This window comes from Pan troglodytes, chromosome 11, assembly GCF_028858775.2.
Source record: "Pan troglodytes isolate AG18354 chromosome 11, NHGRI_mPanTro3-v2.0_pri, whole genome shotgun sequence".
NCBI lineage: Eukaryota > Metazoa > Chordata > Mammalia > Primates > Hominidae > Pan > Pan troglodytes.
The window spans coordinates 80,220,981-80,355,059 of record NC_072409.2 but is presented as its reverse complement, the minus strand read 5'-3'; the positions used below and the strand labels follow the sequence as shown (position 1 = coordinate 80,355,059).

Genomic DNA, 134,079 nt, shown 5'->3' with positions numbered 1-134,079 from the left:
AGAATTGCTCTTATTTGGTACAGAGAATTGCTCAATTATGCATGTGTGGGAGCAAGCTCAACAGTCTCTGAAAGGTGTTGTCTTTGCTTCTGCTGCTGGAGCTTGGATTCTGCAGGCCAGGCAGCCAGGAAGGGAAGATGGGCAAAAGTGGGACAGAGCAAGGATAAGCCAGAACCCGTGAACATAGACTGGAACCCAAGTCTGTCTCTCCCCGCCTCCACCTTTGATGACGCAAATGTCCTGCCACAGAAGGTGTGCTTTTACCCACCATGCTCTGCTGCTACATGGGTATGCAAGCCCTGCTAGTGCACAGTCCCAGCGTATGGTAGCACTCAGTAAGGAGAGCTAGATGTTCAGTTCCATTGATTATGTCAGCCCACTTTCTCCAATGACTTGAATTGTCATGTTTTTGTATACACAATCATCTCGTTTGGGATTCTCTGTTTTATTCCACTGACTAATTTTTCCCCTTTGCTTTATTCATTTGATTAAGTGGCCTTATAATATGTTATCATATTTGGTAAAGTGAATTTCTTTTCTTTTTTTTTTTTTTGGAGATGGGAGTCTTGCCCTGTCGCCGCCCAGGCTGGAGTGCAGCGGCGCGTCTCAGCTCACTGCAACCTCCACCTCCCGGGTTCAAGCTATTCTCCTGCCTCAGCCTCCTGAGTAGCTGGAATTACAGGCATGTGCCATCACGCCCGGCTAATTTTTGTATTTTTGTAGAGAAGGGGTTTCGCCATGTTGGCCAGCCTGGTCTTGAACTCTTGACCTCAAGTGATCCCCCCGCCTCAGCCTCCCAAAGTGCTGGCATTACAGGTGAGAGCCACCGCGTCCGGCTGCTAAAGTGAATTTCTCTATTTTTTCTCACTATTTTCCCTATCAAAATCTTTGTATTTTTAAAAAATAGTTTTTTCTTTGCTTGTTCTTTGTTTTACTAATTGGAATTATACACTTTAATTTTTGGAGAACTGACACTTTTTATGATATTTTCTCTTCCCAAAAGGATATGGTTAATTTTCTGTTTGTTCCCATCTTGTTTTATAGTGTTTAATAATATTTTACTGTATAACTTTATTCATATGAATACTTATGTGTTTCTTGATTAAATATGAGTAAATGTATGTACCATATCATAGTGGTTACAAGGGAAGTATCTGCCAAACTGCCAGGGTTCAAATCCCAGCTCTGAGATTTTACCAGCTATTAATAGTAATCTGGGGCTAAATCACTTAATCTGTGTGTTCCTCAGTGTTCTCTTCTGTAAAATAAGAACAATAATAGTGGCTGGACGCAGTGGCTCACACCTGTAATCCCAGCACTTTGAGAGGCCGAGGCAGGTGTATCGCTTAAGCCCAGGAGTTCGAGATAAACCTGCGCAACATGGCAAAACACCCGTCTCTACAAAAAATACAAAATAATAATAATAATAATAATAGTAATCTGTTTCAAGAGGATGTTGTGAGGCTTGATTGAGTTGATACAAAGTGCTAAGAATCGTTCATGGCATTATGGTGGCTATCATTATTATCCTAAGAATTTTTTTTTCTGAGTAGCTTCATTATCTATATATTATCCTAAGAATTTTATAACTTTGTAACTCTAAATTGAAACTGCTTCCATTTTCAATTCAATATGCTTATTGCTAGAGGAAAAACAATTTATTTTCATTATATTTATCTTGTATCCAGTCAGCCCTCCAAATTATATTGCTTTTTACTATGGTTTTTTATTTTTACTAGTCTTTTGGTTTTTCTGGTACAATCATGTCAGCAGCAAAAAAGATAATATTATAATTTCTTTTCAGATGAGCATAACAATTCATTGTCTTGTTTCACTGAATTTGGTAAAACTTCCAAGATATGTCAAATAATAAGGATAATAGCAGGCATTTCTGTCTAAATTTTTATTTTAATGGAAGTGGTTTCAGTGTTTCACCATTGAGAACCATATTTGCTTTTAGGTTTTAGTAACTAGTCTTTATTATATTTAAGCAGTTTTCCTCTTTTTCTTTTTTACTTAGAGTTTTTATTGGGAATAGTATCAAGCTGTACTAGCTTTACAATTAAATCTTGGAGCCTTTCTTCGTTTTCTATGCTCTTGACCAGTTTAAATGGCATAGAACGGCTGGGCACGGTGGCTCACGCCTGTAATCCCAACACTTTGGGAGGCCGAGGCGGGCGGATCACGACGTCAGTAGATCGAGATCCATCCTGGCTAACACGGTGAAACCCTGTCTCTACTAAAAATACAAAAAAAAAATTATCCGGGCGTGGTGGCGGGCGCCTGTAGTCCCAGCTACTCGGGAGGCTGAGGCAGGAGAATGGCGTGAACCCGGGAGACGGAGCTTGCAGTGAGCCGAGATCGCCGAGCCACTGCACTCCAGCCTGGGCTACAGAGCCAGACTCCACTCAAAAAAAAAAATAAATAAATAAAAACAAATAAATGGCATAGAAATTATTATTTAAGGTTAGAAAAAACTCATATCTGGTGCCATGTGAATGCAGTATTTCCCAAAAGGAGTCTCTCATCACCTTCCTATTGCAGTCTTTTCTAAAATAAGTTGGGCTCTTCAAGCTTTCCTCTTTCTCCTGGGTCAATTTTGGTAATTTATGTATTTCTTGAAAGATATCCATTTCCTCTAAATTTTCAAATTGGTTGATTTTCAGTTGTACTGTTATATAATTCTTCAATTTTCTCCTCTGTTTTTTTTTTTTTTTTTTTTTTTTTTTTGAGATGGAGTCTTGCTCTGTCACCCAGGCTGGAGTGCAGTGGCGCGATCTTGGCTCACTGCAAGCTCCGTCTTCCGGGTTCATGCCATTCTCCTGCCTCAGCCTCCCGAGTAGCTGGGATTACAGGCGCGCACCACCACGCCTAATTTTTTGTATTTTTAGTAGAGACGGGGTTTCACCTTGTTAGCCAGGATGGTCTTGATCTCCTGACCTCGTGATGCGCCCGCCTCGGCCTCCCAAAGTGCTGGGATTACAGGCGTCAGCCACTGTGCCCGGCCTTCTCCTCTATTTGTAAGAATGTTTTCTTTCTCATAACTAATCTTGTCTATTTAATCTTTCTCTCTTTTTCCCCCTTTAATTTGGCTTGCAAGAGGTTTATTTTATTAGCTTTTTTTTTTTTTTTTCCGAGACGGAGCCTTACTCTGTCGCCCAGGCTGGAGTGCTGTGGCACCATCTCGGCTCACTGCAACCTCTACCTCCTGGGTTCAAACGATTCTCCTTCCTCAGCCTCCCAAGTAGCTGGGGTTACAGGTGTCTGCCACTGCATCCTGCTAATTTTTGTATTTTTTAGGAGAAACAGGTTTTCACCGTGTTGGCCAGGCTGGTCTCAAACTCCTGACCTCAGGTGATCTGCCTGCCTCAGCCTACCAAAGTGCTGGGATTTCAGGCCACTGTGCCCAGCCTTATTAGCTCTTTTAAAAGACAATTTTTTTGGATTTATTTATCCTTTTTAGTTTTTTTTTTTTTTTTCTTTTTGAGACAGGGTGTGGCTCTGTTGCCCGGGCTGGAGTGCAGTGGTGCAATCTCAGCTCATTGCAACCTCCACCTCCTGGGCTCAATCTACCCTCCCATCTCAGCCTCCCAAGCAGCTGGGACTACAGGCGTACACCACCATGCCTGGCTAATTTTTGTACTTTTTTTTTTTTTTTCAGAGATGGGGGTTTCACCATGTTGCCCAGGCTGGTTTCGAACTCCTAAGCTCAAGTGATTCTCCTGCCTTGGCTTCCCAAAGCGCTGGGATTACAGGCATGAGCCACTGTGCCTGGGCCATTTTAGTATTTTTGTTTTTTGTTTTTTTTTCATTTCATTAGTGTTAGCTTTAGTTATTATTTTCTGATTTGATTTCTTTTCTTATTCTTTTCATAATTTCTTGAAATAAGTGCTTCCTTTATTTTTCCTGTGCGTGTGTTGTTTAAAGCTTGCTATCTTTTTGACAGTATAATATATGATACAGGGTAATTGAGAGAGTTTCTCATGTTACGCTGTTTTCTCATTTCACATTTTTATTTTGTGAACATAGTATTTTCATTCTTTTCTTAAAAACCAGTTTTATTGCATTGTAATTTATATACAACAAATTGATCCATTTTAAGTGTACAATCCTATGAGTTTTGACAAGTGTATTCAGTTGTGTAATTACCACCACAATTAAGATACAAAACCTTCCTATCTCTCCCAAAATCCTCCTATCCCTTTGCAGGCAGTCTTCTCCCACCTCCCCCAGCCCGTAACTTAAATTTCTCTTGTTTGATATCAGTACAGATATTCCTTGACTTAGGATGGGACTACGTTCCGAAAAACCCATCATAAGTAGAAAGTAATGTTAATCGAAAATGCATTTAATACCGTGATAAACCCATCGTAAAGTCAAAGAATCCTAAGTTAAACCATTGTAAGTCGGGGATTGTCTGTATATAGCCTCTGGTTTTTAAAATAATATTTAATATTTGCCTGGTATCTCTTTCCATGTCTTTATTTTAAAACTTTATCACTTTAAGTGTGTTTCTCTTAAGTAATGTGTACCTAAATTTGATTTATAACAAAATCTGATAGTCTTTTAATGGTAGATTTCAGTCCGCTTGTATTTACTGTAATGAGTGATGTATTTGATTTTCTTATTTCCATCTTACTTGTTTTAAAGTTTTTTTATATTGTTGTTAACTCTTTTTTTTAATCTTTGCTAGATTAAATAAATTACTACTCATTCAATTTTTCTCCTCATTAATTTGGAGTTTGTCATTCTATTAATAGTTACCATCCCTGTCCCTGCTCTCAGATAGATACACATGACTTTTCTAGTGTATGAAAACAACAGCTACTATTTCCAGAATACTTTAATTATCTTCTATTTCCTCCCCATCCCAGTAAAATGTAATCTTTTTTATTTTTGAGACAGAGTCTCACTCTTGTTCCCCAGGCTGGAGTACAGTGGCACGATCTTGGCTCACTGCAACTTCCACCTCCTGGGTTCAAGCGATTCTCCTGCCTCAGCCTCCCAAGTAGCTGGGATTACAGGAGCCCGCCACCAGGCCCAGCTAGTTTTTGTATTTTTAGTAGAGACAGGGTTTCGCCATGTTGGCCAGGCTGGTTTTGAACTCCTGACCTCAGGTGATCCGCCCACCTCGGCCTCCGAAAGTGCTGGGATTACAGGCGTGAGCCACCGCGGCTGGCCAAAATGTGACCTTTAGATTACTTTCACTTCCCTTCCTTTCTCCCCTTTTTCCTCCCCACCTCTCCCTGCCTTAGACTTCTGGAACACTTTTACCTTCCCCTTATCCCCACCGCCTGACTCCACAGTTTTAATGAGATAATTTAGTCCTTATTAGAATTTCCCTTATAGTGTGTTCCATCTGTTTCAAGAGTCCTTATTTAGCATATATGTTACACCTCATAAACAGACATGGTTCGTTGCTCCCCACTGGTTTCTTGCTTCTTCTCTTCCCCTGTCTTGAAGTCTCTGTTAGGATTCATTTGTTGTTTATTAGAGTCTCTACTCAAAAGTATTTCTCAGATGAGGTACTCAGTGATTTTTGCAAATCTTTTTTTCTTCCTTGGCTGGGTATAGGTTGCAGGCCTTTTCTTTCATTAGCCCACATTCCATTTGGGGGTCTTTTAACTTTCAGGGTTGCAGATGAGAAAAAATAACTTGCTTTCTGCCTTAAAGTATGTAAGATTTCCTATATTCTTAGAGTTTTGGAATTTTTGCCTATATGTAGCTGAGTGTGTGTCTTTTCATTTCAATTGGAGCTGGAATCATTCTTTCTTCAGCTTAGAGAAATTTCATCTATTATTTAATTATGATCTCTCCTCTCTTGTTCCTTTCTCTCCTGGAACCCACAGCATTTGCAGGTTAAGTCTACTGTATCTGTTCCAGGCTTCTACCTTCTACCACATATTTGCAATTCTATATTTTTGTGCTAGATTTTGAGACTTTTTTTCTATTTAATTTTCTAGACCTATTTTGGGGTTTCAGCAATGACTGTCCTCTCCTTTGATTTATCAACGGAAATTTTTAGTTCTGAGATCACATTTTCTAGTTCAAGGAAATCTTTTGTGTTTGAGCTTCACACATATCTCTTCCAGGCTCTCATTTTTTTCTGTCAGGGATTCAGCTGTCTCTGCCAGCAGGTTCCTCTGCCCTCTGGTTTTTCTGCATTCTCCCAGCCTCAAGGGCTGAGAAATTAAATCCACCATTAGTTTTGCTGGGAGTTAAGACCCAGAAGAGTCATGATTGTCCTTGGGAAGCAGGCTGTCTCTGAGACTTGCTTTCTTCCTGAAAGTCCTTGCTTTTGGCTCCGAGGCTGTTTTCCAGAACTTGTCTATAAGGAATTCTCTCTGCTTGGAGCCCGAGGGAGCCCACTTAAAGTTTGTCACCAATAGCTGGAGTTGTCAGAGGGGGTGTGGAATGGAGAACCTCACTAGAGTTTCCTAGAATTCCCTTGCTCTAAGAGGTCTAAGTATCACTATTAACAAATACCAAGTCACCAAAACACTTAAAGCCAGGAAGTGTTGAAAGTAGTTACCTCTGGGAACTATGACTGGGAGTAGGAATTGGAATTGGGGGAGAGAGGTTTTTACTTTTATTTTTTCCCCTACGCTAGGATTTCTCACCCTCAGCACTATAAATTTTGGGTGAGAAATTCCTTATTGTGAGTAGCTGACCTGAGTTTTGTAGGTTAACAGGATCCTTGACCTCTTTCCACTACCACCCCCTCCCCAGTTGTGAAAACCAAAAATGTTTCCAGACATGCCCTAAATGTTTCCTGCAGGGGGTGGGGGCAAAGTCACCCCTGGTTGAGAACCACTGTTGTGTAGCCTTTGGTTCTATTTCATTTTTTTTTTAACCACGTGCACGTTATTTCTATAATTAAACATTTAACTGAGGTCACAAGACAGAAGAGGAAACATGAAGCTGTTATAAGGAACCAGAACAACTAAGTAGAGAATATACAGTAAAGGATAGGGAAGCAAGTTAGCAAAGTGGGAAGAAATGGAATATAAATAAAAGAAGTAGAAATGAAGAAATGAGAATCACTTAAATCTGTTCCCTCCTTGTAACAAAACCAAGCTGGAAGTTTAAACTCATCTTTGAGAGACTGCAGAGCAGGGCCAAAGATGGAGAGACCCTGGCCACATGGCTTCCAAAGACCCTCTTCACCTATAAGTAATTTCTTAAGAACTTTCTGGCCGGGCGTGGTGCCTCACGGCTGTAATCCCAGTACTTTGGGAGGCCTAGGTGGGTGGATCACGAGGTCAGAAATGAAAAGAGTATCTGAGTCTTGGAACTAGAGGAGCAGGATCCTGAAGTCCCACATACTCCTGTCACTGAGGTCCCTGTCAGGCCTCTGAGCCCAAGAAAAGCCATTATATCCCCTGTGACCTGCACGGATACATCCAGATGGCCTGAAGCAACTGAAGATCCACAAAAGAAGTTAAAATAGCCAGTTCCTGCCTTAACTGATAACATTCCACCATTGTGATTTGTTCCCGCCCCACCCTAAATGATCAATTGACTTTGTGACAATACACCCTCCCCACCCTTGCGATAAGTACTTTGTGATATTCCCCCACCCTTGTGAATGTACTTTGTACGATACACCCTCCCCACCCTTAAGAAGGTACTTTGTAATATTCTCCCCATGCTTGAGAACGTACTTTGTAAGAAGATCTACCCCCTGCCCGCAAAAAATTGCTCCTAACTCTATCGCCTATCCCAAACCTATAAAAACTAATGATAATCCCATCACCCTTTGCTGACTCTCTATTCGGACTCAGCCCGCCTGCACCCAGGTGAAATAAACAGCCTTATTGCTCACACAAAGCCTGTTTGGTGGTCTCTTCACACAGACGTGCATGGCATTTGGTGCTGAAGACCCGGGACAGGAGGACTCCTTCGGGAGGCGGGTCCCCTCTCCTCGCCCTAACTCTGTGAGGAGATCCACCTACAACCTCGGGTCCTCAGACCAACCAGCCCAAGGAACATCTCACCAATTTCAAATCGGGTAAGTGGTCTTTTCACTCTCTTCTCCAGCCTCTCTCGCTACCCTTCAATCTCCCTCTCTTGCTACCCTTCAATCTCCCTGTCCTTCCAATTCCAGTTCTTTTTCCTCTCTAGTAGAGACAAAGGAGACACATTTTATCTGTGGACCCAAAACTCCGGCGCTGGTCATGGACTCAGGAAGACAGCCTTCCCTTGGTGTCTAATCACTGTGGAGATGCCTGCCTGATTATTCACCCACATTTCATTGGTGTCTGATCACCACGGGGATGCCTGCCTTGCTCATTCACCCACATTCCCTTGGTGGCAAGTCAATTGTGGGGACGCCTGCTTTGGCTGCTCACCCACATTGCAGCCCAGGGCTGCCCATCACCCCCTGCTCCGTGTCTCTACCTTTCTCTTTAAACTTACCTCCTTCACTATGGGCAACCTTCCACCCTCCATTCCCCCGTCTTTTCCCTTAGCCTGTGTTCTTGAAAACCTAAAACCCCTTCAACTCACACCTGACCTAAAACCTAAATGCCTTATTTTCTTCTGCAATACCACTTGGCCCCAGTACAAACTCGAAAATAGTTCCAAGTGGCCAGAAAACGGCACTGTCAATTTGTCTATCCTACAAGACCTAGATAATTTTTGTCGAAAAATGGGCAAATGGTCGGAGGTGCCGTACATCCGGGCATCTTTCACACTTCGTTCTCTCCCTAGTCTCTGTTCCCAATGAGACTTGTCCCAAATCCTCCTTCTTTCCCTCCCACCTGTCCCTTCAGTCCCAACCCCAAGCGTCGCTGGGTCTTTTGAATCTTCCTTTTCTACTGACCCATCTGACCTCTCCCCTCCTCCCCAGACTGCTCCTCCTCAGGTCTCTCCCCGTCAGGCTGAATCAGGCTCCAGCTCCTCTTCAGCCTCCGCTCCCCCACCCTATAACCCTTCTATCACCTCCCCTCCTCACACCCAGTCTGGCTTACAGTTTTGTTCTGCGACTAGCTCTCCCCCACCTGCCCAACAATTTCCTCTTAGAGAAGTGGCTGGAGCTGAAGGCACAGTCTGGGTACATGTGCCTTTTTCTCTGTCAGACTTTTCCCAAATCAGCCAGTGTTTGGGCTCTTTCTCATCAGACCCCACTAAATATATACAGGAATTCCGATATCTAACTCCATCCTGCAAGTTAACCTGCAGTGACTTAAATGTCATCCTAACTTCCACCCTCTCCCCAGATGAACGGGAAAGAGTTTTTTCTCTAGCCCAGTCTCACGCTGACAACCGCCGGCTTCATGAGCCAGGCCTCCAGGAAGGCATCAGAGCAGTTCCCCGAGAGGACCCCCAAAGGAACTATCAGGCAGATTCCCCAGGTATAGCTAGGCGAGATTACATGATTTCCTGCCTAGTTGAAGGGCTTAAAAAGGCAGCACACAAAGCTGTTAATTATGACAAGCTAAAGGAAACTACCCAAGGTAAAGAAGAAAACCCAGCCCAGTTCATGACCCATTTAGCAGCAACCCTTAGACGCTTTACCACCCTAGACCCAGAGGGACCAGAAGGCCGCCTTATTCTTTTTTTTTTTTTTAGATGTATTTTACTTTTTTTTTTAATCTTTGGGCACAAAGATTTGACACATTATTTCAAAAGAATACAACTACTCATCCAGTGGGAATAAATTCAACAAACATTAATTGATGAGCAAAGTACTGGCTTTAAAAAAATAAACTAAGTAAATTTTTTCCCCCTTGGGTAATAAAATAAGAATAAAAGAAGAGACATTGGGTTAAGCACCCTTAGGGCAAAATAAAAATGCAATTGGTTTCTCAAAAACTTGCTTTTGACATCTCAAAAAAAGTCATGCTAGGGAAATGAGCTAAGAAAGCACATTGTTATTTGTACGTGGTAGTGTGACATCCTTGCCGTGTTGAAGGTAAGATCATCTAAAGGTCAAGACAGTACACAGAGACTATAAAAACAAAATTGAAATAAAAAGAAGGATAATAAAATGAAAGGAAAAGTAGAAACTGCCAGAAAGAAGCAGAAGCAGCACAACTGTCAAGGAGACAGTGTAAATTCAGATGCCATCAAGCTTTACCACAAAGAGATAAAGGAAAAGGCCAATTTTGATGACAAATGACAAAGTGTAACATCCAAAGAGAAATGGAGAAGAAAGAGGTCATCTGTCCTCTTGTGAACATTTGAATAGTTCTCAGATACACTTAGTTTGAGCAGAATTATGTGATTACTGAGTTCTTCCCTCTCTGCTTGGCAAAAATGATGGAAGTCTTGTCTCCAATTTTAACCCTATTTGCCTTTTTGCAACAATATGGCAGGTTGTTTACATGCTGGCTGGGGAAGGGGAAACTAAGAGTAAAAACCAACCAGTTGTTACTTTGCAAAATGGAAATGTAACTCTGAGGATTAAGCAATCTTGACTGCTAACAAAATTAATTCCTGAACACCATGAAAAAGGAAAAAATACATAGAAATTGATATTTTAAACGTTAAATATTCAGCAGTTTCTCTTATTTGGCAAAATCTTTTTGAAGCAAAGCTGATCTCATTTTGGTTTAGATCACATCAAAGAATTTCCACCAAAAATGACTGAATTATTGCTGTTTACTAAAATGGTTTTCATTCTGTGACATTTTTCTGTTTCAACCAAAATTGGTGTACTAAAAGTCATTTCTGGCACTGACCATCTACAGTTAGTGCAGACTCCATAAGTTAAGGGCTTAATCCTTCACAAATCTTCTCTTCAGATTCCAGCTGTACTTTGGGGGTCCCCAGGTCACCCACACTTCTGAACAACCATGGGAATTTGGTGATTCCCATGACCCTCTTAGTGTTACTGTGGGTCCTTGCTCACAGAGCTCCCAAGATGGTGGCGGGTCGCTTCCAAGATGGCGGCAAGCCTCGTGTTCTCTGACTTGGGGTTCTTGGCCTCACGGATTCCAAGGAATGGAATCTTGGGTCATGCGATGAGTGTTATAGCTCTATTAGAAGCCATGGGTCATGGAAGAGAACTGTGGAACCCAGTGACTAGTGTTCAGCCTGATTAGGACCAACCCAGGCACTTAGCCGTGCAAGAACAATGGGAAGCCTTTAGCACGATCGGGAGTGGCAATGGGAGTCTCACTGGATCAGGAGCACAGCAGACACCCTGCCGGATCTGGAGGGATGGGAGTCAGCAGCAGGATGGGAGTCAGTGGCAGGTCTGCGACAGTGGCAAACAGCAGTGGTGGACGGCGAGCGAAACTCAGCTCGAGCCGTAACAAACGTGGACCAGAAGAGTGCAGTTGCAAGATTTAATAGAGTGAAAACAGAGCTCCCATACAAAGGGAGGGGACCCAAAGGGGGTTGCCATTGCCGGCTTGAATGCCTGGGTTTATATCCCGATCCTTGTCCCTCCTGCTGTGCTCTCAGGCAAAAGATGATTGGCTATTTCTTTACCTCCTGTTTTTGCCTAATTAGCATTTTAGTGAGCTCTCTGATTGGTTGGGTGTGAGCTAAGTTGCAAGCCCCATGTTTAAAGGTGGATGCAGTCACCTTCCCAACTAGGCTTAGGGATTCTTAGTCGGCCTAGGAAATCCAGCTAGTCCTGTCTCTCAGTGCCCCCTCTCAACAGGAAAACCCAAGTGCTGTTGGGGAGGTTGGCTGATGACCGCTCTAACTGCTTCCTGCTGAACTGGGGCATAGTAGGGGTTGCGCAGTTGAGATTTCCTCAGGAGGGGTGCCTTCGATGTCATTAACATCGGAGCATGGGCTAGCAGGCCGGTCCAGGGGTCCGTGGTGGATCTTAGTCATGGACTGCATCTGGAGCTCCATTTGAAGAACCATTTGTAGTTTTACAGTTTCAATTCTGGAAGAGACAAACTTAACAAGGAGGTTAAAGATACAGGGATTGAAATGTATGGCCTGCAGTGCAGGGGATTACTTCTTTGGCACACTTTACAGGCCCTGACTATCTGCTTGATAGTTTTGAAAGACCTGGTCCAGTAAATAATAATTTGGCCATCTGATGGGTGCTATCAATGCCTAAGTGAAAGATTTGGTGAAGGGTTTAAAGTAATTTCCATTGGTTAGCTGCAGGCATAAGTATTTTTCCTTCTTCAGTGGCTAGCCATCTTGAGGGGAGGAAACTATGTCTTCTTGAGGTTCCTCATTCTATTTCTTCTTCTGAGTACTGGGGCTTGGTTTCCTGGAGGGGATGACCTCATACTAGGGGTCCTTCTATAAGCATTTCTAATGGAGGGTCCTGCCTTGCAGCTCTTTTGGCTTCAATATCTGCTTGGCGGTTCCCTTCTATTTCCCTTTCCTTTCTTTGTGGTGACCCCAGCAGTGTAAGACTGTCACCTCTTTAGGTTTCTGTACAGCCAATAGTAATCTCCTAATGGCTTCCAGATGTTTGATAGGTGTTTCCTTGGAAGTTAGGAATTCCCTTTCTCTCCATACTGCTGCATGGGCATGGAGGACTAGGTGAGCATACTTAAGAGTCTGTATATATATTTACCCTTTTCCCTTCTCCTAATTCTAGTTCCCGAGTGAGGGCTATTAGTTCTGCCAGCTGAGCACTAGTTCCTGGAGTGAGGGGATTACTTTCAAGTATTCCATTATCACTGACCACTGCATACCCTGCTTTTCAAAGCCCTTTTTCTACAAAGGAACTTCCATCAGTATACAAGTTGAGGTCGGGATCAGTCACGGGAACCTCTAAAAGGTCCCCTCTAGCAGCATTGGTTTGAGCAATTACTTGTTGACAGTTATGTTCTATCTTTTCTTCATTGTCTGGAAGAAATGTGGCTGGGTTAAGAGTTGCACAAGTGCACAGTCGCAGCACTGGCCCTTCAAGTAATAGAGCCTGATATTTAAGTAAACGGTTGTCTGACAGCCACAAGTCTCCTTTAGCAGTGAGTATGCTGTTTACATCACGAGATGGCCACACAGTAAGATCACCTGTATTATTTTAACTGCTTCAGATACTAAGACTGCTACTGCTGCCACTATCTGTAAACAATGGGGCCAACCCTTTACCACTCCATCAATTTCCTTACTCAGGTATGCCACGTGTTGCAAGCTCATCCCTCGGACCTGTGTAAGGACTCCTAGAGCTATTCCTGTTTCTTCTGTGACATATAAAGAAAAGTCTTGCCCCATTGGCAAGCTTAACACTGGGGCTTGGGTTAGGGCCTTCTTTAGGGCCTGGAAAGCCGCTTCTGCTTCAGGTGTCCATCTTACTAAATGGGTATTGGCTTTCTGAGTTTCCTTAATTAGTGTATATAATGGCCTGGCTATTTCGCTGTACCTGGGAATCCATATTCGGCAGAAGCCTGTTATGCCAAGGAACCCTCTTAGTTGCTTTTGGGTTGCCGCCTTATTCTTAATATGCATTTTATCACCCAATCTGCTCCTGACATTAGGAAAAAACTCCAAAAATTGGATTCCGGCCCTCAAACCCCACAACAGGACTTAATTAACCTCGCCTTCAAGGTGTACAATAATAGAGAAGAGGCAGCCAAGTGACAACACATCTCTGAGTTACAGCTACTTGCCTCCGCTGTCTTACAAGACAGCCCACAACCACGTCTCCAGCATACGAAAACTTCAGAACATCCAAGCCACAGCTCCCAGGGGCTCCTTCAAAACCTCCTCGTGGACCTTGCTTCAAATGCCAAAAGCCTGGCCACTGGGCCTGAGAATGCCCACAGCTCGGGATTCCTCCTAGGCCATGCCCTGTCTGTGTGGGCCCCCACTGGAGGTTGGACTGTCCGACTCACATCGCCACCATTCCTAAAGCTCCTGGAGCTCAAACCCAACGTTCCTTGGCTGACTCCTTCCCACATCTGCTCGGCTTAGCAGCTGAAGACCGACACTGCCCAATCGCCTTGGAAGCCCCCTGGACCATCACAGACGCGCGTGACAGTCCCCAGCACTGCAGAGATCTGAGATCCAATAACAGTCTGCAGACGTCTACTCACACCATAGCCACTGCTCTGGGATTCCCATTCCATTTAGGCCTCCTGATTGCCCCATGTGTCCTTACAATAAACACCACTTCACTTAAAGACTTGATTCCTTACAAACAAAGGCCTGGTAGACTAAGCGCGCCGAGTCAAAGAGATGGCCCCCAACTATGTGTTCCCAGTACTAGATTCACTTCTTAGTGCCACACGTTAAGGATCAAGCCGAAAGGGAGTGATGAGTAAGCTGCAAATAAAGTCTGTAAAAGAACTATAGAAGGGGCCGGGCTGGGTAACTCACGCCTGTAATCCCAACACTTTTGGAGGCGGAGGCAAGCAGATCACCTGAGGTCAGGCATTCAAGACCAGCCCGGCCAACATAGTGAAACCTCGTCTCTACTAAAAATACAAAAATTAGCCAGGCGTATTGGCACGCCCCAATAATCCCAGCTACTCCAGAGGTTGGGAGGCTGGGGCAGGAGAATTGCTTAAATCTGGAGGTGGAGGTTGCAGTGGGGCCAAGATCGCACCATTGTACTCCAGCCTGGGTGACAGAGAAAAACTCCGTCTCAGACTGACCAAACAAACAAACAAACAAACTGTAGAAGGCACTTTAGAAAGCTTCTCCTGAAAAGGAAAAAAAAAAAGAAAGAAAGGCCAGGCATGGTGGCTCATGCCTGTAATCCCAACACTTTGGGAGGCCAAGGTGGGTGGATCATGAGGTCAGGAGTTTGAGACTATCCTGGCCAACATGGTGAAACCCCATCTCTACTAAAAATACAAAAAATTAGCCAGGCATGGTGGCGAGTGCCTGTAGTCCCAACTACTCTGGAGGCTGAGGCAGGAGAATCGCTTGAAACCAGGGTTGGGGTGGAGGTTGAAGTGAGCCAAGATCACACCGCTGTACTCCATCCAGCCTGGGCAACAAGAGTGAAACTCTGTCTCAAAAAAAAAAAAAAAAAAAAAAAAGACCTAGGTTATTTGTAAGGACTGGCTCCCAATTCCTCCAGGGCTGTCAGACCAGTATCGACAGAACCAGTGAGACAAGTAACAAGGAAGCCGACTTTGGTTCCAAATTTTAAAAGTTCTATCAGTCAGAAAGATTGGAAGAGAGTCCTTGGAAAGGTAGTGAGGTCCTTACCAAGGAGAGGTTCAGCTTCTGGAAGTGTTCAAGAAGAAATCATAGGGCAGTTCCTGCAGTGGGTATAACTTTGGGCCAGATCTGTCAGCCTCCTTTTGGCTATATGATTCTAGAAATTTATAAGCTAGACAAGGGATCTGATTAACTCACACGTTAAGTAGAAATATCTTAGGGCCAAATGGCATGACAGTACATTTAAGTCAGAGGAGGGTGGCTCAAGGAGGAATTGGGCAATAAGTGAAGACATCAGAGGTTCAGCATCTTCAGCTGGCTCCTGTCTGTTGGTCTTTCCCCCACAGAATTAGTCAGAACTCGTGACTGCAAGAGATAGAAAACATAACTTTGACTGAAGCCAAAAAAAAAAAAAAAAAAAAAAAGGCCGGGCGCGGTGGCTCACGCCTGTAATTCCAGCACTTTGGGAGGCCAAGGTGGACAGATCACCTGAGGTCGGGAGTTCCAGACCAGTCTGACCAACGTGGAGAAACCTCGTTTACTAAAAACACAAAATAAGCCGGGGGAGGTGGAGCATGCCTGTATTCCCAGCTACTCGGGAGGTTGAGGCAGAAGAATCGCTTGAACCCGGGAGGCGGAGGTTGCAGTGAGCCGAGATCTCGCCACTGCACTTCAGCCTGGGCAACAAGAGCGAAACTCCGTCTCAAAAAAAAAAAAAAAAAAGGAATTCATTAGCTTACATAGCCAAAAAGTTCAGAAGGCAAATATAGCTCTGGGCATGTCTAGATTCAAGGTTTCAAATGAAGTCATTAAGACTCGGTCTGGGCCAGGCGCTGTGGCTCACACCTGTAATCCCAGCGGGTGGATCACTTGAGGTCAGGAGTTGGAGACCAGCCTGGCCAACACGGTGAAACCCCGTCTCTATTAAAAATACAAAAATTAGCAGGGCATGGTGGTGCACACCTGTAATCCCAGCTACTAGGGAGGCTGAGGCAGGAGAATCGCTTGAACCCAAGAGGTGGAGGTTGCAGTGAGCCAAGGTTGCACCACTGCACTCCAGCTTGGGCAACAGAAGAAGACTCCGTCTCAAAAAAAAAAAAAAAAAAAAAAAATTGGTCTGTATTATGCATTGTATGCGTATATCAAAATATCTCGTACTCTATAAATACATACACCTACTATGTACCCATAAAAATTAAGAATTAAAAAACACTTGGTTTCTCTCCACAACCCAGCTCTGTTTCCCTCCTTGTAAGAAAACCAAGCTGGAAGTTTAAACCCATCTTTGAGAGACTACAGAGCAGGGCCAAAGATGGAGGTGCCCTGGCCGGATGGCTTCCAAAGACCCTCCCCACCTATAAGTAATTTCTTAAGAACCTGGCCAGGCTCGGTGGCTCACGCCTGTAATCCCAGCACTTTGGGAAGCCTAGGTGGGCGGATCACCTGAAGTCAGGAGTTCACCAGCCTGCCCAACATGGCGAAACCCCCTCTCTACTAAAAATACAAAAATAATTAGCCGGGAGTGTTGGCGGGCGCCTGTATTCCCAGCTACTCAGGAGGCTGAGGCAGGAGAATCTCTTGAACCTGGGAGGCGGAGGTTGCAGTCAGCCGAGATCGTGCCATTGCACTCCAGCCTGGGCGACAGGAGCAAGACTTCGCCTTAAAAAAAAAGAAAAAAAAAAAGAACTTCCTGCTGTTGAACCTTTGACTGTCCCGGAGACCCTCCCTCTTCCGTTTTCAGTGTGTCCCTATCCTCCTAGCTAGGCTTTAAGAAAGAGGAGGGACAGCTGGGGCCCTAGGAGCTCCCCCTGAGGGTCTGTCCCTGGGAACGGGGCGCTGGGACGGGCACTCCTTCTGGCTGGAATGCTACGCCGGTGAGGGAAAAAGGAGTCCACTAGGGAAGTACCTGGAGGTGGAGACGGGGAGAGAAATCACAGGTATTTGTGAGTCGATCAGCTAGAGGGTGTGGCGAGGGGGGCCCTCGGAAGATGTCTTAAGTTCCAGGTTCAGGAATCAATAGGGAAACTGCCCAGTCCTAGTGTTCAGGGCTGAGGGCCTCGGTGACGGAGACGAGGTAAGAAGGTAAGAAAACGGAACGGCTGTACAGGAGAAGACAGAGAATCCGGGCTGGGGGACGGAAAACAAAGTTCAAATCATACCCCGCTACAGTCACACATGAAAAATAAAATTGTTTTACAGAAACTCAGTTTACAAACGACTGCTTGGGATCAGTCGTGTCACCCAGTCCAGAGGGAGCCGGTCATTTGCGTTCCGCGAACTTGGGAGGCGACTGCTGGGGGAGCGGCGGGGCCCTCACTGCGCGTCGTCAGGGACCAGACCCTGGGGCGGCCCCGAAGCGTCCAGACTACAACTCCCGGGATGCCGCGGGCCAGGCTGCATCCCGCCTGCGCAGACGTAGTGGCAACTCCGCCCCTCGCCCGGCGGCGGCGCTGCGGATTCAGTCCTAAGCGGGCGAAGGCGGCGAGCGCCGTGGGTCTGGGCGGGCCGGGAGAACCGGGTGCTTCGAGGAGATCTGCGGGCTGGGTTAGGGGCGTTTGAACCCTTGGCTTGTCCCAGTGGGTAGGCGGGACTCCAACCCCCGCCTCTTCCAGGGTAAAGCTCTCACGTCCACCTGGCGCGACGCTGAGCCATCTTCAGAAGCACCGCAGCCCTCAGAACCCCACATCCCGCTGCCGGTGGTTCCCCGCATCCGGTGTCCGCCCCCGAAGCCTCCCTCCCTCCCTCCTCCGCATCCCCAGCTACCTGCCCTTAACCGCGACCTGGGCCTCTCCCGGGGAGGCCCAGGGTGGGGTCCTCAGAGGTCCAGGGACCCAGGGGCATTTGTGGGGTGTTTAGGGGGGTGGGCTTAAGGGAAGGGTGGTCCCTTTCAAATTGGGACCACCAGGCAGGAATCAGGCGCACGGGTTCCTCCTCTGTGGCTTCCTGTGGCACTCCAAGTGGGAAAAAGAGAAGCTTGGAAGTGAAAGCCTCAGCTTCTCCTTTCTGCAGCCCCTCAAGCCTCAGAAAGATCTGTCAAGCACGGCCCGCCTCTACAGAGGCCCTGGGGAGATGGTCTAGACCTTGAAATATCCTAGAAGAGGTTTGACAGGTTGGAGCTTTTGCTAGAGAGATGGATCACAGATGGGCTTAAGGGGTGGAGGGTGTGTGCGTGTGTGTGTGTGTGTGTGTGTGAGAGAGAGAGAGAGAGAGAGAGAGATTGCCAGGTGAGGAAGGTGATGAGCTGAAACCAACTTGGAGCTATGCTGTATTATGATGATGAGGATTTGGGTTGGGGGATGTTACAGGCTCTAACCAGAAATCTGGAAGATGTGATAGGTGGGGCCTTTAAAAAAAAAAAAAAACCCTAAACATCTCTTTGTAATCCATCCCTCCTCTGCATCCCCACCGCTACTGCCGCCATCCCCTCTCACTCAAATCTTGCAACAGCCTTTGAAAGGCGCCGCCTGACTCCAGACTGCTGACCACTAGATCAGCACAGCAGCCAGTGGAGTTAGAGCCTTTAGCTCACTGTGTTCATCCCTCGCTTAAAACCTTCAGTGACTCCCTTTCACCTCCCCTGCAGGATAAAGCCCAAGCTCCTTGGCATGACTTATGGGCGCAGTGTGATCTGGCTCTGTCTGCCCCTCCAGCCTCATCTTACCGTTGCCCCCATCTCACTCTACCCTCCGCTGTGCCTAATGCACTTCTGCCAGGTCCTCTGAATAAGCCTCTCCTTTGCCTGTGGTTCCCTTTGCCTTGGAGCATTTTCTGTCCTTCGCTTCTCCTGGGAGATTCCTACTATGTGTCATGTCTCTACCTAGAAGTCACTTCACCTATGAGCTCCCATAGAGGATCCTGTATTTCTCTTATTTTAATAATGCCTAGCATTATTGAGCATTTATTGTCTAAGTGCTTTACAAATGGTAACTCATTCAGCCTCACAACCACCTTTTTTTGAAGTAAACACCATTAATATCCTCTCAATCTTACAGATTCAGAAACCGAGGCACAGTTGCCCAAGAACACACAGCTGGTAAGTGGTAGACATGGAATTTGAATGCAGGCAGTCCGGCTCCTGAGCCCAGAGTCCTAATCTCTGTGCCAACTGGCTGATGTAGCATGCTATATGGGGTAGGAGGCTGGGGTTAAGAATCAGCAGGTGATGGGTGGACAGGCAGGACAAATTAGATGGGAATTAAAATGAAAGTGGTGACAAGCAAAACTGTTGCCAAGACTGCAGGTGACAACTGAGAGAGTGAAGGCCAGGCACGGTGGCTCACGCCTGTAATCCCAGCACTTTGGGAGGCCAGGGTGGGAGAGAGTGAGTGGAGATGGACCGCTGCCATAGTGTTGGGGTAAGGAGAAGGCCTCTAGGGGTATACGATGACTAAGTGCAGATAAGGCTACTGATGTCAAAACAGGGGTATAGGTGGGACTCATAGCGGACAGAGGGAGGTCAGATTGGGGGACTTGATGAAGGAACCAGGCTGGCAGGTTGTGGAGGTGATGGCAGTTATAGAGGTCAAGGGGAGAGTAGCTCAGGACTGTGAGCTTGCAGCCCCAGGGGGAATGCAGTGGCTCTGAGTGCAGATCCTGGGGGTGTTCTAGCAGCAGCAAGAGCAGCTGAGGAGCTGGGCTCTGGCCCTCCACCCCGGTGCCCACCTCTGCACTGTTGATGCCGCAGCCCCTCTTGGCCCCTCATCCCCAGCTAGGCACCCCCAGAAAGAGCTCCGTGCAGACAGCAAAGCTCACACCCCCATCTGCAGGGCCCTTTGCAAGTCTTCAGCCTTCTAGGTAAAAATGTAAACACTTTTTGGAAAGTTTTATTTGAAAACTTGGGGACAGGACAGAGACAGCAGGATGGAGACTGTATTCTCCTGCTAGGGTTCTTAGGTCAAAAGCCAGGCTCGGGTCCTTCCCGTCTCTAAGTTCCACCTCCACTCCAGTCTGTGGACTCCTGAGGAATATACCCACCCACCCACTGTCAGGCCCTTACCCCTCCCCCACCGCCCACTTCCTGTGCCTGAGGAGACACTGAGGCGTGGGGGTAGGCTATGAGGGAGCGGGGGTGGGGAGGATCTGGTTAAACTCCAGAAGAAGGAAGTGAGAACCTGGGAGTTTGGGGGCTAAGAGGAACAGATAGAAAAAGGAAATAAGGAGGGGGCTACTGTCTTTGCCTCCTCCATCACGAAAGCTTTGCCCTGAGATGTCTCCCTTGAAGCTCAGATAGGAAGTCCGGGGTAGATCACATCCTGTGACTTGGCAATGGCGCCCGTCTTTGGGTGCTGGTTGGGAAACAGTCATGCCCCTGCTACGGGGGGCTGGGGCAGTGCATGCCCCGCTGTGCCAGGCCCTCCATCTCAGCTGGCTGCAGGCTGGCTGTTGGCATAGGCCTGATCCGGGAAGGAGGCCCGGGCCCTGCGGGTCTGGGCACATACTGAGGCATAGAGCTCCGGCTCGGGGCCCGAGGCCTGGGACTTTGGCTCAGAGTCCAGCACCACCTCCGAGTACTTGACGGGGGTTCCAGGGCCGGGGATCCGACCCTGAGGAGGCCGCAGCTGCAGGCTGGTATAGCACATCACCTCCTCTGCAGCCTGGAGATGCAAGGCTGTTAGAAGTTCACTGGACCCTCGGAAAAGCCCGAAAAGCCCCCCACTTCCTTCCCTCCCCCTTTTCTCCAGCCACAGCTGACTCACCCTGGCAGGGCCTCCAAGAGTTGGATCCTGCTGGTCTGGCTCTGGGTCTTGAGACAGCCGTCCTGGGACAGGGAACAGGAACCTGGTCAGCAACTTGTCCCTCCTCCTGCACGCCCCCATCCCAGCCACCCAGGACCTGGCCTCTGTGCCCCTCCTCTCTGCCAGCTCCCTACCTGTCTGTAGATAATGCAGGTTCCCATACAGCGGGACCTCTTCCACAGACTCTCCAGAGCTGCAATGCAGAGTTGAGGGGATGAGTGGGGACTTCTCGGTAAGAGAGAACTCTCAGTCAACCCATCCCTGTTGTCCCTCACCCACCGTCCCTGCCCCGGATGGCTCCTGCTCCGGCCCCTGGTCCACTGGGACAAATGTGCAGCCAGCGAGATGAGAAATAGCAGCGTCACAGCCCCTAAGAGGACCCACAGTCCCCAGGCCTGGGTTATGGAGGGGATTCCTGTGGATGTGAAAGGAAGGGGGGTGTAACTGCCCCGCCCAACCCCCAGGGCCCAGCAGGTGGGACCTGGGGCCACATGACCCCTCCCCCACCAGCCCCTGCCCCGCCCAGCTCACCCAGTGCGAGTAGATCCGTGCAGTTGTCACCTCTGCTCATGGCTGCTGATGTGAGAGTCCACAAGCACACTGCTCTGAGCCGAGGGTCAGCCTGGTTCATGGCCTGACAGTTTCCACAGCCCTTCTTACTCCCACCCCTCCTCAGGCCTGTACCCCACAGCTCAGCATCCCCAATACTGGTGGTGGCAAAGTCTCTGGTTTCCGGGGAGGAAGGGGGAGGGGAGGGATGAAAAAAAGAACAAAGACCCCGCCCTGTGCCTGCACCTGCGCCACTCCTGCAGCTCCTGAGCTTCCCCCACCCTCGCTGCCCAGGCCCTTTGCCCCCCTTGAGAAGAGAAGCAGGCCTGTGGGTAATGTGCCACGGGCAGTTGAGTCCCTGAGGACTCTGAGGGCGGGGGGGTGGGGGCAGAAGTGGTGTGAAGCAGGACTAACAAGGACAGGAACACCCCTTCTGCTCCAGGATGCCCACCTTCCTCCCCGACTCTGGTCCCGGAAGAAAGATGTATTCCTCAATGAGTATGGTATAAAGTGGAAGGGTCAGGGGAGCCTCCTGGTACCTCTGATCCCATCATACCCTAAGGCTGATCTGAGAGGATATGTGTTTAGATGATGCTTGTTATTGTTTCATTGGGGGCATTATAATTTGGGGGACACCCCCAAACCTCCCCTTTCAACCCACTTCATCCAAACTGTCTGTAAGAACTGTCACTCTCAATAATTAATTGCATTTTAAAACTCTTTGCTGTAGGACTGTCCTGGGAAACTGAGCCCTATCTTGCACATGTTCACTTCAGCGGGTGTAGTACCTGCCATACCTAGAGCTAACTCCATCACATGCAAGGCTATTGATATAGGAAGAGGGATTTTAAGTTGCAGATGTAAACCTGAGACCAGAAGTCAGAGATGTGTTTTGTCTAGCCCATACAACATTTTTTAAAAGTTTAAAATCAGTGCAGTGGCATGCCAACAATAGGGATGGCAGAAGTCCTGCCCCTTGAGTTGCAGGCAATAAGGGGGTGCATTGTCTGTAGAGAATTTAAAAAATAAAAATCAGTCCTCTTATTATCACCATGTTCCAGAAATTCTGAAAAAAAATCAGTGATAAAATTATCCTCCCTGAAAAATATTTTGTAGATCTAAGTTTTATATTATTTTTTGAGACAGAGTCTTACTTTGTCTCCCAGGTTGGAGTGCAGTAACACAATCTCAGCTCACTGCAGTCTTGACAATCTCCCGGGCTCAAGTGATCCTCCCATCTCAGCCTCCTGAGCAGCTAGGACTACAGGCATGTGCCACCACACCCAGCTAATCTAGTTCATTTTTTGTAGAGATAGGTCTCCCTGTGTTGCCAGGCTGGTCTCAACTCCTGACCTCAAGCAACCTGCCCACCTCGGTCTCCCAAAGTGCTGGAATTACAGGCATGAGCCACTGCGCCGAGCCCAGATCTAACTTTTAAATTGCTGTAGTTGACCAGGTGCAGTGACTCATTCCTGTAATACCAGCACTTTGGAGGCCAAGGCAGCAGGAGGATTGCTTGAGGCCAGGAGTTCAAAACCAGTCTGAGCAATATAGTGAGACCCTCCATCTCTACCAAAAAACAAACAAAAACAGTAGACAGGCCTGATGACACAAGCGTGTAGTCCTAGCTACTTGGGAGACTGAGGTGGGAGGATCACTTGAGCCCAGGAGTTGGAGGCTGCAGGGAGCTATGATTATGCCACTGCACTCCAGCCTGGGCGACAGACGGAGAGACCCTGTCTCTACATTAGATGCACAAATACCATTGTCTTACAACTGCCTACAGTATTCAGTACGGTAACATGCTGTAAGCATTGGGGCCTAGGAGCACCAGGCTATACCATGTAGCCTAGGTGGGTAATAGGCTACACCACCTAGGTTTGTGAAAATACACTCTATGATGTTTGCACAATGACAAAATTGCCTAGTAACTCATTTCTCAGAACATATCCCTGTTGTTAAGCAATACATGGCTGTTTTTATGCTGACATGATTATATTTACAAAGTTCAAGGAAAGAAAATATTCACTGAGTTTATTTCTTGGCCCTTATTATTCATTGTATAATTGCCATTGAGAATAATTTTGTCATATAAAGAGTTTTTAAATTTGTTTTAATTTTATTTATTTATTTATTTGAGATGGAGTCTCCCTCTGTCACTCAGACCAGACTGCAGTGGCACAATCTCGGCTCACTTGCCCAGGCTGGAGAGAAGTGGCGTGCCTGGCCATAAAGCATTTTTTTAAATGATCCACTTGAAAAATAAAATTTTGTTCCAGGCGTGGTGGCTCATGCCTGCAATCCCAGCACGTTGGGAGGGTGAGGCAAGAGGATCGCTTGAGCCCAGGAGTTCAAGACCAGCTTGGGCAACATGGCAAAACCCCGTCTTTACCAAAAATACAAAAAATTAGCCAGGTGTGATGGTGCACACCTGTGGTCCCAGCTACTCAAGAGGCTGAGGTGGGAGGATTGCTTGAGCCTAGGAGGTAGAGGTTTCAGTGAGCCAAGATCAAGCCTCTGCACTCCAGCCTGGGCAACAGAGTGAGACCCTGCCCCCCGCCCCCCAAAAAAGGAAGAAAACAAGAAAAATTTGGGTCTGGGCATGGTGGCTCACGCCTGTAATCCCAGCACTTTGGGATGCTGAGGTGGGTGGATCACCTGAGGTCAGGAGTTTGAGAGCAGCCTGGTCAACATGATGAAACCTTGTCTCTACTAAAAATACAAAAATTAGCCGGGCATGGTGGCAGGTGCCTGTAATCCCAGCTACTCTGGAGGCTGAGGCACAAGAATTGCTTAAACCCAGGAGGTGGAGGCTGCAGTGAGCCAAGATCACTCCACTGCACTGCAGCCTGGGCGACAGAGCAAGACTCCATCTCAAAAAGAAAGAAAGAAAGAAAGAAAAATTTGGGCCAGGTGTGATGGCTCACACCTGTAATCACAGCAATTTGAGAGGCTGAGGTGGGAGGATAGCTTGGGCCCAAGAGTTTGAGACCAGCCTAACCAACATAGTGAGATTCCCATCTCTGCAAAAAATTAAAAAATTAGCGAGGCATGGGGGCATGTGTGCCTGTAGTCACAGCTACTTAAGAGGCTGAAGTGGGAAGATTGCTTGAGCCTGGGAGATAGAGGCAGCAGTAAGCCATGATTGTGCCACTGCACCACTCCAGCCTGGGCAACAGAGTGAGAGCTTGTCTCAAAAAAAAAAAAAAAAAAAAAAAAAAGACAGAAAAGAAAGAAAAATGTTTTTTAAATGATCCGGGACAGGCAAGGTGGCTCACACTTGTAATCCCAGTACTTTGGGAGGCTGAGGCAGGCAGATTCCTTGAGGCCAGAAGTTCAAGACCAGCCTGGGCAATACCCTGGTCTCTACAAAAAACAAACAAACAAACAAAAAACAACAACAAAAAAACACACAAATTAGCCGGGCATGGTGGTGTGCACCTGCAGTCCCAGGTACTCAGGAGGCTGATCCAAGAAGTTTGGGGCTGCAGTGAGCCATGGTCTCACCACTGCACTCCTGACTGGGCAGCAGAGGGAGACCCTGTCTCTCACACAGACACACACACACACACACACAAAGACCACTTGGTGTCAAATATGCTAAGTATGCCACTGATTCCTTGTCAACAGTTAAAAATTGGGAGATTTCAAATTTTTAAAATTCTAATTTGTTGATTCCTTCGAAAAAAGATCTGGCAATAGTGCCCTGAGTTCTCTAAAGGCAATAATCAGTTGGGGACCACTTATCATTATTATATCTGGCCTGAACCCCTTATTTACACCGACTGTGCCAACTGGCTTAGATTCAAGATTTCTATTACCCTGCTCTGCATACCCAGGCTGTCACTGGGTCATCAGTTAGACCACTGGTCCCCAGCCGTTTTGGCACCAGGGACAGGTTTTGTGGGAGACAATTTTTCCATGCACAGGAGTGTGGGAGGAGGGGATGGTTTTGGGATAAAACTGTTCCACCTCAGATCATCAGGTATTGTGGTTTTTTTGTTCTGTTTTGTTTTTTTGACAGGGTCTCGCTCTGTCACCCAGGCTGGAGTGCAGTGGTGCAATCTTGGCTCACTGCAACCTCGCCTCCTGGGTTCAAGCAATTCTTATGCCTCAGCCTCCCAAGTAGCTAGGATCACAGGCATGCGCCACCATGCGCAGCTAATTTTTGTATTTTTATTAGAGACTTTTTTTTTTTTTTAACCATGTTGTCCAGGCTGGTCTTGAACTCCTGGCCTCAAGAGATCCACCCACCTTGGCTTCCCAAAGTGCTGGGATTACAGGCATCAGCCACTGCACCTGGCCTAGATTTTCATAAGGAGCCCACAACCTATATCACGTGCATGCACAATTCACAATAGGGTTCGTGGCCCTATGAGAATCTAACGCTGCACTGATCTGACAGGAGACAGAGCTCAGGCGGTAATGCCAGGATGGAGAGTGGCTGTATATACAGATGAAGCTTCCCTCGCTACTCCGCCGCTCACCCTTGCTCCTCCGCTGCTCACCTCCTGCTGTGTGGCCCAGTTCCTAACAGGCCATGGACCAATAGTGTTGGGGACCCTTGAACTACACTATGATAACTCCCCTTGGTGAGGGTTTCTCCCTGTCCTGCCCTTCCCCCTCCTTTCAGGAAAAACAAGAAGACACACCCATATTTCATTTATTTATTTATTTATTTAGAGATGGAGTCTTGCTCTGTCACTGAGGCTGGAGTGCAGTGGCGTGATCTCTGTTCACTGCAACCTCCGCCTCCCAGGTTGAAGCTATTCTTATGCCTCAGCCTCCTGAATAGCTGGGATTACAGGTGCTGGCCACCACACCTGGTTAATTTTTGTTTTTGTTTTGTTTTTCTGAGGCGGTGTCTCACTCGTTTGCCCAGGCTGGAGTGCAGTGGCACGATTTCGGCTCACTGAAACCTCCACCTCCCAGGTTCCCGTGATTCTCCTGTCTCAGCCTCCCAAATAGCTGGGACTGCAGGCACCCGCCACCACACCCGGCTAATTTTTCTATTTTTAATAGAGACGAGGTTTAGCCATGTTGGCCAGGCTGGTCTCAAACTCTTGACCTCAGGTGATCCTCCTGCCTCGGCCTCCCAAAGTGCTGGGATTACAGGCATAAGCCACTGATCTTGGCTTCATTCATTTATTTAACACACATGATGTACTGATTGCCTGTTTGTATGCCAGGCTCTGGAGATAAAAATGTGATGAATGGAAATGGTTTCATGTCAGGGAGCTCTTGATCTAACTAGACAGACGACCCAGTGTATCCCAATTAAGAGACCATGGAAGGCTCTGTGGAACAGAAGGAACACCTGCCTGCCTGGTGAAATCATGGAAGACAAGGATGGGGAAAGGCTGTTCGACAGAAAGTATAGAGACAGGCAAAAAACTGGTGAAATCACCACCCTGCCTCTTACCTGATTAGTAGCGTACTTAACCGTGCTGAATTGCAGTTGCCTCATTCTTTGAAAGAGCTTAACTATATTACCCTTTTGGGTCATTTTAACCATTCATTAATTTCATTCAACAACGATTCATTGAGTGCCTGCTATCGCCAGGCGCCACGTGCTGTGCTAGGCTCTGGGAGTAAAATGGTAAAGAAAAAAGAGAGGTGGCTCCTGCCCTTGTGGAATTTAGGACCAGCCTAGCTCAAGGGTCTCCAACACCCGGCCACAGGCCAGCACCAGCCTGTGGCCTGTTAGGCTCCGGGCCACATAGCAGGATGTGGGCAGTGGGGCCAGCAATCATTACCGCCTGAGCTCCGCCTCCTGTCAGATGAGCACGGCATTAGATTCTCATAGGAGCGCGAACCATACTGTGAACTGCGCATGGGAGGGATCTAGGTTGCACGCTCCTCATGAGAATCTAATGCTTGACGATCTGAAGTGGAACAGTTTCATCCGGAAACCATCCCTCCACCCCGCTTCGTCCATGGAAAAATTGTCTTCCACGAAACCGGTCCCTGATGCCAAAAAGGTTGGGGACTGCTTTTCTAGTGGTATTGAAGAAAGTGAAATAGCGGCACTAAAGAATAAATTAGAAGTTGAATTAAGGGTTCTGAATGATGGGAACACACTTGAGCTGAGAACTGAAGGTCGTGTAGAACCCAGTATGCAGAAAGGGAATGCAGCGGCATGTCAGGGAGAGTCAGTGTAATTTCAACTGTCTGGCTTACAGTAGTAGCTGCTCAAGTTAAAAAATCACTAGAGTCCGTCGGGGTGGCACGTGCCTGTAATGTCAACTACCCGGGAGGCTGAAGCGGGAGGATCCCAGGAGTTTAAGACCAGCCTGGGCAAGAGAGCGACCCGCCGTTCCAAAAAAAAAATCACTAATAAGTAGGTACGGTTCTAACTTGAGTGATCCCATTTAATCATTATAGCTCTTGAAGTAAGTGCTTATCTTCATTCCTCAGAGTGGAAAGGAAGGCACGGAGAGAGAACTAAGTTTCACAAGGTCACCGCTCTTGAGTACAGGAGGCAGGATTCTAGCCCAAGCAGAGTCCATATGTTGTGTACCAGCTACACAGTGAATGGTGGCTACTATGGCGTTTGCCAAAGGGAGAGGGAGGTAGAAGAGGAGGCTGTTTCAGGAATGCTCCATATTTGGAGTAATGAGCACAAGGACTTCATAGCAAGGCCAAGAACAGCGTAAAGCTGCCCGCGCATGAAAAGCAGCCACGTTGACCGGGCGCGGTGTCACGCCTGTCATCCCAGCACTTTGGGAGGGCGAGGTGGATTGATCGCTTGACACCAGGCGTTCGAGACCAGCCTGGGCACCAGGTGAAAATCCGTCTCTACAAAAAATACAAAAATTAGCCAGGCATGATGACGTGCGCCTGCGGTCCCAACTACTTGGGAGCCTGAGGTGAGGCATCGCGTGAGCCTGGGGAGGTCGAGGCTGCAGTGAGCCGTGGTCTCGGGAACGAAAACAGCCGCGCTGAGAATGAGCCCCGTGTGGTTGGTGCGCGGACACGCACTGCCTGCGTAACTAGAGGAGCTGACGGACGACGCCCCCGCACCACGCCGCTCAGCGGGAAACGCTTCTTAGCGGACTTTGGAGTGGGAAGCGGGGAATGTCTACGTGCGTATGCACGCGGCACTCTCTGCCCGAGGTCCGGGGACTTTCCCCTAGGCGGAAAGGGGAGGAACAGAGTCCCCAGTGTGTAGCCTAGGATACAGGCCTTCAGCACGAACCACGTTCTCAGCCTCACAGATTATCATTTTATAGTCCTAAAGAAATTTTGTTTTACCATTAGGGTGAGAAAGTTGGTGGCGTGAGATTAAAAAAAACCGTTTTCGGGCATAACCTACTAAGACTATAGGCTTTCAGAGGCATTGTGGCTAGCAGAATAGCTAATAGACACGAAATGAACAAATACAGGAAAGCTAGAATGACACTACCTTATGCAAATATGGTCTGGCCCCGCCCTACGGGGAGTGGGCGTGGCCTCCCCGGAGCCGGCCGGCCTGCTCGCGTGCGCGTGCGCGTTGGGGCGGCCGGCCAATGCCGGACCGCTTCGGCACCGCCCGCCCGATCCCTCCACCCGTGGGCCGGCAATGGCGGGCGCAGTTTCGCTCTTGGGTGTGGTGGGGCTGCTGCTTGTGTCTGCGCTGTCCGGGGTCCTAGGAGACCGCGCCAATCCCGACCTCCGGGCACACCCAGGTACCAGCTAGGGCTGCTGGAGGAGGGCTGGGACTGCGCATGGGTCCCAGGCCCCAGCTCGGCTGACTCGCCTGTGTCCTCCCTCCGCAGGGAACGCAGCCCACCCCGGCTCTGGAGCCACGGAACCCCGGCGGCGACCACCGCTCAAGGATCAACGCGAGCGGACCCGGGTCGGGTCGCTGCCTCTGGGGGCGCTGTACACCGCGGCCGTCGTGGCTTTTGTGCTGTACAAGTGTTTGCAGGTACGGGGCGGCCGGGGGTAGGGGTGCCCCTGCAGGTGCGGGACCACCGGGCGTGGGGATGCCCTGAGCCCGAATCTCCCATGGGGGTGCCAGGGTACCAAGAACAAGACACAGCTTCCCTGTCTGTAAAATAAAGACAGTAGTCCGTTGGCCTTCCAATATTATGAGGTTATTTTGAGGATCCAGGGAGGTAACGGATGTGAAGAGCGTGTGGTGAACTGTAAATAATGACTATCACATTTAGTTCTCCTACAATCCAGTGAGGAGTAGTCACTTGCTCGAGGTCACCCAGCGCTGGCAACTGCTGGAGCTGGGATTTGAACCTAGCTAGCAGTGTCCATGCTACAAGAGTGGGGCCAACCTTGGCACAGGAGGTTGATTGCTGCAGCCAGTGTTTCTAGAGTTCCAGATATGAAGTGGTCTCATGTTCTCCTTGGGAGGAGGCCCTGAAATGTAAGTTGACAGTACATTTTGAAAAACAGTACCTTCCAGGGCTGTGTCTTTAGCCGTGACCCTATTACGTACTTGCATTATAAAATAGAACCGATGGAACCAGTTTAGATATATGAAACTAGAAGAGATAGCTAATAATGACCCCAGGTAGATGTGACAGGCTAGGATGAATGACTGAATTTAATGATGAACTTTGAGAAGGATAGACTAGTAAATTCTGTTCTTGGACCTGAGTACAGTCTGGGAGAAACATAATGTAGCAGGAGGTCTTATGAAAGAGAGTTAGGCATTCCAGTTGACTGAGTTCACTGTGGGATGTGACAAGCCACTTCCCAAATCAGTGCTGGGAACATGGCACTGTGCTTCACCTGCCAATCAGAATGCCCCCGGAGAACTGTATTCTCCTCAGGGCACTGCTTTAAGAGCACTACGTGTTCAGGAAACAACCAGAGAAAACCACCGTCAATGAGCACTGACTGTAAAGACTGACATTAATAAACCAGAAAAAACTCAGGAAAGGGGGTGACGGTGTGACCATTGCCTTCAAATTCCTGAGGGGCTGTCACGTTGAGGAGACATTATTTTGGAAGGCTCCAGTAAGCACTATGGAAAGAAGATACATAAAGGACAAATTTTGGCTTTGTGCATGAACTGTCTAACAACCAAAGTTTTTGTTTTTTTCGAGATGGAGTCTCGCTCTGTCACCCAGGCTGGAGTGCAGCGGCGCGATCTCGGCTCACTGCAACCTCTGGCTCCCAGGTTCAAGCGATTCTCCTGCCTCAGCCTCTCAAGTAACTGGGATTACAGGCACCTGCCACCACGCCCGGCTAATTTTTGTATTTTTAATAGAGACAGGGTTTCACCGTGTTGGCCAGGCTGGTCTCAAACTCCTGACCTCAGGTGATCCACCCACCTTGGCCTCCCGAAGTGCTGGGATTACAGGTGTGAGCCACAGCACTCAGCCACCAGAGCTTTTTTCAAACCGGAGAGAGTTGCTCATTCCTGGAGGTGTTTCAGCAAACTGACCGTGTGTGGGACATAGGACATGTCGCTTCATATGCTGGGTGAGGAGCTAGATAGACTAGGATTGTGATTCTCTGAGGTAAAAACCCAATCACTGTCTCCATCTCAAATTGCACTCTCTCTTGGCTGGCTCTGGAGACTGAGGTGATGGCGCAGAACCTTGTTGCTTCAGTACTGCCCTTTCCTTCTTCCACAACAGGGGAAAGATGAAACTGCGGTTCTCCACGAGGAGGCAAGCAAGCAGCAGCCACTGCAGTCAGGTGGGTTTAGCAGAAGTCTGTGCTGGGTCGGGGGAGTTTAGGGGACAGCAGAAGATACATAACCACTTCTGCCCCCTTTTTTCCCTTATCCCCAGAGCAACAGCTGGCCCAGTTGACACAACAGCTGGCCCAGACAGAGCAGCACCTGAACAACCTGATGGCCCAGCTGGACCCCCTTTTTGAGCGGTGAGGAGAGCAATGATTCTGTGAATTTTGGGGGAATTTGTGGCAGGAGGGAGGAATGGGGATATAGGTTGGGAGCCACTGAGTGGACATTTCTTCAGTGTGACTACTCTGGCTGGAGCCCAGCAGGAGCTTCTGAACATGAAGCTACAGACCATCCACGAGCTGCTGCAAGATAGCAAGCCAGACAAGGATATGGAGGCTTCAGAACCAGGTGAAGGCTCTGGAGGCAAGTCTGCTGGAGGTGGAGACAAAGTCTCTGAAACTGGAACATTCCTGATCTCTCCCCACACAGAGGCCAGCAGACCTCTTCCTGAGGGCTTTTGTTTAAAGGAGGACGAGGAGGAGGTTGGTGACAGTCAGGCCTGGGAGGAGCCCACAAACTGCAGCACAGAGACATGGAACCTAGCTACTTCCTGGGAGGTGGGGCGGGGACTACGGAGAAGGTGCAGCCAGGCTGTGGCAAAGGGCCCCAGTCACAGCCTTGGCTGGGAAGGAGGGACGACAGCTGAAGGTCGACTAAAACAAAGTCTGTTTTCATGATGGAGTGCTCCTGTGTGTTTTTTCGATCCTAGTTGGTTGTACACACCCATACTAGGTGCCTAAGGACAACTGGGCCTTCTTGAAGAGCTGTCCTTATTAGGACAAAAAGAGGCTGCCTTCCAGTGTGACAGCAGAGAAGATAGAGGGAGCTCCAGCTCTTTTCCTCATATTCCTGAGGCCACCAGCATGCCTGCGTTCAGGGCCGAAAAATCCCTTTTCTCATAGCAAAACTGAGACAGAAGGGTCTTTCCCAAAAAAAAGAAAAAAAACTTTACTCAAATCCAGTGGAAAAATAAATGATAGAAACTATACACAACATAAAAATAGCCACATTTACAAAGCTGCAACCTTGATAAATGACGGGCCATGGACACAGCACAGAGCTTATCAGTCCCAAATCCCCTCATCTGTGTTAGGGGCTGGTTCATTTGAGGTTTAGTTGGGTTGGACTTGGTTTCCTGATTCTTCTTTTTTAATAAAAAAATTTCTTAATTATTTTTTCTTAAATAGAGACAGGGTCTCACTCACTGTGTTGCCCAGGCTGGTCTTGAACTCCTGGGCTGGAATGATCCTGCCACCTCTGCTTCCCAAAGTGCTGGGATTACAGGCATGAGCCACTGTGCCTGGCCGTGATTTTTAAGAGTTGGTCAGATGATCTGGAGTAGCTTGGTCCAGGCAAACAGAAAGTGACCTTTGTCAAATCATGAAGGGTTCTGTTTTGTTCAGTACTGAAGATTCCTTTGTACTCTTGGCTGTGTCCTATTCCTGAGGTATCCTGAGTTCTGGAATCTATAAGATTCCTCTAGTTTTTCTGGCTGCTGTGGAGAGAAGATAGTCAGTTCAGGCACTGGTATGAGTGCTTTATTCAGACAAAATCATCTGGGGATTGGTGGCTGGGGTGTGCCAGACCAATGTAGGGCGTGAGACAGGAACTGCATGTTTCCTGCTTGTGGGCCTCATCACAGCACCCTTCCTGGGGGAAGACACAACTTACCTGATAGCCCAAGTCAGACTGTGGTACCAGCGTGACAGCTCCTCCTGGTCTGTGGACATAAGCAGTAGCTTCTCATGAGGGAAGGACAGCTAGAGAGAGACCACCTCTTAGCGCATGGCTCAGAAAGGTCCAGGCTAAAGCTGAAGCCCTTGCTGTTTCCATGGAGCTAATTCAGGGATGAGACAATGACTAGGTATGAAGCCCGAGCCCCAGCTATCCTCTCTCAATGTAGATGGCTCTGTTCCTATGAAAAGGGACCCAGACCAGGGAGATAAACCAGCCCATAAGCATCTGAGACATATTTTGGGTCTAGGGTTCCCACCTATTACTTACACTGAGTAACCCACCACAAGGGCCTCCTGAGTGGCCAAAGACCCTGCTGAGATGACACTGGGCCATGGGGTAGAGGGCCTTGCAGGCAAAGGTGCCACTCCGCAGCAGGTGCAGTGGAGGCCGAGGCTTGGCCATGAGGAGCACATCAGTGAAGAGGAAGAACATGCGGGGCCGAGGCTCCCCATGGGGAGGCACCACCAACAGCCAGCCCTGGCGTAGGAACCAGCGCCCTGGGGGATGGGAGCGCTGTTGTTCTGGTGCAGCTTCAAGATACATGGGAATAAGAGGAAAGGGAGGCTGAGAAAATAGGGGTTATGTGCTGGGTCAGTACAGGAAGAAGGGTGAGTAAGAAAAGAGCAGCTGGTCGGCATTTGGAGTTAGATAAAAATAAAAGATGGGGCAGTTGAGGATTGAAGGGGAAGCAGGCAAGCTACCTGAGGTCAGCCCCTTTGCCTGGCGTCCACTGAGCAGAGCCTGGACACGCCGAAGGTGCTGGTCATTCTTCTGTTTCTGACCAATAGTATGGACTCTCTGGGCAGTCTCACTTATCAGTCGGGCAGCCCCTGGAATAACATCTCCCACCTTACTCCCCATATAACTTTGACTTTGGGTGCCATGGTTGTGAAAGAGGTTATTCTGGAAGGGACCAGGGTCAGGGTCTGACTTCTTGAAGAAAAGGCAGAGCAGTAGGGACACTGTATACATGTCAGTGGAAGATAGGGTCATACCAGACATTGTTGGAGGTCAGAATCAGAAAGGAATACAGGAGAGGAAGCCTCCAGCCTGCGTTGCCGAGGAGCAAGAACCTACGTGTGAGCTGTTGATGGTCAGGGCTGTTGGGACCTGTGTTTTCAGCCAAAGCTACGACGAGATTCTCATACCTGGAATTCAACAGTGGGAAGTCTGAGGGGAAGCAGAGCCAGGCAGAATTCCCCCTGCCTGATGTGCAGATCACCCTCTACCCATACTTCAATTGAAGGCCAGGAAAGATCTGCTTCTGGCTACTGTATCCCCTTCTTTCATGTAGGACTCAGAACCAGGCTCACACCACACAGCCCTCTTCCATCCCACACTGAAGAGTCACTGGCAGACTAGCCATACTTCAGGAGGCCAGATTGGAAGATGAAAGTTTATCAACCCAAGGAGGATGCTACAGACAGCCTGACTATAGCCCTTAACTCAGGCTTAACCCAGAGACAGAAATTCTAACCCAGGTCAGCCCCGCATCTGAAACTTTTCCAGAAACCGTGCCTCAGGCCCTAGTACAGGCCCCCTCACTTCAATTTAAAGTTCCACAGTTCCAGCTGAGGGCCTCAGGCTGCAGACCCTGGGTACTCCAATGGGTTCACATTTACTCTTGCAAAAGGTTTTTAGAAGCAATTTGGCTCAGGGTCGAGGCAGGAGTTTGGGATCGACCCCAAGGCATCCCACAAAGCTGAGGGCAGCAGTCATACAAACTAAAAGAGAGAGGCGGCTGGAATCAAGAGTTCACTCACTGCTGGAGCCGTTGCAGAGGCAGAGGGAGCAGGTCCTGGAGCTGAAGGCCCCCAAACTCAGGGCGGCCTTCCTGAAGCCGTACAAACCTCCGGAAACCTTTATTTTTCTTTAGCTGCTCCTGGAGTGAGGGAGAAAGGATTGGAAGCAGGGAGAGAAGCCACTCCTTATATTGCATTCATCTGTATCCACATTCCCAGCCTTCAGTAAGCTGTGCTCCTGAGAGAAACTCTTGTTTCTCTACAAGGAACTTACCACAGAGCTGAGCACCCAGAGGGCTCTATAAATGCAGGAAATGTATGAAGTTTGGGTCTCCAGATGAAGGGGAAAGGTAAGGGGCAAGATTTGAGGTCATCTCCAGGTTACCTGCAGGGTGGTCTGGGACCTCTCTGAGTTGGCAGCAAATTGGTTATAGAGCTCCAAGTGGCGGCAGAAGCCCTCCAGCCCTTGGCCCCAGCATCCTCCTTCCAGGTAGGGAAGCAGCTCCCTGTGTGGGCAAGGACAGCAAAAGGGCAGCTCTAGAACCACTCAAGCACCACCTCATTTAGTTTTCATGAGAATAGCACTAATAGTAGTGCTATTACCCCATTGTACAGATGGAGAACAAGGGCATGCTAAGGCACTGGGCCAAGGCCACAGGTGAGGTAACTGGCGGACTCCAAATAGAACCTAAGTCTGACTCCAAGCTCTGTGCACGGCCACAGGCCAGGACTCTCCCTCCTTTCCTCTCCCTGTGCCCCTTCCACTCACTGGCTGGCGCCGTAGATGAGCTCCCAGGAGCCAAACAGGGCCTGGCGCTCAGGTGGTCGCAGGGTCCCCTTGGCTTTCAGGATCCCCAAAAAGTACTGCGGAAGGAGAGAACATTCGTTCTTAGCCTAGAGGAAGAGAAGGCTAACGCCAAGCGCCCCCAGAAAACGCAGAAGTCTGCCCAGGCTCCCTACATGCAGAGGGATAGTCCAAGACCACCCTACTCCGGGTTACCGACCTCGCAGAGACCCTCCCACACCCTGGGGTCCCTGTCCTATAATGGGAGCGTGTGCCAGGTCCCCCACCGTGGCCACCAGCCCCAGCTGTTCTTGGTAGCGCCGCTCGGTCTCTAGCAGCTCCCGGGCGGTGCAGGCGCGTTTCCGCTCCCAGCGGGCACGCTGCTCTTGCACCGGGCACCGCGCACCGGGGCAGGAGAGCTCCATGCCTGGCTGAGGGATCGACACTTCCGGCTGCAGTCCGCGGCAGATTCAAATCCCAACCGCTCGCGGGCGGGAGCCGCGGAGGCGGGGCCGGGGAGGGCAGCGCGCAGGAAGGAGCATGCGCGGCGAGCGGCCGGACTGCGCAGGGTCTCTTCCGTCCAGCCCCACCGCCAGGGCGGCGCTTTAGGTGCGCGGCGCCGGCCAAGGCAGGGCAGGGCAGGGCAGGGCAAGGTGGGGGGCAGGTGTGGAGCCCTCCTCTGAGTGGCACTATGTTGGAGCAGCAGCCTGAACTTTGAGTCAGGAGACGGGCTGCAGATGCTGGCAGGAACTTAATGTCCTATCTGGAGAATTGGGACGGGGGGCGGTCATTACAGTACACATTCTGTCCTGGGCCCATGCCAAATGCCAGGGGGTCAGTTGTTCCCAGAATTGGCTAGGAAAAGGTATAGCCATTTGAAGGAATGATATGAAAGTATTAAAAATGGTGTTGTAAAGAAGCTATCGATATGGGAAAACGCACATAGTAAGTATATTGCTGAGAGGAAAAAAAGCAGGCTACAAAGGTGTATAATATAATCCCCTTTGTATAAAACATATATAAAATGTTGGAAGGCAAAACAATCAAAAGTTAACTCTGTGGCCAGGCACGGGAGCTCACACCTGTAATTCCAGCACTTTGGCAGGCAGAGGCAGGAGGATCGCCTGAGCCCAGGAGTTCGAGACTCCATCTCTCCAAAAAAAAAAAATAAATAAATAAAAATAAAAAGTTAACTGTGGTTTTTATCTCCGGGTAATGGAATTGAAGATAATGTGTTTAACAAATGTGTATTAAGTATCTAATCTGTATCTGTGCCAGGCACTGGATCACTGAAGCTAAAGGGATGAATGGGACAAACAGGGTGATTTTTAAAATTCTCTTATACTTCTGCCTTTCCCAAGTTTTCTACATTAAGCATGCATTACTTTGTAGTTAGAAAAAAAAAGTTATAAAAAAAACAAAATGTCAGAAACTTTAGGCTCCCTCCCTACCGTTTTGGACTCCTAGGAACCTGGGCCGCAAGCCAAGAACCAGGGGATTGTCAGGGTTCTGAGGTCTCTACCACCTCCCCACCAGCTCTGACATTCTAAGAATTCTAAGAAAGGAATAATGCTGGGCTTAGACCAGGGAGGAATAACCTGAAGGGCTTGGATGAAGGAAGGGGAGAGTTTGGATCAGACTGTACCTTGGGCTTACGTCCCAAGGAAACTGGTGGTGATACCAGATAGGTAAAGGACTGGTTACACTGTCTCAAGTGAATGTGGGACAGTCCACACACTAAGAGCTCAAACATGGAAGAGGACAGATAATCCCATGGTAATTGGTGTCACTGTGAGCCCAGGTGATGAGAGTAGACCACAACACCTGGGGTGCAGTTGGTGATGGGTATGTTTGTGAATGCTGCCAGTGTGTGTTAGTGCTTTGGGTGGGTGGAAGAGGGGTGGGGAATAGAGCCTCCTGTGAGCATCGGTTGGGGAATCATTCAACTCTAGAAGAGGAAGAGGGCAAAGCCGAGAAGACACACTGAAAACAGTTGGTGACAACTAATTCCCTGGGGACCGAGTCTCCCACAGAGCAAGTCAGGCACACCATACTCTACCTGGAACAGCTGCTAAACTCTGCTCCCACAGCCAAAGATAGGAGGGGCCAACAGGAGGAGGTTCAGAGGATAGTCAATAACCCCTTTATTCTTTAATTATCCTCAAATTTTGCTTTCAATCCGATGGATGCTGGAGAAGCACTAGGGATGCTTTGAACAACAATCATCAGTCATTCAACAAAATTAGGCTGGGCATGGTGGCTCACGCCTGTAATCCCAGCACTTTGGGAGGCTGAGGCAGGCGGATCACCTGAGGTTGGGAGTTACAGTTACAATGGCTGTGTGCTTCTTTATGTGTTGTCAGAGACCAGCCTGACCAACGTGGTGAAACCCCGTCTCTACTAAAAATAGAAAATTAGCCGGGCATGGTGGCACATGCCTGTAATCCCAGCTACTTGGGAGGCTGAGGCAGGAGAATCGCTTGAACCCAGGAGGCAGAGGTTGCAGTGAGCCAAGATCATGCCATCGCACTCCAGCCTGGGCAATAAGAGCGGAACTCTGTCTCAAAAAAAAAAAAATTAAATGCCAATCATGTGCCAGGTCCTGTGCTAGGCATGAAGATGAAATGGTGGACAAGAGACATATGACCCCTGCCCACAGGGAGCTTACACTCCAGCATGGCAGATACAGTAAGGAGTCACCATAAAATGAGGAAACATTACAAGAGACATGTAGTCTTCTACACAAGCATGCAGTGAAGGGACTGATCCTAGTGTAGGAGTCAGGGAAGGCTTCTTCTCAAAGGAAGTGATATGTGAACTGATGACCTGAAGGATGAATAAAACCTGGCTAGGCAGAGCTGGGCGCTGGCAGCAAAAGAAGTGGAAAAAAGAGTCAAACAGCATGGACAAAGGCTTGGACACACACATATGCAAGCATACGATGAATTTAAGGAACTGCTAGAAGTTCTGTAAGATGAGAGCATAGACTGCAAGGGAGAGAGTGATGACAAAGGAGACTGGAGAGGTAGACAGAGGCCAAACTTAGAAGGAATTTATATCAGTAAAATTGTGATATAAGTAATAATAAATTCAAAGTGGCTAAACATTAAGATAATTTATTGGCTCATGCAACTGAAAAGTCCAGAAGCAGGTGGGCCCTAGTGTTGGCCTAATCCAGCAGCTCAATCATGTTACCAAGGACCTCTTTCCACCACTCCACTGTGCCTTCCATGGTTTTACCTTCATCTTAAGGCTGGCTTCCATTGTGGGTACAAGATGGCTGCCCACAGTTACAATGGCTGTGTGCTTCTTTATGTGTTGTCCGCAGAGTTGGTTCCCTTAGCCATCAAATACTTCAGACAGAGAGCTTCACTGATTGGACCTCCCTAGGTCACAAGCCCACCATGGAAACCAGGGCAATGGCGGCCCGCTGAAGGCCACGTCAGGTACTGTGAACCTTATCCTAAGGGCAATGGGAAACCATTGAAAGGCCTTAAACAGGGAGTGAGATCATCAGATGTGCCATTTTAGAAACATCACTCTGGTTGGCTGGACTCAGCAAGACCCATCAGGAGGCAGTTGCACTCATCCAGGTAAGAGGTGACGAAAGTATGAGCCAAGATGAAAAATGTAGATGAAAAATTTAGAAGGTAGAATCCATAGGGCATGGTTATTGAATGCTAGGGTGAAGGAAAAGATGAAAGTAGAGATGGTACCAGGTTTCTGGCTTCTAGGTGGAGGGTGGTGCTATTCACTGAAGGAGGATGAAAAGGAGATTTGCGGGGAAGACAAATTCAACCTGGGGCCTGTTAAACTTGAAATACTTGTGGGACATCCAAGTGGAGATGTCTTGGGTCTTGTCTATTAGGCAGATGGTTATGGATCTGACATGGGGAGAGAGTCCAGCCTGGGAATACTTGGGTGTCATCAATTTATAGGAGCCATGGGAGTGGATGACACTGCCTTGCAAAGATAAGTAGCAGGATAAGGGCAAAAGCATGAGAGTCTTCAATACGAACTCATCCCTTCTCATCCTGTGCGTCCACGTCAGTTCCCCTGCACTGATGGTGGACTAAATGGTGGCCCCATAAAGACATGTCCATGTCCTAATCCCCAAGACCTGTATATGTGACCTTGTTGGGAAAAAGGGTCTTTGCAGACATAATTAGTTAAGGATCTTGAGATGAGATCATTCTGGATTATGTTGGTAGGCCCTAAATCCAATGACAAGTGTCTCAGTGAGAGACACCCAGTGGAGACACAGGGGCAAGAGAAGGCCATGCGAAGTTGGAGGCAGACATGGAGTAATGCAGCTACAAGTCAAGGAATGCCTGGAGCCGCCAGAAGCTAGAAGAGGCAAGGAAGGATTCTTCCCCAGAGCCTTCAGAGAGAGTCCAGTCCTGTCAAAACCTTGATTTCAGACTCTGGCCTCCAGAACTGTGAGAAAATCCATTTCTGTTGTTTTAAGCCACCCACTTGGTGGTAATTTGTTACAGCAGCCCTTGGAAATGAATATAGATGGGGAGGTAGCCAGAACTACAAGTCAGCCTCAAGGTTCTACAAGGAATTTGATCAGTCTTTGCCCCCAAGCTGTGGCTTGGGAGAGGGAGCATTTTCCCTTCTACCCCACCAGTGAATAGTTTCCTCCTCTGCCATGCTGGGATAGGCAGAGACATGTTTTAGTAACATGACCCCTCAGTGTTTGAAAACACAAACCCTCATGAGCAAACACTTGGCCTATAATAACCACAGAGAGGTCCTGATCCAGGTGTGGGGTGCCCTGGTCAGTCAGTCCTGAGTATACTCTGTCCCAACCCGGGGAGACTCAGGAAACAATAACTCAAACCTGTTTGAGGGTTTGGCAGACTCCCAGCATGATCCAGGGTCAGAGTCCACATTCTCCACTCAGACCAGAGACGAGAGAGACAGAGAAACAGAGCCATAGGGAATCGCATTTGAAAAATGAGTGAGCTGTAACAGAGAGCTGGATTAGTCGTTACCACATTCTGTCTTGTATAGGCCCATCCAATTCAGATATTACCCTGTACTTCCATGTGTCAGGGGCCAAGCAAGTTCCAAGCTAATGACAGAGCTGACCAAGACAATCAGCTGGCCATCCAGAGTGTACCCTGGACCACACTGCCATGGAGAGCTCTGAATTTGGCTCCAGAAATGGCACCCTAGAATCTTAGGCTGACTACATCTGAGGTTGACCATTTGGAGGACAGCTGTTATTCAGTCATATATATTTTGTTGTACAATATACAGTCATCCGACAACACAGATGATTTGGAGTGCCACAAAAATGTGGTGTTGGGCCAGGCATGGTGGCTCACGCCTATAATCCCAACTCTTTTGGAGGCTGAGGTTGGAGGATCACTTGAGGTCAGAGGATCACTTGAGGTCAAGAGTTCAAGACCAACCTGGGCAATATAGCGAAACCCCGTCTCTACAAAACAAATAAAAAAATTAGCCAGGGGTGGTGGCTTGTGCCTGTGGTCCTAGCTACTCAGGAGGCTGAGGCAGGGGGATCACTTGAACCTAGGAGATCGAGCCTGCAGTGAGCTATGACGCCACTGTACTCCAGTCTGGGTGACAGAGTAAGACCTTGTCTCAAAAATAATAATAATGTAAAAAGTTATGTCATGTTTATGGGATAGTTGTGGACATGCACAGGTCATTGACAATGAGCTCCTTGAGGGCAGAGAATATATCTTAGTCAATTTGGTATTTCTCAAGCACCTGGCAAGGTAATCTGCAAAAACAAAATGCTCAATAATGGCTGTTGAATAAAAGACTGACTCAATCAAGTATGGACCCTGCCCTTATGGAGCTGAAGGCCGTTAGAGCAGATAAAATGTCATAAATCACCCTTATATGAGTTAGATGGTGGACAAGGTTATTATTGAGGGCAGGCAAAGAACTGGGTTGGCTCAAAGATGCCAGGGATCTTTTCCAGACTAGTGGTAGAGGGTTGGTTAAGGAGTTTCCTGAAGGAGGTGGCCTTTCATCTGAGTTTCAAAGAACAGAAGGGATTAGACAGGGAGGACAGTAAAAATTTTTTTTTTTTTTGAAACAGAGTCTCGCTTTGTCGCCCAGGCTGGAGTGCAGTGGCGCGATCTTGGCTTACTACAAGCTTTGCCTCCCGGGTTCACGCCATTCTCCTGCCTCAGCCTCCCGAGTAGCTGGGACTACAGGCGCCCGCCACCACGCCCGGCTAATTTTTTTTTTTTTTTTTCAGTAGAGTCGGGGTTTCACTATGTTAGCGACGATTTTTGTCTGTTTGTTTGTTTTTGAGACAGAGTCTCACTCTGTCGATCAGGCTGGAGTGCAGTGGCGCGATCTCGGCTCACTGCAACCTCTGCCTCCCAGGTTCAAGTGATTCTCCTGCCTCAACCTCCTGAGTAGCTGAGATTACAGGTGCCTGCCACCATGCCCAGCTAATTTTTGTATTTTTAGTAGAGATGGGGTTTCGCCATGTTGGCCAGGCTGGTCTCGAACTCCTGACCTCAGGTGATCTGTACGCCTCGGCCTCCCAAAGTGCTGGTATTAGAGGCATGAGCCACTGCACCTGGCCAGTAAAACTATTTGTGACACAGCAGCAAGTGCACAAGCACTGACCTATTAGAGTTGAAGGTGGCTGAGGCACTCAAGTGGGCTCCTGGGGACTCTGTTATGCCAGGGAATACCTCTTTAGATAAGGGATCAGGAGGTCTGGAGGGTCCCTAAGGAAGAGCTAGGGTAGCAGGGGTACCCTGGAGCTAGGGGCCATGGCTATATGCCAACAGGATTAGAAATATCTTAATATATTTAATTAACCTACACAACCATATTGGTGGGTGCCTACTGAATATTAGCCCTAGATATGGACCTGAAATGGCCTTATTCTCTTATAGTTTGTTCAAGCCAATGGAGCCTTACTAGAATGTGAGCTACAAAACAGTAGAGCTATTCTCTATTCAATGCTGCATCTGTAGGGCCTAGAACAGCACCTGAAGGACTGGAGGAGGCTTAATAAATTGTTAAAAGGGCAGACTAGCCAGGTGTGATGGCGCGTGCCTGTAGTCCCAGCTACTTGGGAGGCTGAGGCAGGAGGATCACTTGATCCCAGGATTTCTGGGCTGTAGTGTAGTATACCAGTCAGGTGTCTGCACTAAGTTCTGCATCAACCTGGTTGCCTAAGGATGGTTGAACTGACCCAGGTGGAAATTGGAGCAGGTCAAAACTCAATGCTGATCAGTAACAGGGTCGCACCTGTAAATAGCCACTGCCCTCCAGCCTGGGCAACACAGTGAGATCCCATCTCTAAAATAAATTTTAAAAATAATTAATTAGAAAAAAAAACCAGCCTGTAATCCCAGCACTTTGGGAGGCCAAGGCGGGCAGATCACCTGAGGTCAGGAGTTCAAGACAAGCCTGGCCAACATGGCAAAACCCCAATCTCTACCAAAAATACAAAAATTAGCTGGGCGTGGTGGCAGGTGCCTGTAGTCCCAGCTACTCAGGAGGCTGAGGCAAGAGAATCGCTTGAACCTAGGAGGTGGAGATTGCAGTGGGCCGAGATCGCGCCACTTCACTCCAGCCTGGGTAGCAGAGTGAGACTCTGTCTCAAAAACAAAAAAGAAAGAAAAGAAAAGAAAAGAAAAAAACTGGGAGGCCTAAGCCCATTCTTGGTGTCCTCACACTCTTCTGCCCCATCTCCTTGCACCCAGTCTTCCCCTGCAATCTGTGCTCCATACTAGCCCTCAAGCCCTCAGTGTGACCTAGTATGAGAACTGGATTCTGTCACTCTCCTGCTCATAATATTTTATGCCTTCCCTTTGCCCAGAATATCATTCTCCCTATTGTTTTTACCAATGGAACTGGTATTTCTTCAAGGACATGATCAAATTTGCCTACTTCTATATTATCTTCTAAAGCAGAATTCATCTCTCTTCCCTCAATATGATGATATTGACAGGGTTTGCCCTCACTCACTAGATTGTGAGCTGCTCAGGGCAGGTAGCGTTTTTTTTTTTTGTTTTTGTTTTTTTTTTTTTTTTTTTGAGACAGGGTCTTGCTGTGTCACCCAGGCCAGAGTGCAATGGTACAATCTCAGCTCACTGCAGCCTCAACCGCCTCGTCTCAAGCCATCATCCCATTTCAGCCTCCTGAGTAGCTGGGACTACAGGCACATGCCATTACACCTGGCTAATTTTTTGTATTTCTAGTAGAGACAGGGTTTGGCCATGTTGCCCGGGCTGGTCTCGAACTCCTGGACTCAAGCAATCCCCCCACCTCAGCCTCCCAAAATGAGGGACCGTGTCTTATTCATTTCCATGTCCCTAGTCCATAGCCCAGTGCTGGACCTATGGTAGTACTAAATAAATATTTGTTGAATGCAATAGTAAATAGCATTTCAGGGAGCAAGAACTAGATTAACAAAGGTGGTAAAAGGTTTGGAGAAAAAAATAATAGTTTAATTTGGCTAGAGTATGAGGGAGAGTAGTAGGAGACAAGATGGAAAGGTCTCTTGGGCAAGGTTTTGAAGGAAGTTGGAAGTCAGAAGTACACAATGTGCATATCGTGGCAGGCAGTGGGGAGCCAATGAAGGCTTTTGAGCAGGAGAGTAATGTGTTGAAAAATAAATATAGGTTAAACCTATCAGAGCCCCTCTGACACATACACTTGCTTTTCATTCAAGCTCATTTGTCTCCCACATACCCATTACTTAACTCACCCTCGGGCTCCCCTAGCAGCCTGCCCTACCTCTTTACCTGCTTCCTGGTGGAGTCAGGGATGTATACATGAGCTGCTTTCCCTCTCAGCCAGAGGACATGGGGGCCCCAGCTCCCCTGCCTTTCCCCTTCTGTGCCTGGAGCTGGGAAGCAGGCCAGGGTTAGCTGAGGCTGGCTGGCAAGCAGCTGGGTGGTGCCAGGGAGAGCCTGCATAGTGCCAGGTGGTGCCTTGGGTTCCAAGCTGAGTCCATGGCCCCGATAACCTTCTGCCTGTGCACACACCTGCCCCTCACTCCACCCCCATCCTGGCTTTGGTATGGGGGAGAGGGCACAGGGCCAGACAAACCTGTGAGACTTTGGCTCCATCTCTGCAAAAGGGCGCTCTGTGAGTCAGCCTGCTCCCCTCCAGGCTTGCTCCTCCCCCACCCAGCTCTTGTTTCCAATGCACGTACAGCCCGTACACACCGTGTGCTGGGACACCCCACAGTCAGCCGCATGGCTCCCCTGTGCCCCAGCCCCTGGCTCCCTCTGTTGATCCCAGCCCCTGCTCCAGGCCTCACTGTGCAACTGCTGCTGTCACTGCTGCTTCTGGTGCCTGTCCATCCCCAGAGGTTGCCCCGGATGCAGGAGGATTCCCCCCTGGGAGGAGGCTCTTCTGGGGAAGATGACCCACTGGGCGAGGAGGATCTGCCCAGTGAAGAGGATTCACCCAGAGAGGAGGATCCACCCGGAGAGGAGGATCTACCTGAAGTTAAGCCTAAATCAGAAGAAGAGGGCTCCCTGAAGTTAGAGGATCTACCTACTGTTGAGGCTCCTGGAGATCCTCAAGAACCCCAGAATAATGCCCACAGGGACAAAGAAGGTAAGTGGTCATCAATCTCCAAATCCAGGTTCCAGGAGGTTCATGCCTCCCCTCCCATACCCCAGCCTAGGCTCTGTTCACTCAGGGAAGGAGGGGAGACTGTACTCCCCACAGAAGCCCTTCCAGAGGTCCCATACCAATATCCCCATCCCCACTCTCGGAGGTAGAAAGGGACAGATGTGGAGAGAAAATAAAAAGGGTGCAAAAGGAGAGAGGTGAGCTGGATGAGATGGGAGAGAAGGGGGAGGCTGGAGAAGAGAAAGGGATGAGAAGTGCAGATGAGAGAAAAAATGTGCAGACAGAGGAAAAAAATAGGTGGAGAAGGAGAGTCAGAGAGTTTGAGGGGAAGAGAAAACGAAAGCTTGGGAGGTGAAGTGGGTACCAGAGACAAGCAAGAAGAGCTGGTAGAAGTCATCTCATCTTAGGCTACAATGAGGAAATTGAGACCTAGGAAGAAGGGACACAGCAGGTAGAGAAACATGGCTTCTTGACTCCCAAGCCAGGAATTTGGGGAAAGGGGTTGGAGACCATACAAGGCAGAGGGATGAGTGGGGAGAAGAAAGAAGGGAGAAAGGAAAGATGGTGTACTCACTCATTTGGGACTCAGGACTGAAGTGCCCACTCACTTTTTTTTTTTTTTTTTTTGAGACAAATTTTCACTTTTGTTGCCCAGGCTGGAGTGCAATGGCGCGATCTCGGCTCACTGCAACCTCCACCTCCCGGGTTCAAGTGATTCTCCTGCCTCAGCCTCTAGCCAAGTAGCTGCGATTACAGGCATGCGCCACCACGCCCGGCTAATTTTTGTATTTTTAGTAGAGACGGGGTTTCGCCATGTTGGTCAGGCTGGTCTCGAACTCCTGATCTCAGGTATCCAACCACCCTGGCCTCCCAAAGTGCTGGGATTATAGGCGTGAGCCACAGCGCCTGGCCTGAAGCAGCCACTCACTTTTACAGACCCTAAGACAATGATTGCAAGCTGGTAGGATTGCTGTTTGGCCCACCCAGCTGCGGTGTTGAGTTTGGGTGCGGTCTCCCGTGCTTTGCACCCGGCCCGCTTAAGGCATTTGTTACCCGTAATGCTCCTGTAAGGCATCTGCGTTTGTGGCATCGTTTTGGCCGCCAGGAAGGGATTGGGGCTCTAAGCTTGAGCGGTTCATCCTTTTCATTTATACAGGGGATGACCAGAGTCATTGGCGCTATGGAGGTGAGACACCCACCCGCTGCACAGACCCAATCTGGGAACCCAGCTCTGTGGATCTCCCCTACAGCCGTCCCTGAACACTGGTCCCAGGCGTCCCACCCGCCGCCCACCGTCCCACCCCCTCACCTTTTCTACCCGGGTTCCCTAAGTTCCTGACCTAGGCGTCAGACTTCCTCACTATACTCTCCCACCCCAGGCGACCCGCCCTGGCCCCAGGTGTCCCCAGCCTGCGCGGGCCGCTTCCAGTCCCCGGTAGATATCCGCCCCCAGCTCGCCGCCTTCTGCCCGGCCCTGCGCCCCCTGGAACTCCTGGGCTTCCAGCTCCCGCCGCTCCCAGAACTGCGCCTGCGCAACAATGGCCACAGTGGTGAGGGGGTCTCCCCGCCGAGACTTGGGGATGGGGCGGGGCGCAGGGAAGGGAACCGTCGCGGCAGTGCCTGCCCGGGGGTTGGGCTGGCCCTACCGGGCGGGGCCGGCTCACTTGCCTCTCCCTACGCAGTGCAACTGACCCTGCCTCCTGGGCTAGAGATGGCTCTGGGTCCCGGGCGGGAGTACCGGGCTCTGCAGCTGCATCTGCACTGGGGGGCTGCAGGTCGTCCGGGCTCGGAGCACACTGTGGAAGGCCACCGTTTCCCTGCCGAGGTGAGCGCGGAGCTGGCCGAGAAGGGGCAAAGGAGCGGGGCGGGGCGGGGCCAGAGACGTGGCCCTCTCCTACCCTCGTGTCCTTTTCAGATCCACGTGGTTCACCTCAGCACCGCCTTTGCCAGAGTTGACGAGGCCTTGGGGCGCCCGGGAGGCCTGGCCGTGTTGGCCGCCTTTCTGGAGGTACCAGATCCTGGACACCCCCTACTCCCCGCTTTCCCATCCCATGCTCCTCCCGGACTCTATCGTGGAGCCAGAGACCCCATCCCAGCAAGCTGACTCAGGCCCCTGGCTGACAAACTCATTCACGCACTGTTTGTTCATTTAACACCCACTGTGAACCAGGCACCAGCCCCCAACAAGGATTCTGAAGCTGTAGGTCCTTGCCTCTAAGGAGCCCACAGCCAGTGGGGGAGGCTGACATGACAGACACATAGGAAGGACATAGTAAAAATGGTGGTCACAGAGGAGGTGACACTTAAAGCCTTCACTGGTAGAAAAGAAAAGGAGGTGTTCATTGCAGAGGAAACAGAATGTGCAAAGACTCAGAATATGGCCTATTTAGGGAATGGCTACATACACCATGATTAGAGGAGGCCAGAAAAGGGAAGGGATGGTGAGATGCCTGCTAGGTTCACTCACTCACTTTTATTTATTTATTTATTTTTTGACAGTCTCTCTGTCGCCCAGGCTGGAGTGCAGTGGTGTGGTCTTGGGTCACTGCAACTTCCGCCTCCTGGGTTCAAGGGATTCTCCTGCCTCAGCTTCCTGAGTAGCTGGGGTTACAGGTGTGTGCCACCATGCCCAGCTAATTTTTTTTTGTATTTTTAGTAGACAGGGTTTCACCATGTTGGTCAGGCTGGTCTCAAACTCCTGGCCTCAAGTGATCCGCCTGACTCAGCCTACCAAAGTGCTGATTACAAGTGTGAGCCACCGTGCCCAGCCACACTCACTGATTCTTTAATGCCAGCCACACAGCACAAAGTTCAGAGAAATGCCTCCAACATAGCATGTCAATATGTTCATACTCTTAGGTTCATAATGTTCTTAACATTAGGTTCATAAGCAAAATAAGAAAAAAGAATAATACCTGACATGCCAAACACAGAATCATGAAGGTGAATGCAGAGGTGACACCAACACAAAGGTGTATATATGGTTTCCTGTGGGGAGTATGTACGGAGGCAGCAGTGAGTGAGACTGCAAACGTCAGAAGGGCACGGGTCACTGAGAGCCTAGTATCCTAGTAAAGTGGGCTCTCTCCGTCTCTCTCCAGCTTGTCATTGAAAACCAGTCCACCAAGCTTGTTGGTTCGCACAGCAAGAGTACATAGAGTTTGAAATAATACATAGGATTTTAAGAGGGAGACACTGTCTCTAAAAAACAACAACAACAACAACAACAAAAAGCAACAACCATTACAATTTTATGTTCCCTCAGCATTCTCAGAGCTGAGGAATGGGAGAGGACTATGGGAACCCCCTTCATGTTCCGGCCTTCAGCCATGGCCCTGGATACATGCACTCATCTGTCTTACAATGTCATCCCCCAGGAGGGCCCGGAAGAAAACAGTGCCTATGAGCAGTTGCTGTCTCGCTTGGAAGAAATCGCTGAGGAAGGTCAGTTTGTTGGTCTGACCACTAATCTCTGTGGCCTAGTTCATAAAGAATCACCCTTTGGAGCTTCAGGTCTGAGGCTGGAGATGGGCTCCCTCCAGTGCAGGAGGGATTGAAGCATGAGCCAGCGCTCATCTTGATAATAACCATGAAGCTGACAGACACAGTTACCCGCAAACGGCTGCCTACAGATTGAAAACCAAGCAAAAACCACCGGGCATGGTGGCTCACGCCTGTAATCCCAGCACTTTGGGAGGCCGAGGCAGGTGGATCACGAGGTCAAGAGATCAAGACCATCCTGGCCAACATGGTGAAACCCCATCTCTACTAAAAATACGAAAAAATAGCCAGGCGTGGTGGCGGGTGCCTGTAATCCCAGCTACTCGGGAGGCTGAGGCAGGAGAATGGCATGAACCCGGGAGGCAGAAGTTGCAGTGAGCCGAGATCGTGCCACTGCACTCCAGCCTGGGCAACAGAGCGAGACTCTGTCTCAAAAAAAAAAAAAAAGAAAACCAAGCAAAAACCAAAATGAGACAAAAAAAACAAGACCAAAAAATGGTGTTTGGAATTGTCAAGGTCAAGTCTGGAGAGCTAAACTTTTTCTGAGAACTGTTTATCTTTAATAAGCATCAAATATTTTAACTTTGTAAATACTTTTGTTGGAAATCGTTCTCTTCTTAGTCACTCTTGGGTCATTTTAAATCTCACTTACTCTACTAGACCGTTTAGGTTTCTGCTAGACTAGGTAGAACTCTGCCTTTGCATTTCTTGTGTCTGTTTTGTATAGTTATCAATATTCATATTTATTTACAAGTTATTCAGATCATTTTTTCTTTTTTCTTTTTTTTTTTTTTTTTTTACATCTTTAGTAGAGACAGGGTTTCACCATATTGGCCAGGCTGCTCTCAAACTCCTGACCTTGTGATCCACCAGCCTCGGCCTCCCAAAGTGCTGGGATTCATTTTTTCTTTTTAATTTGCTCTGGGCTTAAACTTGTGGCCCAGCACTTTATGATGGTACACAGAGTTAAGAGTGTAGACTCAGACGGTCTTTCTTCTTTCCTTCTCTTCCTTCCTCCCTTCCCTCCCACCTTCCCTTCTCTCCTTCCTTTCTTTCTCCCTCTCTTGCTTCCTCAGGCCTCTTCCAGTTGCTCCAAAGCCCTGTACTTTTTTTTGAGTTACGTCTTATGGGAAGGGCCTGCACTTAGTGAAGAAGTGGTCTCAGAGTTGAGTTACCTTGGCTTCTGGGAGGTGAAACTGTATCCCTATACCCTGAAGCTTTAAGGGGGTGCAATGTAGATGAGACCCTAACATAGATCCTCTTCACAGGCTCAGAGACTCAGGTCCCAGGACTGGACATATCTGCACTCCTGCCCTCTGACTTCAGCCGCTACTTCCAATATGAGGGGTCTCTGACTACACCGCCCTGTGCCCAGGGTGTCATCTGGACTGTGTTTAACCAGACAGTGATGCTGAGTGCTAAGCAGGTGGGCCTGGGGTGTGTGTGGACACAGTGGGTGCGGGGGAAAGAGGATGTAAGATGAGATGAGAAAGAGGAGAAGAAAGAAATCAAGGCTGGGCTCTGTGGCTTACGCCTATAATCCCACCACGTTGGGAGGCTGAGGTGGGAGAATGGTTTGAGCCCAGGAGTTCAAGACAAGGCGGGGCGACATAGTGTGACCCCATCTCTACCAAAAAAACCCCAACAAAACCAAAAATAGCCGGGCATGGTGGTGTGCGCCTAGTCCCAGCTACTCAAGGAGGCTGAGGTGGGAAGATTGCTTGATTCCAGGAGTTTGAGGCTGCAGTGAGCTATGATCCCACCACTGCCTACCATCTTTAGGATACATTAATTTATTTATAAAAGAAATCAAGAGGCTGGATGGGGAATACAGGAGCTGGAGGGTGGAGCCCTGAGGTGCTGGTTGTGAGCTGGCCTGGGACCCTTGTTTCCTGTCATGCCATGAACCCACCCATACTGTCCACTGACCTCCCTAGCTCCACACCCTCTCTGACACCCTGTGGGGACCTGGTGACTCTCGGCTACAGCTGAACTTCCGAGCGACGCAGCCTTTGAATGGGCGAGTGATTGAGGCCTCCTTCCCTGCTGGAGTGGACAGCAGTCCTCGGGCTGCTGAGCCAGGTACAGCTTTGTCTGGTTTCCCCCCAGCCAGTAGTCCCTTATCCTCCCATGTGTGTGCCAGTGTCTGTCATTGGTGGTCACAGCCCGCCTCTCACATCTCCTTTTTCTCTCCAGTCCAGCTGAATTCCTGCCTGGCTGCTGGTGAGTCTGCCCGTCCTCTTGGTCCTGATGCCAGGAGACTCCTCAGCACCATTCAGCCCCAGGGCTGCTCAGGACCGCCTCTGCTCCCTCTCCTTTTCTGCAGAACAGACCCCAACCCCAATATTAGAGAGGCAGATCATGGTGGGGATTCCCCCATTGTCCCCAGAGGCTAATTGATTAGAATGAAGCTTGAGAAATCTCCCAGCATCCCTCTCGCAAAACAATCCCCCCCCCTTTTTTTTTAAAGATAGGGTCTCACTCTGTTGCCCAGGCTGGGGTGTTGTGGCACGATCATAGCTCACTGCAGCCTTGAACTCCTAGGCTCAGGCAATCCTTTCATCTTAGCTTCTCAAAGCACTGGGACTGTAGGCATGAGCCACTGTGCCTGGCCCCAAACAGCCCTTTTACTTGGCTTTTAGGAAGCAAAAACGGTGCTTATCTTACCCCTTCTCGTGTATCCACCCTCATCCCTTGGCTGGCCTCTTCTGGAGACTGAGGCACTAGGGGCTGCCTGAGAACTCGGGGCAGGGGTGGTGGAGTGCACTGAGGCAGGTGTTGAGGAACTCTGCAGACCCCTCTTCCTTCCCAAAGCAGCCCTCTCTGCTCTCCATCGCAGGTGACATCCTAGCCCTGGTTTTTGGCCTCCTTTTTGCTGTCACCAGCGTCGCGTTCCTTGTGCAGATGAGAAGGCAGCACAGGTATTACACTGACCCTTTCTTCAGGCACAAGCTTCCCCCACCCCTTGTGGAGTCACTTCATGCAAAGCGCATGCAAATGAGCTGCTCCTGGGCCAGTTTTCTGATTAGCCTTTCCTGTTGTGTACACACAGAAGGGGAACCAAAGGGGGTGTGAGCTACCGCCCAGCAGAGGTAGCCGAGACTGGAGCCTAGAGGCTGGATCTTGGAGAATGTGAGAAGCCAGCCAGAGGCATCTGAGGGGGAGCCGGTAACTGTCCTGTCCTGCTCATTATGCCACTTCCTTTTAACTGCCAAGAAATTTTTTAAAATAAATATTTATAATAAAATGTGTTAGTCACCTTTGTTCCCCAAATCAGAAGGATGGTATTTGAATTTCCTATTACTGTTATTAGCACGAATTTAGTGGTAATGCATTTATTCTATTACAGTTCGGAGGTCAGCAGTCAGATGTCAGTAGGGCTTGTTCCTCCTTCCACACATCACTCCCAATCTCTTGCTCCCATTGTCACAACTCCTACCTCCACATTTGACCTCCTTGTCTCCTCAAGAACCCTTGGGATTACACTGGGCCTAACTAGATAACCAAGGATAATCATCCCATCTCAAAATCTTAATCACCAAGTTTCTTCCCATGTAAGGTAAGAACAATGCACAGGATTAGAACATGGACATCTTTGGAGAAGGGGAATTATTCTGCCTACCACAGATGCTATCAGGAAGAGGACAGAAATGACTGATACTGTTGGGATGGCTGTGTGTGTGTGTGTGTTTGTGTATGTGTTGAGGGCAGACAGCAGCCCTAGGCTTAACATCACACTCAGGCTTTTGGGTTTTCACCCTGCTCAAGGAAAATGTGTCACTTCTTGCAGTTTTTGCTTCAGGATGTGCTGTCTGGCCCAGCTGGCTGCTGGAACAGGGCGGTGCTGTGGATGGCAGCTCCTCTGCCTGTAGGGCACAAGGCCCACGATGTCCCCCAGTCCTGTCAGACTCCCTGCTTCACAGAGCCTGTTCACAGCCCCTCCTCAATGAGCCCAGGCCCTCCATCCCAGTTTCCCCTGAAAAGGAAGTCCCAATGCAGAGCAAGGACCCAGGCCCTGCTCATTCAGGGGTCCCTCAAACTCCATTGCCAACACCAAAGAAAGGATTAAAGGGCCTTGAGAGGCTAATAACATCAGTTTTATTGGGTTGGGGTGGCAACCATAGCCTGGCTGGGGGTGGGGCTGGCCCTCACAGGTTGTTGAGTTCCAGCAGGGTCTGGTCCAAGGTCTGGTGAATCTCGACGTTCTCCTCCTTGGCACTGGCCAAGGTCTCTGTGAGGGGAAGCAGCAGGTGAGGGAGAAGGGAGACACAAGGGGGAGACGTGGGGAGGCAGGGCCAGGGGAAGGTGACATATAGACATGGAGTGGGTCAAGGAAGACACATGCATTCAGGGACCTCAGGGCCCCATGGCAGGGACAAACAGATGGACTGACTAGGATGAGGGGAACAGGACGGACGTGGATGCCTCACTCAAGGCCTCGGGGTCATAGAGGTGGGGTGGGGAGGCCTGAGTCATAAACTACTTTATCCTCTTCTTTAGAAGGTTTAAGAAAGTTGGAGACAGAAGGTAAGACAAAGACTGCGCCAGGAAAGGAAGGGCCAGACAGACAGACTTGAGGTAGAAAACAGACCTGCTGCTGCAGTGAAAGCCCCATGTTGCTGATATCCAACATTTTTCCAAGCTCCATTCCAGACCTTTTGCAACCTTCTTGCCCCTGTCCTGCACCTCACCACCCTACTTCCTTTCCAGTCACTCTGTTTGATCCTGGAACCCCAGCTAAGTGCTCTGAGGTCAGGGATTGGCACCAGAGGCGGTCATGGTTTGATGGGGCCACACGTGCCCACATGCAGCGGTGAGTCAGAGAGCGACAGCCAGGGAGTGCCTGTGCAGAGGGGTTTCAGCGTGGGCCATGGTGTTTTGTGGGTGGGCTCAGTGCAGGGGCTGGGGGTGTCAGTAAGAGCCAGGGTGTCAGGAGTGAACCAGTGCTCCGTGGTGGCGATAGAGGTGCTCTCTGGAGGGCAGGAAAACAGCATGGAGACCAAGTTCAGAGTTTATTAAGCAGCAAAGGAGGGTGGAAGGGGATAGGTAAAGGATGAAGCCAGTGCCAGAGTGGGTGGTGGGCATGATGGGGGCTCTCACTAGGCTGCTCCCAGCCTGGCTGTGCAATGTTGGCAATTTCTGCTCCTCCTGCCCGCTCCCCTCCCCATAGAGAGAATGGAAAGGAGAGGAGAGAAGAGAGCTGAGGTGGCCGCGCTGGCATGGGGCTCAGAGGGAGGTGATGTCATTGAGTGCGTTGTCCAGTTCCTCGCTAATGGCCTTGTACTTCATCTTCTGGGCATAGACTTCATCTGGGGGGGTCCAGGGAGGGGACCAGGTGGGAGTGTGGGAAAGGGAGTGGAGGGAAAGAGGAAAGGAAGGAGAGAGAGCAATGGAAAGAAAAACAGAATCAGAGGTACACAAAGACAGAGTGAGAGAGGGAGGCCAGGGAACAGGCTGGACAGCTGTCAGGAACTCCTTCTCCCCATCTCTACCCCATCTCTTTTCTGTCCTTCTCTGTACCCCAGATTGGCTCTACCCACAGGAGCTCCTGCCTCTCAAGGGAGCTGTGTGTACAATGCTCTCGACAAGCAGGAGTGCTTGCTTAGGGGGGAGAGGGAGGGTGCTGGAGCCAGAAAGGGCAAACCTCCTAAAGCTGGAGGTAAAATTGGAGCTTGCCTGAGAAGGCTGGAAGCGAGAGAAGTGGGAAAGTGAAAGGGTTATCACAGAATAAGAAGGAAAGGCAACTTTAGCCACATCATCATTAACAATAGAAATAGCCACAGACTCACAAATATCTGGATGTTTGCTTTTGTCAAATCTAGCTTAAAATAGTGTTTTCCATTAGTGCTGTCATGCAGACCTAGATGTTCAGTCCAACAGCTCTCTAGTTAATAAGCCAGTCTCTGCACTAGAACTCTACTGCGTTACACTCGGGGACGGAATTGTCTATATGGGTGCCACTCAGAGTGTGGCATGAGGACCAGCAGCATTGGCAGTACCAGAGAACTAGCTAGAAATGTAAATCCTCCAGCCCAAAGTCAGCAATCTCTTTGGGGCAGAGTCAAGGAATCTGTTTTTAAAACTCTCCCAGTGATTCTCATGCACGCTGAAGTTTGAGAAGCACTGGAGTTGTTACGCCGTGGGCAGCTACAATTACTTGAATTGTAGACATGGCCCACAGAGTTGGGGAGTTGGTAGGGTCCTAGGTGGCCCAACCCTAGTTTATTGGTGGCAAATAAAATGGGATGAGAAGGTACAGGACAGACTGATAATCACGGCAGGTGTGGACCTACTTATAAAGGCTTCTTTTACCTTCTAGGTCATCGATGGTTTTCTCCAACTTTGCCACAGACCTCTCGGCAAACTCTGCTCGGGTCTCAGCCTGGGGGTAAAGGCAAGATGGGAGAAATGGCAAAGAATTAGGCCCTCCCACAGACCACTGCCTAAGTCAAGCTTCTTGTCCATCCCAACCCTCAAGTGTCCTGCCACAGGCCATCTCTGGCAAGGATTAGGGTGGCTTGAGGGGGGACTGGGAACTGGAAGAGGACTCTCACCTCCTTCAGCTTCTCCTCCAACAGTTTGATCTCCTCTTCATATTTATCTTCTTTGGTGGAATACTTTTGGGGACACACACACGCCATCAGTACAGCGCTACCACAGATCCTTCATTTCTCCATTGTACCCCGTAGGCTCCTGGTCATCTTGCCTCCGTTGAACACCCAGCCCCTCCCTGCCTTGGGCCCCTCACCTCCCTCCCCTGTGGGACCCCATCCTCACTGCCCCTCTGCTCCCCTCTACCTTGTCCGCCTGGGCCTCCAGGGATTTCAAGTTGTTGGTAACAATTTTCAGCTCCTCCTCTAGGTCCCCACATTTACTGCAGGGGGTGTGTGGCGGGGGGGGCAGGGTGTGAGGGCACAGCGAAGCCAGACAGTGGAGATGGCACAGCGGGGGACGGGTGGAGGAGAGAAGAGAAGAGCAAAGTTGTGAGAGTGACAGCAGGCAGGGCTCAGAAGCCCCAGGCCCTTCCTGATCCCCAGCAGCTGAGAAAGAGCAGCCTGCGGTGCTGAGACGGAGGGAAGGTGAGCTGAGAGAAGGCGCCATTGCCCAGAAAGGTTCAGAGGGGTCACTACCTCCTCCTCTGAGGCCATCAGGGACTTGAGGGCCTGGTCCATGGTTCGAAGTTCCTCCTCCAGCTGTCTGGCTCGACTGGGGGCAGTGGGCAGGGGTCAGAGAACAGGGCCTGTCCCTACAGCCCCAAGCCTAGGATGCTACCTTCCCACTGTGTGGAAGGCCCCAGGGCCAATGGGCTCACTTGTCACCCGCGGGTATCTTTACCTCTCGGCCACCTCAGCCCTCTCCTCCGAGCGCTCCAGCTCTCCTTCCAGGATCACCAGCTTCCTGGCCACCTGGGGGAAGTGAGAAAGAGAGGGTAGATCAGTGGAGAAGGACTGGGCATGTTGCAGGCTGGGCAGCGAGCAGGCAGAGGGGCAAGGCTGTCACCTCTTCATATTTGCGGTCTGAATCCTCAGCGATGTGCTTGGCCTCCTTCAGCTGCATCTCCTGCAGTTCCATCTTCTCCTCATCCTTCATGGCCCGGTTTTCGATGACCTTCATTCCTCTGAAAGGCAGGGAGAGGGTGAGCGTAGGGTCAGGACCAGCAGAGATAGGCTCCCTTCTCCCTCCTGGACCATCCTCCCCAAGGCCCCTGACCACCTCTCGCTCTCATCAGCCGCCTTCTCGGCCTCCTCCAGCTTCTGCAGGGCTGTAGCCAGGCGCTCCTGGGCCCGGTCCAGCTCCTCCTCAACCAGCTGAATGCGGCGGTTCAGGGAGGCCACATCTGCCTCAGCCTGTGGGTCAGAGGTCAGGGGTCAAAAAGGCCTTGTTAGCCTTGGATAAGGATCAGAGAGGCTCCAGAGGATGGCAAGATTCTTCTCAGAAAGAACTGAGGCTTCCTGGTTTCTAGACATTCTATGCGATTTTTCCCCAACCAATCATCTTCTGCCCAGACTGTGCTCCAGTAAAAAATGTGCATTCAGGCCGGGCATGGTGGCTCACGCCTGTAATCCCCACACTCTGGGAGGCCGAGGCGGGTGGATCACCTGAGGTCAGGAGTTTGAGAGCAGCCTGGCCAACATGGTGAAACTCTGTCTCTATTAAAAATAAAAAATTAGCCAGGCATGGTGGCGCATGCCTGTAATCCCAGCTACTTGGGAGGCTGAGGCACAAGAATCACTTGAACCCAGGAGGCGGAGGTTGCAGTGAGCTGAGGTCGTGCCACTGCACTCCAGCCTGGGTAAAAAGAACGAAACTCCATCTCAAAAAAACAAAAAAATACATGCATTCCTTGCTTGACAAGCTCCGCTCCCCTGCTGCAGGGCCTCTCCTGCACTGTGCACAGTTAGTCTCCCAAAGGTCACCTGCACACAAGGCCTCCTGTTCCCTGTGAGAGCACTTCAAGTGCTGGGGCCAGGTCTGATGCAGCTCTGATTCCTATACAGCAAAGCCTGGCCCAGGTAAGGGGATGGGGGAAGAATCAGGCCAACCAGACGTCACTGCTGCTAAGAATAGCCCATCACAGAATCAAGCTCAGTGATACTGGGCATGGTGGTGCATGCCTGTCATCCCAGCTACTCTGAAGGCTAAGGCGGGAGTTCAGCTTGACCCTAGGAGCCCTGCCTGGGAAACATAGCAAGATCCCATCTCAAAAAAAAAAAAAAAAAAAAAGTATCAAGTTCAGTGATGTCATCTGTCATCAGCTGTAAGGCAGACTCCCAGCAAGAAGCCCAAGAGGCAGGCCTATAAGGAATACCCATGGCTGTAGCAAGGGGCTCACTGCCAAGGCCAGCAGAGAGCTGGGGGCAATGCAGGGGCAGTGTGAGGGATGTCTACTCAGCCCCTGGGCTTGCAGTAGGAGGCAAAACCATGGAGGTTTTGGAAAAAATCCATAAAAACTGGTCAAACACTGAGAAAAAGGGCAGAGCAAGGCGAGCGCCAGTAAAGGAAAATGAGAGGAGCAGGGCAGCCTGGTGTTAAGAGCATCGGCTCTGAGTCAGATTGTCTTTGAGCCACGGCTCAGCCACTCAACACTTGTGTAACTGTGGGCAACTTATTTAGCCTCTCTAAGCCTCAGTTTCCTCCTTCACAAGTTGGAGTTAACAATAACAGTTCCTCCTTCTTAAGGCTGTTCTGAGATAATCCACTGCTTTTAATACTCAGTTAATCAACAGGACCTTCGGTGAGACTCATAAAACTAAACAGGTTCTCTTACTCCATGCTAGATCCACTGAATTGGGATGTGTAGGGCGTTGGCTTGGGAATCTTCTTTTTTTTTTTTAAAGCCCCCGAGTGATTCTGATGATAAGCCAAGTTTGGGAAATTGTAAAATAACATGCAGAAAGCACTGAGTACATTGCCTGCACAGGGTCCACATTCCATAAATATTAGGTTATCCCCTTTCTCTGTCAAAAACAAGGACACAGAGACCCTGAGATTTCAGAGTGGAAAGGAGAGAGGACCTGTGTAGGGAAAGGAGGTGGGGGGAGGGGCTGGGGGCAGCACTTGGACAGAGCATAGGAAGCAGGTCCTTGGTCGGACTGTAGGGCAGGAGAAACAGCACCATATATAGAGAGTAGATGGTAGCTTGTCTTCCAGGTGCTGAAGGCACCTGGAGCTTGGCCACCTAGAGTGACAAGAGCCCATCATGGGCACAGGGCCGGATGACTCAGTGTGGAAGCATTCTGGGGACAGCACTGGGGGTTGGGAAGAATCACTGTGGGGGACATTGGAGGACTACCCTAGAGAGAGGTGAGACTGTAAAAGAAAAACTCCGCATGATGGTGGGGTGACAAAAGACTCTGGAAAGTTTGGGAAGTCCTGGGGTCCTCATCATGGGACTGATATGTGCCATTTCCTGGCTCTCAAGGTCTTCCCAGTTACGGGGGCGGCTCTCTAACCACAGGACAGGCACTGCTGTCCCCATTAGAAAAATGGGAAGCAAGAGAGAGGGAGAAACTGAGGCACCATGTAAGTTGAGTGCTATGTTCAAGGTCACCAGGAAGCTTGGGCAGTCTTTCCTATCTGCTCCTGGTGCTGCGGCTCTGCCTCCCCAGCTCTGTCCCTGTCCCCCCTGCCCCTCCAGCCCCCACCAGCAACTTGGGTTTCCAATCTTGCCTCCAGCTGCACTGGGCCTTGGTTATTTATAGAGTGTCAGATGCCCAGGGTCGTCTGTGCTAGCAGCTGCAGGTCAGCTCCCTCCCAAGTGCCAGGACTGGTGGAGAACCAAAACTGGAGGCTGGAGGTCACAGAAGCCCAACCCCTGGGGGGCTGGGAACATGAGCAGTCGACACAAACAGCTATGTCATCTCTGATGTTCAGACCATGCTTTATGCTAATCTAACCATAGGTTCATCTTAAAACAATCCTGGGTGGAAGATGGGGAAACTGAGGCAGAGAATGGGGAAACTACCACCACACCAAAGCCATATGGCCATTCTCCTACCTTAAGCTGGGGGTTGGGAATGGCAGGAAGTGAAGTCTGGTTGGGGTTGTGGGGTGGGCAGAGAAATCTCAGGGTAAATGACCTGCCAAGGTAGCTGCTTTGGCATTTGTGGCCCTGTCCCTCTGCCCTGTGGCCTGGCATGGTCTCCAGGCTGACAGCTTAATGAGGCTAAATGAGGAGCCATTAGAACCTGAGCTGGGGCCCCAGGGCACAGCAGGGCTGCTGAAGCCAGAGGTCAAGGCCAGGGAATTTCTAATGGCCCCTTAGGGTTGTAACTCAAGTGGGGCCTCATCTCTGGATCCCTCTCCCTCCTCCTGCAGGCTAGTACCTCACATCCACATCCCCCCATCCCCAAACGGCTGCAGTCTCCTCTCCAGTTTCAGCGGGAGGATTAATTGAGGTAGATGGTAAATTCTTATACCTTCCACCCCCACAATGACTCACTGCTTCATCACTGTACATTCTAAAAGCTGGAACCAAACAGAATTACAGGGCTAAGTCCTCTGGGGGAAGTGGTAGGTGGTTTTGATTTATCCACTGTCTTGGATTACTTGTGTAAGTTTACCCTAGCCCTGGTTACTGAGATGAAACCATTTCTCTCCTAGTGCTGGCGACATAAGGGGATAAGGTGCCCCAATCCCCTTATTCCCATACCCGGGGGGCCACTTCCCAGAGCCCTAACTCCTCCCATTGTCCCCCAAGTCCACACTCACATCAGTGGCCTTCTTCTCGGCCTGCTCCAGTTTCTCCTGGGCCTCCTTCACGGATTCAGAATACTTTTCCACCTCATCCTCTGTCCCCTTCAGCTTCTTCTGGAGGGCCTGCTGCTCCTCCTCCAGCTGGGACAGAGGGGACTTGGTCAGCCAGGCTGGGAGGGGGCCCAGGCCCAGAATGGAGACGCGGTGTGTGTAGGGGCGCTACTAAGATTTGGAGGCTACTGGGATGGAAGCGGAATAACATAAGAGGGACAGTACAGTCAAGGGTGCTGGTGGGACCCGTTGGGGGTACAGAGAAAACTTCAGGCCCCAAGGAGCAGGACCAACCGCGCTCTGCAAGGGCAGAGTGGAAACCAGGGGCCTGGGGCTTCCCCAGGCTATTGTAGGGGAGATAAGCGGCTCTGGCGAAGGCCCTGAGGGTACTGCGAAGGCCCAGCCCCCACCCTGGGTGGGAGAGAGCCTTGGCGGGCAGGCCCGGAGCTGGGGGACCCATGGCAGCGGCCCACCCTTGCCCTCGGCGCGGGGAGAGCAGGCTGCACTGGGCCCGGCCCTAACCTGCTTGCAGCGGTCCTCAGCTTGCTTCTTGTCGGCTTCGGCCTGCTCGGCGCGGTCGATGGCGTTCTCCTTGTCCAGCTTCAGCATCTGCATCTTCTTCTTGATGGCGTCCATGGCTGCGGTGGGGGGTGGGCCGGCCGGCAGGCGGTGAGGACCGGACGGACTGGGCTGGGTGAGCGGACTGGGTGCACCGGTGGCAGGCGAGGAGGACGGAGCGGGACTGGGACGTCCCGGCCACGCGGGCGCCTAAAAGGCGGGGAGGGACCGGGCGGGGCCGGCAACCAGGACCCTCCCCCACCTCGGCCCAAACCTTGTAGGGGCAGAAGCACGGCCCGGCCGGGGGGTGCGGCCGCCCCCTTCGCCCACCCACTGGGGACCGCCTCCCTTGGGGTCCCGCCCCCATTCCCCTCTTCCCTGCCAGCCGTCGGAGGAAAAAGTGGCCGACGGTCGGCTGGAAAAACCCCGGCGCTGCGCAGGGGAGGGGACCCTTGGGCTGGGGGCTCCGTGCTTCCTCTGAGTGACAGCCGGACCCAGCGGCAGCTGCGGCTGGGGCCCCTGGGGCTATTTCGGGGCGTGAGCTCACGGCAGCTGCCCGGGCGCAGGGATCGGCGTGCCCCACCTCAGCTGCAGCAGCCGCTACCCTTAATTTAGAAGTTTCCTGCAAATTCCCCCGGATTAAATGTCTCTCGGGAGGCGGAGCTCCTCGGCAGTTTGAGTGCCTCAGTTTACCCTGAGTCCCTCTAGGTTTGCGTTATCGACGTGGTGGTAGTAGCGGAGTCTCATCGGGAGCTTGGGGAAACTGAAGCAGGAAGCGAGCCCAGAGCCCCGGTCGCGGTGGGGAATGTGGCCGGGCTTGCTGCCCCCAGGACCGGCCTGACCTCTCATCCCCTCGCCTCCCCTCCCAGCCCCTGCCCCTGGAGCCAGGCCCTTCCTGCGAGCACCCGGCGGCTCAGGACCCAGCTCCCCGCCCCGCCCCCCACGTGCCCCGCATATTTTCCACGCGGCTGCGGCCGGGCTGGTCACCGCGCGTTCCCCGCCCCCGCTCCCACCCGGACGCGTCCCGAGCCCCTCAGCTCCCCGCCCCCGGCTACGCCTGGCCCCACTCCCCTCCGCGCGCCTTCCCTCTTCTCCCCCGCTCCCCGCGGACGCTCCTCTCTTTCCCAGTGGGCCAACTTTATGCTGAAATTTCTTTTCTGCCCTTTTTTGGGATGTTTCCCCATTGGGAGGCGGAGCCGGGCTGCGGCGGGGAAGGCGGAGGGCGAGGGGAAGAGTCACTGAGCTGCGGGGCATAGGGGGTCCGGGGCGAGGTGCCTTCTCCGACCCAGGCCGCCAAACCAGCGCCGGAGCCGGGTCGTGGGGTCTGGGAGTCGGAGGCGCGGGGCGCGAGGGTGTTTGTTTTCGTTTTTCCCTGGGGTGGGGTGGGGGGAAAGGAAGTGGAGAGCCGCCGGGAGGAGGGGGAAGGGAAGGAGAGAACAAGCGGAGGAAGCCGGGAGGGAGCTGCTAGCCTCGCCCCCACCCTCCAGTCATAGAGGGGCGGGAGGCTTGGATTTTGCAGTGGGCTGGGGACCGTGGGAACCCGAGGCCGCTGGCCGGGGCGGTGGGGAGGTGGCGTGGAAATGCATTCAGATCTGTTTAGCTGCCTGCTAGCCACACGGAGAGCAACCCTGGCCTGACCTCGCAGTGTTCCTCTAACTCCGTGGAAGACGCCTCATCCACCAGTAGCCTATGCTAGACCACTGGGTTTCCCCTGCCCTTCGCGTCTCACATCCACCTAATCCTGGAGAGGCTGCCTCCTACCAAGGAGGTTCCTCCTCGGGTCGGTCTGGGCTGGCCTCTGGCCGCGCCTTATGTTTTCTTCAGTCTGTTTTGTAGTCTTACTTCTGGTTCCTCAACTCATTCATTCATTTGACTGTCCCATGACGTTGTTGTCACATATCTTTTTAAAAGTTAATGCGAATATTATCTAAAATTCTCCAAAACCCCTCCCTAATCCCTGTCCCCCCACCTTTTTTGAGACGGGAGCTTGCTAGATTGCCCAGGCTGGTCTTGAACTTATGGGCTTAAGTGATCCTCCCGACTCAGCCTCCTGAGTAGCTGGGATTACAGGCGTGCGGGCACCCTGCCTGTTTTGAGGAGAAAAAAAAAATCCACATTTCTTAATATGGTATAGAAGGCCCGTTGTTTTGGCTCTTGCCTGCCTCTCTGGCCTCATCTCCTTCCATGCCCAACCTCACCCCCAGTATTCATACTTGTACCTCATGCTGCATTCGTAATGAGCTACGTGCAGGAGCTGGAAATAGCCATACTTTTCTTAAAGCTTCCACAGTTTATGCATTCTGTTCTCTCTCCCTAAAATGCCCATCCCCTTGGCTGATTCCTGGTGGCCTTTAAGACTCAGATCAAGTGTCAGCTTTTCTGGGAAGCCTTCCCTGGCCACTTCTCTTCCCACCGCCTCACCTAATAGGTGCGTGTTCTTGGTGCGGGCTCTCACCCTCATCCTAGTCCCATGGTATAACTGTTCTTATTACCGGTTTGGCGCCTCCGCCGGTCTGTGAGTCCTCAACAGAAACGATTGTTCTCAATTCTGAATCCCCAAGGCCTATCACAGCACCAGGCATAGAGTTGGCACTTCATGAACATTTGCCAGATGAGTTTTTTATGTACCAGGTTCCGGGTACTTTTCAAATATACTAATACGGTGTGGGTCTTTTGGTCTTAGAACCCATTACACTCTTAAAAAGTATTGAAGACCCCCAAACAGCTTTTTTGTTGAAGTGGGTTATATCTACCAATAGTTGCCATATTAAAATGAAACTTGAGAAAAATTTTAAATATGTATCAATTCTTTAAAAATAACAAAAATAAACTCATTACACATTAATCATGTTAACATAATGTTCTAAATGAAAGATAACTATATTCCCATTCCCCGAATTAATGAGAGTATGGAAATTATTTTACATTTTTACAAATCTCTTTACTCTCTGGCTTCCAAGGGGACAGCTGTATTCTCAATATCTCCTTCCATATTTGATCTGTTGCTATATGTTGGTTACTGAGACATATGAAGAAAATCCTGTCTCACAACAGATATGCAGTTGGAAAGATTTATTTATTATTTTATTTATTTATTTTGAAACAGTCTCGCTCTGTTGCCCAGGCTGGAGTGCGGTGGTGCGATCTTGGCTCACTGCAACCTCTGCTTCCCAGGTTCAAGCAATTCTCCTGTCTCAGCCTCCTGAGTAGCTGGGACTACAGGCATGCACCACCATGCCTGACTAATTTTTGTATTTTTACTAGAGACAGGGTTTCACCATGTTGGCCAGGCTGGTCTCGAACTCCTGACCTCAAGTGATCCGCCTGCCTTGGCCTCCCAAAGTGCTGGGCTTACAGGCGTGAACCACCACGCCTGGCCTATTTATTATTATTTGTTTATTTTTTTGAGACAGAGTCTCGCGCTGTCACCCAGGCTGGAGTGCAGTGGGGCGATCTCAGCTAACTGCAACCTCCGCCTCCCAGGTTCAAGTGATTCTCCTGCCTCAGCCTCCCGAGTAGCTGGGACTACAGGCATAAGCCATCACACCCAGCTAACTGTTGCATTTTTTGTTTGTTTGTTTTGTTTTTTTGAGACGGAGTCTCGCTCTGTTGCCCAGGCTGGAGTGCAGTGGCACAATCTCGGCTCACTGCAACCTCCGCCTCCCAGGTTCACGCCATTCTCCTGCCTCAGCCTCCCAAGTAGCTGGAACTATAGGCGCCCACCACCACGCCCAGATAACTTTTTATATTTTTAGTAGAGACGGGGTTTCACTGTGTTAGCTAGGCTGGTCTTGAACTCCTGAACTCAGATAATCTGCCTGCCTTGGCCTCCCAAAGTGCTGGGATTACAGGCGTGAGCCACCATGCCGGGCCTGGCATATTTATGATTTTTTTGAGACAAGGTGTGGCTCTGTCACCCAGGCTGTAGTGCAGAGACACAATCACGGCTTGGCTCACTGCAGCCTTGACCTTCTGGGCTCAAGTGCTCTCTCCGCCTCAGTCTCCTCCAGTAGCTGGGACTACACATGTGCACCGTCATACCCGGCCTTTTTTTTTTTTTTTAAATGGAGATGGTGTGCCACTATGTTGCCTAGGTTGGTCTCAAACTCCTAGGCTCAAGCTACCCTCCCGCCTCAGCCTCCCAAAGTGCTGGAATTACAGGCCTGAGCCACTGTGCCTGGCCGATAATTGGCAGTTTCTTAAGGGGCAGTTGCAATGTAGAATGTGAAACCATATCAGTGACCTTTTTGTACTGTTAAACTAAAATCCATTGTTTTGGCCAAGTGTGGCTCACGCCTGTAATCCCAGCACTTTGGGAGGTCAAGGTGGGTGGATCACCTGAGGTCAGGAGTTCGAGACCAGCCTGGCCAACATGGTGAAACCACCCCCGTCTCTACTAAAACTACAGAAATTAGTCAGGTGTGGTGGTGGCACACGCCTGTAATCCCAGCCACTCGGGAGGCTGAGGCAGGGGAATCACTTGAACCTGCGAGGCGAAGGTTGCAGTTAGCCGAGATTGCACCACTGCACTCCAGCTTGGGTGACAGAGCAAGACTCTATCTCAAAAAAAAAAAAAAAAAAAAAAAAATCCGTTTTTCTGAACTGCACCTGATTGGATCTTTTACCCATGCATAATTTTGTAACACCGTGCATTGGTCATATGGAAAATAATTGATTCACTGAGCTATGCACATCTTCCAAATATTAATGTTTCATTATACATTATTTTAAAAATCACAATAGGTTTCAGGCCAGGCGTGGTGGCTCATACCTGTAATCCCAGCACTTTGGGAGGCCGAGGTGGGTGGATTGCCTGAGCTCAGGAGTTCGAGACCAGCCTGGGCAACATGGCAAAACCCTGTCTCTACTGAAAATGCAAAAAGTTAGCTGGGTGTGGTGGCGGGCGCCTGTAGTCCCAGCTACTCAGGATGCTGAGGCAGGAGAATTGCTTGAACCTGGGAGGTGGAAGTTGCAGTGAGCTGAGATTGCACCACTGCATTCCAGCCTGGGCAACAGAGCGAGACTCTGTCTCAAAAATAAATAAATAAATAAATAAATAAATAAATAAATAAAATAAAAATCACAATACGTTTCAACAGTAAAGTCTTTGTTTTTCTTCATAGTATTATATTGGAGAACAGTAAAGTCTTTAAGTTTTAAATTTTGGGAAGCTGTGAAGCTCATGTAGCAAATACAAGTGTTCCAAAATTCGATTTTTCACTTGAAAGCTTGAATTATATCATTGGCAACAAACACTGTCAGATTTTTCCCTGAAGTGACAGACTCACTTTGTTCCTTTTTAGAACAGTTCTGCCAACTACCTAAATCTGATAACCACAGTTTGTTGGTCATTCTTTTGAGTAAACGTGGCATTCCATAAAAGAGCAGCTAGTTCAGCTCACAACTCAAAGAATGGCCTAAGTTATTTCCTCCAGAAAACCATCATACTTTGGTATGCAAAATGTCTTATGCATACTTCCCACTTTATCAGACAGAATGTTGAAAAGCCTTTTCCTTAAGGATTAAGGTTTAATTAAATTAATACATTTAGGCTGGGCGTGGTGGCTCACGCCTGTAATCCCAGCACTTTGGGAGCCTGAGGCAGGCAGATCACGAGGTCAGGAGTTCAAGACCAGTCTGGCCAACATGGTGAAACCCTGTCTCTACTAAAAATACAAAAATTAGCTGGGCATGATGGCATGTGCCTGTAATCCCAGCTTCTCGGGAGGCTGAGGCAAGAGAATTGCTTGAACTGGGACACAGGAGGTGGAGGTTGCAGTGAGCCAAGATCACGCCACTACACTCCAGCCTGGGCTACAGACCGAGACTCTGTCTCAAAAAAAAAAAAAATTTTTTTTTTACTTCATCAAGGACATTTTTTTTGAGTCTTGCTCTGTTGCCCAGGCTGGAGTGCAGTGGCGTGATCTCGGCTCACTGCAACCTCCGCATCACAGGTTCAAGCAATTCTGGTGCCTCAGCCTCCCAAGTAGCTGGGAATTACAGGTGTGCACCACCATCCCCAGCTAAGGAAAATAATGTCTTGGTATTTTTATGAAAATAATTTTGACCTATGGACCCCTGAAAAGGTCTTAGGGAACCCTAGGGGTCTGAGGACCACATTTGAAGAGCTGTTGGTCTAACAGGTTTTAAAGCCTCTCCCCAGACGGCTCCCAAGGTATCACTAGTGAGAAGTACGTGATTGGTCCCAGTTCCTGAGGACATGACAAGGAAATGGTAACAGGAGTAAGCAGCTGTCCTGGCTCATAGCTGGAGTTCAAAGTCTGGACTGCCACTTGTCGGGGAGGTTATAGAAGGGATTTGATCTCCAAGGTCCTCAACTGATACTATGACATTGAATCTGGGATTAGGGAGCCCCCACAGTATGTACTGGAGTTGCCAGTCCTCTGCGTCAGAGAAGTGATAATACATCTCAATTTTCCAGTGCTTAGCACAAGCATGGCTTAGTAAATATTGAATGAATGAATCACAGGTGATAGGAGTGATGGTAGAGGTTGGCACCATCCCTAATGGGCTGTCCTAGAGTTCCATCTATTTTATTTCTTAGAGAAGGGCTCTCACTCCGTCACCCAGGCTGGCGCACAGTGGCACCATCATAGCTCACTGCAGCCTTGAACTCCTGGTCTCAAGCAGTCCTCCTGCCTCAGCCTTTTAAGTAGCTGGGATTAGAGGCTCGAACCACCGTTACCAGCTACATTCCATCTACTTCAAGCTTTCCCTAATGTGGTGGGAGTAGAAGGTGTTAGTAGCAGATAGGTGGCGTTTGTGTTCTACTTGAGGAAATGATGTACTGGGCGGTAGGGTTGACTAAAGAATCATGCATGAAAATAGTTGCCAACCTAAGACAACTGTCAGAGAGTCCATGCATTATGGACAGAGTGGCTGGATGGGGACGTGGAAGCACACAGCATCCACCTCCCTGACTGCCTCTTTCCACTGACCCACCAGATAAGCAGGGTGGCTGGAACAGGGCTGCTAGCACCTTCCTGGCCACTAGAGGAGCTCTGCCCCCTCTAACGATAAATTCTCACACCTGGGTCAAGCTCTTCACTTTTAGTGCTACCCTAGGCAGGAGTGTCCCAACTCAATCAAGAGCGGTGCCTACCCGAGGCAGCCTCAAGTTGGGATTTTTTTGCTTGCTAATGGCTTCAATCAATTTTGTGGCCATAGTTCTCTTAGGCTCAGACACTTACAGGCATATTATTTTTAGCAAAGCTTCTTTTGAAAATTTGAATTTGGTCAAGGACTGGATTTGTTGACATACCCTGAGTAGCTATGAAGAACAGAATGTCCTGGTAGCCACAAGGAACTGTGGTAGCTGCTGTCCCAGCAGCAGAAGAACGACACTTTGTGAGGCTTAGGTGCTGGCCAGGGAGGTGAGGATAACAGGAGTATGACTTCTCAGGCACAGCTGCCCCAATGGATAACTTTAGGGGTCCGGGTGCAAGGAGGAAGGGACCTCAGGTGCAGACTGCCAGTCTTCCCCTCTCCCATTTCAAGCTGGATCAAGCTGGGTGACAGAATTCAACCCCACTCTCTCCCCTACTGCCCTGGGAGAAAACTTGTGTCTCCCTTGAAGCCAGGCAGAGGTTGTAGGTAGAATCATTTTTATTGGAGCATGACCTGTTTGGGGCTTATAACTCTGCAGCCCCCATGGGTAGCTGGGGGTGGGGGAAGATAGTATCAAAAAACAATGAAGAGAGCTGATGAGGCTGTGGGGACTGGCTGGAGGCTGCTGGCAGGGTGGAGTGGGCTGGGGCCCCGGCAGATTCAGATCGAGGTGCAGCAGTGTTAATAATACTCTTGGAGCGTTAATACTCTGGGGAGGGGCAGGCACTTGGGGGGCCCTAGGGCATGAAGGCACTTGGGGTTGGGGAGGGGACAGGGGATGTACTGCGGGACTGGGCGGGGCCAGGCCCTGGGGTTTGGCAGGCACTTTGGGGAGTGCTGGGGTTGGGCAGGTTGGGCCCTGACAGCCCAGAAGGCTTTGGTAGTGGCACGCACAGTCTCTGGGCCGGGTCTGCATTAAATAGAAGCGGCTTCTTTAGTGCTCATCTCGAAGCTCTGAAGGCAGAAACTTGTACTGCTGCTGCCGGATCTGGGCCAGTTTCTTCCGCGCCTCTTCCAGCTCTCGTTCCTTCCGAAGCATTTCTTCCTGTGCTGCGATGATCTGAGGGTGGAGATCGGGGGCTTAGTTCAGTGAGGATGCACAGCAGGGGCATAGGGTAGTTGGGACCAGCGCAGGCAACATGACTGCCCTCCTGACAGCGTCCCTCAGCGTCTGGGGTGAAGCTCACCTGGGCAATGCCGCCAACCATCTTCTCTTTCACCACCACTGTCTCATTCTCCTGCTCTTCGAAGGCTGCAGCCTTCTGTGCTGCTTTCACCAGATTATCTGAGGCTCGCTTCACTGCGTTGCCAGCAGCCTGGGCAGAGAGAAAGTGGCCTAGGTTGAGAACTCAGGTACGGTCCCAGTTGAGACAGTACCTCAATTCTCTCATAGAAACATACATCTCGGGAGTGACAGTTTGAAGCAGTATAGCCCAAGGGACAATGGGATGGGTCAGGGTTCTCACCTGAAGTCGTTTCATTGCCTCTGAGTCCTGGTCAGCCTTGACCTTGCAGGCCACAAGGAGCTGGGCTGTGGAGGCAGCTACCTGCTTGGCTGATGAGATGAGCTTCTCCTGGCTGGCATGGCCTTGTACAGCTGCATTGGCTGCCTCACACAGATTGTTGGTGGCCGCAGCCACCATCCGGGCCTAAAGCAGGGAGAGTTTGCTTAAAAATATGCCCCTTGCCCTGGTCCATCCCCACTCCAGCCTTCTCAAGTCTCTCAAACTGAGAGAGACCTAGTGGTATTGCACACTTACAGCAGAAATGAGGCCCTGGGACCACTGCCCATCGTCCAGTGCATTGGCTGGAATGGCACCCACCTGTAGGAAGAAGAGCCTACTTAGACCTGCATTTTACTCACTTCAAAGACTCGCTGGCTATGGATGTGGATGTAGACATCAAAGTGCCAACCTGTCCCCATTCTTCTGGGTATTTAAGCACTCACCTTCCCTTGGGCCACTAGTTCTCTCTGGGCAGCCGACGCAGCCTTTACCAGTGCACTGGTGGCTGCTGCAATGGACTTGGCAGCTTCTAGTATCTGCTCCTCAAAGTTCAAGGACTCATCTGCCTCCTGCAATAAGCGAAGGTTGCAGAAAGAGATGTAAAGTCAGAGATGAAGGTGGGGACACTGCCATGGTGAGGGTGGAAGAGGAAGGGAGCAGGACTGACCTTAGGTTTGGCCCGGGGCTTCAGCTGCTCTAGCTTTTTGGCTGCAGCCTCAATGGCGGCTGCAGCTCCCAGGAGCTCATTCTCAGCAATGACTGTGGGGTCCTCTGGGTCTACCCATTCTGTTCCTGGTGGGATGAAGGAAGAGGAAAGAGGCTAAGGCAGAGTGGGGAGGTCAAAAGCACCAGGGAGCATGGTTAGTATCATCAGGCCCTGGCATCTGTGGGGAACTATGGTCGGAGGCTAGCACACAGCTGTCCAGCCAGGAAGCAGAGATCACACCATGATAAGGGTTTTCCATCCGTCCCTGTCCCTGGTCACCCCTCACCCTTCATGGCTTCAGCAGCCTGGATGAGCTCAGTGACGGAACCAGCCACACGCTTTGAATGTCCTGTCAACTGCTGCTTCAGTTCTGGGCTTGGCTTCTGCAGGGTCTGGGCAAGAAGCGGGCAGGGGACAAAGAGCATCACATCTTAGGGTCTACCCTGATCTATGAAATAGGGCAGACCATGGCCCCCTCACCCCTATCCCTAGAGCACTCCACACCACAGCCCTCAAACTCCACACTGCCTATCCAAGCACACATCATGCATCACACCTCACACGTGATAGAGACAGTGGGGCTGTGTCACTCACCGGCTGACAAGGAGCAAGGAGAATGATGAGATGAAAGAGGAGACGACGAAAGTAGAGAAGGGGGTGGTCAGGTGGGAAGGGAGGAGAAAAGAAAAAGAGGAAGAGGAAGAGGTGACTGGGAGAACCAAAGATGATAAGGATGGGGCCTGGGAGAAAGGGAGACTTGGAAAGGAGAACAGATTTGGGAAGTAGAGGGTGGGGTAGGGAGGAGATCTGAGCAAAACAGACAGCAGGGTGCAAGGCCTGCAGGAAGAGGGCTGTGTATTCAGGGAGGCCGGTATGAGGAACAAGCAACGCCCTCCCTTACCAGCAGTACATGGTCCAGCAGTTCCAGGTAGCCATTGGCACACTCCCGGCCATAGTGCAGGGCTCGAAGCCGCACATCAGGGGCCACTTCTGGGTGGTAAGCTGCTTCCTGTCCCCAGAGTAATATGTTAGCTTTAGGCCCCGCAGATCCCTACAGTTTCTCTCCCACTATGTTCTGGCCCAAAGCTGCCTCACGGAAATGCCTCAAGGATTTCTACCTTGCAAGCCCGAAGCATATCTGCAATAGCACGGCGGCTCAGATTGGCTGTGGCAATGACATCTTCCTGGCGACAGGAATTGCCAGCAGCAACGGCCTTGGCTGTTGCCATGGTGATACCCTTGGTCATTCGGATGAAGTCTTCTGGGGTAGAGGTCTTGGCAGGTGGCTCTGGGGAACAGAAAACCTGTGGGGGCAGAAGAAGAAGAAAGATTTTACAGTGGCTGAGACTATGAGACAGCGTAGAACTCTGTGTGCATGTGATTTGGTGCAGACATTCACACATCACAGTGAATGTAACAAGGCAGTTGGTTATTGTTTCTGACTGAAGCAACTGGGGAGTTTGTTTGTTTGTTTGAAATCACAAAAGTAATTACAAAAGTGGCTTTTGGCTGGGTTTTCATTCCCAAAATAGAGAGAAGCCTTGAAGGGGTGAGAGGCAGAGCTAGGCCATAAAAGATATACAGATGATAGGAGGGCATTTTAGGTAAATGGTAGGACATGAACAACCAAGATGTCACGTCAAGGAATCAAGGAATGTTCTGGAATATAGGAATGGTGAAGAAAAGGTTATTGGGGACTTGAATATCACACCGAGGAACTTGGAATTTTACATAATATGTGAAAGTCATAAAATATTTTGATGTATGGGTTCAATCTGCAAACATTTATTAAAGATCAGCTAGGTGGCAGATTCTATGCAAGGGGCTAGGGATGCTCCCTGTTCTCATGGAGCTTACATTCTGGTTTTGGACACAGGTAATAAATAAATAAACAAGCAGTAAAACTGAGAACTGTGATTTGGATTATGAGAGAATAGAGACAGTGCTGTGATGAGAACTACTTCAGATAGGTGGTCAGGGAAGGGCTCTCTGAGGAGGTGACACTGAGGCTGAAGCCTGATGAACTGGAAGGAGCACAGTGTTCAAAAAGCTGGAGAGAACTGAGTGGAAGAGCCTGCAGCAGATAAGAGCTTGGCATGTTCTCAGAACTGATGGTGCAGGGGGATGGGGCACAGAAAGGAAGAGAGTAGGATGAGACTGGAGAAGCAAGCAGAGCCATCACTAATGGGTTTTAAGTAGTGAAGTGACATAATCTAATATATATATATATTTCTTGCTCTGTCACCCAGGCTGGAGTGCACTGGAGTGATCATAGTTCACTGCAGGCTTGAACCCCTGGGCTCAAGGGATCCTCCTGCCTTCAGACTCATGAGTAACTGGGACAGGCATGGGCCACCTTGCCTAGCTAATCTTTAAATTTTTTGTAGAGACAGGATCTTGCTATGTTGTCCAGACTAGTCTTGAACTCACTCAAGTGATCCTCCCATCTCAGTCTTCCAAAGCGCTGGGATTTTACAGGCATCAGCCACCATGTCCAGACTCTAATTTATATTTTAAAAACATAATTTTAGCTACTGTGTACAAAGGAGGATTGGAGGGGGCAAGTGTTGAAGCATGGTGACTGGATAGAGACTACTGCATAAATCCAGTTAAGGACTGATGATGGTTTGGACAGTGTGGTAGTGGTAGGAGATAAAAAGAAAAAATGAGCTGTATTTGGAAGGGGCACTAACAAAACTTAGATGTGGGGAATGAGAAAGAGAGAAGTCTAATATATTGAAGCTAGGTTTCTGGCTTTAGGAACTGAGTTACTAAGAGGTGCCATTTACTGAGATGGGGGAAGACCAGGAAAGGACCAGGTATGGGAGGCAGAAAGTCAAGAGTTCCAACTTGGACATCTTCAAGTAAAGGTGAAAACAGAACCTTAGAAAGATGCATTTAGAAATTAGAAAGATGAGTAGGGAGAGAGGAGAGTGGCAGGGACCAGAAGCAGGGAGACCAGGGAGAAAACTGGTGCCACAGCCAAAGTGTGGGAGAGTATGGAAGTGTGAACCAGAGTGCGGACAGGGGACCAGGGAGGAGGAATGAAAGGACGTGGCAACAGCTGCTGGCCTCCCAAAGTGCTGGCGTAAGCCACCATGCCCAGCAGAAGAAAGAATTTCAAAGAGAGGCTTGTTAACAGTCAGATGCTTTCGAAATATTCAAAGAGGATGAAGGCCAAGAAGTGGCCACTGAATGTAGCAACTAAGAAGAGGCCACTAGTGACTGGAGAAAGTGGGAGGGTGGTGAAAAAATACAGTTGTCACATGCTAAGGAATAAACAAGTGGGTAGGGGACAGACATGAATGTAGCTCACTGGCACAGTGGCTCATGAGTGTAATCCCAGCACTTTGGGTGGCCAAGGCGGGTGGATCACTTGAGGCCAGGAGTTCGAGACCAGCCTGGTCAACATGGTGAAACCCCATCTCTACTAAAAATACAAAAACTAGCCAGCATGGTATGCACCTGTATTCCCAGTGACTCAGGAGGCTGAGGCATGAGAACCACTTGAACCTGGGAGGTGGAGGTTGTAGTGAGCTGAGATCACGCCACTGCACTCCAGAAGGAGGGTGTGGGAGAGCTGGGGTAGGGGAAGTCACATGGTGACTGAGGAAGATGCCTTGTGAAATGGAAAGGTCACCTACACCTGGGAGAAATGACAAGAGGAGAGGGCTGAGAAGGCTGGAGGAGGATGGCTACAGAGCAAGACCCTTCTCAAAAAAAAAGTCTGGCGATAGATGAGAGAGAAGACTGTGTGTGACTCCAGCTGTGAGTATATGTGTGGCACAGGTTCACAGGCTTTCAGGATCCCTCTCTCTGACCCTAGTCCCTGATGCCCCAGACTCTCACTCACCGCCAGCTCCTGCCGTATGTGTTCTGTGGTTGCCTCCAGGGCCCGAGTGCCTTTGGTGGCCTCATCTTCCACGGCTTTTACTGTCTTAAGCAATGATGTCACATTGGTCACCATCACCTGGAGGTATCAGAGGAGTGAAGAGGAATGATTTTAAGGAACAGGAGGAAGTATGTTAATCCAGTGCCCCTCCTGATGTTGCTCTCATTCTCTCCAACCTTGGCAGAGTTCTTTAGCTGCCACACAGCAGGGTCATCTCCAACTTTGCCAGCTGCAGCCTTCGTTGCACTGATGAGGTCTCCCAGGGCTTTGGCTACATCTTTCACTGCGTTGATTAGTACCACCTGTGTGGGGAAGTGTTGGCTCTGGTTTATGGGAGGAAGAAGCGGGACAGGAAGTGATTCCAGCCGGAATTAGGGGCATCAGGTCACTACCTGGGTCTCAGGGTCCTCAGCTCCCAGGCTGGCTGCACCCAGCTTGACCACATCAGCGAGGCGGGTGATGGTCGCCACGGAGGACTGGGCAGCCTGCGCCAACTTCTCCTGGCTCCCAGCTGCGTTTTGCACCAGGACCTTGGTGTCCTCCACCAGCACCTTCGCAGTCTTCAGGATGCCCTCCCTGAGGGAGGGCCCAGCTTAGTCAGATCTCCCCTACCCACTCCAGCCCGTCCAAGCTGCCTGGTCCAGGTCTTCCCCATTCCAGCGAATGCTATCCTGCCTCTTCCAGCCCCGTGCCCCGACCTGTCTGCCTCCCTTAGGCCCAGTTCCTGTCTTACCGGTGGTCAGCGAAAGTTTCAGTACCCTCACGATTGAGCGTGCCAGCAGTGGCGAACATGATGGTGGTGTCGAGGTCAGCAATGATACCAGACACAGCGCTGGCTGCTGTGATGCAGGCCTGGGTGCCACGATTCCCAGCCTGGAGCGCAGCCAGGACGTGGGAGACCTGGGTAGGGAATGTCACATGGTGACTGTGGAAGGTGCCATGTGAAATGGAAAGTTTGCCCATGCCTGGGAGAAGTGACAACAGGAGAGGGCTGAGAGGGCTGGAGGAGGATGGCAAAGGCTACAGAGTTTGGAGGCAGTCCCACCATCTGCAGGGATGAGCACCGTCACCTTCTCAGAGACTCTCCGGGCACACTCTATGAGCTCCTTCTTGGTGTAGGCATCACTGGGGCTGCACTGCAGGGCGCCTGCCTTGGTGACCAGAGCGGCACAGCCATGGCCCAGCTCCTGTACCCGGTGTTTGATATGGGAACCTATCTGTGAGCCAAGGGAAAGACAGATGGATTTTACAAGGGGCACTCAGGGTACCTCCACTGTGCTTGGAAAAGTCACTAAGGACATAAAAAAACATGCATTGTAGACTAAAGAAGCAGAGAGAGAAGGTTCCCAGCACAAGGACGTTTCCGGTTGCATATCCTTTAGGCAGAAGGTCACCTCCTACACACAGAAAATAGTAGCACGCAGGCACTAAGTGGTGAGGATTGTGTTAAGCACAGTGGGGAGGAGGGGAGGAGCACTTTATGCTTGAGTGTGGGAATCAGAGGGCCGTGGATTACCATGTGGCCTGTATGGGGTTATGGAGGGTTTTAAGGATGGGGATTACATGTGTCCTGCTAAGATCCAATTACTTGCTTTCTTGGAAAGCTAGAGGCTTAGGTAAGGAAGAGCTTCATGAGTTTGCAACAAGAAAGAAGAAGAACATGGACTGGCAGCACAACAGAGAAGCAGCTGTAAGCCCAGATGAGGGTCGGCAGAAGCCAGAAAGGCAGGCCCGGGAAGGCTCCAGATTCTGAGCTGTTTCCTTTGTAACTGTGACTGAGGGCTTTGATCCTCTGTCCCTACCCAGAGCCTCACTAGTCTTCAGCAGAGTGGCCCTGAGGCTGTTCCCCTTTCTATGAAAGACCAGAGAGGGTGGGGGTGGGACAGCCCTAGACGCTGACACATCAGGAACAAGGGGCAGGGGGCAGGGCAGAGTTGCCTCCACGTTTACCTCTTCATTTTCAGCAGCCACCGCTGCAGGCTTGGCCTCTGAGGCCAGACGGCCATAGTCACTGGTCAGCTGGTTAGCAAGAGGGCCCAGCTCCTCTGGGCTGGTGTTTGACTTGGTAACCTGGTGATAATGGAACGAGTGAAGTTATATCCAAAGTCAGCTCTCCGAGGGCAGTCCTCTGGGACTCGCCCAAACTCACCATCTCCTGAACAGTCACTGCAATGGCCTTGGCTGTCCGCACCATAGTTGTTTGGTAATCCACGAAGGAACCTTCTGGTTCACCCATTGGTCCTTCATCTAGCTGAGGGGGGAGGATAGGGAAAGGGAAAGACTGTTAGGGTCTCTGCCACTGTGCTTGGAGGCTCTGGCCCAGGGTAGCCTCAGTGTCCAAAGGCACCCCAAGACTCTAACCTGGTTGATGGCCTGGGTGATGGAGTCCACCATGCCACCCACGACCCCAGCAGCACTGGCTGCCTCGTTGAGGGTTGTTGTCAGGTCCTCTACGGCCTCGGTCATCATCTGCACAGCCTCCTCCAGGGCTTCCTGGGTGTGAGCTGCTTGCTGTGGGGAGAGGAGAGGAGCTCTGTTGTTCCTGTTTCTCCAGCCTCTTGCTAGTAACAGCTCCTCCCTCCCAACCCTCAATACCTTTGGGTTACCACCAGCCTCCTTGGCAGTGTATAGCAACTGCAGGGCAGACTCTGCCAATGTTTTAGTCTGGTCCAGGAGTGCCATCTGCTGCGGGTGGCTCAGGGTCTTGGAGGCAGCACCCACTGCAGCCAGGGTGAGCGGCTCAAAGTACTGGGCCATCTGGGACACCTGAGGCAAGGGGTTGGACTAGGGGTCAGGTCCCCTCTCTCTCACCCTACTCCCTGGGACTTCCCATGAGTCTCCATAGGTACCTTGTGTCCCAGCTGGGAGGCTTCAGCCCGGGCAGCATTGGCCAGCGGCTCAATGAGATGGGAGATCTCTTGTACTGCAGTGAGCATCTGAGTGTGCAAGGCCTGGGGAGGAAGTGGACATTAGCCCTGATGGTGACCTGCAATAGGACCCTCTGGCTACAAAGAACTGCTCTTCTGTCCATACCAAATACCCTAACCCTCCTTCGCACATCCCAGCCCTTTGATGTCCCTAAGAAGCCACTCCTTGATCCCCCAGCTTCTTTGAGTCTGATATTTCTCTTCCTAGACACATCTTTCCATATAACCCTCTCCCTCTCACCTCTTGAGAGATTCCCTCACGGGGAGCAAGCTGCTGGCTGACTGCAGCGAGGGAAGCCTGGTCTAGGTCCCGTAGACAACTGTTCAGAGCTGCAATGGCCGTTTCACACTCCAGCTGCCCTGGAGCCTTGTCCCTGCAGACACATCATGGGCTCCAACACCAAGAACATCCCCTACTGCAAGGCCAGCCTATCCTTCCCCTGTATCCTCCCAACACCATCCCATCTCATTGCACTCAAGTGCCCATCCTCCATTCTGCCACAATGTATGCCCCCCAGCCACACTGGTTCTCCATCCCTCAATACCTCATGCTTGTAATTAGCTTCTTGATGGAGTCTGAGACAGTACGGGAGTGGCCGGCCAGCACCGACCAGCTCGGGGGGTCCCGGGGATTGACTGCGAGGGCCCGGGCTGTCTGGATGAGTCCCCCGGCACTCTCTAACATTGTCTTGGCAGAGATCACAATGGGCTCCATGGCAGCCCGACCCTGGGGAGAGGGGAGGCAGGAAGGTAAGTCTCAGGAGTCCCTGGAAGATGAGGTGATAAGCTGGCCCATCAGTTCCCCCTTCACATCGCCTCACCTCAGGGCTGATCTGGGCAGGAATGCTGGAGAACTCAGGGTTGGACGCAAAGGCACTCAGATTGTCCACAGCCTCCAGCAGAGGGGCTGTTGCTGCTCGGCACTGGGCACGGTTCTCCTCTGTGAAGGCCCCATCTAGCGCCTAGAAGTGACAGAGAGGCTCTCAGGACTTGGGATGCAGTCATAGGGGGTATAGGAAGTGAAGTCCAGGTCTCCTTCCTGGGACTTACAGGATTTGGGGAGAGGCTAGGTGGTCAGTCTGAATAGAAAGAGCTTGGGCTCAGGCAGAGGGGATTTGGTAGAAGGCTTCAGAGAATAACTGGGGGACTCGGGAGAGAAGATAGGACAGGTCAGGGAGAGGCTGGGAATTCAAGCAATGGGAACCTTGATGGTCTTGACAAGATTAGCTGTGCTGTTGGCCACCTCCTTGGCTGACTGTACAAACTGGCGCTTGGCAGTAGGATTGGTGGTACGGGCAGAAGCCAGGCGACAGCTGTTACACAGCGCAGAGGTGTGTTTAGCCACAATGGTGGCTGCGGAGAGCACCTGAGGAGACACATGGAAGAGCCACGATGAGGGCAGGAAGGAGGTGTACATACCCAAGGAGGAGCCATTTTAGGGTCAGGGGATGGAGAGCAATACCCTGAGGAGTCAAAACAGGAATAACAGAGTCACCTGAAAAGTCAAGATCTAGGAGACAGAGATACCCAAAGATGAACTGGGCATGGGAGTGGAAAGACATACTAATGGAGAAACCATAAGAGGGCATATGGGAGAGTAAGCTCGAACATCTACAGAGAAGTTGTGAATTTAGCAGTAACTGAAAAATGATGAGACCCATGGCAGAAAAAGACAGTTACCCAAAAAGAAGCTGTGTGTGCAAGGTCAGAGATGGGTCCCTGCCCTCTTTCCCACATGCCTCACCTCCCTCTACTCCACGGGGTCGGTCTGCCCTTTCCCAGACTCGCCTGTGGTCCCTGTTCCCTTGAGTTACCTGGGCCTGGGTACAGCCAGGCTCTCCCAAACTCTGGCAGGCCATCTGAATTGCCTGGTTTGCACGGGCAAACTGTGTGGGCTCCACTAGCCCTTGCTGTCCAGCTTGGCTATTGGGGTCAGAGACACCAACCAGATATGCAGCCTGGGAAGAGAAAAGGGGGTGGGGGTGAGGAATAAAGATTGCAGGTGGGAAATGAATAGTGATAGTAGGGACAAAAGAGAGCAGAGGTAAGTTTAGAGAACAGGGCTTATTTTCCAGAGTTCTCCATGAGTGGAGATACATTAGCAAACTATGGTTACACTATAAAGAAGAAAAAAAATACTCTCCTGTTTTCATTAAGTATATTCAAGCATTTCAGAAGATTAAAAAAGTTAATAAAAAGGAAAACTACATAGCAAGGGTTTTTATCAAATCTCTATTTAGATATGTTTGTGTATGTTGGGTCTTAGAGTGAAAAGTATGGCTTACTGTAAGTAGCAGTAAAAAGTTTGAGAGCCATATATAAATACACACCTTTGTGCACACAAGCAAAGCCTCTTTTAAAGACAGTTCAAAACTGATGAAGGTTATTAGGCTAATTCACATTTACAGCACCTCCATGCGTCAGATATTTGGAAAGGAAGGGAGGGGTTAAAAAGCCATTTTTATGATGGAAAGAACATCCTAATGTTTGATTCATACTTCAATCAATACATAGTAGCTTTGCTTTTTCCTCTATGCATTTTCAGAAGTTGGGGGGAAAAAAACCAAACAAATAACAAAGAGGTTTAGTGAAACCCTGTCTCTACTAAAAATACAAAAATCAGGCGGGTGTGGTGGCAGGCGCCTGTAGTCCCAGCTACTCGGGAGGCTGAGGTAGGAGAATCACTTGAACCCGGGAGGCGGAGGTTGCAGTGAGCCGAGATTATGCCTCTGCACTCCAGCCTGGCGACAGAGCGAGACTCCGTCTCAAAAAACAAACAAAAAACCAAAAAAACAAAAAAACAAAATCAAACAAGCCACCTAGAGCAAGGCGCCTATTCTGACAGGGCACAGGGAGGTGGTGGAGATGGAGGGCTAGGATGGTAGGCTTTCAGGGAAAATAGTCTGAAGTGAACTCTCATGCCAGTTTGTTTTAAGGATTCATATACTAAAGCAAAATACTTTACAGCTAATAGGTAGTTTTATACTTGATAATGTGGGAAAAGGCAAAGTTAACTGATAACTCAAGTAACTGGAAATTTTGTCACTAGTACTATTTTAAGAAAGTAGTGATTACAGGCCAGGCGCGGTGGCTCACGCCTGTAATTCCAGCACTTTGGGAGGCCGAGGCAGGTGGATCACGAGTCAGGATATCGAGACCATCCTGGCTAACATGGTGAAACCCTGTCTTTACTAAAAAAAAAAAAAAAAAATACAAAAAATTAGCCGGGTGTGGTGGTGAGCGCCTGTAGTCCCAGCTACTTGGAAGGCTGAGGCAGGAGACTAGCGTGAACCCGGGAGGCGGAGCTTGCAGTGAGCCTAGATCACGCCATTGCACTTCAGCCTGGGCGACAGAGTGAAACGCTGTCTCAAAAAAAAAAAAAAAAAAAGAAAGTAGTAATAACATGAAAAAATGGTTTGTATAAGCTAATTAGTATATTTTGAGAAAGCCAGCTGGAAAAGGCCTCACGGTTGGGCAGTGTAATCCTAACCAAAGTACCAGGGTTCAGGAATTACAGAAATCAGAACTGCTGGTGTTCAGTAATTGCTGACAAGTGTCTCCACTTCAGGAGGAGGACAACCCAGATTCCATAGAGTTGGCTTTGCAAACATAAACTTCTTGATTTATCTACAGGTATGTCAGGCTGAGAGGAGATGGGGTAAAGAAAGTAGGGGCCATTCAAAGAACCCATCTGAGGAAAATAACCTGTGCAGCTGCCTCGGTGAAGCCACAAAGTGCCTTTGAGGCTGTGGAAATGGCATCTCCAAACTCTGGCAGGTTTCCGTTCTTGGCATTTTGGGAGATGCCAGTCATGGCCTCGCCCAGCACCTGAGGAACAGAGGACATCAGGGGAGTCAGAGCATGTCCTCAGAACCCCCGGGCAGCATCTGGTTAGCTCCATCCTACTGCCCTCTCTCCTCCGAGTTCCTGGCTGTGCTGACCTTTGAGTTCTCCATTACACTGTCCAGACAACCAAAGTAGGACATGTCATTGATGGGCTGGACTGGGTTCTCCAGGAGTTCCCGGACCGTCTGTGTAGGGGGAGGGCAAAGTGAGATCCAAGACACCTCCCTCAGGCCCAAAACCAGAACACTTCCCTCAACCTCAATGCCATCAGCCTGCCATGTGTCTACCTCCAATTCCCGCAGGGCGTTATCACACTCCTTCTGGCCGGGTGCCTGCTGGGTGCACATAGTGATGAGCTGATTGATGCTGTCAGTTACTGCCCTGGGAGTGACAGAAAGTTGAGTGAATAGGTGAATAGGTCATCATTCCTGGGTCCTATGTAAGTATTTATCTTTTGCCTATAGCCATTCCTAAGCCAAGAAGCTCTCATGAACTGCCTGCTCCCCAGTCTCTCTCACACAGTCCAGGGCTGGGCTTCTCAGCAACTACTTACCTGGCAGCTGCAGCCAGCTGACTCTTGAGGTTAGGGGCAGCAGGGTCCGTGGACAGGGCCTTGGCAGCCAGAAGAAGTTTGCTTGAAGACATGGAGATGCCCTTCAAGTTGGACACAACTTGGGCTCGGTCCTCCTGGCTCTGTTGAAGGTGACAAGGTCAATGCATTGTCCTGTCCTTTCTTATCTGTCTCTAAAAGGGATCTTCTTTCCCAGACACTCAAGTAGTGCTAGAGACTGGGGAGGGAAGGGAGCCAGGAGCAAGTCAGGACTGGTCACTCAACTGCCTCCTATCTAACCCTTAGTGGGAACCATTCAACCAGACCCTCTGCCTCTTCATACCGGAGCCTGGCCTGCCATCTCCACACCAGCTTCCAGGAAGGTGCTGAAGTCCTGTCCAAATCGGCCTGAGGCTCGAGCCAGGTCCTGAGGGGTTCCCCGAGAGGCCTGCACCAGTTCTGTGGCTGCCTGATTCAGCCCAGCAGCAGCTTCATTCAACCGGCTCTGAGCTTCTTGAAATGTCCCAGTGCTAGGAGGAAGCTGCAAGGTGAGAGGGGAAGTCAGACAGAAGAGTGGGGAATGATGCAGGCAGAAGTCTGGTAAAGGAGGGCTGAAAAGGTGGGCACATAGCCTGGGAGTAATGAAAGGGGACAGATCTGGGAAGTCAGGGTCAAAGGACAACCGAGAGGGAGGAAGGAGAGGCCTGGCATTCTTTGACTCCTACGTCCCCCCACCCCCTACCATCCTCCTACCGAGTCACTCAGGAGTCGCTTGCTGGCATCTCCAACTGCCCTCAGGGCATTATCCACATCGCGCTGGCCAGGTAGGCAGCTGACACAGCGGTTCAGAGCCTGGGTCACTGCTTTAGCCACCTGGGGTGAGAAAGGAGACAGGGTTGCCCAAGTGAAAAGAATTTGAGAGATCGCCTCCATTCACGCGACATGGGAGATGACTAGCTCTACTGCCTCTGAAAGTGAAAAAAGAAAGGGGGCGTTGTAGGTGAACAGGCTGAGGTTAGGGTTTCAAGTGACAGTAATTAAACTTCCCCAAACTTGGTGTTTAGCTCAGCCCATGACTGAATCCAACTGAGACACTTCTACAAGACCAAGAGGGCCGGGCACAGTGGCTCACGCCTGTAATCCCAGCACTATGGGAGGCCGAGGGGGGCAGATCACGAGGTCAAGAGATCGAGACCATCCTGGCCAACATGGTGAAGCCCTGTCTCTACTAAAACAAAATTCAAAAATTAGCTGGGTGTGGTGGCGCGTGCCTGTAGTCCCAGCTACTAGGGAGTCTGAGGCAGGAGAATCACTTGAACCCAGGAGGCGGAGACTGCACTGAGCCGAAATTGCGCCACTGCACTCCAGCCTGGGCAATAAGAGCAAAACTCTGTCTCAAAAAAAAAAAAAAAAAAAAAAAAAAAAGACTAAGAGAACATAAGGGTGGAATCCACAGAGGGGCTCTCAAGAGCAGACCCAAGAAGACATCACTCTGTGAGTGTGGACGAGGCTCAGAAGCTTTGGCCTCAATCAGTGTGGGCCTTATGAAGGAACCTGGGGGAGAGGGAGTGGCCCTTTCCCAATATCTGACCTGGGCAAGCCGCTGCTGGCTCTCAGGGTCCCCTGGATGGCCAGCTGCCTTTTTCGCCTCCTCAATGAGGCTGCTGGCCTTGTCCAGCACATCACTGGCCGTATCAAGTACAATGGCCTGCACTGCAGGATCTGACGTCAGTGCAGCGACTCCCCTAGCGGCCTGGGCCAGTGACCGCAGCCCACCTGCCACATCCCGAGCTGCAATACCTTGGGAGATGAGGAGAAAGAGGGAAGGGAAGGTGCTTTCATTGCCAGGCCCTGATTCCAGTGGTTTCGTCTGTCAGTCCCATCCCTCATCCAGCTCCCATTTTCCTACCTCCCTTACAATATGCCCCATGCCTGGCTCTCTGCCCACATACCTGCATAATTCTCATTGCCCTGGGCAACCTCTCCCAGTAGCTGGGCGATGGCTGAGCTCACGGCTTTGGTGCTGTTGCCCAGGTCCTGGGTACACTTCTCCATCTAAGGATGAAGGGGGAAGAATTGGGCTTGAGAAAGGAGAAGGTGAGGAGAAGGAACCTGAGAATGTACTTGGGGACAGGTGGCAATTTAAATAAATGTTTTGGGCTGGGTGCGATGGCTGCCACCTATAATCCTAGCACGTTGGGAGGCTGAGGCAGGTGGATCACCTGAGGTCAGGAGTTCAAGACCAGCCTGGGCAACATGGCGAAACCCCATCTCTACTAAAAATACAAAAATTAGCCAGGCGTGGTGGTGCATGCCTGTAATCCCAGCTACTCAGGAGGCTGAGGCAGGAGAATGGCTTGAACCCAGGAGGCAGAGGTTGCAGTGAGCTGAGATTGCACGACTGCACTACAGTTTAGGTGACAGAGCGAGACTCCATCAAGAAAGAAAAAGAAATAAAAGAACGGAAAAGAAAAGAAAAGAAAGAGGAGAGGAAAGGAAGAAAAGAAAGGAAGGAAGAAAGAAGGAAGGAAGGAGAAAGAGAAAGAAAAAAGGAAGGAAGAAGAAAGAAAAGAAAAATAAAAGAGAGAAAGAGAAAAAAGAAAAAGGAAGGAAGGAAAGGTTTTGAGCAGCTCTGGGGCACGGAGGTGAAGGAAGACTTTAGGATTTGAGTAAGAATGAGGTCTTAAACATACTTACTGTCTCCCCAGGTAAGGGTTTAAGCTTGCCATCTCGAGCTGCTGCCTTCACTTCCTGTAGATCTTTCTCTAGATTCTGTACCACACTCAGTGCAGAATCCATCTCCAAAGGTCCACATGCTTCCTGAGCCTATGATAAGAAAGGGGCTTTGGGTGTAGAAGGTACTGCTGTGTCTCACCAATGCCTCTGATTACACAATTATCTGCGTATTGGGTTATTCTGCACAGATTTCCTCTCATCACAGGACTCCAGCCTCATCTTCCAAAGCCAGAACCAGCTTCCATACCTTCTGGGCAGCCGTCCGGAGTTCAGCCAACGCGGTGCCCAGGTTCTTGGCACACTGACTCAGCTGCATGGCTGAAGCCTGGTCCTGAATCGTTGGCACTGAGGCCTTTGCAGCTGCCACCATCTTCCCACCTGGCTGTTGGGGAATAGGCAGGTGGATGAAGTGTGCCATCCTCCCTCTGGGCTTGGGTACAAGGACTGATGATGGTCAGGATGTAGGGAACACTGGGGCTTGGTATTGGGAAAGAGGCTCTTGGCAGAGATTCAAACTGTGGGAGATGGAAGCTTAGAAAGGTGGGAAGGTCAGGTCAGAGAAGTGCAGAGGGGGTGCCTTGCCTGCAGGAAGCTCTGGCTGGCAGCAATGAGGGCAAGCTGAGCGCTGGGGCTGTCAGGCTGGGCTTGGCTTCCTCGGACACCTTGCACCAGCAGTGGAATCTGCTCTGCCACTGCCTGTAGGTGAAAATGTCATAAGAGACCCACAAGTCTCCCTCTTCCACTCCCATATCCTTCCTAGAGTCTTACCTTGCAGCTCTGCACCAGCAGGGGCTGGGGGCCGGCAGAGGCCTTGGGGGTAGAGGCTGCATGTTGAGCTGCAGCGATGGTCTGTGTGGCTGAGGCTGCAGCCTGCTTGGCTGCATGCTGTGAAGACAAGAGTAGTCAGACGAAGCCCATGGATTCCCATGCCCAGCCCAGTCCCTGGCCTACCTTGCCCAGGTTATGCCTCAAGGACGTATTAACTTACTCTCCGCACCTCCCTTTCAGTTCATTCCTCCCACAGCACCCACACTCTCTCTTGCTCCTGGTGAAACTCCCAGCCTCACCTCCAGGCGCTGCACCAGCTTTTTCTTGATGGCATTCTGCGCGGCTGCATTGGTGGCCATGCGCAGCCCCTCAGCTGCCTCCCGCAGCCGCTGCTGCTGCTCCTCACTGTCAGGGTGGGCGGCTGCTCCCTGAGGGAGAGGTGGAAAGACAGTCATCACCCAGCTCTCCTGTGGATCCTAAAGAAGCTCCTCTCTCACTCCTCTAGACTCAGTTTAAAATTCATGTATTTTCCTGAAGTCATCTCTAACTAGCCCCACCAAAAGGCAATCACCTTTGAGAGGAGCTGACTCATGAAGGTCAATGGGAAACCTCAGGGGGCTAGGATTCCCACTGGATGCTGAAATCCTTTCTTAAGGTGGAATTGTTTTGTCTTCCCCTCCTTGGGGAATACCACACATGAGTGAGGTGAGTAGGGCTTCCTGGACAAAGGAGGACTCAGTTTAGAGCAGGCATCTCAGGAATACCAAAGCAGGGGACCTGCTTACTCCTGCCAACTGAAAAGCCCCAGAGTCCAGGGGGCCTAGGAATCATCTGGGCTTCTTTCTGATGGTTCTCTGCATGCTGGTGTCTCAGTGTCCTGCTGGCAGCAGAGGCCCCAGAGACTGAATGCCTATGTGTATTCACAGGGGAGACCAGGAAGGAAAGGAATCCCAGGCAGGGTAGCAGCAAAGAAGGTAAAAATAGGCCTTGGACTTAAGACCTTGGACTTAAAGAAAAAGGATCTGGTTGCCTACTACAGAGGAATGGGAGAGATTTATTAAAGGACACAAAATTATAGCTAGATAGGAGTAAGTTCTAGCGTTCTACACCACTGTAGGATGACTAAAGACTTTTATATAGTTCCAAATAGCTAGGAGGAGGATACTGAATGTTCCCAACACAAATAAATGATAAATATTTGGATAAATGATGGATATGTTAATTACTCTGATCTGATTACTATACATGTATTGAAACGTCACTATGTACCTCATGAATATGTAAAATTATGTCAATTAAAAAATAATTTTAGGCCAGGTGCGGTGGCTCATGCCTGTAATCCTAACACTTCGGGAGGCCAAGGTGGGAGGATCACTTGAGTCCAAGAGTTTGAGACCAGCCTGGGCAACACAGTGAGACCACATCTTTAAAAAAAAAAAAAAAAAAAAAAAAAGCCTGGGTCATGGCTCACCCACAGCCTTGGGGCTCATTCATTTCCTGAGTGCTCCTATATTTGTCCTCTTGTGTTTTCTGCTTTTCCTGGGTCTCCCCCATCAGATGAGGGTGACCATCTGGACCGCTCTACTTCCCTCTAGGGTCCAGTCTGGGAGTGTGCACAGAAGGCTTTGTACCTTGGCAGCCTCTACCATCTTGGCTGTGGCATCAGCTAGGATCTTGGCAGCACTTAAGAGCTTGCGGGAGTTCTCGAGATCACTTTCCCCCTCAGCATCAGCCTTGATGGCATTGACCAGGTCAGATGTGGCTTGGGCCAGGATGCGGGCCTGTCGCACCATCTCCCCTGAAAGCATAGGGCACAGTCAGGCGAGGAAGCCAGAGACACTGAGGTGTCAGGGGTGGGGACAAAGGTGGGGAAAAGTGGTGTAGACAAGGTAGATGGGGGCTTTAGGGACAGAAAAAGAGACTGGCAAAAGCTCTTGCATCATTTCTTTGGGGCTATTTTTTTTCTGGGTTTAGGATCTTGGAGAAAAAGATTCTCCAGTGGGTTCTTATGGGAGAAGGACAGTCTCCAATGGGTATTTTCAGCCAGTAGCCTTGAGAAGATGAGACACTCTCTGAAAACTTTTGGGGTCAGGGGTATAGTAGGGAAGGCTATACCACTTTCACGTCACTTTCTATATATTTTTGTGCGTACTTTGGTATATTCTTTAATGCTCCAGGGAAGGTAGAGGACTTAATATTCCTTTTACAGAAGGGGAAGCAGAGGGTTCAGAGAGCTTTAATGATGAGCCTATGGTTGTGTGGCTGGCAAGCCCACACTGTGCTGAGTTCCTTGGGGTGAAGTGGTTAGGTCCGCAAGGGGATGATGTCCAGTGGGCTTAGGGAACCCTGGTAGGGTTTTTTGTTTTCCTGGGGGTGCGTGTCTTACCAGCATCACCCATGGAGCTAAAGATGTTCTCAGTGACGGTTAGGATGGTGTCAGTAGCCTGGTCATAACGGCCAGCAGGCCCAGCCCCTGTGGCATGGGCTTTCACATGCTGCAGCAGCTCATTTAGGGCCTGGGTGACAGCTGTGGCTGCTGCTCCTACCCCTCGCAACAGTTGCCCATCCTCTGTAGCTGCCTGGGAGGCAGACACACAGCCCTCCACGGCTTTGGCTACCAGTCGTCCAGCCTCCACCAGTTGCTCTTGGCAGACAGGTGAGCTGATTGTAGGTGCCACCACCTGTAGGTAAAGTGAATGTCAGAGACGTAGGCAAGGGAAAGGAGGTAGAGTATGCTGCTCATAGCAGTAACTGGGATGGGTGAGGAGGCCTCCAGAGCCAAAGAAATAAAATGAAAGGCTCACGTGTGTGTGGTAGTATTACCCCTCAGCACGGACTAGAGCAACTTTGGGGCTCACCTTAGTACAGGCCACTAGTTGGGAAGTGGATAGGGCACACTGTGTTGCTGCAGCAATAACTTGGGTCTGAAGTCCCGAGTCCTCTGTCCGCTGGGCCACACTCTTGGCCTTGAGGACGAGGGCAGCTGCAGCACTTGCCACAGCTTTGGCGAGCTGCATTAGCACATCCTGTGAGAAAACAGCAGTTAGCATGACCTGAGATTGGGCTTGGGATTCACAGACACTTCTCAGAGGCGTAAGCTGCTTCATTATTCCCACTGATCCAATCAAAGGAGAGTGTACGCAGAAGCAACCAGAACCTACCCCGAGCTACTGCCCTGAGCACCCAGCAGGACAGAACCCCCACCGAGGAACAAACCCACACCAAGAGAAAATACAGCCTACACCAAATGGAGACACACATGAGGCGGATACACTCGATGATGACGGGGAGACAATGTGGTGGCGCTGTTACAATGGGGTGGGGAGAGGAGGTAGGAGGTATCTCCTGGGATCCCTCCACCCCCAGCTTCTTTACTCCACTTCTTGATCTGGGATTGGAAGTGGTCATCCTGGAGTCTTGGGAGCAAGTCCCTGTACTACCCTACCTGATCCCATTTCCCAAAGCCTGGCTTCGCCAGGCCTCCTCATCTCCCACCAAGTTCTGGTCCCCCAGGAGGCTGAGGGAGAAGTACAGAAACGAGTGTATGCGGCTCAGAGAGGACAAAGCTGGGAAGGCCCAGGCCAGAGGCTGTTACCGTAGGGGAATCGGGGGGAGATCGAACCCCAGCCCCTCTGGATGCACATATCTGCATGGGAAATCCAGGGTGAAAAGTCAGCTGAGGAAATTGGCATGGAGTGGGAAGGGGGAGAGCTAGAGGAACACTATTCTCAGGGTGGCATGGTCTATAGCATTGTGGGGGGTCCTCAAATTGGGGCAAGGGCTATGTACGGGGAAGAGAGAGAAAAGATGACAAGGGGCTAAAGAATAAATGAGGGCCAAGAGTAAACTAGCAGGTTAAGTTTGGATTCAGGGGTTCTGAATTCTAACCCCTAAAAGAGAGATCAGAAGTTATTAGTATCATCCCCTGGAAATAGAGGTTCAGATTGGTTTTTAGGGGTCAATTCATAGAAGCCAGGACTAGGAACTGGATTCACGAGCAGAAGTTACTTCCTAGATTCTGGGGTTCTGGGGGGTTGGGTAAGTCACCAACCTGGAAGTGGGGGTCAGTATCACTTTCCCCAATTTGTTGCAACAGCTCCCCACTGGCCTGGCCCACGTTCCCAGCTGCTTGCAGCAGGTTCTGACGGGGCTGTGGAGAGTGAACACCAGTCAGAAGCTGCCCAATCCCTGCCCACATGCCTGTGCATCTCACAGGCCCACAGGACCCAGGCTTCCATCCTGTGGCTTGGACTGCCCCTTCTCCTTGGGCTTGAACCCTGTCTCCACCCTAACCCAAACCTGTGGCCCCTGACCTCAGCACTGGCTGGTTGGGCACTGCGCAGCAGTTCTGACACTGCTCCCGCAAGGCCCTTTGCTGCCTGCAACAGGGGCCGGCCACTGCCGCCTTCGTCCTCCAGCAAGGCAGCCAGCAGCTTCACCCCACGGGACATCTCCGTCAGGTTGGAGGAGATTGTGGTGACTGCACAGCCCACTGCGGTATAGTCTGTCTCAGCAGGGTCCCCTAAGGGGAAAAGGAGAAAGAGGAACATGAGAGACAGGGCAGGCCAGACAAAGGGCTGGGGAGGGAGCAAAGTCACACCCAGTTAGTCACACACATGTCCACGGAAAGACGCACACACACAGTCCCTTCCACAGTGAGTCAAGGCACAGTCACACATGGAGCCAGTCACATGCATGCCTGTGCACACTTGCACCCCCCCTCCCCATCACACACCCGGAAACTAGCATCCGGCCTACCTGCTGTCAGGTTCACCACAGATGCAGTACCAGCTGTGATGGCATCTACCTGAGAGTGGATCTCATGCTTTGATTCATCCATCTTGTTTTTACGCCAGGCCTTAGAGGCCTGAAAGAGAGAGGAAAAGACTTCAGGATCTGCCCTGGTTTGGTTCACCTCATCCCTATCCCTTGGAGTCTCAGCTTCAGTACCACCGGCCTCTCCTCCATCCCATACTTACAGCATCCTGGCCAAGAGGCGGCAGAGTGTCAAAGTCATCCAGGGTGGCCTGGGCAGCCTGCACGGCCTGCATGCTGGAGTTAATGGTTCCAGTGAGTGCCTGCTGGGCTGAAGTCTAAAGACAAGTGGGGAGAAACAGGGACTGGAATGGATGTTTGGAGAAAAGAGAAGGTAAAAGAGAACCAGGGGCTAGGGAGAGAATACAAATAGGGACCTGGGAAAAGACTGCCTAACTCCTGGCTCGGCCCAGCTGAGGGTGAGAGAAGGGCCCTGGCACCGTGGTGGAAGTGGGACACTTACCAGAGGAGGCATGTGTCCTCGGTGCATCTGGCCGCTGGTAATCTGCTGCTGGGCAGGGGGCATGCTGCCCACCTGGAAATTCTCGGGACCAGAGGCTCCAGAGCGCATGATGGCAGGCAGGGCCACAGAGCCATGCTCCACTTTCCCCACCCGGTTGTATTGCTGCTGCAGGACTGTTGACCTGTAGAGGGGTGAACTATTGAGCTCACAGAGGACTCCTCATCTCTACCCCTCCCACCCAGTTACACTACCTTTGCAGGTGTGTGAGGTCTCACTACAGCCTGCAACTAGTTAAAGAACCATTCTAAGGACTCCCCACCTCCCAAGAGTCCTTAGAGTCAGGCCTTGCCTTCTCTACCCCTGGGAAATGGGATCAGCCCAACTCCCTTCGTACTTTTTGGGGGACACTGAGTCCTCCAGCATAGTAGACTCCTCATCTCCTTCCAGCCCAAAGTGATCCTTGCTTTTTTTCTGTAGGAAGGAAAAAGGAACAAGAGTTGGGATAGTTAAAGAAGAGGGAAGTGGAGAAAAGGCAGCCTCTTCTTTCCATAACCAGCCATTTTCCAGAAGCTGAGTGTCCATTTCTTTTTTTGTTTTTTGTTTTTTTGACAAGAAAGGGCTCTGTCACCCAGGCTGGAGTGCAGAGGCAAGATCTCGGCTCATTGCAACCTCCGCCTCCCAGGTTCAAGCAATCTGAGTGCCCATTTCTAAAGGACTGGCTTGTGGAGAGGGCAAGAGGCGATAAGGAGAAGGCTAGGGCAGGCAGTGCTCACCTTCTTCAGGATGATATCGATGTAGCCGGCAATGAGCTGTGCAATCTGCTCCCCTTCAGTTGTCTGTACTGAGTAATAGCCATCTTGGTAATCTCCAAAATCCTAGGGTGACAAGTGGGGGACTCAGAGGGAAAGCTCAAATCTATCCAGGATGGAAATGGCTAGGATGGGAGGCCCGAGGTTGAGCTGATGAGATGCCTTCCCGTGGCAACGGCCCTCTTGGAAGATGCCCACCTTTCTTGAACCTCCTATTTTCTCCTTGGAGGGAAATTTTTTACTTCTGAGGAGTGGCCTCTACACTACACAGTTTCAAATGCATATCATTTAGGAAGTCTCTTATTTTTACTCTGATGATAAAATTGAGAGAATATAATATTTGGCATAAAATGGCCACACTTTAAGGTTGGCTGTAGTATCCAAAAGGGAAAAAACAGCATTTCCTATAATTTGTATTTGTGTCATTAGGGTACTTTATCAAGTTGATATCAGTTTTCAATTCATAACCCTATAATATAAAGTCAAAAATTCACTGTATATAGCTGCTGCTGAAACAGGGAGGTTATCACATTTTTCCTTTCACCACACCCACAAGAATTCCTGTGATCTCAGCTTGCTGATGAGATTTTTGTTCTGCTGATTTTAAAGAATAAGTCCATCACCCATTTCATTTAAGCCTCACACTCTTCCAGAGGAAGATTCTCCATCTACTCTAACCTCCTTTTTTTTCTGGAGTAATACTCAGTATACTTACCCCAAGAGAGGGAAGAGACCTCTGCAGCTGCCCCTTTAATGAAACTCCCAAAGCACTTTCTTGTTGGAGTCCCCAGACTTACCAGGGTGAAGCTTTTGGGAGACGCAGCCCAGCGTTTGATGTTGGTGAGGTTCCACTCCTGGATCACTTCCTTGGTCTTCTCATCCACTCGCATCACACACTCCTTGGTGATGCCCAGAAGCCTGGGCACTAGCTTGTTCTTCCCTTTCATTTTTTCCTATGAGGCAGAGGTTGGTGTTGGTGTTACAGGTCAGAGGTCAAATGAGAGGTGAATGATCAGATCAGCTTGCAGCCATAGGGGATGTTGAGGTGGCCCGGAGGGCTAATGGACAAGGGAAAATGCAGGGTAGGGAGGGAAGTGGTGGTGTAGGGCTGATGACAGGCAGGTTTTCATGAGGTCAGAGCAAGGAAGAGAATGGGAATCTTAGGGAATGGTGGGAGATGTGACTGAGGGCAAGGCCAGAGACTTTCAGAGACAGAAAAGGGCAAGAGTGGGAAACAAGGAGGGCAGTGAAAAGGGTCCATAACCTACCTTCACCAGGAAGAAGGAGACACCGTAAGTCTTGAGAGAACGGGCTAGCTTCACGTAGCGGACCTTGGCCTCAATCTCACTCATCTGCCCACAATTCTTGTGTGCCTGTGCATAAAATGGGGAAGAATTTAGCAAAGAGTTTCATATCACAGCTAAGGAATTAAGGTTGGATGCTAACTCTAACAAGAGAGAATTATGGGGACACTGGAAAGGTTGAGGAGTGCAAGATATGAGAACGAGAGGGTAACGGGATGGAGGCTGATAAGGGCTATGCAGAAGCGATGAGTCAAGGGATACAGTCAAGGAACTTGCAGACATTCTGGAGATATGAACAGAGAGTTTGGAAGTAGAAGGGCAAAGAGAAGGCCTTCTGGGCTGAGTATTCAGAGTGGGGGTAACACCTTATAGTGGACAAAGACTATACTCTTTCACAGTAATTTCAGATTATGCTACCTCATTTGATCCTATCAGTCCTACACGGGGCAAGTACTGTTATCCCAAATCAGAGGTAAATAAAAGATTACAAGAATATTGAACTGAATTGCACAGCAAAAGCAGGGATGGAGCTGAGACTAAAAGCCCATGCTGTCTGCTTTCTTGGCACAGGTGAGGTGGGATAACAGCCCGGTGGGTGAAAGCCAAGTTAGGGGAGACGGGGAGGAGGCAGGGGGCCATTTAGTCAGTAAGATTAAGCAGCAAAGCTCCGCGGTCATCCCAAATACTTTCCCCTACCCACATTCACCTGGAAGATCTTACGCTCTCCCTTCTGCTTCACATACTCCTTGGGCAGGAAGTCCTTCAGGCTACACCAGAAAAGGGAGGGTCAGCATGTGGTAGACAGCATCAGGGGACATGTGGGCCATGAACTGTGGGCCTGGGGGTATGAGGAAATACCTAGGACAGTGTTATCTTTGGGGAGAAAAAAGACTCTGAGGGAATAGAGTCTAGATTATCTTCTGAAATAGAGGTGACTTAGTGTAAACTCTTCTTTTTTTTTTTGAGATGGAGTTTCACTCTTGTTGCCCAGGCTGGAGTGCAATGGCACGATCTCAGCTCACCAAAACCTCCACCTCCCAGGTTCAAGTGATTCTCCTGCCTCAGCCTCCCGAGTAGCTGGGATTACAGGCATGTGCCACCACGCCTGGCTAATTTTGTATTTTTAGTAGAGATACATGGTTTCTCCACGTTGGTCAGGCTGGTCTCGAACTCCCGACCTCAGGTGATCTGCCCGCCCTGGCCTCCCAAAGTGCTGGGATTACAGGTGTGAGCCACCGAGCCTGGCCAGTATGAATTCTTAATGTGAGCTGTGTCTCTCCCTGTAGGGAAAGGGACTGAGGAAAATTAAGTTAGAGGCTCAGTCCCTGAGGGAAAGTGGGTCTAGAGCACCATTTCAGGGAACCAAGAGGAGAAAGAGCTTTCTAGAAGGATGACCATGCACTTAGGAAGCTGAGAAAGCCACGCCAAACTCTGCATTCCAAGAAACACCAGCAGATGAGGCTTGTGAGACTTTTAACCCATGTTCCCTATAGGGAAAATTTTACCCGGTTTCCCTCTGGCTACTGCAGCAAAATTCTTCAGATAATCTCAAAAAAGAGTGACATGCTTGCTTCAGAGATGGGGGTAGGGGCAGAGATACTGAACTACATTCATATTCCAGAGGCAGAGAAGAGACAATGGATGATGGCAACTAAAAGGGTAGCTATGTTGGTCAAACCCTGGTACCTCGGAAGAAGAAACAGTGGGGGGCAGGCTTGGAATGGAGACAGGCTCACTGGGGTCACAATGGCAGGGAGTCCTGGGCCCTGACAGGGTATAGGATGTGGGTCACTCACTCGAGGAAGCCAGCCTTGTGCTTCTGCTCATTGTGGGGCCCAAACTGGATCTGGCATTGGAAGCCAGCAAACTCACAGGCCTTGTCAAAGGAGACAGGGTGGGAGCCATTCAGGATGTCATCTCGTGCCTGGAGAGCACAGGGCAAGGAGGCGAATGTTGTGTGTGGGTGCAGGGACACGCACACTGTGCTTCCGACCCCTCCCTATTCCTGCCCCACCCCAGCCAAGTCCTCTGCATACCTGCACATACAGGAGGTTCAGCTGTACAGGGTCCCGGGAATCCACATTCTGGTCTGAGTAAAAGAACTTCCTCCGCAGCAGCAGCGTCTCATGTTCCTCTACACCCTGCTCCCTCAGTGTCCGACCATGGTCCAGCCAGTTCACTGGGATACAGACAGTCCCCTCAGTGCCAAACCCCCATGGCCCCTGTGCTGTCTGGTCTCTGTTTATTTCTGCATTTCCTACCTCCCCTCACTTAAATGTAAGTCCCATGAGTGTAGGACTTTGTTTTCTCACTGATGTATCCCCAGGGTGTAAAACAGTGCCTGGCAGAAGCAGATGCTGAAGCCCCTTCCCACCCTTCCCATTTCAAAAGCCCTCTTTTTTCTAGTTCTGCTTACACTCATCATCTGTGTGCAATTTCTGCTTTAGTTTCTCCATCTTCTTTTCATCTCGCAGCAATGTCTTGTCCTTTCTTAAGGTCCCTGTTATTTCCTCCTTTTTCTCTTCCATCAGCTCCCGAACCAAAGAATATTCATCATGATTGGTGATGCCTGAGGAAGGAGATGGCTTGTTAGCTTCCCAGGTACTGCATCCATGCCTTTTGAGAGAGTTGAGGCTTTCTGGCCCAGGCTTTCAACTGTACTGGGGCCCCTTACCAATGCGGGCACAGATGGTCATGAGCATGTCAGTGACAGTCTTAGAGTCATCCACCATGATCGTCTTCACAGTTCCATCCAGCATACGGATCTTCAGGGGTCTCTGTTTCTTCCTGTACTCCATAGTGTCCTGTTAGGGCAGGAAGAAGAGACAGGGGCCTACTCTGAGCTAGGGGTATTATTTCCTCTTTACACAGCCCGAGGGGAGAGAGTGGAGCACTGAAAGGAAGACTATGGTGGTTCATTCAAAAGCAGGGAATTATGACTGTCTGTTAATAGGAAGAAAGCATGGGGAGGGCTAAGAGACAACAGATGTGGGTGCTGAAAACAGGAGGTGGAACAGGGAGAAGCTGATGGAAGGGGATGTGGTGGTCCTTGATGAAAGGATACTTACCCCATTTCGGAGCATGTAGTAGTCCAAAGCTTTCCCAGCCTCCAGCCATATACCCTTTTTGGGGTCATCATCTGACAGAAAGAGCCCAAAGTCGCTGGCTAAAAGAGAGGATGGATCACTTTAGGCTTATGAAGACCCCAATGTGGCTGAACAGCTTGTACCATGTTGCCCCTGACTATTTCTCCCATGACCTTGGGCCTAAAGAACGAGGGAACCATGGAACACAGACCTGAGGGGTGAGTAGTCTTAGGGGACAAAGGGGTCAACTCTCAAGGCCGAGAGCCTGGGAACAAGAAGGGACTGAAGACTCCCACTCCAGCCACCGGGGGAGTCAGACTCACGAGGACCAGCTGGGGCCTCTGGGATCCGCTCACGAATGATGCGGCAGGCGTCGTACACCATGGTAGACGGCTCAAACTGCATCGTCTTCACCACATTCCCAATGCTGATCTTCAGTGAAAGTGCAACCATGGTGGCAGTTTCTTTTCTCCAGCCTGGCTATACCTGACCCATGGCATCAGGGCATTAGAATACACTCTTTTGGTGGGAGAAGAGGCCCCCCAGATGGTGGAGTCCAAGGGAAAAGTGTTTTTGAAAGGGACTCACCAAAGTAGATGGTAATAAGGTTCATTGTATTTAATAATTTTAAAGAGTGAAAAATTATTTACATCAAAAGAATGAGTCCTGACAATTTTTTTTTTTTTGAGACAGAGTTTCGTTCTGTTGCCCAGGCTAGAGTACAGTGGTGCGATCTCAGCTCGCTGCAAGCTCCGCCTCCCGGATTCACGCCATTCTCCTGTCTCAGCCTCCCCAGTAGCTGGGACTACAGGCGCCCGCTGCCATGCCTGGCTAATTTTTTGTATTTTTAGTAGAGACGGGGTTTCACCGTGTTAGCCAGGATGGTCTCGATCTCCTGACCTCGTGATCCACCCGCCTTGGCCTCCCAAAGTGCTGGGATTACAGGCGTGAGCCACCACGCCCGGCCAAGTCCTGACAATTTAAGACATCTGAGGGAAAGGAGAAGCTGGTCTGCAAGGTACAATAGCAGGTCTGAAATGCAGTGCTACCTGAGGACACTGCCCTGCCCCACCACTGGAATTTGTACCTCCCTACTTTCATCCAAGTATCTCTCTTGCCCCTTGTCCCTGATCACCTTTCTCAGCCCTACTCCTGCCTTGTTTTCATTTTTGCCTGGTTCAGTATTTTTCTCTCTTTGTCTCCTGCTGTGTCCTGCTGGCTCTTCCCTGTCCGGGATTTTCAGAGCTCTCTTCTCACCACGTGACCTTCCTTCTCATGGCTTTAGCTGCCTTCTCTGCAAAATGAAGATGTTATAATTCCCTAAGGCTCTTGAAGCCTGCAAACAAACTCTAGCTAGCCTGGCAGGGAGACCAAATACTGGTTGCTCAAGCCATTCAGGGGTCCGCTCTTGCCCCAGCTTTTTTCTAACCTGAGATGCGGGGGCCTTCTGAAGGAGCCTAGCCCTGTACTGGGCTTCCCAGGCAGTCAAGCTAGAAATGTGAGTCTCTAACTCAAAGGGATCTATCTCAGAAGTTATCTGGTCAACTCTTGTGTTTTGGAGAAGGGGAAATAGACTCTGGGAGGCCAGGAAACATTTTCAAGACAGGCCAGAGAAAGGACCCAGTCCCTGTAACTCAGTCCTTGCTTGTTCCAAGTCATCAAGTTAATACTCAGTCCTGCAACTCCTCCCATGCTTTCTCCTCTTCAGCAAGTCTGTCTCGAATTCTGCTCTGTCTCACCCACTTCCCCTGACTGTATTTTCAGTGCAGCTCAGAATACTAGTCCTACCCCACCTTCTTCCACCCTCCTGGCACCCCCTCTCAGCAGGCTAGAGGAGCCACTGGAGGCAGCAGGTGGCGCACAGGCTGCAAGAGGACAAGTCTGCCCGGCTGCTGCTGATGTGCCCCTGCTTGGTACAGGGATTGGGTGCCTCTTAACTAAGAGAATGGGCAAATACAAGCTGCCCATTCCCCTCCTGGCAAACTACAAGCCTCAAATGGGGAAAAGCAGGGTGAGAGGGGAAGGCTGGAAAGCAGAGATGGGGGTGTTAGGATACAGAAGGCATTTGAAAGCCAGGGAAGTTAAGAAGGGGTAGAGGGTAAAGAAGTTAGGAGAGATGGGATGAGGAGAATTGAAAATCTAAGTAGAAACAAGAGACAGGAGGCAGGTATGAAAATGGTCTAGATCAGCGGTCTGGTACCAAGTGGCAGATAGACCATTTCTGACCTTACAAGCAGTCCAGAGTCTCAAAAGAGAAGAACCACAGCTCTCTGTCTTTACTCCCCAATAAGAGAGGACCCTCCCAGTCTCCCCAGTTCCAGCTCTCTGCCCCCTCCCCACTCCTGGGGCACTTTGCCCAACCTTATTACTATCCGCTTGTGTCCCAGCTGGACAGACCTGGCTATGGGGTTGCTGACCATGAAAGAATGAGGGCTGGGCTGGAGGATCCGAGAAGCTGGAGGAGCCTGTGGAGCCAAGAAGCAGGACTGAAAGGACCCTTCACACTAAGCTGAAACTGCATGTCTCCCCCCATTTCCTCCGGACACTTAGACACCCCCTTCCTCCTCAAGCACGGAAGCCTCTGGTGAGACCCCGATAAGGGAGCTGAGTCATGCCTACCCTTACTCCCCAGCTGGTCCAGAGTGGATATTCACACAGCTACAAGAGGGTGAGTGGACGCGAAGAACTGATCAGTGAATTGGGGGTGGTGGTGGCAAAGAACAAGGCTGCTACAAGTATGAGTAGAAGCTAGCTCATTCCTCCTTTGGCCTGAGAACTCTGCTCCCTTTTCCATTGTGTTTGATGGAACAGCAACTCCCCACCGCCGTGTCCCCCTCCCAGGGAACTCCTCCTCCCTCAATACATTCCTGCGATGCATTCCAAAGAAGTTGGGCAATTGGAGGGGGGGAATGGAGGACAGGAGGTCAAATCCCAGCAAGGAATGGAATGTAAGAGTATTGGAGCTAAGAAAGTTGGGGTACTTGGAGAATATAGTCAGAGCAGATACCCACAAGGGGAATTGCAGAAAGATAGGGAGTTACAGACAGGAACAAAAGGAAAGAGCTTAAGACAGTCAGAATATAAGAGGGATGGGGGAGTAACACTCAGTCTGTTACCAAATTTGGCCTCTGAGTCCGCAACCACTGGCAGTGGGGGAGGGCTGTGGGTGAGACTGACATATCCGGCCTCAGGCTGCTGGAGACTCATTTAGAGCTGGACTGGGCAGCTAGCTGAAGGGCTGCACAGAACTTCCCCCAGTACAACCCCTCCATACTCACATGCACACTCATTCTCCCCAGATGCACCCCAGCCTAGGCAGAGCTCTTTCCCACAAAGCTACCTTACTCTCTCTATACACACATTATCTCAATCACACAGCCCCCACACAGATCCCATCACGACTGCATTATCTTCTCCTAGGGAGCCCGTCCTATGCACACAGCTTTTGCACAGATAACCTCCATAACAAGCACACCCGGCACCCAGTGTCTCTCCTCCCATTATGTAGACATTCTCCATTCACCCAGCAAGCATTCCTTGAGGGCCAGCTGTAGGGAAGACCCTGGGCCAAACTTTCAGTGGCTGGGGACCAAGATCAGTAAGACCTAGCCTTTGAGTTCAAAGGGCTCCCAGTCCACGAGATGAGTGAATAAGCCAAGTACAGAATCACAACGGAGGGCAGGATGTGGTAAGAGCCAAAAGGTGTGTGCTCAGAGAGATCCCTTTAGGTCAGGGAAGGGGAACCAAAAAGTCTCCATGATAGGTATCATTTGAAGCTAGAATTTTAAAAAATAGAGATAATAAAAAACAATAGTGATCTGCCATTTATTGACTCTATGTCACTTGCATTGTATACATAATTTCATTTAATCCTTACAGTAGGTGTCATTATTTCCATTTTTACAGATCAGAAAACAGACTCAAAGATGTTAAATACTTGTTCAAATACTTCTCCAAATAATAAGTTGTGAAGCCAGGATCCGAACCCAGGTTTCTGACTGCAAAGCCCAAGCTTTCTCCACTACGCCAGCCAGCTGGAGATGTGTCAGGGGTAGTTTTCACTCCAGGCAGAGAAATAGCATAAGCAAAGATGGAGAAGCAGTAAATCGTGGAGGAGCATTCAGGGAAGTGAGCAGGCAGGCTGTTGAAGCACAGGGTACCTGCAAGGGAGCAGTGGTGGGGAAGTCAGGGTTAGGATGGAAAGGCAGAGGAAGACTAGAGAGGGGTATGAGGAATTTTACTTATTGGAGGACAAAAGGAGGCCAAGGGAGTCTTTGAGCAGAGAAGAGACATAACCGGAACTGGATTTTAGAAAAATAACTCTGGCAGTTACCTTGGAGATTAGTTAGAAGGACACTGTATTAGTACAAACTAAAGGTAATGAAGCCGGAGTTAGAATGGCATTGAGGAAGATGTCACTCAGAAGAAGTTTGGGGAGGTAGAATTGACAGGACCTAATAACTACTAAGGTAGACAGGTTAGAGTCCCACAGCTTCCTATCATCAGCAGCCACTTTGGCGGCTGGGGCAGCTTGAGTTTAGGTGAGGAATTGGGAAGAGGGGAAAGGATCAGGTTGGGCAGAGAATGTGGGGATGAGGCTGTGGTTACGGGATGTGGTTAGGCTGTGGGGAAAAAGGGTATGAGTATATGATTAGTAGCCACTAGGGGCAGATGGGGTTGGGTTAGTGACTGCATCAGGCTGGGAATGGGGAAGACAGGGTGTAGAAAAAGGATGAGAAGACAGGGTGTAGAAAAAGAATGCTGGTGATGATGGTGTTTGGAAAAATACATATACATAAGATACATATATGACCAGTCATTGCATCAGGTTGGGGGAAGGGGAATGATTACATGGATGGTGGCTAAGTCAGGGAATGATGGGGTGAGGTCAGAGGCCAGGTCAGGCTATAGGAGGTTGAGAAGAGCTGGGCCTGTGGTCAGTCACTAAATCAGACTGGGGTGGGGGTGGGAAAGTTAAGGGACATTGGCAATGTCTAAGTAAAGCTGGAGCCGGGATGGGGGATGGGGTATAGCCAGTGGCTGGGTCAGGCTGAGTAGAGGATAGTGCTGTGGTCAGTGGCAGGGTCAGGCTGGGAGTGAAGTGGGGGTGTGGTCAGTGGCCTGGCTGGGCGTGGGATCAGCAAGACCCAGTTTCCTCTTTGGGTCTCGTTTCCTCTTTTCTGTTGGGGAGTGGGGGAAGGGGATCTACAAATGGTCCAAGAAATTAAAAGAGGCTTAGATCCAGGGGGTGACACACAGCAGGGGATGGGAGTAGGGTATTCAGCAGATGACCAGGTGGAATGTAGGTACATGACTGGGTGAAAATGGTAGGAGAGTAATTTAAAATGATGGGAAAGCTCAGGTTATGATGAGGGTAAATTCAGGTAGGATGTGCGGATTAAAGGTTGGTGAGGGAGGTAGAACTAAGGATGGGAACGGATGATAAGATGAGCATGGGAGAGTTAAAGGCAAGGGAAGTATTTTGTAAGGGGATAGGCAGGATGGGTGTGAAATGCAGAGTCAGGGATGAGAGTTGGAGAGGAGGGCTTAATACCAAGAGAACAAGTGAAGTGGGAGACAGCAGGGCTAAACTTTCAGGGGATTCAGTTATTCCCTTCTCCCATGGCAACAGTGATTCCTTGGTTAGCTTCCCCCATAGTCATTAGCTCCTTCTTCCCTAGGCAGTCCCCAACTTGTGACTAGGCCTTGTACATCCTGGGTCCCTATTTCCCACCTATGTTGTCTGTAAACAACACAGTCCAGAATCTCTGTCCCCTATCTGTGGTGGCCACAGCAAGGGCCTTGGGCTTAGAGAATGGAATAAAGAAGCTGGAATCCCAGATGCCTGCAATTCTAGCTAAAGCCAGAACGCTAGCCTCAAATTAGTTTATCTCTCTGGGTAAAAAGAAGCCCCTGTAACTACATAGGAATAAAGGACTTCCCTACAAAAGAAGGGCATTTACCTACTGCCAACCTCTTAAATTTTATCTGCTCAAGGTCAACTATGCTAGCCTCAAACCACAACCCCTAAAGCTGCCCCAAATTCCTAACATTAACCCCATCTCTAATTTGTTTCCTGATTCCCAGTACCGGCTTGGACATTCATCCCTTTCCTAGCACAGACTCATATCCAATCCCTGATCCCTGAAACTGATCTAAGTTTTGCCTTTAGCACCAAATCCCCTGATGTTAACCCTAAATGTTGACCCCTAAGCCACTTTAGTTCATTTATAACTTGATTCCTAACTCACGCTTTCACTGTTTATCCTTAACACCGACCATGCCAACATTCTTTAATCCCTCAAACAAGCTCTAACCTGATTCCTGTTGTTGACCCTTAACCTGACCCTGAACTCAAATTATGACGTATGATGGCCATCCCAGCAAACAAGATAATGACCGTAATCTAAACCTTACCTATCTAAAACGGACCTGACTCACACTAACTCTTAAGTTTTAACCCCAGCTTTTAACTCCTACAGCGACCCTTGATTCCTAAACGCACTCCACCTAATCCCCAACTCACCCAAAGCTTTCCTACCCACATGCCCGCTATCAGCTAACACCAAAGCCCGTCCCCGCCCTGCGCCCCGCTGCCACCCGACTCCTCACGCTCCCCCAAGCCTATCCCAGACATAGGACTGCTCCCAGGAAAGGCCTGTCTTCCCCAAGACGGCCTACTTCACGCCGAGCTCAAGCCGAGATGTGCTGGACGCTGACCTCTCCAACTAATAGGACCCGAACCGGACACGCAAGAGAGGCAGGGCCCGCCCGCCCCGGGGCCAGGCCCCGCGGCCCCACCCTAAGGCCCCCGCCCGGCCCGGTCTGGCCTACCTGCGCTGCCTGGCTCTGCGCCCCGCCCGCCGGCCCGCCGCCCCGCCGCTTCTCGGGTCGCCCTCGGGCTCCGGCCTCGCCCTCCCTTCGACACTCTCTCGGCCACTTCCGTCCTGGGAACGTCCCCCACCCGCGGGCGGCGCCCTGGGCCCGCGCTCTATGGTCGCGGGGGGCAGGCAGGAAGCTGCTCTGGCCCCGTTCTCGATGCTCGGGAGCCGCCAAAGCCCGGCAGCCCCTCCCTGGCAGGAAGCGAGGGTGCGGCGCAATCCGGAGAGGACGCCAGGACGACGCCCGAGTTCCCTTTCAGGCTAGAACTCTTCCTTTTTCTAGCTTGGGGTAGAAGGCGGAGCCGGAGCCCCGGAACCCCCGCCCTCGGGGTGCGAGGCGGCAGCAGGGCCGTCCCCTACATTTGCATAGCCCCTGGGACGTGGCGCTGCACCCAAGCCTCTTCTCAGTTGGAGGGAACTCCAAGTCCCACAGTGCCACGGGGTGGGGTGCGTCACTTTCGCTGCGTTGGAGGCTGAGGAGAATTGAGCCTGGGAGGCGGGTCCGGAGAGGGCTATGGAAAGCCGCCGGCGGGGAATCCCGGCCGTAGAGGGACAGTGGATAGGTGCCCGAGGCCTACAGCTGGCCTGGGGCTCGTGTCTGGGCTTCGGACGTTGGGGCCCGGTGGCCCACCCTTTCCGTAGTTGTCCCAAATGGAGCTGGAATTGGATGCTGGTGACCAAGACCTGCTGGCCTTCCTGCTAGAGGAAAGTGGAGATTTGGGGACGGCACCCGATGAGGCCGTGAGGGCCCCACTGGACTGGGAGCTGCCGCTTTCTGAGGTAGGTTGGGGTTCTGACTGGGGAAAGCGTGGGATGTCCATGAAGTCAGGGGATGGTGATAAGGTCAAGGCCTGTTCATCGGAACCCTGCGCAGGTACCGAGCGACTGGGAAGTAGATGATTTGCTGTGCTCCCTGCTGAGTCCCCCAGCGTCGTTGAACATTCTCAGCTCCTCCAACCCCTGCCTTGTCCACCATGACCACACCTACTCCCTCCCACGGGAAACTGTCTCTATGGATCTAGGTGAGTCTGAAATAAGTTTGCGGGGAGGACAGGGTTCATGGGCCTGGCTATTCATACTTTCCCTTTTGCAGAGAGTGAGAGCTGTAGAAAAGAGGGGACCCAGATGACTCCACAGCATATGGAGGAGCTGGCAGAGCAGGTACTTGACTTGATTTTCAGGAGATTACTCTCACATTCCCCAGGTGGGGGCAGGATTCCCCATTCCTCTCTGACATCCCCATGCAATTGCCGTCCACTTTCTTGTTACCCTAGGAGATTGCTAGGCTAGTACTGACAGATGAGGAGAAGAGTCTATTGGAGAAGGAGGGGCTTATTCTGCCTGAGACACTTCCTCTCACTAAGGTAAGACTCTCATTGGTTGAACAAAGGCTGAAAAGGGATTAAAAGTCCCAAGTAGGCAAATTCTGTTAACTTTATATCAATAACTTTAAAAAAGGATTGAGGTGAGAAACTTAGTAGATTTATTGCTAATAGGAAGTTGAGGCAGGTACACAATATGCCAGATGCAAGGGCAAATCCTCGTTTTTGTTGGGCTTATACAAATTTTGGTGTTCTGTTAAAAAAATAACTCAAGATTATCAGTGCAACATTAGTATTGGGCCTTGGAAAGGACTGTGTAAGTGAAGGGCCTTGACACTTCGTTGGCTTCATAGTAATCCACCTCTTGCTGAATGGTAGAACTGTTTAGAGAGTTCAACAGGGTTGGACTAAGCTGTACATGAATAAATGTAAAATCCTTAGTTTTCAGTTTTAAGCAATGAGTGGCAACTTCACAAGCAGAGTACTGGGGTACTATGATGAAATCAGTGCTCATTAATAGAAAGGTTATAGGAATATATATATTTTTTTGACAAGGTCTTGCTCTGTTGCCCAGGCTGGAGTGCACTGATGTGATCATGGCTCACTGCAGCCTTGACTTTCTGGGCTTAGGTGATTCTCCCACCTCAGCCTCCCGAGTAGCTGAGACTACAGGTGCACACTACCCTGCCCGGCATTTTTTTTTTTGGTATTTTTAGTAGAAATGGGGTTTTGCCTTGTTGCCAGGCTGGTCTCGAACTCCTGGGCTCAAGTGATCTACCCACCTTGGCCTCCCAAAGTGAAGAATTTTAATTTCTTCAAAGTACAAGATGAGTCAGCAGTGTGATGTGGCTACTAAGAAAGTTCATGGGATTTGGAAACTGTAGCAATAGAGTTATTGTCTCTACAAGTCACTCTCTTGCTTTCCTTGATACTGGCTAGAACACATCTTTGACAGATATTAAGAGGATGCAGTCTATCCTGAGAAGATGAGTTAAAAATTTTGTCTTTTTTTTTTTTTTTCTTTAAGCTCTGAGGAAATGTTAAGTGCCTTAAAATAGCTAAACAGGGTTTATTCTATTTGGCCCCAGAGATACTAGGTAAGTCCAACAGATAGAAATTATAAGGAGGCAGCTTGGTTCAGGATAAGGAAGTTTTTGTTTGCTTGTTTGAAGACAGGTTCTTGCTTTATTGCCCAGGTTGGAGAATAGTGGCGAGATCATGGCTCACTACAGCTTCAACCTCTCAGGCTCAAGTGATCCTCCTTCCTCAGTCTCCTGAGTAGCAGGGACCACAGGCATGTGCCACCACACCCGGCTAATTTTTTATTTTTAGTAGAGACAAGGTCTCACTATGTTGCTCAGGCTGGTCTCAAACTCCTGGGCTCAAGCGGTCCTCCTGTCTTAGCTCCCCAAAGTGTTGGGATTACAGGCATGAGCCACGTCGCCTGAATACTGCCTGACCAGTTTTTTTTTTTTAATAGTTTAAAATGGTCTGGCTTGTTAGGGTTAACACCTGGTCCGTGGAGGCATTCAGAAAGAATCTGAATGCCTGTTGGTCAGGGAAGCTGTAGAAGGGATTTCTGTATTGGAAAGAGATTGATCTCAGTTGCCTTTCAACTCCTTTTTCTAGAGTTCCTCTAATGATATCCCTTTCCCTGTTTCCTTTCAGACAGAGGAACAAATTCTGAAACGTGTGCGGAGGAAGATTCGAAATAAAAGATCTGCTCAAGAGAGCCGCAGGAAAAAGAAGGTGTATGTTGGGGGTTTAGAGAGCAGGTATGAAAGGGAGAGGGGACTCTGTTGTAAGTATTAGGTTTTTGAAGGGAGGATATAGGCCATATCCCCGTATCTTTGTTATTTCCCCCAGGGTCTTGAAATACACAGCCCAGAATATGGAGCTTCAGAACAAAGTACAGCTTCTGGAGGAACAGAATTTGTAAGTATCCCTCCAAACCATTCCCTTCCTATGCCCCTCATTTAATGCTTTCTCACTCTTTCCCCTGCCCTACACTTGATTTCTAACTGGGCAGCTGCCTTCACTAGGTCTCTGATTCCAAGAAGCTCCCAGTAGTGAGGAATACATTTACAAGTAACTAAGAATAAGTTAAGTACCAAGAAAAAGAAAGGGGGTAAGAAAGACTTCATGGGCTTTCACAGTAGTTAGGATTCTGGGGTTGGGTTGGGAAAGCATTCTAGGCAGAGAGAAAGCATCCTAGGCAAGAGGACTAGCCCAGCATAGTCATCTTGGGCTGGAACTCTTAACACACGTGAGCTGGGACAGAAGGTAGAGAACATAGAAAATGCCTGGTGAGGATTATGTGCATAGCTGATCAGACAGTGGGGAACTACTGATGATATTCGCAAAGGAGGTTAAGTCCTGGCAGAGTTTTTTTGTTTTGTTTTGTTTTTGCTTTTTGTTGTTGTTGTTGTTTTAATGAGGAACTTCAGGCATTTTGTCTAGAGAGGAAGAAGTCGTTTGCAAAAATAGAATGAAAAGTAAGAGAGAGGATCCAGTGCAGAGATGGAGGAGGTGGCCTGAACAGGAGTTTCACTGTGTCTCAGGATGCTAGGCCAGGGGATGCTCACTATTGGCCCCTCTCTTCCTCTAGGTCCCTTCTAGATCAACTGAGGAAACTCCAGGCCATGGTGATTGAGATATCAAACAAAACCAGCAGCAGCAGCACCTGCATCTTGGTGAGGATGGTGATGAGGGGAGAAATCCTTTTCTCAGTTGGTGGGGACAGGGCAATCCAGAGCCCTTCTTCATCTCCTTTTTCCTGTGCTCTAGGTCCTACTAGTCTCCTTCTGCCTCCTCCTTGTACCTGCTATGTACTCCTCTGACACAAGGGGGAGCCTGCCAGCTGAGCATGGAGGTAAGAGGCTTAAGGATAGCTCTCAGACAGGGCAAGGGGAGAGGTCTGGGTTGGCCTCTGAAGATTCTTTGTCTCCTCAGTGTTGTCCCGCCAGCTTCGTGCCCTCCCCAGTGAGGACCCTTACCAGCTGGAGCTGCCTGCCCTGCAGTCAGAAGTGCCGAAAGACAGCACACACCAGTGGTTGGACGGCTCAGACTGTGTACTCCAGGCCCCTGGCAACACTTCCTGCCTGCTGCATTACATGCCTCAGGCTCCCAGTGCAGAGCCTCCCCTGGAGTGGCCATTCCCTGACCTCTTCTCAGAGCCTCTCTGCCGAGGTCCCATCCTCCCCCTGCAGGCAAATCTCACAAGGAAGGGAGGATGGCTTCCTACTGGTAGCCCCTGTGTCATTTTGCAGGACAGATACTCAGGCTAGATATGAGGATATGTGGGGGGTCTCAGCAGGAGCTTGGGGGGCTCCCCATCTGTGTCCAAATAAAAAGTGGTGGGCAAGGGCTGGCCGCAGCTCCTGTGCCCTGTCAGGACGACTGAGGGCTCAAACATACCACACTTAATGGCTTTCTGGGTCTTTTATTTGTACCCATGTGTCTGTCACACCATGAATGTACCTGGGGAAATCAACTGACCTCCCTGAACATTTCACGCAGTCAGGGAACAGGTGAGGAAAGAAATAAATAAGTGATTCTAATGCTGCCTAGGTCACCCTCAACCCCCATTTACTGGCACAATTGGGTGGAGAGAAGGGAAGGGGTATGATTGTCCTGATGGCTCAGGGTTGCAGGAGGTTCAGAGGGGAAGGAGGAAAGGCCAGGCTGGAGGCTGGGCTGTTAGCACTTCCCTCCCACAGTTCAGACGGCTCACTCTGGGCTCAGGTTTGCCATGGCTTCCTTTGGTCCAAACATAGGCCCTGTCCTTAGTCCTGTGCCCTGTTCGACTTTTGGCCAGGAGGCCTTTTTGTGCTGCTGCTGTTGCAGGGCTAGCTGCATGGCCCATATGCTCAGTGGCCGCATGTAGGCCAGTGAGCGGAACACTCGCTGCTGGCAGTATGCCTCTGGGGTCTGGAAGGCCAGACCCAGGCGCTCCCACACGGTACGGTAGCAGCCTTCAGCTGTCTGGAAGCCCTCCCAAGTCAGGCCCTGTTGGGAGAGATGACAGTCATACATACTAACTTGGCACCCTCTGAAGAGCCACTTCCACTGGATAGATGGAGGCAGTAGAGTCTTTGCCTTCAAGGAGCTCCCAGCAAGTGGAGGAGATAACTATGACCCACAGACAGAAGCCTGAAGGCAGGAGCTGGAATGCATACCAGGGAAAAACGGGAGGCTTTATAGACGGACAAGATGGCATTGGGTTATGCCTTGAAGAAATTTGGTGGTTGAGGAAGTTTTCTGGGCCAGGATACAGATGGTGGAGAGATGGGAAAAGGAGTGCATTACCTCTTGGATCATGGTAGCTGCCAGCCCGTAGACCACACCCACCCAGACTTCATCAGACTGCACACTGGATTTATCAGGGACACCATGGGGCTGCATCCCATTCACAGCCCCCATGGCCCCTCCTGCAAAGGCCTGGACGTTCAGCTCAAAGATAGTTTGGAGAGCACGGACCACATGTTGGGTAGGAAACACCTGGAGGGGCAAGGGCAGGAACATGGTCTCATATGCTTACTTCCCACCTCCAGGGAAAACCCATTTTTCTCTCTGGCTGCTCCTCCTCCTCTCTCACCTCAGTGTCTCCTTCTCCTAGGCCACAGGCCTTCAGGAACCACTGTCCAGCACACTGGTCAGACATAACACTACGAGACTGAGGCCGAGAGCTGCTGTCATAGTTGTAATAGCGGCCTGGAGTTGAGGAAGAGAAAAATAAGGCTCCTGGTGTCCTCTCAGCTGCCTTAAGACTACTTAGGCTCCCCGAACTCACCATTCCACAGCAGTCTCTCATAGGCTTCTTGGCCCCGGCTGAGGATGGAAGAAAACTTATCCTGGATGTCCTGTGCCCCACACAGAGCAGCCATCTGGACCATCACAGCCACAGCTGCCAGCCACAGCCCTCCACAGTAAGCACTGATCAGGGACATGGGTTTGGGGGTCAGACTGGCAGCTCCAGCTGCTCCCATGCAGTGTAATAGACAATGAGTCATTCTTTCTTGAGCCCTACAATCCCTTGTTGCCCAGTTTCCTACCTCAGGCCTCCTGGAAACCCCTACCCGCTAACCTGGGGCCTGTGGTCACCCATCCATCATAGGTCTGGTCTGCATAGCCTCCATTTTCAATGAGTCCATCATGGTCCTTGTCAAACTTCATTTCAGATTCCATCACAGCCTAGAGAGGGACCAAGATGTTGAAGACCTAGGTACCGAGGAAAGGCAACAACCAGCTAGGCTCTTCCCAGACACCAACCATACCCCTGGCACACTGGCCACTGCATGTGTATCCCTTACTAGACACACAGGCCACATGTCCTTCAGGAAGTTTTGATCACCCGTGAGGTAATAGTCCCGATAAACCTGCAGCACAAACTTCAGGTTCAGGTCCTTCCAATCAGCAGTATCGTGGATTAAATATGCATTGACGCGGAGCCATGGTTCATCATCTGTGGGAGAGGAGGGGACTTGGGTCACTTGCATTGGTGGATAGGGTAGAGGGTGCAAAAGTTGAGGGAGGGAAGCTGACCTTGGGGTGGACTTTTACCTGGGTCCCCAATATCATGGGGGATGACATTCCTCCTTTTCACAGGTGCCATCACCCCACTCATCAGGTACCGTCGCCGTGTCAGGTCCTCCCTGAGAGTGGCCAGAGCTGGGGGAGCAGACACAGAAGGGAGGCAGGGAATGGGCATACCTGAGGAGGGGCACACAGCTATGTGTGTGACTGCAGTGGGGAACCAGTAAGCAGCATGCAGATACGTATGAAGGGAAGGGAAAGAAGAGACAATCTGAGGGACCACAGAAGTTCGGGGGTATGGGGAGCCAAGAGGGCAGAAGCGGCACAAAAGGGATCCTCACCCATGTCATACTGTAGGCTGAGCTCAAGTTTGGGCCAGAGCATGATGAGGGCAAAGGAAGCATAAAAGTGGACATCATATGTGTTGTACATGCGGTACTCCTGGCCTGGAGGAATGAATGAGACACACTGTTGCCAGAATTCCTGCTTCCCCTTCAAACCCCTCTGTAGCTTGTCCTCTAGATTTAGAGGTGGGGCATTGTTACTAGTCCACACCCAACACCCCCTCATCCTAACCAATACCCTGCAGTAGGCAAATCCATCATCCTGACTTGGGGATGGCCTGCCATATCCCAGCCCACCAGCATCCTGTACCCTCAAGGTAGCCAAATCGACCGTAGTCCCGTAGGGTGGGGCGGAGGTGACACATGTTTCTGCCCAGCTCCTCTGGTAGGGAGTCCTCAAGAACTTCCAGCCACACTGTGCCTCCATCAGCCAGGAAGTATAGTTCATTGAACAGCGCAGATTTGTACCAGGCAGGCAGTGATCTGGGAAGCGAGGAGGAGGAAATGGTTTAAGGAACATGTACCTCCCAAGATGGAAAGGATTTGGGGGTTCAGCAAGTTTACTGACTTTGGTGGGTGGAGAGTAAATCGAGGAGTCCCATTTGGAGTGAGTGCCCAGGAGAAAGGCAAGAAATGGGCCCCACTGGCACCTGTCATCCAATACCGGGCTCTGCCAAGCTGAGATCCTCTCTTCCCACTCTGTGTATCGGCACAGTGCATAGTGGCTGAGGGCAGGTGCTGCATCTCCATCCTGGCCAAAGAACCTTGTATACCGCCTGGGGTGGGAAGGGGAAGGATGAACACAAGCCCCAGGTCAGAGCCCCAGCACTCTGGATCCTTACACTTTCTTGGTCCCCTCACCTGTAGTGGACTTGGCCTTTAGCTCCAAACATGATCCTGGGCATGTCCCAAGCCAGTGAAAACTCCAGGCGGCACTGGCCTCGAGGTCGCAACTTGCTGGAAACACACACAGCTCCAGCAATGCCTACTCCTTTATGCGTAGGGGTGCTTTGGCCTGAGAGAAACACAAGAGAATTCAGGACAGGAGCCCCTTCAGCCCCAGGGATAGGGATCCCTAACATGGAAACAAGGTCTACTTATTACCAGGCCTCCCACCCCTGGTCCCAAGACAGGGACAACCTCTCTTCCCACCATCTCCCAGTCAGACCCCCCATCACCAGTGGGAGAGTCCAGCTGTCCATCCTGAAGTAGATCCTGCCACACCTGCTGCCCCGTGCTGTCAGGGTCAAAGGCTGTGATGTGGGTTACCGTGGTAGCTGCCTGTGAAGGGGTCAGGGACTGTGAGGGCAGGCTCCACGAGTACACTGAGTCCCGGCTAGCTCCCCAGCTCCTCTTACTTACTCTTAACCTCCCAGGCCCAGGGGCTTACAGGAGTATGATGAGGGTGGATGAAGAGACCATGCTGGGGTGGAGGTGGGGTTCAGGGGCTAAGGTATAGGGCAGGCTCTTTCCTTACCGTGACTCGTGCAGCCACAGCCATCGTGTAGGGGTTTGGAAGGGTTGGATGATGCAGGAGCAGCCCCCGGACAGTTTCCCCGCTACGCTCCAGACAGAAGGGCTCATTCCACAAACCCCCTGGGGCATCGTCTCCACCACCCAGTCCATTCCGCATGGAGAACATGATGGACACATCTAGAGCTTCGTCCCCTTCATTTTCCACATCCCACACAAAGACTCCTACAGGCAGGCTGCTGTCCTGGGGGCAGAAGATTAGACTCAGACGGTCCCAGTAGAGCCCCTCCTGACCCCACTCTGCTAGGATCAGTCCTGGGCACACAGAGGACCTGACTCAAATACTCCCCAGTGTACTCTTCTTTTGTCCACTTGCATCTCCCCATATTCCCAGGCAAGCTGCCTACCAGGGAATATAGAAGACCAGAACCAGTTGGGCGGTGGTTCTGGGAAGCCAGTGTGATGTTCATGGCTCCAACCTCCCTTTCACAGGCCATGCAGTTTCTTTTTTTTTTTTTTTGGGGGGGTGCGGTGGCGCGATCTCGGCTCACTGCAAGCTCCGCCTCCCGGGTTCATACCATTATCCTGCCTCAGCCTCCCGAGTAGCTGGGACTACAGGTGCCTGCCACAACGCCCAGCTAATTTTTTTTTTGTATTTTTAGTAGATATGGGGTTTCACGTGTTAGCCAGGATGGTCTCGATCTCCTGATCTCGTGATCCGCCTGCCTCGGCCTCCCAAAGTGTTGGGATTACAGGCGTGAGCTACCGCGCCTGGCAGGCCATGCAGTTTCTAGCAGAGGCAGGTCCTGGGGAAGGGAGGGCAATGGAAGATACAGATGTGGGGGCCTCACCTGGTAGTCATGGGGCAAGATGGGTGTGATCTGACGGCAGGTGAGGGTGACATTCTGGCCAGGAAGCTGATAGACAGTCCAGGCTCGGGGATAGAGGGCATGGTAGAAAGCAAAGTACCCACACAGGCCCCAGTTCCAGCTGCGGAGGACACTTGGGCGCTCCAGGGACAGGACTTGCTGGTACACAGTCTGCCCTTCCCGACGCAGGCACACTGTGAACTTAAGAGAGCAGATAGGCTGGAACGGGGTAAACCACAGGCACCACAGACTAAGTCTTCCCTCTCCTCAAATCAGCTCCTCCCCTTTCAGAGCCTGCAACTGTTACCACTGCACCATCAGCTTCAAGTCATCCCCCAGGCTCAGTGAATCACCAAGTCCTGCTACCTCCCCATCCATCTATCTCCCAAGCTTTCTCTCCCTTCTCCACTACGGTGGTGTTAGCACCTCACTTAAGCCCAATCTCCTGCTTTTTCTGTGGCCCTTTTCATCTGGGTAGCAGAGTGATCTTTCTCACAGGCAAATCAAGATATGTCAGTCCTTGGTTAGGATGTTTCAGTGACTCCTCATGGCCCTCAGGCTAAAGTCTCAACTCTTGCCTGGCTTTCAAGGCCCTTCTTGAGCTGGCCTCTCCCTGCCCATCAGACTCATCACCTGTTCAAGCACCTATAGTCTGTTCATATAAAAACACTCACTGTTCCTTGAGCACACTACATTCTCTCCTCCATGCCTGTGCTCATGCTTGTTCGCTATCTGGTGAAACCTCTCATCCTTCAAAGCCTAGGTCAAAAGCCATCTCTTCCTCCTCTACTTCTTCCAGCAGTGAGTCATTATGTGTGCCCCCCTCCCCTTCTATTCTAGCATTTGGTGTATTATGTTATAATGTATTGACTGACCATTCTGTGTCCCTGACTGCTGTATGGATTCTTCTGAGGGTAGGGACATTTTTCAATTCACTGATGCACCCTTCTTCAGAGTTGGCATGTATGTGGAGGGAATGAGCGAAATCTGCAGCACCGTCCCTTTTTCCACAGTATACTATCCACCCCTCTCCTTTTAGCACTGATGTGGTCTCACAGTCTCCATTTCCCCTAAGTCTTATTTTCTCAAAAAAAGTTTTAGCTCTTGGAGGGTAGGAGCTATGAGGGATTAATATCCCTTTCCCTGGTTCAAACTATGTCAAATATTTTTATTGTATACAGTCGGCTCTCCATATCTGTGAGTTCCACATCAGTGGATTCAACCAACCAAATCTAAAATATGTGGAAAAAAAGTTGCGTCTGTACCAAATATGTACACACTTTATTTACTGTACGGCACAACAAGGGTTTATGTAACAATGTATGAGGTATTATAAGTAATCTACAGATGATTTAAAGTATATAGGAGGATGTGCAATGGTTATTTGCAAATACTATAAGCCATTTCAAATCAAAGACTTGAGCATCCTCGGATAGCAGGTCCTGGGCCCAACCCCCCATGGATACTGAGGGACAACTGTATAAAATAATTTTTCATTTTGTTGGAATGGTACATAATGGTTAAGACCACAAGCTCTTCACCCCAGAAAGAAATGGTTCTGAATCCCAACCTTTCCATTTACCAACCTTGTGACCTTGCGCATGTTACTAAACCTCTCTGGATCTTAGTGTCCTCATCTGCAAAATGAGCATAATAGTGGTACTTCCCTTGTAGGATTGTTTTTAATATTAAACAGTATACAAAGAGCCTAGCACAGTGTCTAGCACATGTTAAGCATGCAATAATTACTTTAATTGTAGAGTCACAATTCTGGAAGCCATTCCCCTCAGGATACCTAAGGGATGAGGCAGAGAGGGATCTTGGGACATGGGCAGGGCTGGTAAACGTGAACCAGGAAGGGCATTGTCATTAATTGGACTAAAGATTTGCTAGTCATTTCTCCTTTGAAGATGAGGCTGAATGCTGGAGCTAAGAAAGAGGAACTTCCTAGACAACTCTAAAGGGGCAGTCAACTAGAGAGAGATGATGAAAGGCAGGACACATACTTCTGGCAATTTAAGGCCCAGATGTGATGCAGGAGCAAAAGGAAAAAAGTGAAGCTTCAGAAGAGGGAAGAAGGCTAGAGATCTAAGCCGGGAGAGAAGGAGCTTTTTAGACCCTAAGCCAAGAGACCTCCAGGGGAGTGATCAGCAGAGGAGCTGAACTTTGGTGAAGGTTCCTCAATCAGGGTGAGGAACCTTGTACTACGTGTCTTTTTTTCCCATGAGTTTATAGACTTTGGGTTTTCTTTTCCCTTCCAGTCCTACAAAATGTTCTTTCAGGCAGGTTAAGTGATTTGGGAATTCTCTGCATTCTCTGTGGTTGGGGGCTGCCTCAGCTAGTTGGGTTGGGGCGGTGAGGTAGACAGGAGGCATTTACTAGAGAAATGCCAGATCTGTTTACTCTTTCAAGGAATGTGTGCTTGTGTGTGTCTTATTCCTACAGTATATCCTAGCTCAGGGCTGGGCACACAGGAAGCATCCCGAGAGTACTTATTAGATTGAATCTTATTCACATCTAACTGCTACCTTCTACACTAGCCAAGAGGTCCTTCCTTCTTGGCCTGGGGAGGTATTGTCCTGGCCTCTCCACCTCCTGGCTCTTACTTGGTCAGCGATGACTGTCCGGTGCTGATACATTCCAGGGTTAAGCTGCCAACGACAGAACTGGCCTCTCCAGCCACGGGTAATAGTGCCTCCCCCGATGCCACCCAAGGGACAACCTAGAGAAATCAGGGTGGTTAGTGGGGTATTGGGAGAGGAAAATAAGCCCATTTCTAACTTTCTAGACTATAAAGCCTGGTTCCTCTGAAAACCTAGGGGATGGAACAGTGCAATTTGCATAAGCTGGAAGTCTCTTCCTAACTGTGGTAGACCTGGAGGCTAGGCCTTCTCTGAGCAGAGCAGAGATGGGGTGGGGCTCACCATAAATCTGTCTTAGGGGTACAGAATTGATCATGTCGATGAAAGGTGTCTTCTTTTCCACCTGGGTTTTCCGGTACCACCACTGCAGGTACCTGAGGAGCAAGAGGCAATGTGAGTGGAAGGGGGCAGGTGGGCAGCTGTTCACAGGCTGAGTCACCTGCCTCTCTCTGTGACCTCCCATTAAATGTCCCAAGGACATCTGCTTTCAAACCTTTCTTCCTCTTGATTTCTATACAGTTCAAGGTCCCTTCATCTTCCCAGTCACCCCAGCTGAAGTGAAGGAGTGGCTTTGTTTCTCTCCTTTGTTCTCCTCAGAAGGGGCTTTCTGATCTCTCCTTACCTCTCTAGCACCACCACCACTGCTTTACTTCCAACATCAGGAGCTTCTGTCTGACGTGCTGAAAGGACCATTTATGGTTTCCTGGCCTACAGCCTCCGCCCCCAATCCCCTACCTCCAAAACAGGCATAGGCTGCTGGGAATAACTTTCTTATCTTTATTTTTATTATTTATTTTTTTTTTTTTGAGACAGAGTTTCGTTCCTTGTTGTCCAGGCTGGAGTGCAGTGGCTCGGTCTTGGCTCACTGCAAACTCCGCCTCCCAAGTTCAAGAAATTCTTCTGCCTCAGCCTCCCAAGTAGCTGGGATTACAGGTGCCCGCCACCATGCCTGGCACATTTTTTTGGTATTTTTAGTAGAGATGGGGTTTCACCATGTTAGCCAGGCTGGTCTTGAACTCCTGACCTCAGGTGATCCGCCCGCCTCGGCCTCCCAAAGTGCTGGGATTAGAGGCGTGAGCTACCGCTTCTGGCCTTTCTTCTTTTTAAAATGATCATTTTTCTTTCTAATTATGAAAGGTGAAAGGGGGAAAAAATCACCTCACCAATAGACAATCAGTGTTTATATTTATTTCTGGACATTTCCTCTCAAGCCTTTTTTTTTTTTTTTTTTAATTCAACATTTAAACGGTGAAGCTTTCTGATTTTGCTCTTGGTAAAGCCTTCAAAAAATCCCAACATTTTCCTGGGCTTGGTACAGCCCTATATCCAAGAGGCAAATGATTGAGGCTGTTTTCAATAGGCAAACGATTCTGTTTTCAAGGCTCTGACATCTGTCCCAGCCTATCTTCTAATCTTATTTCCTACAAATTCTCCTTCCAGATGGGTCCTCACTAAGTAGCCCCCGCCCTGCCAGACTCTTTCCCATTTCCACTCTCCTGCCTACTGCCACATTATGCCTACTGTTTAGTCACACCACTTCTAACCAAACAATTGGGTAAGTAACCCCTAAGTCCCAGTTTCCTCATCTACAAAATGGGGATACCACCTGCTCTAGCTATCTAATGAAATGGTTGAAAGATCAAATGACATAATAGATAAGAAAGCCATAAAGTACAGGTATGATTATTACTCATATATACAAACTGTTATCTCAATTCCTAATCAGACATTGCCTTGTTATTTCAATGTTCCTCATGTGAGGCTGACATATTTTTAAGTTCCTTGGGAAAAGGGACAATGACAAAGACTAGCTGAATATTACCCTCAGGTCCAAGCACAGGGTAGGACATATGGTCTGCAGTCAATGCATATTTGCCAATTTTACAGATGAATGAACATACAAATGATGGGGCACAAGAGAGATAACAGACTGGAGCAGAGGAGAAGAAATGTGATTAAAGAATAGGGACAGCGGCCAGGCGCGGTGGCTCACACCTGTAATCCCAGCACTTTGAGAGGCCGAGGTGAGCGGATCACCTGAGGTCAGGAGTTCAAGACCAGCCTGGCCAATGTGGTGAAACCCCGTCTCTACTAAAAATACAAAAACATTAGCCAGCTGTGGTGGCGGGCACCTGCAATCCCAGCTACTCAGGAGGCTGAGGCAGGAGAATCGCTTGAACCCAGGAGACGGAGGTTGCACTGAGCTGAGATCGCACCATTGTACTCCAGCCTGGGTGACAAGAGCAAGACTGTCTCAAAAAATAATAATAATAATAAAATAAAAAGGGACAGCACATTCTAGGGGTGGAAGGAAGAGGGAAGACAAAGGATGGGATGACAGGAAGGCAGAGAATCCTCTCTGCCAGCTTAGAGAAAACCGGACTTTGAAACTAGAGGCCAGAAAGGACTGGTAGAGGGAGGGTGCGGCCGAGGATTAGGGCAACCAGGGAGAGTAACTGCAATCTATGAGGACAGACAGAACAAAGGACTATCTGGCATGGAACAAGCACTCAATAAATATTTATTGAATGAGTGGACTCTGGCTGGAAGGGAGAACAATTGAAATTGAGTTCTTACGAAGGTAAGACCCAGAGAATTCTGTCTTGCTAGAGCTCCTGGTCAGAGTGCCCACAGTTCAGCTCCATCTTAGGAGCTCTCTTACTCCCTTAATATGGTAGCTGGCCATTCCTGACCTATTTGGCCTTCTCCACAATTTCAACCTCAACTCAAGAGTTATCACTTAGAATTCTTGTCTCACCTGTTCTTTCTCCTCATAGGAACTCATCCTATTCCAAAAGCCTTGTATCAGTACCCCCCACTCTATCCTGGAATGGGGAGCCAGGGTCCAGGGGGTTGAGCACAGCTTCAGGCCTCTATGACTCAGTTCATATTTAAGGGCTAAGAGGCTAGGATGCCCATCTTTTCTTGATCTCATTGTTCCTACCACATGCAACCCAGTGTACTTCTCTATGTGCACTAGATCCTATTTTGATGCAAAAACTTTTGGGGTCAAACTTGGACTGAATTGATTCCAGAAGCAGCCTGGAGGGATGATTCTTCTCTGCTACAGGCTACCCACAGGCACCAACAAAGCCAGATGTGCAGGCAGCATCAGGCCCTTCCCACTCCCCAGGGCTAGGGTTAGATAACTGATCTCCCCATCACAGCCCCACAGCACTGACTGGGGAAATGAAGGGTCTCCTACTCTAGAAACTGTAAGGGCAGGGTTTCCCAAGCTTTATGCCTCCCTCCACAGTTCTGTGTGTATTGTGTAGACTGAGTCAGGATGACCTCAGGGTGATGCTTTCTGTCCTCACATCCACCTGTTCCTGTTAATGGGTCTGGCTCCTCATCACTAGTCTTTGAACTCAGTGGGGATCTAGATGGGTTCTACATCTATGGCAGTGCCTCTCTGATAAATGACTTAATATCAAGAGCTCTCTATCCCAGAACAGAATGACAGCACCTTCTCATCACTTCAGAGGTGAGGGCAGGGAGGCTCTTCTTACCTACTCCCTGGAGCTAAAGCTTGAAGAAAGAAGCAGTAGTGTTGGGACTCTAACAGTGTGTCTAATGAGGTACAGAGAATGCCCCAGCTGCTTGTGGGAAATAAGGGGTTGAGACCCCCCCACCCCCAAATAAAACAACATTGTGTTAGTATCACAGCAGCCAGATTATCCTTTCCTACCTTGCCACAAAGTATAGCTAATCCCAAAGGGAAGTCATTGGAAACCAGTATGTGAGAAGAGCCTGAATGGGAAAGGCTGGCTGCATGACCAAATGTTCCTACCCTTTCCTTCTGAAAAGACAAAACACTGGGAGGGAAGGGTGTTGCAAAGAGATGTGACCTGGTCTCACGGTCCAAAACCACAGGCCTAAAATATGCCAGGGATAGGGACCGCTTCACTCAGACAAGAAGCCCAACTGCTTTCTTGCCCTTTCCCACCTCTGCTAGAAGTTTTGAGCTGGAACAAAGTGAAGCCAAAGGCATTCTAGGCAATGGGGTCTACTCACCTCAAGCCCATGCCTATATGCTTTATCATGTTGCTTAGGGAGACGTTGTTAGCTTGAAAGGGTTTCCTCTTCTCTGTAAACTCATGAGCCAGACAGATGCGCCAGCCAAAGGGAGGCACCTGGTAGCCCATAGCTTTACCCTCATAGGAAACCATCAGCTGCCCAGAGTCCTCCGGATTGCAGCAGTCCGTCTCTTTTTGGGGTCGGCTGTCTTCGGGACTCTTACAGTCTGTAACCTGCACATCCTTGGTGCCGCCAGTCTCTTCAGGGCAATAAACTTGTGGATCCTCTTTGGCACAGCTTATCTGCTCCGAGGCTGGGACGCCGGTTCCCATGTTCCCTGGATCCTGGGTCCCCATGACCTCGATGGCGCCAAGTCCCGAGCCCTCGGATACTAAGTATCTCGCCAGCCTATTCCAGATGCGGGCGCCGGTGGTTGTTAGGTATCGTCCCGGAGGGCCGGGCGTTGGGGAAAGCTTAAATGAGCTGGTGTTTCAGTGGAGCCGGGGAGCTCTTGCTTCAGTGGGGGCGGCGACAGCAAAGAAGCCGCCTTGGGCTCTCCTTCGGTTGTCTCTGTAGGTCCTGGACGGGAAGGGTCGGGCCTCGTCGTCATTGAGCCGACGATTAGCTCGCCCGGCCAAAGGGCGACTGGGCCCGCAGAGAGGGGAGGAGCCGCGGGGCCAGCCCACCAGGCACCGCCCCGGGACGGGCCCGTAAGGCACCGCCCCCGGGACCTCGGCCCGGCCCCTGGGCCACGGCACCGGGTCCCCCAGGATTGGGCGCCAGGTCCCGCCGGCCGGCTCCGGGGCAGCGCCCGCGCCCAGGTGCCAGCCCGTGGGAAGGTGACCCTGGGCGCCGGGATGACCCGAGCCCTTTCCGGTCTGGCCTGCCGGGCGCTTCCGGCCGGAAGGGACTCCGCGGAGGGTGGGGGACCGAAGGGAAGTCCCGCCTCTACCGCCCAGCGGACGCCGCCGCCGCCGCCGCCGCCGCGCACCTAGCCAGGTCCCTGAGGGGCGGGCAGATGAGGCCTAGGGGTGCCGATCCCTAGTGTCGACTATGCGAGGTGACTAGCGGCCGTGATCTTGGGCTGGGACGTGGAACTTTGAGGAAAGGGGGAGCGGAGGCCAGTTTGGGAACTCCGCGGGGGTGCCCAGGGAGAAGAACCCGTCGCACAGGGGCTGGGGTCTAGGGCCCAGAGCGACGTCCTCCCCCTGGGCAGTACTGAGTCTTCAGTCGCCTCCCTCCCACCCGCCTACCCCTCCTATATCCAGGAACTCCCTCGGGCACCACGGTGCTGACCACCCCTGTCCTCAGCCCTCAGCCCTAGGTGCTCACCGCAACGCCCCTCCCTGTCAAGGTGCTGACCTCCGCCCCGCCTTGTTTCCTTCTAGATCTGATTCCGGAGCTGCCATGATTGAAGTGGTAGCAGAGCTCAGCCGGGGTCCTGTATTTTTGGCTGGGGAGGCGCTGGAGTGTGTAGTGACCGTCACCAACCCCCTTCCCCCCACGGCCACTTCTGCATCCAGGTGGGGATGCTGGCACTGAAGGTGGTGGCCCTTCTGGGAAGAAGCCAGATTATCTCTGGGGCTGAGGCAGAGCTCAGGTTGTCCTGTAACGACACCACCTCCTCTTGCTCACTGTGCTGTCATTGTAGGAGAGGGCTCTTTAACAGAAGATGTGGATGACATAGCTGTACGCTTTCCTTCCCCTCCCCCGTTCCCCTTTTTACGCACAGTCTGCTACTCTTTATTTAATGGTTTCTCTTTGGGATTCTGGATTTCCTGATCACTAGGACAGCCATCTAACCTTGTTGGTTAAGATGGTGTGATAGGGAGCTTGGGAAAGCATTTGTGAGGTCAGGAACTACCTCTGATGCCTCCTTTTCCTTTTCCCACAGTGAGGCCCTGGCCTGGGCCAGTGCCCAAATCCACTGCCAGTTCCATGCCAGTGAGAGTCGAGTAGCACTGCCTCCTCCTGACTCTAGTCAGCCAGATGTCCAGCCCGACAGCCAGACTGTCTTTCTGCCACACCGAGGTTAGAGAGGGGCATTTGCCTGGGGGAGGGGGGGTGCGGAGGGTGTGTGTGGAGGCGTTGTCACCCATGGGTGAAGTTGTTAATTGTTCTTGTTCTTATAGTCCCTGTCATGCTGGGGATGTTGGGGAGCATGACTATTGCTTTAGGGGTAGAAGACTATTCCCATTTCACAGCAGGGAAGGAGGGCCTGGCAGCCTTTCACTATCTCCACTTGCCATGCTAGTCTTGTTCAGTACTGGACAATGGGTCATTAAATTAGTCATTTTTACCTTTTTCAGGTGAGAGGGGCCAGTGTATCCTTTCTACTCCACCAAAAATTCTATTCTGTGACCTGAGGCTTGATCCTGGAGAGTCCAAATCATGTGAGTGATTGTCCCCGTCCCTGAATTGCCTTCTAAGTCTCCTGGAGGGAGGACTCCTCTGGTGCCTCTGGCTGCCCTGACAACTACTTCCCAACCAGACTCCTACAGTGAAGTGCTGCCCATAGAGGGACCACCTTCCTTTCGGGGTCAGTCAGTCAAGTACGTCTACAAACTGACCATTGGCTGCCAGCGTGTCAACTCCCCTATCACTTTACTCAGAGTCCCTCTGAGGGTTCTTGTGCTGACTGGTAAGCAAGGGCTCCTGGAGGGAAGGGCTGGGGAAGGGCGATGCCAAAGCAGAAATTGTCTTAGAGGGCTTGCAAGAGGGACTGCAGGGAAACTTCCTGGTCTCAGTGACAGTGCTAGGGAGTTGGGAAGGGAGGGAGGGTTCTGGAGATAGAGATGTAAACCTCAGCCCTGGCACCCCTTACCTTTAGCCATCTCATGTTAGAATCTAAAACCCTAACCTCTATTCTCATCTCTGTTCCCTCTCAGCGTTACCTCTCCACTCATTCTTTCTCTAGGCCTTCAGGATGTCCGGTTTCCCCAGGATGAGGCTGTAGCCCCATCCAGTCCATTCTTGGAGGAGGATGAAGGTGGGAAGAAAGATTCATGGCTAGCTGAGCTGGCTGGGGAACGCCTAATGGCTGCCACATCCTGCCGCAGCCTCCGTGAGAATTCTTTCAGAATTGTCCTACCCCATCCTTCCCCTCATTGTTTTCCCATCTCAGAGACAGTCTCCTAACCACCACACACTTCTGTGGATCCACTGATACCTCACACCTCCAATTGTAAAGAAAAGCCCCATCTTTTGGCCTGTGGTGCCCAGTCCTAGACGTTATCCAGTATGTAGACTCCAGGCTTATAGTGTCCTATTCTCCCCAGATCTATACAATATCAGTGATGGCCGAGGGAAAGTTGGGACGTTTGGCATCTTCAAATCTGTGTACAGACTTGGCGAGGACGTGGTGGGGACCTTAAACTTAGGGGAAGGAACCGTAGCTTGTTTGCAGGTAAGAAGGGAGCAGAGCTTCTTACCTGCTGGGGTGCTGGGGTTGAAGGGCTAGGGTGGAAGGCCTGTATAAAGAGGGGTGGCATGTAGAAGGGGATAGTGGGGTCATCCAGGGTCCCTTTGTAAAACAGCTTGAGGTTGGGCTGTCCTCTCACCTACAGACAGCACTTCCTGTTAGCACACACCTGTCTCTTGCTCCCAGTTTTCAGTCAGCTTACAGACCGAGGAGCGTGTACAGCCTGAGTACCAGCGGCGACGTGGGGCAGGGGGTGTCCCCTCTGTGTCACATGTGACTCACGCCCGACACCAGGAATCCTGCCTACATACAACTAGAACCAGCTTCTCCCTCCCAATCCCTCTCAGCTCCACCCCAGGCTTCTGTACAGCCATTGGTGAGACCCTCACTGTTACTGGAGAAGGGAGAGGGGGACAGTAAAATGCTGTGCTAAGGGAGGGTGTAATGGATCCTGATTCCTTATACACACTCCCAGACATACCCACGTCTAGCCTCTGACCCGGAACAGTTTCTCAGACCTTCAACCTCTTCCTGTTTCTTAGATGCACTGACCCCTAAACTCCTAACAGCTTGATAGAACTCCTTCCCCACGCCTACCTACTGGGACCCTGTGATACACTGATTTTTGATTACTTCATGCTACCTAGACTTGACTGCCTCACTCTTGGGTTATTAGGTACTTAATACTGCTATCTTCAGCTCACATTTGTCGTAGTACCCATTGCTTCAGAAAAACCCTTAATCACAGCTCCCTGTCCTGTGACTTTTCCCTGTCTTCCTGAACACAGATTTTTTTTTCTCATTCACTAACTATATCCTGTCGTTGGCTTTTACTCCTGCTAGCTTCTGATGCTTCTACCTTAATCTTTTTCTTCCATAGTGTCCTTGAAGTGGAGATTGCATTTTGAATTTGTAACGTCCCGAGAACCAGGATTGGTACTCCTACCCCCTGTGGAACAGCCCGAACCTACCACCTGGACAGGACCTGAGCAAGTACCTGTAGACACCTTCAGCTGGGACCTCCCCATCAAGGTGCTGCCTACTAGCCCCACCCTGGCCTCGTATGCTGCCCCAGGCCCCAGCACCAGCACCATAACCATCTGAAACTGGCCCACCCTGGTGCTAGTTCCTTCCGGATACTGAGAACTCAGCACCTGGACTCTAATGGGACCCACTTTTTCCACCTGGGGTCCAATGTCGTGGACAGTGAGAGTCGGGCTTTCAGCTATAGCATTAATTTATTTGTTCAGAATACATTGGCAGCTGCTAGTGGTTTCCCTGGAAGTGGCAGCAGCAGTGAGCAGTCAGCAGATGGATGATCAGTTGAGTTTAGCTGGAGTGGGGAGCAGGAGCCCCAGGAACAGGGGTGTTGGCTGAGCCCCATTCTGGGTCAGGCCCTCCCCCTTTGCAGGGCAGCCGAGGGTCAGATTTTTGCACCAAGGAGAACTGGCAGGTTCCTGCCTCCTGACGTACCTCACACCCAGCCGGGAAGTCGATGGGATGCTGGGACCTGGGGAACCAAGGATGGGGGAAGGAGTCAGCACAGTGAAAGGCTGCCTTTATCCCTGCCCACATGTTCCCTCTCTCACAGTTTTCCCCCTACAGAGCCCCTTTCAGTGGCCCCTTGGTCCTCCTAACTAAGCTGTCACCTACCATATGTGGGCCTTTTTGTTTTATAACAGGAGTATTTTCTCTTCAGGTCCACCCCAACCTCCCCTGATTTATAGCCTGAAGCCTTATCTTTCACACTAGTGTTGGTCCCTTCAGGTTTGGCCCATCTTGTATTGCTCTTCTGTTCACTCTTACATCACAGCAATCTAGTCACTCCCTGGTCATCCCTCAGTCACTCATATCAGAGTCATTCTCTCTGGCCATCTTTGGTCACTCACGTGTCACAGCAGCCCACGCCAACAGGATGCAGACAGGTGCAATGGAAACAGTCGTTGCGGAGCCAAGACTCGCCCAGGGTGAAATATTTCCCCTCATAGTGACAGGGGGCTAGGGAAGAACGGGAAATGTTAGTAGGTGTAGGAGTGCTGATGAGAGGCAGAGGCTCTTCTGGTCTGGGGTGGAGACAGTAAGTACGCACTATCCCCGTATTTAGTTTGTCTTTCCTGTTTCACAGCTGGAGGGAGCCTGGGTATTTTGACACGGGATCATCTGTAAGGCCCCATCCTCCCTGTGCCCTCTCTGCTGCTCCTCCATTCCTAACGCTTCACCCCACTTTACCTTGAGCTTGGAAGTAGCACTTGCTGTAGACTCCTGGGTGCTGGAGGAGTAGAGACATCACCAAGCAGATGATCCCCCAGCCTCCTAGGATCCCCTTGGCCTGTCCAGCCCAGAGCATCCTTAGGGCCATTGCTGCTGCACAGCCCTCTCAGACCCTTCTTGGCCTCTGCTCAGCTACTCTGGTCTTGACTCCTTGACTTTGCTTTGCGTTGCTCCTTGAGTCTTAGTTTCTCTCTTTCTCCCCTGGGCTCCTGTCTCACACTATCTCCCTGCCCTCTGCTCTCACAGGCTGGGGATGTTTATAAAGTGAGGACCCTGGCCCCCTGCTGAGTAGAGCTGGAAAAGTTGTAACTCTGTTTCCTGAGGTGAGGGCATGAAAACAAGAGGTCTAGCTTTAACAAGCTGTGAGAGCTGATTCATGCCCCGGCACAGCTAGAGGGAGGGAGGTGGCCATGGAGGGGGCACTGGACTGGGCACTTCCCCAGCAAGGAGGCAGGAGGGGTGAGGGCCCCCAGGTGGTCCCCAGATCTCTTCCCTGACCTGGAGAGAAGGAAGCATTCCACCTTCCCCCTTTCTCCCCCACTGCCACCACCAGGGGTGTTTATGCTGGGATCCCTGCCTGGACCGGAGGGAGGCATTTCCTGGGGATGGTTAATCCTGTGCCCCAGCCAAACCCAGGAGCTGCAGTAGGGTGCGACGGCCAGAGGCTCCAGGAGAGTGAGCAGGCACCTGGAGTGGAGACTGTGTTTCCCTCAGATCCTAGGGCAGGGTTTCCCTAATGTATCCAAGAAATAGGGCTGCCCCTCAGAGATGGTGGGGAGGGTCTCTTTTCCTCAGGCATTCCAGAGGTGAACTGTCCATTGCTTATCACCTTCAAACATACAGTAGATGTGGGATCACCCCACATCTGGGGATGGTTCTTTCCCCTTTCAAAGAGGAGCATCTCTAAGTGCCCTGATGGGATGAATCACTCCAGGTTCACAGAGGTGTCCTCTCTTTCCTCCCATATATAATGGAGTGAGGTTTTTAGGAATTTATCATTTGGCATCCTCTGAGTTTCCCACAGGTTCTGAAGGAGCCCAGGATGGATTATTGAGAGCATGGGCTGTAGAGACAGTCTTCTTGGATTCAGATCCTGACTCCACTTAGCTATGTAACCTGGTCAGATTACTTCACCTCTCTGAGCCTGTTTCCTCATCTATAAATTGGGGATAGTAATGCCAACTCATTGGGCTGTTGTGAGGATTACTCAGATAATGCGTGCAGTGCTCTTATCACCATCTCTGGTGCGTAAGCGTCAGGAAATAGCAGTTGCTGTGATTGGGGCTAAAGCTCTGAGGCAAAATGGGCGACATTATTTTCTTTGAATGACATTAAGCAGTTTGTGCATAGCTGAGGGCTTCTATTGGGGATGGCTGTCTCCTGGCATAGACCTCTGCACCTTTCACACTCATACTCCTTGTCAGCAGTCCCCAACCTTTTTGGTACCAGGGACCGGTTTTGTGGAAAACAATTTTTTCCACCAGTGGATGGAGGGGGATAGCAGTGGGGAGATGATTTTGGGATGAAACTGTTCCATCTCAGATCATCAGGCATTAGATTCTCATAAGGAGTGTGCAATCTAGATCCCTTGCATGCGGAGTTCACAGTGGGGTTTGCACTCCTGTGAGAATCTAATGCCTCTGCTGATCTGCCAGGAGGAGGAGCTCAGGTGGTAATGCTCACTCGCCTGCCGCCCACCTCCTGCTTTGTGCTCCCGCTTCCTAACAGGCCACAGACTGGTACTGGCCTGTGGCCTGGGGGATGGAGACCCCTAATCCATGTCACCTTTCCCACCTCTTTCAAAAACAGGTACCTCCAGGAACATTTTGGTTTTGGCCCTTGTATTGACTTCCGAATGTCTAGTTTGAGAAACTGTTCCCGATAAGCCTTCTTCCCCCAGATCTGCACCCTCGCCTCTACCCTAGGACAAGATGTCCTTTTCTCATCATCCTGCCAGGCTAACTTTAAGTCTCCTGCTTTTTCTCACTTGGATTCGGATCCATTTCTTCCTATTTCCGCTCATGTGAACTCTCCAGTTCTCCTTTCTCACCACTCTCCTGCTAGCCATCTCTTTGGCACTAAAGGCCCTGGTCAAATTGGATTTCTTTCATTTTTCCACACTTCAAAGACCCATGTTCTAGGTATTCTCCATAGGGATAGTCTCTTTGGCATTTATTTGGTTTTCCTACGTTTTCAGTCCCATTTACTCCAAGACTCACTCCCTGCCACCTAGTGCATCAGATACAGCTATTTCTGGCTGACTTTTCAAGGGGGACCACCCTGCCTGTCATCTCTTCACTGTTCAGAAATGACTGTGTCAGTGCACCTCAAACTCCCTTGCTGTCGTTTTCCAAGGAGACAGCTAAGGTGGATGGAGATGCAGAATGGACCTCACGTTCGCCCTAGTCAGGACTGATACCCTTTCCGTTTCAGAGGATTGCCAAGAAAAAACTCACAGTTGAGGCAGGGTGCTCTGAGGTTGGCTGCGGTGTGGGAGGCACGGCCTGAGCCTGCTCTCTGGGCTGAAGCAGGTGGATTCGAAGGCCTGTCTAGCATGAGGGCCCAAAGGTCTTGTCAGTGGCTAGTAGCTCTGCCGCCTTTCCCAGAGAGGGGGTCCAGGGGACATCCTGGAAGGCTGGGCCCTGGGCCACCTTCTGCTCTTGCAAGCTAGAGCCAGCCCAATAGGGGGCGGATGTGAGTGGGGAGCTGGGGCGCATGAAGGTGGGGGTGATGCCGAAGGGGAAGGGATCGCCAGTGGGGATTGGTGCGTGTGCGGAAACGGGGACAGAAGTGAAGGTTCATCGCCTATAACGAAGATGAGGTAGGCATATAGGGGCTTCTGGAAAGCTAGAGGCTGGGCTGAGCCAGGAGTCCTCTCCCAGAAGTTGGGGGGCGGTGCAGAGGTGTGGGTCGAGCCCGCATGCGTGCCTGCTGGGGAGGGGGTGAGTGGTGAGGACCAGGCCCGCTGGGTCCTGGGGGCGCGGTGGCTGGCGCGCAGGTCCCGGAGGGGGCGGCTGGCGGCGCGCACTACACGTTTGGGGACAAGGAAAACATCCGCCGGAGGCCCAGCCGGGCGGCGCTCCAGCCTCGGGGCAGGTGCGCGGAGAGGAAGTGAGAGTATTCCGGCCCCCCCACCCCAACCCCGGCCGCTGGCCCTCCGGTGAGTCACAGCCGACCCCCGCCGCCGGAGGGAGAGGGGAGCTGCGGGCCAGAGCCCTGGAGGGTCTGGAGGAGCCAGGAGGGTTTCTGGGAGCAGAGGGTCACTTAGTGGGCTTCTGTCGTGGTGTCGCTACGGGCGCGAAACGGACACCGAACACAGTCTGACTGAATGGAGGCAGGTGGGGAGGGATCCCCTGGGAGAACTTGGCAGGCCGAGAGCAGACCCCAGGGCAAGGAGGGGCCCCCGAGGGGGAAACCGGGAGTCGGGCAGGTGGCGAAACCCAGAAAGGGAAGGAGAGCCGGATTGATTGGGGTGAGAGAGGAAGGAAGCGCGCCAAGTTAGGCCTGGGAGAACTGAGGGACCTGAGGAGGGAGGAGGGAGACCAACATAGGGTGGGAAGGCGGAAATGGCCAAACCCCAGGCATCAGGTCTGTCCAGAGGCTGACGTAGACAGTGAAGGGTAGGTTTTAGGAGTAGGGGGAGTTATGATTATTTGGTTACATTTTGGGATTATTTGGTCTCACAGGTAGAAGGGAGCCTGCTGGTCTCTGTGTAACGGATGGCTTAAAAGCAAGGTTGTCTGCGTCTTGGATTACTGTCTGCCATTCAGCCTTTGCCAAAAAATTTGGCACTGATCTGCACATTTTTATAGTCATTTAAAATTGTATGACTCTGTCAAATGATTTAAGTAATTTTGGTGGATTTTTTAAAATAAAAAAATAAAAATAGAAAAGTTGCACAATCTAATTCAATATTTGACTTAAAACCAAAAGTGAGGCTCTCAGATTGGTAATATGGTATTCAGCCTTTTTCTTGTTTGGCTTTTGTGCCATTTTCCCCTCACTGACTTGATTGAATTCTTTGTGGCTGATGCCTCAGTTTTTCTGGATCAGTAGTGCTGCACTTCCACTTTTCCTCTCCCTCATTTTACTGTCTTTATTTTTAGCCTTTTTTCTATGTAGCCCTCTAACCTGCCCTTTATATTTTGAACCAAATAAAACATTTCTTGGAATGGGAGCCTTGGACTACAGTATACAGACAAACAACTCACAATTTTAGCATATGAGGCTACTATCTTCTGTGGATGTGTATGTAATTATACAGTTTCTGTATTTATCCTGTGGCTGATAGAAAAAGTTAAAGCTGTTTAATTCACCATAGTATTTCTACAACACAGCAATTTATTAGTCTGACTTCTCTTCTAAAATCAACACTAAAATGGTATTTTGTACTTGTCTCAGAGACGAATTCTGCCATGATCCTTATGATCTGTGTTATGTTGGGCCAAAGGTGATTACTTTATAAATTATAAAGATCCCTAAACTCTGCATTGCCTTTGGTCCCAAACAAGCAAATCTGGGTCAATTAATGAAAAAAAGAAAAGAAAAGAAAAGAAAAGAAAATGTCTTACTTTGGGCCCTGTTGCACTCTCCCGTGCTGTTTTAGCCCCAGCCCTACTCTATTCCCAGTGGCCTTTGCCTTCATTCCTTCTTTGCTCTGCTGGGCATCTTGAGAGGAAAACTTCACACCGACTTCCTCTACTATAAATTCTCTCCCTCCTCTCAACTCTACACTTCTCTTTGCCAACATACCCCACTACTGCTTCACTGATTTTTTTTTTAAAGCCCACAGTCCTTTCTGGCTCTTTCCCACCTTTAACACTCTTATGTTGAAATCTTCCGTTTTTCCTCCTTTCTCTTTAGTAAGACCTCAGGTTTTTAAAAAAGCTAGGCTTGATTGTTTATTCTGCATGGTCCACTTCTGCCTTCCTTCCTCTTCTATTACCCTTTTCTTATTCTAGACTGTTTTTAAACGCAGTTATGCTTGCTTTCACCAAAGCCTTAACCTTTCCTGTGATTAGAAAAAGATGCTTATGTTTCCATTACTTTTCCTACAAGAAAACGCATTCTCAAATTCATATCCACTTCAAACTCTCCCAACGTTTTGCATCCAGAAGCATAAAGTGGCCATTATTGTGAAGTCCACTGAGTGACCATTTAAGCTTGGTGTTATGCCACACACTGTATAGTGAATTTCATAATCCTGGTGCCAGATTTCTAAATTATTACAGACAATAGATGATGGACTGGGCACAGTGGCTCACACCTGTAATCCCAACATTTGGGGAGGCCGAGGCAGGCAGATTGCTTGAGACCAGGAGTTTGAGACCAGCCTGGCCAACATGGTGAAACCCTGTCTCTAAAAATACAAAAATTAGCTGGGTGTGGTGGCGCGTTCCTGTAATCCCAGCTACTCTGGAGGCTGGGATGGGAGAATCACTGGAATCTGGGAGGCTGAGGCTCCAGTGAGCCGAGATTGCATCACTGCACTGCACTCCAGCCTGGGTGACAGAGGGAGACCCTGTCTCCAAAAAAAAAAAAAAAAAAAAGAATTCTTTGCTATGAAACTGAAATTGCTTCTCCACTTTCCCTTCCCTCTCATGATCTCTCCTCACTAAAACCAAGGTGCATTTTTCTGGACCCACCTATCTTGTGGGTGATTAGGAGTAGAGGATTGTAAATACTTAAAATTTTTTTCCTTTCTGATATAATTCTTGATCTCCTTCTAGAAGTCCTGTCGTCTTTGCTGGAGAATTTTTATTTAAGCATCCTTTTGTAGAAGAATCTCTAATGTCCTTTTTTCATCCAGATCTACACTTGACGAATCCTAAAGCTATTTCTACACAGTTCCTTTATTCATTTTTCCTTTTTTTTTTTTCATTTTTTGTGCCTGTTATTTTTCATGGGTTTATCATCTCTTTACAAATGGGCTGCGTCCACTGAGGGGCAGCATTGATTTCCCGCTGCTGTCACTCAGCGCCTCAGCCTCCTTTGATCCCTTTTTTGGTTCACCCTTGTTGCCCATACTTACTTTCCTTTATTGTCGGTTCTAATCTTCTCCTTTTCTATCTCTTTAATGAAATTCACCATTTTAAAAAAGATTTCTGGGGTCTCAAAAGTTTTTCAGGGGATCTCGCATAAGTCTCTGCATTGTGACCTAAACTGTGTAGCGCTGATTTCCAATGGATTGGAGCTGATGGGCGGGGTGGGGGGCCATTGTTGGGAGAGCAGAATATCCTCATGAATAGAGGTTCTCAGTGACACTGTTAACATTTTGGAGGATAATCCTTTGTTGTGGGGGGCTGTCCTGTGCATTGTAGGATGCTTAGCATCTGCTCAGTAGATGCCAATGATATTATCTCAGATGTGACAACCAAAATGTCTCCAAATCCTGCCAAATGTTCCTGGAAGACAAAATATACCCTCTACCCCAGTGTATAGAATTACTGTACTAGAATATCAGCTTTTTGAAATTGATTAAATGGTTATACTTTCTCTTCCCAACTGCTGATTTGTAGCTGGAATTTTAAAAGTGTGGTCTTTGACTTACTTGGTAGGTGGTAGCTTCTTAAAATTGCAGGTTCCTGAGCTTATCCTAGACCTACTGAATCAGAAACGCTGAAGGTAGAACCCAGAGATCTGATTTTTACAAGACACTACCTTCCCACCCCCAACCAGGTAATTCTTCTGCCCTAGGCTTGACCCTCCTGTGGCATAACTGCTGCATTATCTACATTTTTTTCCCCTGCAAGTCTTCCTGGTGTTCCAGCTTTGCTTCCGCTTTTGGTCCCATGATGCCAACACAAATAAGGAGGCCTCAGGTTACCAAGACAACTGGAGCACAGGAAACTGTATGGGCTCAGTACTCCCACAGGCATCATGGACTGTGATTATGCTGGCTTGCTTTCTCCTTAGGGACTCAGCCATACTTCCTTTTCCCCATCCCCAAAACTACCCAGACTGGCAGATACTGAGGCCCAAGCCACAGATCCTGATTTCACAGACCTGGTAGTAGATTTATGGGGTGGGTAGGATAAGGAATGATGAATGAAGCTTTCTTTCTAGCATTGATATTTCATGTCATTTTGGTGATAATTGAATCTGTAATCATGAGAACTACATTTCCCTGGGAGTTGGTTGTTAGATGCAAGCTTTGGAATCAGGATGCTTCTCTTTATTTATTATGTTATTTATGCCTGCTTCACTGGACCTTGAGTCTTAGATGTTTTTGCATCCCTAGCTAAATGTCTTTACAATTTGCTTTGGGCCAAAAAGTTTGGCAATCTACTTCTAGTACACTGGAAGCAGCTAATGTTCAGTAAGAAAAGAATATTTTTAGGGCCAGGTGCAGTGGCTCATGCCTGTAATCCCAGCACTTTGGGAACATGAGGCAGATGGAGTGCTTGAGTCCAGGAGTTCAAGACCTGCCTGGGTAACATGACAAAACCCTGTCTCTACAAAAAAGAATACAGAAATTAACCAGGTGTGGTGGTGCACTCCCGTAGTCTCGGCTACTTGGGAGGCTCAGGTGAGAGAATCACTTGAGCCTGGGAGGTCGATGCTGCAGTGAGCCATGATTGTGCCACTGCACTTCAGCTTGGGTGACAGAGCAAGACCCTGTCTCAAACAAACAAACAAACAAACAAACAAAAAACCCCAAAAAAACAAAAACAACCAAATAATGAATTTGGGTTCTGTTTACACTTAGTTATCAAAGCTAGTCATTTTTTAAAGGAGGATCATCTGGCTTGATTAAATTAAGTTTCTTTAAAGCCACAAATAAATGAAAACCTACTTGCACTTAGATGCTTAAAAATACTGACTCTGGCTGGGTGTGGTGGCTCACACCTGTAATCCCAGCACTTTGGGAGGCCGAGGCAGGCAGATCACTTGAGGTCAGGAGTTCGAGACCAGCCTGGTCAACGTGGTAAAACCCCCCATCTCTACCAAAAATACAAAAAATTAACCAGGCATGTTGGCACCTGCCTGTCATCCCAGCTAAGGCAGGAGAATCACTTGAACCTGAGGCAGAGGTTGCAGTGAGCCGAGATCAGTGTGAGATTCTGTTGAAAAAAAAATTCAAATTGATCCAAAACAGGAGCAGGCTGCCTCCATGGTATATTCATGTCATGCCAGAGCAAGAGCAAGGGAGAATACAAGGAAATAAGGCAGACATGATAGCTCTCCTCAGACAATTGAAGGACTGTCATGATGAAGGAGCAATTAGATTTACTGGTTTAGTTCCAGAAGATAGATTAAGAACTTTTATTTAGTGATGGAGGACAAATTTTGGCTTGATAAGGAACTTTTGACTCATTTGAGGACCCCAAAGTGGAATGAACTGAATTGTTAGGCAGTAAATTTTGGCCATATTGTTCATATAGAGGTTAGATGACCATTTGCACAAGGGTTGGATGAGGTTTTAGACATTAAATTGGGTTCAACCTGCAAGGAGAAGCAGGCAGATTTAGGAAAAGTCAATTCGCCCTTTTTCCGTCATGTGATTCTGTGGCACTGTTAAATTCATTATTATTTTTCTAGGCACCTCTGTCAATTTTACCCCCTCAAGTAATTGATAATAGAGTTGATAGTAAAGTCTTTAGAGATTCTCAAACTTTGTTCCTCAGCCCTCTGGAGATTTCTGAAGGATGCCTCAGAAGTGGCTGAGAAGGGTGAAATGAAGGCTAGCTGGGGCTCTGAGCCCTTTTACCTATGCTTCAACCAGAACAATCTTGCTTTTATTTGTTTTACAAATTAAACGTACTGGCTTCCTTGAAGATTTTCTTTTTAACGGGAAAAAAAAAAAAACAGTTCTGCTGTTAAAAAAAAAAAAGTTAAAGGCTCTGATATTTCAAGGTGTTCCTTTTATTGACAGGGAAACTGAGATACGGAAGAAGTGTCTTGCCAGAGGTCACATAGCTAGTAAATTTCAGAGCTGGGATTCAAATCTAGCTCTTCTAGTTCAAATCTTTTGTTTCTTCCACTCTACAAGTCTGCCTTGTTAGAATTCAGTGAAAGCTTCTCTCCATTCTACTGGCCACCACTGTAATCCAGAATCTCATTTCTTCTAATTTACTATTCTGTATTAGCCACTTAACTAGTCTCCTTGCTGTCTAATTCTGTTCTATATTATATATACTGTTGCCATTTTATTCTTCTTGGAACATTGTTTTCATCCTGAGATTTCCCTGTTTAAGAACCTTCTCCCTATCTCTTAGAACTTTTCAGGCTAACCTTGTGTTAGCATTCTTTAGGATACTCATTGTTCAGCTGAATGAGAGCCTAAATCCATCCTATTATGAGTAATTAATGGGCTATATAATAGTGAGATTAACGGAGTCCCTCCCTATTCCTAGACTTCACCTTTGGCAGGATTTTCATGTGTACAGTTTTAATCAGGCATGACAAGAAGATACAAAAGAAACAGAAAATCACAGCCCATAAAAAGCAAGTTACATAATAATATGAATAATACAATCCTATTTATATCTCACATGCATGCATTTTTTAAAACAAGAATGAGATATATAGAAATTGCCTGGAAGAAAACACATCAGACTGGGCGCGATGGCTCACGCCTGTAATCCCAGCACTTTGAGAGGCCAAGGCAGGCAGATCACCTGAGGTCAGGAGTTCGAGACCAGCCTGGCCAACATGGCGAAACCCTGTCTCTACTAAAAATACAAAAATCAGCCGAGTGTGGTGGTGTATGCCTGTTATCCTAGCTGCTTGGGAGGCTGAGGCAGGAGAATCGCTTGAACCTGGGAGATGGAGATTGCAGTGAGTCAAGATCTTGCCACTGCACTCCAGTTTGGGCAACAGAGTGAGACTCCATCTCAAAAAAAAAAAAAAAAAAAAAGGAAAAGAAAAAAGAAAAAACTCATCAGACTGATGACAGACATTAACTCTGATAAGAGAGATTGAGAAAGGAGAGAGAGGAGGCGAGGAAGAGGGACTTCCTTTTTTTACTCAGGAGGCTGAGGTGGGAGGACGGCTTGAGGCTAGGAGGTTGAGGCTGTAGTGAGCCATGATCATGCCACCACACTCAGCCTGGGAGACAGAGTGAGACCCTGTCTTGAAAATAAAATAAAATAAAAAGAAGAAGAAGAAAAAAGAAGAAGTGAAGTGTTTTGTTTTCCCACAATGGAGATCTTTTGAAGCATTATCCTTTTGGGAAAAGGTTAATTTCAATTCTTAGCACTTGGTCTGATTTTTAAAAATTCGACTTAAGCTAATGATGAGAAGTGTGCATATTCACACTCTTTAACTCCTGTGGATTGGATAACAAATTAACCTCCATTTCCACTGGACAGAGAACTCATTCTTCTGGTATGTTTCAGAAGACTAATGGAGCAAGGATAACCTTATATTACCAATGGGCTGCTTAATCTCTATAATGATTTGTTGGCCAGCTACTATTGATAACAAAAAATACTTTTAAATAACTGTTTCAAAATACTTTTTTCAACTTTATTGAAATATAATTTATATACAGGAAGATGTACCCATTTAAAATGTACAATTCAGTGAGTTTTAGCAGATGTATATACCTGTGTAATCATCTTCCCAGTCAAGATGTAGAACAT

At 50.0% G+C, this 134,079-nt stretch overlaps 10 protein-coding genes and 1 long non-coding RNA gene across 55 annotated transcripts; 4 read left to right on the top strand and 7 right to left on the bottom strand.

Annotated features, from left to right (window-relative positions):
* Positions 1 to 11,280: 11,280 nt before the first annotated feature.
* LOC134807745 (uncharacterized) lies at positions 11,281 to 17,381 on the bottom strand. Of its 2 annotated transcripts, XR_010148952.1 has the most exons (5): positions 17,252 to 17,381; positions 16,946 to 17,166; positions 16,624 to 16,698; positions 15,088 to 15,405; positions 11,281 to 11,862 (listed from the first exon to the last, which is right to left on the bottom strand). It is a non-coding gene; the product is annotated as an uncharacterized LOC134807745 (long non-coding RNA). The 2 variants fall into 2 exon arrangements; XR_010148951.1 differs by lacking the exons at positions 11,281 to 11,862; positions 16,624 to 16,698 and having other exon boundaries at positions 17,252 to 17,359.
* A 2,465-nt stretch (positions 17,382 to 19,846) lies between these two features.
* SIT1 (signaling threshold regulating transmembrane adaptor 1) lies at positions 19,847 to 21,801 on the bottom strand. The gene is made up of 5 exons (XM_001166656.8): positions 21,306 to 21,801; positions 21,054 to 21,189; positions 20,909 to 20,967; positions 20,736 to 20,797; positions 19,847 to 20,633 (listed from the first exon to the last, which is right to left on the bottom strand). Exons 1-5 carry the CDS (start codon positions 21,403 to 21,405, stop codon positions 20,400 to 20,402), a joined length of 591 nt encoding a protein of 196 aa, XP_001166656.1. The 5' UTR covers positions 21,406 to 21,801; the 3' UTR covers positions 19,847 to 20,399.
* A 6,964-nt stretch (positions 21,802 to 28,765) lies between these two features.
* On the top strand, positions 28,766 to 31,853 carry CCDC107 (coiled-coil domain containing 107). Of its 3 annotated transcripts, none has more exons than XM_009456581.4 (5): positions 28,766 to 28,990; positions 29,081 to 29,232; positions 30,908 to 30,968; positions 31,064 to 31,154; positions 31,253 to 31,853. In XM_009456581.4, exons 1-5 carry the CDS (start codon positions 28,885 to 28,887, stop codon positions 31,692 to 31,694), a joined length of 852 nt encoding a protein of 283 aa, XP_009454856.1. In that variant the 5' UTR covers positions 28,766 to 28,884; the 3' UTR covers positions 31,695 to 31,853. The 3 variants fall into 3 exon arrangements, with proteins under 3 accessions (XP_009454856.1, XP_009454857.1, XP_009454859.1); XM_009456582.4 differs by having other exon boundaries at positions 31,278 to 31,694; XM_009456584.4 differs by having other exon boundaries at positions 31,273 to 31,472.
* On the bottom strand, positions 29,380 to 36,750 carry ARHGEF39 (Rho guanine nucleotide exchange factor 39). 18 transcript variants are annotated; one of them, XR_010148944.1, is made up of 10 exons: positions 35,568 to 35,794; positions 35,266 to 35,360; positions 34,882 to 35,002; positions 34,518 to 34,636; positions 33,832 to 33,902; positions 33,456 to 33,584; positions 33,022 to 33,284; positions 32,689 to 32,854; positions 32,223 to 32,512; positions 29,380 to 29,678 (listed from the first exon to the last, which is right to left on the bottom strand). XR_010148944.1 is itself a non-coding variant. In XM_016960821.3 (9 exons), the coding sequence occupies exons 1-9, from the start codon at positions 35,703 to 35,705 to the stop codon at positions 32,497 to 32,499; spliced, it is 1,008 nt and encodes a 335-aa protein (XP_016816310.1). In that variant the 5' UTR covers positions 35,706 to 36,750; the 3' UTR covers positions 31,941 to 32,496. The 18 variants fall into 18 exon arrangements, 12 of the variants coding, with proteins under 12 accessions (XP_016816310.1, XP_016816307.1, XP_016816304.1 ...); XR_010148945.1 differs by having other exon boundaries at positions 32,689 to 32,777; XR_010148946.1 differs by having other exon boundaries at positions 32,689 to 32,777; positions 33,022 to 33,251.
* A 7,458-nt stretch (positions 36,751 to 44,208) lies between these two features.
* On the top strand, positions 44,209 to 51,625 carry CA9 (carbonic anhydrase 9). Of its 7 annotated transcripts, XM_528593.8 has the most exons (11): positions 44,421 to 44,859; positions 46,034 to 46,063; positions 46,257 to 46,427; positions 46,560 to 46,702; positions 46,793 to 46,885; positions 48,255 to 48,321; positions 49,647 to 49,804; positions 50,316 to 50,460; positions 50,575 to 50,601; positions 51,218 to 51,299; positions 51,431 to 51,625. In XM_528593.8, exons 1-11 carry the CDS (start codon positions 44,493 to 44,495, stop codon positions 51,489 to 51,491), a joined length of 1,344 nt encoding a protein of 447 aa, XP_528593.5. In that variant the 5' UTR covers positions 44,421 to 44,492; the 3' UTR covers positions 51,492 to 51,625. The 7 variants fall into 7 exon arrangements, 4 of the variants coding, with proteins under 4 accessions (XP_054514000.1, XP_009454862.3, XP_054514001.2 ...); XR_010148941.1 differs by lacking the exon at positions 48,255 to 48,321 and having other exon boundaries at positions 44,222 to 44,859; XM_054658026.2 differs by having other exon boundaries at positions 44,255 to 44,859; positions 50,316 to 50,601.
* Positions 51,626 to 52,453: 828 nt separating this feature from the next.
* Positions 52,454 to 60,548, bottom strand: TPM2 (tropomyosin 2). Of its 5 annotated transcripts, none has more exons than XR_010148950.1 (9): positions 60,148 to 60,548; positions 59,590 to 59,715; positions 56,092 to 56,225; positions 55,879 to 55,996; positions 55,714 to 55,784; positions 55,177 to 55,584; positions 54,933 to 54,995; positions 54,691 to 54,760; positions 52,454 to 52,609 (listed from the first exon to the last, which is right to left on the bottom strand). XR_010148950.1 is itself a non-coding variant. In XM_001167124.7 (9 exons), exons 1-9 carry the CDS (start codon positions 60,259 to 60,261, stop codon positions 52,527 to 52,529), a joined length of 855 nt encoding a protein of 284 aa, XP_001167124.1. In that variant the 5' UTR covers positions 60,262 to 60,548; the 3' UTR covers positions 52,454 to 52,526. The 5 variants fall into 5 exon arrangements, 4 of the variants coding, with proteins under 4 accessions (XP_001167124.1, XP_520562.1, XP_063644695.1 ...); XM_001167124.7 differs by having other exon boundaries at positions 55,509 to 55,584; XM_520562.9 differs by having other exon boundaries at positions 55,177 to 55,252; positions 60,148 to 60,460.
* A 7,243-nt stretch (positions 60,549 to 67,791) lies between these two features.
* Positions 67,792 to 101,681, bottom strand: TLN1 (talin 1). 2 transcript variants are annotated; one of them, XM_016960832.4, is made up of 57 exons: positions 101,553 to 101,681; positions 95,042 to 95,204; positions 94,701 to 94,798; positions 94,307 to 94,436; positions 94,049 to 94,201; positions 93,669 to 93,811; positions 93,429 to 93,556; positions 92,339 to 92,399; positions 91,597 to 91,701; positions 91,126 to 91,281; positions 90,293 to 90,394; positions 89,914 to 89,990; positions 89,520 to 89,700; positions 89,221 to 89,334; positions 89,000 to 89,108; positions 88,555 to 88,763; positions 88,293 to 88,391; positions 87,100 to 87,267; positions 86,628 to 86,922; positions 85,873 to 86,039; positions 84,541 to 84,669; positions 84,242 to 84,358; positions 84,056 to 84,169; positions 83,721 to 83,855; positions 83,435 to 83,563; positions 82,690 to 82,792; positions 82,329 to 82,537; positions 81,491 to 81,610; positions 81,081 to 81,278; positions 80,741 to 80,880; positions 80,475 to 80,568; positions 80,283 to 80,372; positions 80,047 to 80,169; positions 78,156 to 78,299; positions 77,546 to 77,707; positions 77,163 to 77,303; positions 76,887 to 77,068; positions 76,583 to 76,715; positions 76,264 to 76,365; positions 76,010 to 76,180; positions 75,776 to 75,925; positions 75,564 to 75,665; positions 75,365 to 75,484; positions 74,485 to 74,631; positions 74,148 to 74,314; positions 73,807 to 73,990; positions 73,591 to 73,716; positions 73,376 to 73,492; positions 70,641 to 70,826; positions 70,424 to 70,531; positions 69,809 to 69,914; positions 69,484 to 69,608; positions 69,260 to 69,385; positions 69,072 to 69,134; positions 68,778 to 68,960; positions 68,499 to 68,627; positions 67,792 to 68,371 (listed from the first exon to the last, which is right to left on the bottom strand). In XM_016960832.4, exons 2-57 carry the CDS (start codon positions 95,169 to 95,171, stop codon positions 68,246 to 68,248), a joined length of 7,626 nt encoding a protein of 2,541 aa, XP_016816321.2. In that variant the 5' UTR covers positions 95,172 to 95,204; positions 101,553 to 101,681; the 3' UTR covers positions 67,792 to 68,245. The 2 variants fall into 2 exon arrangements, with proteins under 2 accessions (XP_016816321.2, XP_054513988.1); XM_054658013.1 differs by lacking the exon at positions 101,553 to 101,681 and adding an exon at positions 95,854 to 96,012.
* Positions 101,679 to 106,342, top strand: CREB3 (cAMP responsive element binding protein 3). Its single transcript, XM_016960841.3, has 9 exons — positions 101,679 to 102,379; positions 102,474 to 102,621; positions 102,693 to 102,760; positions 102,874 to 102,963; positions 104,590 to 104,696; positions 104,788 to 104,856; positions 105,530 to 105,614; positions 105,709 to 105,793; positions 105,874 to 106,342. Exons 1-9 carry the CDS (start codon positions 102,251 to 102,253, stop codon positions 106,206 to 106,208), a joined length of 1,116 nt encoding a protein of 371 aa, XP_016816330.1. The 5' UTR covers positions 101,679 to 102,250; the 3' UTR covers positions 106,209 to 106,342.
* A 5-nt stretch (positions 106,343 to 106,347) lies between these two features.
* On the bottom strand, positions 106,348 to 119,437 carry GBA2 (glucosylceramidase beta 2). 14 transcript variants are annotated; one of them, XM_520565.9, is made up of 18 exons: positions 119,134 to 119,437; positions 117,799 to 118,380; positions 114,067 to 114,158; positions 113,749 to 113,864; positions 111,125 to 111,343; positions 110,278 to 110,517; positions 109,979 to 110,081; positions 109,662 to 109,815; positions 109,451 to 109,576; positions 109,111 to 109,283; positions 108,798 to 108,902; positions 108,484 to 108,591; positions 108,234 to 108,385; positions 108,008 to 108,114; positions 107,714 to 107,856; positions 107,519 to 107,634; positions 107,230 to 107,421; positions 106,348 to 106,929 (listed from the first exon to the last, which is right to left on the bottom strand). In XM_520565.9, the coding sequence occupies exons 2-18, from the start codon at positions 118,155 to 118,157 to the stop codon at positions 106,651 to 106,653; spliced, it is 2,784 nt and encodes a 927-aa protein (XP_520565.1). In that variant the 5' UTR covers positions 118,158 to 118,380; positions 119,134 to 119,437; the 3' UTR covers positions 106,348 to 106,650. The 14 variants fall into 14 exon arrangements, with proteins under 14 accessions (XP_520565.1, XP_063644677.1, XP_016816325.1 ...); XM_063788607.1 differs by having other exon boundaries at positions 119,164 to 119,381; XM_016960836.3 differs by lacking the exon at positions 119,134 to 119,437 and adding an exon at positions 112,729 to 112,779 and having other exon boundaries at positions 108,484 to 108,633; positions 110,278 to 110,512; positions 117,799 to 118,460.
* Positions 119,197 to 127,400, top strand: RGP1 (RGP1 homolog, RAB6A GEF complex partner 1). Its single transcript, XM_016960840.4, has 8 exons — positions 119,197 to 119,324; positions 119,696 to 119,832; positions 120,111 to 120,194; positions 120,293 to 120,442; positions 120,719 to 120,865; positions 121,080 to 121,207; positions 121,409 to 121,598; positions 122,103 to 127,400. The coding sequence occupies exons 1-8, from the start codon at positions 119,209 to 119,211 to the stop codon at positions 122,324 to 122,326; spliced, it is 1,176 nt and encodes a 391-aa protein (XP_016816329.1). The 5' UTR covers positions 119,197 to 119,208; the 3' UTR covers positions 122,327 to 127,400.
* On the bottom strand, positions 122,552 to 123,581 carry MSMP (microseminoprotein, prostate associated). Its single transcript, XM_001168039.7, has 3 exons — positions 123,452 to 123,581; positions 123,112 to 123,220; positions 122,552 to 122,732 (listed from the first exon to the last, which is right to left on the bottom strand). Exons 1-3 carry the CDS (start codon positions 123,579 to 123,581, stop codon positions 122,552 to 122,554), a joined length of 420 nt encoding a protein of 139 aa, XP_001168039.1.
* Positions 127,401 to 134,079: the final 6,679 nt, after the last annotated feature.

Bases quoted from the DNA above. Each gene is read 5' to 3' on its own strand.
- TPM2 (XM_001167124.7), bottom strand. From the start codon at position 60,261: ATGGACGCCATCAAGAAGAAGATGCAGATGCTGAAGCTGGACAAGGAG. The intron at 59,716-60,147 runs GTTAGGGCCGGG...CCTCTGTCCCAG, and splicing joins CTGAGGACCGCTGCAAGCAG to CTGGAGGAGGAGCAGCAGGC. The intron at 55,997-56,091 runs GTGGTCAGGGGC...CCTGCCTTTCAG, and splicing joins GCGGCTGATGAGAGCGAGAG to AGGAATGAAGGTCATCGAAA.
- SIT1 (XM_001166656.8), bottom strand. From the start codon at position 21,405: ATGAACCAGGCTGACCCTCGGCTCAGAGCAGTGTGCTTGTGGACTCTC. The intron at 20,968-21,053 runs GTGGGTGAGGGA...TCTGCATTGCAG, and splicing joins AGCCATCCGGGGCAGGGACG to CTCTGGAGAGTCTGTGGAAG. The intron at 20,634-20,735 runs GTGAGTCAGCTG...TTGCATCTCCAG, and splicing joins CTCTTGGAGGCCCTGCCAGG to GCTGCAGAGGAGGTGATGTG.
- GBA2 (XM_009456593.4), bottom strand. From the start codon at position 118,157: ATGGGGACCCAGGATCCAGGGAACATGGGAACCGGCGTCCCAGCCTCG. The intron at 109,816-109,978 runs GTGATGGGGGGT...TGTTTCTCTCAG, and splicing joins ACAGCTGGACTCTCCCACTG to GCCAAAGCACCCCTACGCAT. The intron at 108,634-108,797 runs GTGAGGATCCCT...GCCCCTCCTCAG, and splicing joins CAGCCTACAGTATGACATGG to GTATGCCCATTCCCTGCCTC.
- TLN1 (XM_016960832.4), bottom strand. From the start codon at position 95,171: ATGGTTGCACTTTCACTGAAGATCAGCATTGGGAATGTGGTGAAGACG. The intron at 89,701-89,913 runs GTACGAAGGGAG...ACCCCTCTACAG, and splicing joins GACTCAGTGTCCCCCAAAAA to GTCAACAGTCCTGCAGCAGC. The intron at 84,170-84,241 runs GTAAGACTCTAG...TTTCACCTACAG, and splicing joins TGCTGGTGCAGAGCTGCAAG to GCAGTGGCAGAGCAGATTCC.
- CA9 (XM_054658025.2), top strand. From the start codon at position 44,247: ATGGCCCCGATAACCTTCTGCCTGTGCACACACCTGCCCCTCACTCCA. The intron at 46,703-46,792 runs GTGAGCGCGGAG...TGTCCTTTTCAG, and splicing joins GCCACCGTTTCCCTGCCGAG to ATCCACGTGGTTCACCTCAG. The intron at 46,886-48,254 runs GTACCAGATCCT...GTCATCCCCCAG, and splicing joins TGTTGGCCGCCTTTCTGGAG to GAGGGCCCGGAAGAAAACAG.
- CREB3 (XM_016960841.3), top strand. From the start codon at position 102,251: ATGGAGCTGGAATTGGATGCTGGTGACCAAGACCTGCTGGCCTTCCTG. The intron at 102,380-102,473 runs GTAGGTTGGGGT...AACCCTGCGCAG, and splicing joins GGGAGCTGCCGCTTTCTGAG to GTACCGAGCGACTGGGAAGT. The intron at 105,615-105,708 runs GTGAGGATGGTG...CCTGTGCTCTAG, and splicing joins GCAGCAGCACCTGCATCTTG to GTCCTACTAGTCTCCTTCTG.
- CCDC107 (XM_009456581.4), top strand. From the start codon at position 28,885: ATGGCGGGCGCAGTTTCGCTCTTGGGTGTGGTGGGGCTGCTGCTTGTG. The intron at 29,233-30,907 runs GTACGGGGCGGC...CTTCCACAACAG, and splicing joins TGCTGTACAAGTGTTTGCAG to GGGAAAGATGAAACTGCGGT. The intron at 31,155-31,252 runs GTGAGGAGAGCA...ACATTTCTTCAG, and splicing joins CTGGACCCCCTTTTTGAGCG to TGTGACTACTCTGGCTGGAG.
- RGP1 (XM_016960840.4), top strand. From the start codon at position 119,209: ATGATTGAAGTGGTAGCAGAGCTCAGCCGGGGTCCTGTATTTTTGGCT. The intron at 119,833-120,110 runs GTTAGAGAGGGG...TACCTTTTTCAG, and splicing joins TGTCTTTCTGCCACACCGAG to GTGAGAGGGGCCAGTGTATC. The intron at 121,599-122,102 runs GTGAGACCCTCA...TTTCTTCCATAG, and splicing joins AGGCTTCTGTACAGCCATTG to TGTCCTTGAAGTGGAGATTG.
- MSMP (XM_001168039.7), bottom strand. From the start codon at position 123,581: ATGGCCCTAAGGATGCTCTGGGCTGGACAGGCCAAGGGGATCCTAGGA. The intron at 123,221-123,451 runs GTAAAGTGGGGT...GTTCTTCCCTAG, and splicing joins GTGCTACTTCCAAGCTCAAG to CCCCCTGTCACTATGAGGGG. The intron at 122,733-123,111 runs GTGAGTGACCAA...TTGGTTCCCCAG, and splicing joins GGCGTGGGCTGCTGTGACAC to GTCCCAGCATCCCATCGACT.
- ARHGEF39 (XM_016960815.4), bottom strand. From the start codon at position 35,705: ATGGAGCTCTCCTGCCCCGGTGCGCGGTGCCCGGTGCAAGAGCAGCGT. The intron at 35,003-35,265 runs GTGAGTGGAAGG...TTGCCCACACAG, and splicing joins CTCATCTACGGCGCCAGCCA to GGAGCTGCTTCCCTACCTGG. The intron at 33,285-33,455 runs GTAGCTTGCCTG...TGTATCTTGAAG, and splicing joins GGCAAAGGGGCTGACCTCAG to CTGCACCAGAACAACAGCGC.